The 144,179-nt window shown below is 43.9% G+C and overlaps 2 protein-coding genes across 2 annotated transcripts; one reads left to right on the top strand and one right to left on the bottom strand.

Moving 5' to 3' along the window:
* Positions 1 to 23,011: 23,011 nt before the first annotated feature.
* On the bottom strand, positions 23,012 to 135,313 carry FAM20C (FAM20C golgi associated secretory pathway kinase). The gene is made up of 10 exons (XM_075565478.1): positions 133,820 to 135,313; positions 131,837 to 132,024; positions 110,059 to 110,137; positions 55,393 to 55,485; positions 52,171 to 52,286; positions 43,668 to 43,848; positions 38,155 to 38,264; positions 29,804 to 29,885; positions 26,945 to 27,004; positions 23,012 to 25,910 (listed from the first exon to the last, which is right to left on the bottom strand). The coding sequence occupies exons 1-10, from the start codon at positions 134,380 to 134,382 to the stop codon at positions 25,658 to 25,660; spliced, it is 1,725 nt and encodes a 574-aa protein (XP_075421593.1). The 5' UTR covers positions 134,383 to 135,313; the 3' UTR covers positions 23,012 to 25,657.
* Positions 75,249 to 77,150, top strand: LOC142463137 (uncharacterized). Its single transcript, XM_075565477.1, has one exon. The coding sequence runs from the start codon at positions 75,348 to 75,350 to the stop codon at positions 77,148 to 77,150; it is 1,803 nt and encodes a 600-aa protein (XP_075421592.1). The 5' UTR covers positions 75,249 to 75,347.
* Positions 135,314 to 144,179: the final 8,866 nt, after the last annotated feature.

Genomic DNA, 144,179 nt, shown 5'->3' with positions numbered 1-144,179 from the left:
TGGGCTGGGGTGACATGAATGCAAATAGTTTTGTGAATTAACCCTTTCGTTGCCAGAGGGTCAGCTACATATTGAAAAAATAAATGGCTCTGTCCATTTTTACACCTATTATTGGGGTTTATTGAATCTGATCTTTGGGTAGACAGGTAACTTTCATTTATCAATGCATCCTTGGCTGCTGAACTGGGTGGAAACGAGTGCAAAAGCAGAACCAGGTCTATCAATAAAACAAATGATGGCTGTTTTCAATGGAATTCTTTTTTTCCTCAATGTAATCCTGTCTTTGTACCCATTTTGTAAATACAATTGGATACTTGATAAGTAGTTCTGCAAAAGGAGCGGCTCAGTGAGCATGGACCCAGTGAGTAGAGGCTCAGTGTGTAACAGCCCAGTGAGTAGAGGCTCAGTGAGTAGAGGCCCAGTGAGTTTGGGCCAAGTGAGTAGAGGCTCAGTGAGTATGGGCTCAGTGAGTAACAGCCCAGTGAGTAGAGGCTCAGTGAGTAGAGACTCAGTGAGTATGGGCCCAGTGAGTAGAGGCACTGACTCTGATAACAACAACAGTGAGTTTTAATCAGGGATACCTGGTTCATTTCTGATTTTCCTTGTGACCTTGGGTAAGTCACTTTATCTCCCTGTACCTCAAACATCAATAGAGTTGCCAGGTGGCTTCTCCAAAAATAGTGGACACAATGATGAATGGTGCGCTGTGCTCGCGACACACACTGTGACATCCCCCCTCCCTCATATGCACAAGCCTGATGGTACTACATATATTGATACATTGTTTTAGCGGCAGGCTCTGGTCGGAGGATTATGTGTTGCTCTACTTGAATTGGATTGTCCATTTAGCAATATTCGCACTGATTTAGGACTGTGTTAAATATCATTAGCTGAATCTAGCATACTCTGAGCCACTTTACTCGGGTACAGCCATCTACTGTACTGTACACCTCAAATAATCTACTGCAAATAAAGAAGGTATTGAGGGCTGCAAGCACATAGTTGGACTCTGTATCCCTATCCAATGCACAATGGTAATTTTTGTGCAAAGGAAGGATTTTAATAAAACTTCTGTTTTCTGAAACCTTCAATACTGCTATAGTTAGAGGGTTGCAAAATGGTTTAATGATAAACCGTTCAGTTCAGCCAAGCCTTTCCTTAAAAACAATCTATGTGATGATAGCACAATTATGAGCAATTAGCATAAAACGCTTTAATTACAGCTGTGCACTCGTTACTTACTGTAAATGGCTCAGATATTAACCATCCACTCAATTCTCATTTGTGAGGTAATTATAATTTATGTGCAGATGTGTAAAAATTACAGATCACATCTTTGTCCATTTGATTAAATACTGTACAGACATTTATAGACAATGCCAGGCAATTTGGAATACTGGCCTATTTTCCGCGTTGTGCATTAAAAAGAAAGATAGGAAGCAGCTATACTGTATGTGACATTTTCTGAGCCCTGACATTGCTGATCAGGTTTGGATATACAGATATACATTGTTAGTGGGATGAATGCTAAATACTGTTACACTCATCACATGACACAGCCTCACATACTCCTGGACTTTGCTCTCACTGCTCAGGGAACGAAGACTGTTTTAAAGCGGCATTTCATTAAAAATCCTGTATTTTTTTTCGTAATAAATCAGTTGTGTAGTATTAAATAATACTTACTGCATTTGTTTCACTCTTCATGCCTTTTTTAATGAGTGTTAATGTATTACGCTTCCTTGGGTTGCTATAGCAACCATTTACAAAGGCACAGCACTTCCTGTTTTGATATACTGTAGGTGGCTGTGACAGGCTAAAGTCAGGTACTGATAATTATGCCTGGGAAACATACATCTGAGTCCTTCATCCAGCACTCAGAATGTTAACCCAGTAAGAATACTTGGGCAATCAGGAAGCCTGTAGTAGGTGGCTGTCTCAGACTACAGAGCTGTCCTGTGCAAGCTGCTATCCAGATGGATCTCCTAAACTCTCTCTAGGGACATAAATTCCCAAACAAAGATATAGTAAGGACTTTAATATTGTTCCATAACTATTGTGGAAACTGTTTAGGGGTTGGGAACTGGACAAAGCCAGCCAGCCCGATAGATAGGGCCCTAAATGTTTAGCAAGATCTCCCTATGGGGAGTAGGTGTTCCTTTTATGAGTTTTGTTTTGCTTTAAAGGGACAGTGTGCCCAAATGTTTATTTGTGTTGTGGAGAAATAAAACCATTCAACATTTGGTTTTCCTTGAAAATGCACGCCTGGACTTTTGTCTGATCTCGCTTACAGACCGTTCTGCCACTGTAGCCATACTGCGTGTCCCGGGAAGTAGAATCTTCGCTGATCAATCACGGAGAACGGAGCGATCAGCTGCTTAGATCATTACATTGCTATTTATTTAAAAAAAAAATGAAAAAACAGGCAAGTGGTCAAAACTGCTGTAATAGTGTATATTTCTAATTATGGCCAGAGACGTTCTTTTTTGTACATTTGCTGAGACTATGGCAGTCATTTGTAAAATAAAGAGAATGCAGAGAATTTAATTTTTCAATAGAAAGACAATTGATCATCCCATAATGTTTATCTGAAGGATCCTTAAACACACGCATTAATAAGAGACCTTATATTGCATTAGTAGCCTGTAGGTGTACAAAATGAAGACAAATATTATCATGAAAGATAAGTATTGAATTAAAATGGCTCAGGGACTTGCTATTTATTTTTCAGAAATTGTTCTTTTTTCTTATTCTTAATATATTAAAGCAGCAGCCAAACCTGCAGGGTTTCTTTTTAAAAAAATCCCTTTAATATGTGCATCAGTAGAATTCACAGAATGATAAGTAATAAGCTAAGTTGCCAATCGATCTGTTCTCCTGTGATCGATCGGCGACAATTCGGCTTGGGGTTCACTAAATGGCTGTCAGTGCAGCAGAAGAGGACCAAAGATGCAATGTTCTGTGGGGAAGATCATGTGACAAGGCAGTCACTAGATACAATTGGTGCACTGCTAGAGAGAGGGCAGGGCTCAAAAAGGGGTGTGCCAGAGCCTGTTTCAGAAGAGCAAGGTGATGTGACTTTGTAAATGGTTGCTATAGAAACAAAAAATTCTGGTTACATAATAATACTTTAAAAATGTCATTCAAAGTTGTTTAAAAAAAATGTTACAAGTATTTTCTCATAGTACAGAACTGATTTATTTATAAAACAAAACCACAGGGTTTCTTTAAAAAAAAAAATCCCTTTAATATGTGCATCAGTAGAATTCACAGAATGATAAGTAATAAGCTAAGTTGCCAATCGATCTGTTCTCCTGTGATCGATCGGCGACAATTCGGCTTGGGGTTCACTAAATGGCTGTCAGTGCAGCAGAAGAGGACCAAAGATGCAATGTTCTGTGGGGAAGATCATGTGACCAGGCAGTCACTAGATACAATTGGTGCACTGCTAGAGAGAGGGCAGGGCTCAAAAAGGGGTGTGCCAGAGCCTGTTTCAGAAGAGCAAGGTGACGTGACTTTGTAAATGGTTGCTATAGAAACAAAAAATTCTGGTTACATAATAATACTTTAAAAATGTCATTCAAAGTTGTTTAAAAAAAATGTTACAAGTATTTTCTCATAGTACAGAACTGATTTATTTAAAAAACAAAACCACATATGTAGGATATTGCCTGGTCTGCAGCTTTAACGTTGGGTTTAGTCCTGTGTTGTAACATGATTGAACCTGATGGAGTAACTATATTTGGCCAGATGGCCATAAATGTTCTCTTTTTGTTCTTCAGTTTGGTAATATTTTGAGTACTTCTTTTCATACCCAAGCTAAAGGGGTGAAGGATTTAAATCAATAGACTTCTTGTTCCCTAAGTTAACGTCTACCATTTAAGAAATATATTGTGTGTCAATTTGCTAAATCTATTCAGCCTTTAAAACTATTGAGTGAATAATGAGGATCTGTCGCAACAACATAATGTCGATATTTACAGGCTAACGGTACATGTTACAATATACAAAGGAAGCGCTATCGATGTGGTGGTCTATAATAAACGAAATAACTAAATAAATGAGTGCTGCGTGAAAGAGGAACTGTTCCCAAGCCATATTCTGCTGCCATACACTTTGTATTTTGCTCTCACAGCCCCACACATAGCTTGTGTGAGACTGTTTATTAGTGGACAGCTATAGTACCACCTGTTTATGGGATTTAGGCTATATAACATATATATATATATATATATATATATATAGCCTATTTTCTCACCTCTGACACACAGGATTTTATTCCTTGCATTTTAGTAATGCATTTTATTGTGTTTCGTCGGGTTTTATTTTTAATTTCTATTGTTTATTAAAACTTTTTTATTTTTGAGTGTGACCTTTTGCGGCTGACACCACTGAGGGTTTGTGGCTATTTTTGGCCTCCATTGTATTAACACTACTATCCATAGCGTCATCTGTCTTGAGTGCAACTACTGGGGGCTTTATGTGGTACTGTAATCTTACTGCACATGTTGCAGCTTTATTGTACTAACACGGCTATAATTAATATATTATTGTCTAACTCAAAGAGGTTAATATTAAAGTTAAACTACACCACATACACTCCTTGGCAACCTTAGTGGCTAGTAAAGCATAGCATTGCAATAAGGCAATGTATGTACTGTATGTACAGTATGTATGTATGTACCGTATGTACCGTATATATGCATGTACAGTATGTTTGTATGTACTGTATGTATGTCTTTATTTATATAGCACTATTAATGTACATAGGGCTTCACAGTAATAATACACGTGACAATCATAAATAACAAATAATACAAATAACAGATCGTGGGAATAAGTGCTTCAGACATAAAAATGAACATTTAAGAAGAGGAGTCCCTGCTCCGGGGAGCTTACAATCTAATTGGTAGGTAGAAAGAACGTACTGTAGGAGGGCATTCTGGTAAGTGCGTCTGCAGGGGGCCAAGCTTTATGTGTGAGGTGTATAGTATTGGCAACGGAGCTACTCATGTGCTTCGTTAAGCAGGTGTGTTTTAAGGTGGGTCTTAAAGGTGGATAGAGAGGGTGCTAGTCGGGTACTGAGGGGAAGGGCATTCCAGTGGTGTGGGGTGAGAAAGGTTTAAGGCGGGAGAGGGCTTTAGATACAAAGGGGGTAGAAAGAAGACATCCTTGAGAAGAACGCAAGAGTCTGGATGGTGCATACCGAGAAATTAGGGCTGAGATGTAAGGAGGGGCAGAAGAATGTAAAGCTTTAAAAGTGAGGAGAAGAATGGAGTGTGAGATTGTAAGGAATCGGGGAACGTTCCCCCGCGGCGCGCTCCCTCCTTACCTTCCACTGCACAGCCTCCTGCTGCAGGAATTCTCAGGGCACGTCGCCCGTGGCGTGCATCCTCTTTGCCCCCAGCGGTGCAACCTCCCGTGCACCTTACAGAGCGCGCACGCCCACGGAGGGCTTTCAAGAATTCCACGGAGCTTGACTCCGCCCCTCCGCTGGTGAAGTGTGGCCGCCCCGTGCGGCGCGCACACATGATGCGCGTGCACCGCTCTCCAGCTGCGCGTCAACTCTGATCACCCTCACCTGTCTCCTGCACCGTTCACAGCCTATCCCCGCCTCCGTTGTGCACACACCTCTGCTCCTCCCCTCTGTCCCATTGGTTACCTCCTGCTATATATGCTCAGCTGGAGCATTCACACTTTGGCTGAGCATAGTCACAGGTGAACCTGTGTTCCCACTTCCCTGTGCCTGCCTTGTTCCTGTGTCCTGCTTTATCTGGTTGCTGCTTGTCTCCCTGTGTACCGACCCGGCTAGAGTTTGGACCATTCTCTGGATTACAGACCCCGGCTTGCCTCTGACCTTCCGTTACTCGCAATCCCTGACCACGGCTAACGGACACCTGACTACTGTTCTGGCTCCGACCCTAGACCACGGCACTCCTGACTTCGACTACCCAAGTACTACGGCTAACCCACTCTCTCCAATCCAGACCAGGCTATCTTAACCATACACCCTTCGCTGCTGTGGGTTTCATACTTTCCCACCAAGTACCCGCCTTGTTCGTGGTGAGCGCAAGCGTTACAGAGATGCGGGATTTGATAGGAAGCCAGGAGAGGGATTTCAGCAGGGGAGACACAGACAGATTTAGGAAAGAGTAGAGTGATTCTGGCAGCAGTGTTTAGGATAGATTGTAGGGGAAACAGGTGAGAGGCAGGAAGGCCGGACAGCAGGAGGTTACAGTAATCGAGACGGGAGAGAATAAGGGCCTGAGTCAGAGTTTTTGCAATGTCTTAGTTTTAGGGCAATTCTTACTAGCCACTTAGGTAGCCAACAGGGCTAGGTAGTGTAGTTTTAGTTATGTATTAACCTCTTTATAGCCTTTAGTGGTCAGCTAGTCATGAAACCCAAGACTAGCTTACCACTTGGATTACTATGGGGCTAACATGTAGTAAAATGTGTAATAGATGATATTTTATTACCTATTCCATCTTGATTTAGCTTATCTTGCCTTGGTATATAATGGCCATACATTGGTAAGATAGGGCTAAAGCCAGCCCTGTGTAGATGATCAACAAAAATGCGGTATTTTGGTATATCAGGACTTGATGACTCCTCCAAATTACTACATTTGCAGTATTTAGTCATTTTGGTTTCCGGTCACGATATTTTTATTGGATGCAATTAAAAATGCGTTCTTTTTTGCTGTACAACATTGATGACTTTTTGGCTATAATATCAAATTTTTTGGCCATCAGAGTTTGATACAGTAACTGTACATTGTTTCCAAAAAAAGGGGACTGAGGGAGAGCACCATAGGGAAAAGGAGACACACAGAGAACGCACATGGTGTGATATTGCAAGGTAAAAAATGGCAACGCTACTATGTAACAATGTAACCTCCAGTGGTTCTACTCACAGGTGAGCAATTGTAAATGTACATATCACAATCACTGGCAATGATGTTGTCATGTGGGTTGGTGATCTCGAAAAAGAGGAAACGGAATAATGGTGCAGTTAGTATATACAAATAATGGTCGACTTTATATCAAAAATAAAAGCCGCCCTCCAGATTGAACACGTACTAGAAGATCATTCTTTGAGGCATTTATTCAGATAAAAACAGTATTTCCGATGTTAAGGTGCGTCGCGATCTCACCACTTCCGCAATGCCAAGGTCTGCTCGAGTATAGACGTCTGCTGGTGTCACTTCTGGTTAAAGCTGCCCCGAAACACAGATCACACTTCTCTGGATCCTTTCTCGGCTCACACCATCAGGGACAACGCGTTTCGCTAAGGTTGTACTTACAATTGGAAATGGATTTAAATGTGGATGCCCGATGGTGATTCACATCAGATCGTGGTGATACCATGAGACAACAAATAAACCATTGGTGCTGGTACTGAAGTACACCCTTTGTGTATGGGATTTCAGCTGATACCTTAACACTTCTTTGTATGCAGTGCGCACTAATACACCAAATAAGGTGCTTCTATAGCAGTTTAACTCACAAAAAGGTTTTTCCTTGAGATCAAGAGACTCTGGAAGTCAGTGGGTGAAACTGCATGGAAGTTTCCTCAATAGTACATCATAGAAAAAGAAGAAAAAAAAACATAGCACAGATCCACTCACGTCATTCTTTTGCGCTTTTCAACACATTTAGACCTGGTTGTGGGTTCTTGGAATTGCCTTCTCCTCGGTTTGCTCCAGCCACCGTTCTCTCTGGTGTCCATGTGTAGCTTGAGCTGGTGCCTAGGTATCCACGACGGTATCCCTTCCTGGCTCTCCCTTTCTCCGCCTTCCGCGATGACACCACACGTTCTGTTGCATGATGACGTGCACTCCTTGTTGGCTGGCTGGCCGGGATCTCGCCTCTCCTCTTATGCTATCCCACAGTCGCACCTCAGGTCCTCCACGTAGTAGGTCTCCTCAGGGCAGTTCAACCAGGTACATCAAACAGAATGCAGTAATGTTCATCCTACGCGTTTCATGAGTCAATGGCTCATTTCTTCAGTGGTATAATCATAATAATAATAATAATAATATTCAAAGCTTTTAGAGCCAACTGTAGGTGCAAAGGTTAGACATTTAGAGATTACTTTTTCTTGGGAAGCAGTGAGAATTTTTGAACTGTGACTGAATATATTGTTAATTTGGCCGCTCTCTTTGGTAGACGTAACTTTTCTTCTCCCCCGTTTTCCACGTTTCTTCCAATATTTCCACCTAGGGGGGACATCGTCGCTATAAGAGGAAAGAACCGGTTGGTCTCCCAAAAATCGAAAGACCTTGGCTGTCCTAAAAAAGACCCTGATCTAGGACAGTTACTAGCAAACAAGTTCTTACTTCTTTCTTCCCTAGAAATAGTCCCATGTGGGTTCTCTCTCTGTTCACCTTCATAATCATGACAATTATGCCTATATTGATCTCTATTTTCTCTCCTAGAATCTCTCTCATAGTGAAATGAGATGGTTCATAGCCCTTTCTTCCCTGAGGTGATCTATTCCTTTCCGGTCTATATGGTGGTCTAAATCCCCATCTGGATTGTGCCCCAAATTTTCTGCTCCTCTCTGGAACCTGAAAATAAGGATACTATTCATTTCTGTCATGTTTACTGGTATTATTATCTCTCTTAGTAACATTATACTTCCTCTGTAACCCCCCAACATAATCTTCTTCATCTCTCTTGAATTTTTTTATTTTGATACCAATTATATCCCTTTCTAATTAATCCGATTTTTCTCTGTTGATCCCTATCTCTATGTTTAAAGACTGATGTTTGATCTAGGAGTCCCATTTTCTCTTGTATAACATTGATTCTGTTATCAAGAGCTACTAAATGTTTTTGATGTTGTTTAATACCCAAACTGATTAGATCTTTGGAGCTCTTATCTAAAATCATATACCCATCCTGTAAGAATTGCTCGTCTTCCCGATCAAACGAGGAATCCTTTGATAACTGTAGGCCAATGAGTTTAACCAAACCATTGGGAACATATCCAATCTGAAACCATGTCAGACTCATCCTGCACAGGGTCTTTGCTGGAATCACTAGTAGACCTAAGTACTGGTTATCAACCTCTCTCGACTACTTGTGCCCAGAAAGGACCCATCACTAATATAACAGTTGCCATTGGAGGGAGGTTGAGTGTTCATCATCATTTATTGTAATATCTGCTCAATGTGTTGATTCACTATATGTCACCATTATACCAAACGTCTATGTAGCCTTCTCAACCAATCCGTGTTTTAACATAGCATAGTATTTATATTGCATAGAGAGGTACATGAGAATTGTGCCAGGTAGTGTTAGGACCTGCATACTGGTCATGCTGTGAAGTGGCTGCAGGCTTATAACCTTTTGGCCAAAAGGTTTAACTAAATGATCCTTTTTCATGAGCAGATAAGCACTGAGGTATTGCACTATATGTGATAAAAGAGCTTACAGTCCTGGGCGCAGGTCCAGATAAATAATCAGTCCCAAATGAAAAACAGTCCTTTGGAGTTGATGTGAGGGGGGAGGGGATTGTGACCCCTTGGAATCACAGATGTGAGGGGGCGGTGACCCCTTGGAATCACAGATAAGGTGATATTCAATCCTCCATACCGATCCAAACTAGATTAAGAAGGGGAAAAAACACACACCATTGCGCAGCACAATAATTGTCTTGGAGCACCCTCTCCCGCTGCTGGCTACTTACAATAGAGAGGTAGTCAGCATGCGTTGAAAGGTATCTTTACACAGGATGGTCCCTCTTTATGTGGTGGCTGTCTCTCCACTTCATACACCTCTGCCGATCTCAGGAGATAAAAGGGACAAACAAGAACACACAATTGTGCAGCACTATATAGCCGAGAGAACCCTCCCCAGATGCCAACTACTTACAAAATATAAGAAGTCAGTGATCCCTGATTGGTATCTCTGCATCTGGTTGCAGGGAATCCAAGCTGGGGGGTGTCAGTAATCACTGGAATAAATCTTGCCACCACTTCCTCTGGGGGATAGTCCGCCAATGACAGCCAATGCACTATGACCACGTGGTGAACAGTAATGGGAAACCACGTGCGGTACCAACAATACAATTTATTAAAAAACACTATTAAAAACCCTAAGTGATGTACTCACATCTAAGGGTGATGACTGCGTGTGTTACTAGGTGCCGTCCGCAGCATGGATCGGAAGGTAGGAGAGACAGGAATGGGGGAAGAAACCCCCTGAAGAAGTGACATCACTGTCACGAAACGCGTAGGGTGGAGCTAAGTCAGCGTGCGACTGGTGGGCCTGCAGCTGGGAGGAGGACTAGATGACAGGAGATCGGTGCGCGAGTGACGTCATCGTGGGTGGACTCTGCATGTGGAGTCGCGACCACAGACCCGGAAGGGTTAGCAGTTCCATCCCCGCTCCTCAACACAGAGGGTTTCTACCCCCATTCCAGTCTCTCCTATCCTCCGATCCATGCTGCGGAAAAGCTGCACCTAGTAACACACGCAGTCATCACCCTTAGATGTGAGTACATCACTTAGGGTTTTTAATAGTGTTTTTTAGTAAATTGTATTGTTGGTACCGCACGTGGTTTCCCATTACTGTTCACCACGTGGTCATAGTGCATTGGCTGTCATTGGCGGACTATCCCCCAGAGGAAGGGGTGGCAAGATTTATTCCAGTGATTACTGACACCCCCCAGCTTGGATTCCCTGCAACCAGATGCAGAGATACCAATCAGGGATCACTGACTTCTTATATTTTGTAAGTAGTTGGCATCTGGGGAGGGTTCTCTCGGCTATATAGTGCTGCACAATTGTGTGTTCTTATTTGTCCCTTTTATCTCCTGAGATCGGCAGAGGTGTATGAAGTGGAGAGACAGCCACCACATAGAGAGGGACCATCCTGTGTAAAGATACCTTTCAACGCATGCTGACTACCTCTATATTGTAAGTAGCCAGCAGCGGGAGAGGGTGCTCCAAGACCATTATTGTGCTGCGCAATGGTGTGTGTTTTTTCCCCTTCTTAATCTAGTTTGGATCGGTATGGAGGATTGAACATCACCTTATCTGTGATTCCAAGGGGTCACCTCCCCCTCACATCTGTGATTCCAAGGGGTCACAATCCCCTCCCCCCTCACATCAACTCCACAGGACTGTTTTTCATTTGGGACTGATTATTTATCTGGACCTGCTCCCAGGACTGTAAGCTCTTTTATCACTATTCATTGTATAGATCCTATTGGAAGGATTTTTTCTGTCCTTAGGCTGCCATCTTTTCACCTCTGTTATTTGTATGAGGGAGAGATTCACTGTGATTATCTAGTTATCATTCTTTGGTTCTAGATGTCAATTTAGATAGGAATTGTTATTACTGGTGTCATAGCACATTTGCTTCTTAGCCTCACTATAGATATAGTTTAGTCACAATTTTGTTATAAATAGTCAAGCGCTCACCTGTGTGTATATTCCACTTAGTTCATTGCACTATATGTGGTGTCATTTTGTATGATGCTCTGTCTGGCCTTTCTGTTTTTGTTTGTATTTATATTGCATGTTCAAATAGGATACATGTACAGTGCATGCTGTATATGTAAACATTTAGGGACAAAATATTCCTGCCCCCAAATAACATTCTTAGTTCTTCCAGGCTTTAAACAGAAGTCAATGGGCTATCTTGAGACACCTACCTTTAACTGCTTGTTCATTATTTACATTTTCTGTTAATAATTGCTAATCTTATTTAAAAACTGTATTACAATATATTTGTCCACTTGCAGCATATGGCAGAAGTGTAAATACAGGCATACCCCGGTTTAAGTACACTCACTTTAAGTACACTCGCGAGTAAGTACATCTCGCTCAATAGACAAACGGCAGCTCACGCATGCGCCAGTCAGCACATCCTGAACAGCAATACCGGCTCCCTACCTGTACCGAAGCTGTGTGCAAGCGGGGAGACTATAGAGCCTGTTACACATGCGTTATTTACATCAGTTATGCACGTATATGACGATTGCAGTACAGTACATGCACCGATAAGTGGGAAAAAGGTAGTGCTTCACTTTAAGTACATTTTCGCTTTACATACATGCTACGGTCCCATTGCGTACGTTAATGTGGGGTACAGTATGCCTGTATACTGTATTCCATACAAATCCCACATTGATAAAACATGTACCATAAATACAATTTATTTAACATCTGGGTTTCTGCCAAGCTTATTCCCGATTAGTTACTGTTGCAAAATAGAATTTATGAGAATTAAGGGGAACATTTCAGCTGCAGCCGTGTTCCCTGTAACCGATGCCATATGGAATATGCAATCAAGCTGAAAAGGAAATGCAGTTTCTGCAGGAGAGCATGTAGGGTAAACATAAGCCGGAGGGGAAAGAGCATAAAAAGCTGATGCTATTAAAAAGCCAAATCATGCCAGGATTCCAATACCAGGGGAAATAAGAGAACTTTCAAAATTAAGCATTTTTTAGTATTGCTTCAAATTCACTTCTTGCTTTTCTTTAAATGAATTTAGCTGCCCATAAAGGAACATTCGTTATTGAATGCCCATGTCACCAGCAAAATCAATTGGGTTTTAAAATAGCAGCGCTATCAAAACAAAAATGCCAAATCCATCTAACTTTGCAGCTTTTAGGGCCTTATTCTATAATGTCCGAAGTGGGTGTTCGGGATGTTTTCGGCTGACCCCATTTTAAACCTAAAGGCCTCTTCTCTGGGTCGCCCTTGTTTTAAAAACGGGGTCCCCGGAGCCTAGCCGAATTCATTTCCCAAGATACATTTTGGGAAAGTTGCAGCGGTTTCTTCCTGGATTCATCACGCCATTATCCGTCACGTTTTCCTATTGGTCTGCGTGATGCAGTAGATGTAACCTTAATAATAATAATAATAATATCTTGTTCTTGTATAGCGCTGCTAGTTTTACGTAGCGTTTTACAGAGACATTTTGCAGGCACAGGTCCCTGCCCCGTGGAGCTTACAATCTATGTTTTTGGTGCCTGACGCACAGGGAGATAAAGTGACTTGCCCAAGGTCACAAGAAGCCAACACCGGGAGTTGAACCAGGCTCCCCTGCTTCAAACTCTCAGTGCCAGTCACTGTCGTTGCTCACTGAGCCGCTCCTTCTTCATAACCTTCCACTGTGTTTCTCCTGGAGGGGGCGCACCGATGCTATCTTGAGCGGTAAGTATCTCAAGGGCAGGGCTGCCCAAAGCTGAAAATACAGAGTTTTTGTTCTGCTGACCTCTCTGCCTCCTGTCCCAACCAAAAAGGGGCAAAAAAAAAAAAGTCAAGTATAGTGGGAACTGCACCTTTAAGCGAACAAATAACATAATCATAATGAGACACATTACCCTGTACTCCAACCTGTTATCCCTGGTGGCATATTTTTAATTTGGTGACATTTTCCCTGCCAGCTTTTGGCAGACAATATTTGTGAGAATAATTGACGTGGCATTTAGATTTTCTCTTACTGTTGTCTACTAAACTTGGATGTAAAACAAGCAACATTTGTGAAAAAACTGTTTCAAGGTTCAATCCCCTACGCTGTAAAAAAAAAAAAATACATGTTTTCTTTACCTATAGTAGGGTCACTGCTCCATACTTCTGTGGCCTTCATAACCATCCTTGGACAGGTCTAGATGATGTATGGGAATGACCCAAGAAAAACAGTGCTTCAGAAAAATCAAATGTGTAATGACTCAATAAGTGTTTGAATGCAGCGCATAGAATATCAATGGACAGTGAAGATCAATTCACTATTTTTCATGATTCATAAAACCTGCACAGAGAATAAGTCAAAGTAATTGCAATCTCTTGATTTGATAAGATTTGCATGTAACTGTGGAACGACTTTACATATAGGAGTCCAGTAATATTTGGATCCTGTGAACTAAATAAGTCCTTGGATTGGATACATGAAGTATAACTTAGTCCATACGGAGTATCTAAGTAGGAGGCTAGGGTATACCACTGAGGAAACCTGCTGAAAAAAACCCAGTCCTGATTACTATCTATACGAGGTCCACAATGCAATAAGCAATCCATGCAGTCCCCAATATAATAAAACCAAAACATAAACAACACACCATTCACTGCGGATGGAACTGCCGAGGAACCCATGGGGATCCCGCTGGTGATGGACTCGTGGCATGCTCCTGCTTTATCAAAAGTGTCCGTTTAGGTGCGAAACGCGTAAGAGTTCTCCATACCTCCTTACATTTTGCAAACATTGCCGGTTCCAGCCCTTGATTTTTTTCAAATTGCTCTGCACCGCTTCTCCGTTTCTTCAGCTGTTGGACAGGTCTAAAAGGAAAAAAGTGCCTCTGAAAATCCCACTGGGTGGTGGTAAAACCCCATGGACGGGATGGCACAGGTGGCAGCGTAGTTACTCCGTTTCTGACCCGTCGTTCACAAGTCCTTCTGCTGGTACTCTTGCACACTTAGAGGTAAAGCCCTGTCCAGATTTGGGAAAATAGTCCTCATGCTCCTAAGCAGGTTGTATGTTGTGTAATAATGTGCACTGCTGTTTCTTGGGCTGATAATATCTTCTTGCCTCTGCCCTCAGTACCACTACTGGGGCCATGCCCTCGTGGTGATGAAAATTAACTATATGATGGGGGATTGGCTGCTGTCGCCTAACAGGCTCTCACTTCTCATTCACTTTTCCTCACGTCTCTAGAACCTGTAGTCATACAAACCACTGTTCTCCACTTCAGGGGTGCGCAAATTGGGGATATTTTTTGGGGGGACGAGGTGGTTACAGAGGCCCTGCGCTCTCCCCCCAGGCATTTAAATTAAATGCTGGGGGACCGCACGAGGCCTCTGCAACTTCACTTACCATGACTCAGTCGGCTACGGCGACGCATCGCCATGGTAACGCGGCGTCAAGTGGTGTCACGTGACCCCGCAGTGTCACTTGACGCTTCAGACCAGGTGAGTGGGGTGCGAGCAGTGTGTGAAAGCAGGCACGGGGGCGTAAGGCAAGAAGTTTGCGCACCCCTGCTCTACATCAACAGGATGTTCCGTCTCAACACTTGTGTAATACTTTGTGCTGCTGGGGCTGGTCAGATTTGCCCATGGTGCATTGCCAGTAAAGATGCACAAACCAAAATTCGCTTACCAATTTTTGTGTTTCAATTTCTCTATTTGGCGGTTAATTGCATATTTAAGCCCACTTATTTGCCATGTATCTCAGTTGTGTGCACAGGTACCTCTGCATGTGCAGTATAAGTGACTCTATTTGGAGATACTGTATATAAGTAAATAAGAATATATTAAATAGGTCTTCTCTCACTCTCTCCAAAATGTAAGCGATATAAGGAAAATTCAATGCTTTGAATTTTAATACTTGGCAAAAAAACTCGTGTTCTTTTTCACAGAAAAAAAGGCCAATATCAGATGGTTTACAAACTTTGGCGAAACTTTGTCTCATCTCTACAGGTGATTCTATCAGATAAATGAATGGCAGTGCACGCGTATCAGGAGCAATACCGCACCTCGTAGCGTGAAGAATCCTGCAGTTAAGAGTCTACCTGACAGTGGCAATGCTATCTTGTATTGTATTGTATGTCTTTATTTATATAGCGCCATTAATGTACATAGTGCTTCACAGTAGTAATACAGGGGGGGAATCAAATAAATAACAGATAATATAAATAACAGGTCATGGGAATAAGTGCTTCAGACATAAAAGTAACATTAAGGAAGGAGTCCCTGCTCCGAGGAGCATACAATCTAATTGGTAGGTAGGGAGAACGTACAGAGACAGTAGGAGGGTGTCTGCAGGGGGCCAAGCTTTATGTATCATGTGTATAGTATTAATCACAGTGCTATTCATATGCTTCTTTAAGCAAGTGTGTCTTAAGGTGGGTCTTAAAGGTGGATAGAGTGGGTGCTAGTCGGGTATTGAGGGGAAGGGCATTCCAAATGTGTGGGGCAGTCAGTGAAAAAGGTTTAAGGCGGGAGAGGGCTTTAGATACAAAGGGGGTAGAAAGAAGACATCCTTGAGAAGAACGCAAGAGTCGGGATGGTGCATAACGAGAAATTAGGGCTGAGATGTAAGGAGGGGCAGAAGAGTGTAAAGCTTTAAAAGTGAGGAGGAGAATTGAGTGTGAGATGCGGGATTTGATTGGAAGCCAGGAGAGGGATTTCAGCAGGGGAGATGCTGAGACAGATTTAGGAAAGAGCAGAACGATTCTGGCAGCAGCGTTAAGGATAGATTTTAAGGGAGACAGGCGAGAGGCAGGAAGGCCGGCAGCAGGAGGTTACAGTAATCAAGACGGGAGAAAATGAGGGCTTGAGTCAGAGTTCTAGCAGTCGAGTAACAGAGGAACGGGCATATCTTTGTGATATTAAGGAGGAAAAAGCGATAGGTTTTAGAAAGTTTTGAATGTGAGAGGAGAATGTGAGAGAGGAGTCAAGTGTGACCCGTAAGCAGCGTTCTTGGGCTACTGGGTGAATGATCGTACTTCCAACAGTAATGTGGAAGGAGGTAGTAGGGCCAGATTTGGGAGGAAGTATAAGGAGCTCTGTTTTTGCAATGTTGAGTTTAAGGCGGCGGAAGGTCATCCAGGATGATATAGCAGAGAGACATTCAGAAACTTTGTTCTGTACAGCAGGTGTAAGGTCGGGGGTTGAAAAGTACATTTGTGTGTCGTCAGCATAGAGGTGATATTTAAACCCAAAAGATGTTATTAGGTCACCTGGAGAGAGTGTGTACAGAGAAAAGAGAAGAGGTCCCGGGACGGAGCCCTGGGGTACCCCCACAGAGAGATCAATAGAGGAGCAGGAGATGTTAGCAGAAGAGACACTGGGAGAGGTAAAGTGAATAAAACAGATAATGCTCTCATTAGTGGTAATATATATGTTAAGTGATATTGTGAACAAATTTATATACAACCTTAATAGGGAGGTTTTATGCTGCAGTTTCTGGGGGATGGCTCAGCTGTCCAACTAATACAGAAAAAAAAAAAAACAGCGCCAAAAAACCTCATGGTGTAGTATTTAAAAAATATTTATAGAATAAAAAAGGTGATTATTGCACGTACATCAGGATAAAGCATATAACAACAGGACATGTTTTGGACATGTTACCACTCTAGGAAACTGCTCCGTGTAGGCTCACTGTCTCTCTGGATGGTCCTCTTATCTTCAATAACCGTCCCAGCAAGGGGTGCGCACCTCATTAGGAATTCACCCCACAGTGTGAGTCTCTGGTCTCCAGCGGGTCACTCGGCGGGAAGTTCAAACCTCTGTGAGGGATCTCCCGTCAGCTGTGATTGCAACAAGCGCTGTGTTCACACAGGCCGTTCCGGGTTGAGCCGCAGTCGTCCTGACGTCATCAGACGGCGTCCTTGTATCGCTCCCGTCTGCTCGCGGATGGTGTAAGCGGTATAAGCGGTGAAAGTCCAAACACATGTGCAGGAAATATGCTATAAGTGTAAACCTCAGTGGGTATTGATAAGAATAAAGATGGAACGCGCCCTCTCCTACGCGTTTCGTAATCGATACTTCTTCAGGGAATAACGGAGGGGGTGTAAGGGGCGGTTCTTATACACATGAACCTAATCTGATTGGCCACAATAAATTGACAGACAATCCCCACCTGGGGAGCCAATATTGCACATCAAATCAGGGTCTATGCACAGCACAACATTAAATAAAATACACATCATTTAATTTAATATACATTTTGCAGTAAGTCAAAGCTTCTAAAAAATAAAGAGACAAAAGTTAGTAACATATTAAAAAACAATACAAATATGAATACTAACGCTATCTCAGATTTAATGTTATGTGAATGAATATAATGGTTTAAAAGACAAAAGGGACTGGTTTTTAACACACAAATATTGACTTTTGAGAGAAAGGAAAAGTCAGTAAAAATTATTTATTTAAAAATATAAAGAATATATATATATATATATGGGTTACATCAGTACTAAAAAGTAAAAAGGAGGAATTAAAAAAGAGACCAAACATCAATCTCTTCATTAAGACCTAGTGGAGATAGAGTTTGAAGTTTGTATATCCACAAGCTTTCTTGCTTGGACAATTTCTTGTCTCTATCTCCACCACGTCTCCCTGCCTGAACAATTTGGATACCTATATACGTCATATAGGAAGGGTCGGAGTTATGCTTAAGTTTAAAATGCCTGGATACGCTATGTTGCTCAAAGCCTATTTTGATGTTTCTAGCGTGTTCTAATATCCTGACTCTTAAAAATCTTTTTGTCCGCCCTACGTATTGGTATCCACAGGGACACTGTAAAAGATATACCACATGTGTTGACTTGCAGGAAATGCAGTCTTTGACAGTAAAATTTTCTTTAGTAGTTTTAGATTGAAAAGTTTTTCTATTTTTATTTAACATTTTCCAGGCTTTGCATTTACCACAGCAATAGTTACCGTTGGGTTTACAGGGCATCCATGGAATCTCCAAAGGTGTTTGTATTTGAGATCCGATGTCGCTCGGTGCCAGATAATGTTTTAAAGTTTTTGCCCGACGGTAAATAAAGCTAGGTTTCTGGTTGAGGGAAGGACCTAGAATCGGGTCATTACATAAGATGTTCCAATTTTTATTAATTATTTTCTGAATACTAGTACTAACAGAGCTAAATTCTGTAATAAAGGGTACATTTAGTTTCTCCTCATTTATTACTGTTTTTGTTTGTTTTTTCTGGACTAGTAAAGAATCCCTCTCCATTTTCTCAACTTTCTCTAGAGAACAGAGTAGCAAAGTCTTGTTATACCCACGCTCAATGAACCTTTCAAATAGAGCGGCAGATTGAGCTTCAAAGTCAGTTTGGAGACTACAATTCCGCTTTAGGCGCATGAACTGGCTTAGGGGTATATTGTCAATCCATGACCTTTTGTGGTTGCTGGATGACAATAAAAAACTGTTCGCATCCACCTTTTTGAAGAATGTTTTGGTATTAACTGTTTCACCAACTCTAGATACCAAACTGAGGTCTAGAAATTTTGTCTTTTAAACCATTATATTCATTCACATAACATTAAATCTGAGATAGCGTTAGTATTCATATTTGTATTGTTTTTTAATATGTTACTAACTTTTGTCTCTTTATTTTTTAGAAGCTTTGACTTACTGCAAAATGTATTTTAAAATTAAATGATGTGTATTTTATTTAATGTTGTGCTGTGCATAGACCCTGATTTGATGTGCAATATTGGCTCCCCAGGTGGGGATTGTCTGTCAATTTATTGTGGCCAATCAGATTAGGTTCATGTGTATAAGAACCGCCCCTTACACCCCCTCCGTTATTCCCTGAAGAAGTATCGATTACGAAACGCGTAGGAGAGGGCGCGTTCCATCTTTATTCTTATCAATACCCACTGAGGTTTACACTTATAGCATATTTCCTGCACATGTGTTTGGACTTTCACCGCTTATACCGCTTACACCATCCGCGAGCAGGCGGCAGTGATACCAGGACGCCGTCTGATGACGTCAGGACGACTGCGGCTCAACCCGGAACGGCCTGTGTAAACACAGCGCTTGTTGCAATCACAGCTGACGGGAGATCCCTCACAGAGGTTTGAACTTCCCGCCGAGTGACCCGCTGGAGACCAGAGACTCACACTGTGGGGTGAATTCCTAATGAGGTGCGCACCCCTTGCTGGGACGGTTATTGAAGATAAGAGGACCATCCAGAGAGACAGTGAGCCTACACGGAGCAGTTTCCCAGAGTGGTAACATGTCCAAAACATGTCCTGTTGTTATATGCTATATCCTGATGTACGTGCAATAATCACCTTTTTTATTCTATAAATATTTTTTAAATACTACACCATGAGGTTTTTTTGCGCTGTTTTTTTTTTGTTTTTTTTTCTGTATTACTGGGAGAGGTAGGATGAGATCCATGATAGAGCTTTGTTCCGAATACCAAGAGTATGGAGGATGTGAAGGAGAAGAGGGTGGCCCACAGTGTCAAATGCTGCAGAGAGGTCGAGCAATATGAGCAGAGTGTAATGACCTCTGTCTTTGGCAGCATGGAGGTCATCATTTATTTTAGTGAGGGCTGTTTCCGTGGAGTGAGCAGTGCGGAAGCCAGATTGTAGAGGGTCTAAGAGAGAATAGGTGTTGAGAAAATGGAGCAAGCAAAAGAAGACAAATGTTCAAGGAGTTTAGAGGCAAAAGGCAGGAGGGAGACAGATCGATAGTTAGAAAGACAGGTAGGGTCAAGCTTGCTGTTTTTGAGTAATGGTATACATGTTTGAAGGAGGAGGGAAAGGTACCAGAGTAGAGGGAGGAGTTAAAAATGTGTGTGAGCGTAGTGATTATAGTAGGACCAAGAGGTTTTAGGAGATGGGAGGGAATCGGGTCAAGAGAGCAAGTGGTAGAGGGAGAAGTGGAGATCAACAATGACACATCCTCCTCTGAGACAGTGGAAAAAGAGTCAAGGAATGCAGGAGGAGAGTTAGGAAGAGGTGTAGGATGGGAGGATGAAACAGAGCTACTTTGCTACTATAAACTAGATTTGCTTGAAATAGAATTAGGTTAGTTAGCATATGCGATTGGTGTCTCTTTCATACAGATTAATCTGACCCACTCTCCAGGGTCCACTGGCTGCCCGCGGGGGAATTTGTGCCTCCCCGCAACGCGTGTTCCACGCTACTGCTTGTAAAAAGCCGGGTGAAGTGCAAGCACGCTTTCCGTGCACGTGTGGCCCTGCGGGTTGCTGCGTGGGAGCCACGAGGAAGACAAGGTGGAACCGGAGACTTCACCTGTAATTGCGATTGGTGTCTCTTTCACATGATGCGTTTTGCGCCAAGTTGGTTTTGGATAGAATTACATGTAACTTCTATTTAGTTACAGGAGTTTCCTTTGCGGTTAACATATCATTTCTATCTCTAATACAAGAAATGATTGCATCTGTATAAATAGGTTTTTGTTTTTTTAATTACAAACTAATACAGGACTTAAAAATGTGATTGCATTTGAATGTTAATGGCATATAAGCATTGGTGAAAGCATGGAGAGATACTAATTATCAATATGTTTTAATTTCTCTGCTTATAATTTAACTTTGAAGGAAAACGGAACATTTTTCAAGCATGATCCTTTCTCTGTTTTTATAGTGCAAATATTTTAATAATTAGTTCCAGAGAGCATTGCCAGCTTTACAGGACTTTGTACTCGATCATATGAGCACAATTCCCAGCATTTTGACAAAAGCTTGTAAAACAATACTTTATTTTGTACCTAATTACACTGCCAAATAAATGTAACCACCAGTTCTCCTATTTTAATGGTGTCTTTTATTGTATTGTATTGTAGTTTCTTTAAAGGTGTGCTAGAATGATCCCAACAAAGTATTTGTGCATGATGTATTCCCATAAAAGGTTCTTTTGGGAACCAGCTTTGTACAGTACCACTTGGATACACGTATCCTTTCTCTCTTTTTTTCCGTTATTATTTTTATAGCTGACAATTTAATTTATCACACCAGCCCCAGGGATATAAAATAACTTTGGAATGGTGGCGGATACAATACAGAGAGCAGTAGCTTTAGGGAGAAATGGTAATAGTGATCAAATGGACTTGCAAAACTTATAAATGTCTCTAGATCGGCCTGTGGCATTGTTTTAGAGGACAGAAAAAATATTCCTTCAAGCCAGGCAAAAAAATATGTATTATCCACTTTGGTTTATGACTAGATGCCAGGTTTAACCCTTTCACTGTGAAGTTGCCCATTACATTTTGACATGGAATATTTAATTTTGTTAGTCCAACACGAAAGAGAAAGATGTTTTAAAAAGGAATTGAAATGGGAAACAAAGTCCAGCCCCTTGATATTGTGCCTGGTGTCCTGTTTAGTGATGCTTATTTAATGTACTGTAATTTGGTCACATCATGCGAAGCAAGTCGCTTGAGAAGGAAGTCGTGCCTGGAATGATCGGTGGCAAAAGAGGAAGAGGCCGCCCAAGAACTCGCTGGCTAGATACCATCAGGAAAGATACTGGACTGAACATAGCAGAATTGAAAGAAGCCGTGAGAGATCGGAAGACATGGAGCACACTGATCCATAGAGTGGCCGAGAGTCGTACTCGACTGAACGGATAAGGAAGGAAAAACAAAATGCTGTTGTTCTGTGTTTTTGGTTACATGCATCCAGCTTCCTGGGCCCTCACTTATCTCATAATAACGTAGTTCAGTCACGTGAATGGCTAAGCAGGAAGAGATGAGCTGATGTTCAGTGTCATGGGGTGGTGTACCTGGCTGAGGTTAAATCTAAAACCGTAACAATGAGAAGCGACACAAGCAGTGGTGGGACGGAGAACGTTCAGTAACAATGACTGAAAGTACAGCAGCTTGTGTAAAGTGGTTCCTAGCTAAAAAGTCTTGCAATCTATTAACCTACTTTAAGAAAAATGCATTACAATGATAATTTTGCTCAGTTGCTGCTTTAACACATGGAACTGCAACACTTATTTTGTTTATTTGCCATTGTTCCACTTTATTTCTTTACCCGACACAAAGAGCTACTCCATGTATCATGTCCACTAGCCACCAGATGTTTTACTTTTCAAGTCATCTCAGTTCTATTGTTTGGATCAGAAACCTTTTTCTTTCCAAAGCGAACATGGTTAAGCTCACCAGGGTTCACGCTGATGTGTGGGAAATGGTTCGTCTTCTGGGGAATGCTGATTGCTGAATTACCAGACGAATAGTCATTTTATAAAGTACAATATTAATGTTCACATGCAACAGAGTTATTGTCTTCAATGTGTTGGGAAACAGCAGAGCAGTAAATTGAGCTATGCTGCACAGAAAGGAGGTTCTTAATAATTAATAAGGGAAATACTCTCAGTACGAGCAGCATTTTTCTATGAGAAAAAAGTTAATGTTACTTTAGAGCCTCTGTGAAATCATGTAATACAAGGATGTGTGATATTAAAATATATACTTCTAAAGGCAAAAGACTGACTATTTTTTTTTTGACAGACCTGTTTCCGACAGAAATTAGGACATTCATAAAAATAAAAAATAAACCTCGTTGGCTAACACAGAGTACTGTAGCTGTTATTTATTAAGCACATCAGCTGAATGATTAAGAAGATGCTAATAGAAACACCTTGTGAACAAGACAATTTGTGTGCAAGTACATTTCATCATTAACCATGTAGTCTAATTTCTCCTTTGCAGCTGCACTGGCCCTACACACATGAAACGGACATCGTCTACGTATTGTACAGAGCATTTACAATGCCATTCCGGTATGTCTGTAGCTTTGCTGCTAAAGACATGGCACCTTCATTCTGCTCAGTATATGTACGGGTGGCTGCTGAATGAGTGCACAGACACACATTTACTGTTCTCTAAATGTGTCTTTGTTTTACGAATTAAACTTAACCAATTACAAACAATTCACTGAAAACAGATCTACTTTTCTCCTGCTGCACATCACAAGAGACGGCACCGCGAGAAGGGGAGAGAGAGAAAAACGCTGCTTTTCCTCTTTATTCGGGTGGGGTTCTTCGTGCTTTCCATGTTAATAGTACAGTAGTTGAAAATAAAAAGAACTCTTTTGGATACACATTTGCTGTATCTTTATTGCACTTTTACCACGCTGCACAAACGACTCACAAAAACGCTGCAAAATGAAGCTTCCAGCTGCAGAAAGCAGTGATTATCCATTGTACGTATATACACTATTTACACAAACCTATTAAAGGAAAAGCTGGGAAAGCACAGGTCTGTTATGAGTCCACAAAGTAAGAACCTGCTGCTGCATTTAAAGATAAATAGCACATCTCTTCATCACTACTTTAATCTGTTCAACATTCAAGTAAACCAACTTTCCATTGCACAAGTTGTTAAGGATTTAATTTGGTCGAAACACAGCAGGTTTCAGCCATGTGATGGGTAACTCTTTAAACACCAGAGTCCAGATCCACAAAGCTCCGGTAACTCAGGAGCTCAAAACACCATGTTGTCAAAATCAAAAACGGAGAGAGGGGGAGGGGGGAGAGTAAAAGGGGGTGAGAGTGAGGCGGCAGAGGGAGAGAGTGAGATGAAGAGGGAATGAGAGGAGGGAGAGAGGGAATGGGAGGGGGGAAGAGGGAATGGGAGGGGGAGAGAGAGGGAATGGGAGGAAGGGGAGAGAGGGAATGGGAGGAGGGGGAGAGAGGGAATGAGAGGGGGAGAGAGAGGGAATGGGAGGGGGGAGAGAGGAAATGGGAGGGGGGAAGAGAGAGAATGGGAGGGGGAGAGGGAATGGGAGGGGATGGGAGTAGGAGAGAGGGAATGGGAGAGGAGAGGGAATGGGAGGGGAGGAGGAGAGGGAATGGGAGGGGGGAGAGAGAGGGAATGGGAGGAGGGAGAGAGAGGGAATTGGAGGGGGAACAGAGGGGGGGCACAGCACTTAACACTATGTTAGTGAACTTTGAAAATACCGTTAGGACTTATTGATGCGTTAACATCTTGCTAACTTAATAACAGAGCTTTGTGGGTCTGGGCCAAGCTAGTTTGAATTATATTCTTTCTAAATTAAAGAAGCAATCTCGCCTAAACGCGTTTTCTAAATGTAATTTTTTTTTTTACATATTTGGAATTTCTGGGTCCCCCAGACCTGACTGTGCTATTTTAAGCGCCGGGGATCTCCCCTTTTCCTGAGATCGCTACTGGTGAAAGTTCCCTCCTGGGGAAGCAATATAGCTGCCTAATCTAGCGGGATCCGGGGCCAATAGGAAGGCTCAACGTCATTGGTTTCAGCTTCCTATTTAACTATACTGGTGGCCATATTGAATTCTCCATAAGGGAGCATCAGTAAGCATATCAGCATACTGGTAAGTATCGTGGGAACCGAGGGGCCCCCAGACCTAAGCTGCATTATTTTCAACTCCAGAGATCACCCGATGCATGAGGTACTAATCGCTGGACCTGGTTTAAATCTCCAGCGGAAACAAAATGGCTGCCAAACTTCAGCTCAATATCCAGCTGCGACATCATTGGTTGCAGCTTCCTATTGCATGGCCATTTAAATCCAGTTTAACAAAACATGAAGTCATAGCCTTAACTTCCACGGCACCATGGAGCTAAAAATAATCGCTGTTCAGCTTTGGAGCACCCCGTTTCCAACCCTGTAAATAAAATGGGTGAGGGTTAGGGTGATTGCTGCTTGAAAATAGAGCGGTCCAGCACCCCCCCTCCCTCACGCCCCCCCACCCCGTTCCAATAATGTAAAGAAAAAACATAGCAACTTTTGGCAGGATTACTCCTTTCGGTGTTCCAATGAGTTGACGTGGTAATACGAATCAGCATCATGAATAAACAAAACTATACTGTCCCATTTTTTTTAAAAAAAGTGGTAGGTAGTCATTTTTTTTCTATACATACCATATATAAATACAAAATATTTAAATAAAGGCCTCCTATCTGTACAAAAAGAACAGGATATGCTTACAACCCAAACCAGCTCTGAAGGTCCCTGACCGTGTCATTTTACACACATCCATATATAATCTACTTTTAATACAATTAGACTTCTTAATTCTAAAATCCCTCCGAGTCTATAGTTTTTACCTAAACTGGGAACAATTACATCTTAAATCTGAATTCATTGAATTCACACCAGAGCGCGTACGCCGTCCTTTTGCAAGACTGGGTCTTCTTCGTCAGAGGTAGAAACGCGTTCACGTTACTACCTCTCGGTTGTCTTGTTGCTCAGATCAGAGTCCAAGTCATTTTCAACCACGTTGTTGTAAGTGTCTTTTTCTATGCAGTCGCTGACGGCTCGTAGGACGATCCGTAACCTTCTGTCCATTGCTTCTAGATGTGGCTGATAGAGAATCGGGGTGACTTTGTCCATTAGTAACGATTCATCCATCAAGCTACTTAACTTGTACTCTTCCTTTGCTAGTAACTGCAGTCTCAGGTATGTCGATTTCTTAATTCTAGGAAAAGAACAGAATAGGCAGATGATTAAATACTGGTGAGTATGACGGTTAATGCATTATTTCCCCTGCGTGTATTTAAAGGTGACATTCAGGAGCGGTGACTAAAGATGTGCAAAAAAGACAACGCAGCTCAGTCAGAGTTTGCAAGTGATACGCCAAGCATGAAATCAATATGCTACCCCTTTAATATGCTAAATTCCCAGCCAGACCCTGAAAGAGAGCACAATGGTGCTGGTGGTTGTGGGCCCGGAGTAGAAATAGGCTTGTTGAAATTATTTGAATATACTTTGCATTTTCTCATTTGCATATTTCTCAGGTATCTCAGGTGTGTTCCTAGATATCTCTCCATATGTTGTATAGAGGAGTGTTTTGGGAGATAGATAAGTCAATGGGTCCTCTAGTCATCCTCTCACTCCCTTTTCCAGGGTCATCATGGGAGTTGGCATATCGGCGAATTGCTTACGAACTCTCACTGAGCGGCGATTTGTTGGTGGAAATGTGTGAATTCTGAGAATTTTTCAGCTCTTTAAAAGTTCTGCGTATTTTTTTTTTTTTTTTACCAGGAATCGAATTGGAAATAAAATGTAAAAATAGTTTAGTGACTGCATTTGAAATAATCCCGCGCTTGCCTTGTGGGTGTAAGGGATTTCAGTATAATCGTTAGTATTTTTCTCCATAAATACGACTTAATGATACATTTCATACACGGTAGAGAATACTGTACATATTTCTGAATTTGCATGGAAATGTTACGTCATTCTATACAATCTGTATACCTGCTTTGACATCGTATATTTCCAGCATGGCATAGAAAGCTTCCAAAATGCATCTTTCCCCATGGCCATCTATCCCATGGACATCTTTCCCCATGGCCATCTTTCCCTATGGACATCTATCCCTATGGACATCTTTCCCCATGGACATCTTTCCCTATGGACATCTATCCCTATGGACATCTTTCCCTATGGCCATCTTTCCTATATGACAGTAGAACATGTTGCTCATGTGAATAAAAGAAAAAACAATTGTACCTGCAGCATTGATTCAATGGCACCAAGATAGAGAGCTCATCGTGCGAGTACTTTCCAAACCTGTTTAATGGAAAACAGCAGTTACAAAAGGGTGTAAATATCAGGTCTCTTAAAAACTTTGGTTTATTGTTTAGACTTGTTCCAGACTAAAGTCATATGTTGTTATAGCTACACAGAATACATTTAGCAATAGCCAATTTGGCATAAAATCTTTATTGCACGAAGTGGGAGATCCCTTTCTTCAGGGGCGGGCGGTCGTAAATGTTCCGGTCGTTTTTGGTATTGGAAGGGGTGAATGGAGACGCAGCGCTATGGTTGGTCGCGCGGCTGCGAGAATGTGCTGGTCAACCGTACGCAATGTACTGTATTGACAGTCCGCGGTGCACCGCATGGCACTCGGTAATGGCCCATCGGGATTAACACAGCGGGGGTCCCTGCGTCTGAATGGGGCTGGCGCGGTGTGAATCCTACAGGGCTGCACCTGTCTGTAAGAGACGCGCAGTACGAGTGAGACTGGATCGGTCACTCTCCCTGCTTATCTCTAACATGCGATCACGCGGCTTTTATTGTAATAACACAGTATTAATGCGGGGGGTCTCCGGAGCTGAACCGCATTCATTTGTATCTGCACGCTCTGACATCGGAGGCAGAGTGGCTGCGGCAGTGTCAGATTCCAGCCATACGGGAGCACTTCTGAGGCTTGGCTGGCCTCCGTTCTCCTCTGTGCTTCAGCTCCAGGTGTGTAAGTGTTTGTTGGTCAGTATATGTGTGTAAGCACTAGTGTGTGTGTGTGGGTGTGTCATATGTATGGTGGATGTGTAGATTTGTGTGGATTTTTAATGTATATGATGTGTGTATGATGTATGTGTGTGTGCACATACTGTATCTGGTGCATGCATCTAATGTGTATGTGTGTGCATGGTGCATGTATACGTGGGTACAGCGCATATATCTGGTGTGTATGTTATCTGTTGTGCTTGTGAAGACGGGTGGGGCATGAGGTACCTGGGATGAATGACTGTGTTTTCCCCCCCAGTCAAAATGTTGCCAGCCACCGCCTTTTGTACTGATATCTTTAAAATAAAGGCCACTATTATCCCATGAGCTCTGACAGCAGGTGGGACACAGCTGTGCTCAAGCCCCATAACACTATACAGGGCTTAGTCCTGCATTCTTTATTTATAGCACTTTCTATTGCACCGTGCTCATACAGTACATAATGAGCCTTTCTAGTTACAGCTCAGGTCTCACATTAAATGTAAGAATGAACACACTACTTAGCTGTTCTACAGTATATCACACAGCATTTCCCTCTAAGGTTACAAGCAATTTATATATGACGTATCCTTTATATTAAAACGTGTAGATGATAGAAATGCCCAAAAATGTATAACCATCCACAACGGTCAATTTCCCCAGATCTGGACCAAGTGAATGTTCTGTAGCATGAGCGCGTCACAGCAGCTTCACTGGGTATAAAAGTGACTGGGCAGCATTGCCAGTGAGTAACAGACACCCAGCAAATACCTAAAGCTGAGGAAAGCGACAGACCTGGAAACAGAATCCTGCACACATCCCAACGTCCATCAGTCCAAATACACTTGAGGAATGTCCCAGACAGCTGCCTACTAGTACAGTGGTTTTTCAACCCTCTCCTCACCGTGAGCCGCGGCCACACCGGGTTTCTGAGGCCACCACCTAACTTTCTATTAATATGCAAAAACAAAAAGTGCATTCACCTGGACGCAGGTACATTGGTTATTCCCAAAACCTGGTGTGGCCGTGAGGTTTCAAAAACACTTTACTAGTAGGATTGGAGCATTCTGCTTTTGCTCTCTTGCTAGTACCAGTCTACCTACTACACCCATCTGAGTAAGAGTACCATGTCCTAATAGTCTTCTACAGTCAGATTTGTGCAGCAAACTGTTCTATGAGTGTTGCTCAATACATATTGTAAAAAACAAGAAACAAAGAAGAGCAAAACCAATGTGACAAAAATACACAGTGAAATACCTATATATCGCTTGAAAAAAGGGTCATTTAGTTAAACCTTTGGCCAAAGCGTATAAGCCTGCGAGCCACTTTCAAGGCATGACCATAATATCGCAGGTCCTAACACTCACTGGTTTTGGGGGGTTTCTGAGAGCTTGCTGGGTATCTGTGTGTTTGTCAATACATATTGGACTCATTTTTAAAAGCATGTATAGGCGAAGCCCTCCACACTGTATTATTGCTGTTTCCAGTTAGAATTAGTGATGTTACAAACAGTTTATTTTGGTTGACCCTGTTCGTAAGAAGTGTTGCATTCTAGGACATGTATTGTGTGTGGGTGTATTATTTTGTTTATGGCAATAATAACATGCATATTGTGAGAGTAATGGGTTAGATGTAGAGCTGAGAAAGTCTGTGTCACCACTAAGATTAAGGTTTGCTGGAATAACCATACAGTATGTTGCAGCCGCCTCTGTAAAAGGATGGGTTAAGTCAGGGGTCTTTGACTGAGCCACTGATTGAGCCAGCTGTGCTGAAGCAGGGACTGATTGAGCCACCTGTGATGAAGCAGGGACAGATTGAGCCACCTGTGCTGAAGCACAGATATCCTTAAAACCTGACCTGTTAGGTGGGTCTCAAGGACTGGAGTTGAGAACCTCTAAGTTAAGGGACATGCAGTCAGTAAGATTATGTTAAGAGGTATGCACTTGTAATTGAAATGCAGGTACTAATACAAACCTTAAACATGCATAGAGCGATTGTCCACTGAGTTGGGATAATGCTGTTAAAAGATTCTCTTTGCAAACCTTTAAACTGTACATCAACTCCACTAAATGTGGTTCAGTGTTAAGACTCATAAATAGTTACCCTCTTCCATTGTCCAAGTGAATAATAAATGTCTCGTTTCCAAACTTCTCAAAGGTTTCATAATGGTGTCGGTCCATATTCCCTGGGGAGCAGTAAAAAGGTCTTATTAATAAAGGTTTCTTCCAGTTAGTTCAGAAAATGATCTTTTTACATTCTTCATACGGATTTAATCAACTACTAGCAACAACATTGGTTCAAAATATTGTATTAAGAAAATAAATTTAAGTGGACATGGAATAGATAATTAGGTGAGTAAGGAAGATAAGTTATTTTATGAACGCCAATATTTAACTGCAAATGCATAGCACATTACACTTTTGGGTGCTGCTCATCTTTAGAAAACAGAGTGTTTTGACTTTTAGTAATTTAGCACATACATCTTTAACATGATTGTTGCGAGGGGCTCTGCATGCACTTTCCTCGGCAATTGCTATATGGGGTGATTGTGTTGGGTAATGGAGGAGTTAGCTGAACGTTAGATAGTCCATAAAAGGACCACCGCGTGCCAACATATCTCTTCCGTTTTTATGCATCAGTGAAAAAGCAAAGCTGGCTCTATTACCATTTCCTATCAAAAGCTTCACGTGTTTCAAGATTTATAGGGATGTTTCTTGAATTTGACCAAGGAGACAGTAAGGGCCTTATTTTATATACAAAGAGAGATAGAGAAGGATTAGCAGCAGTCACCAGGTGCTTGTTCAAAGGGGGGGTGGGGGGGTTCTGAGCCGGACCTGTTCCTTGCTGAAAACCACCTACGGCAGGGGTTCACAACGCCAGTCTTCAAGAGCCCCCAACAGGTCAGGTTGATCTTATCCCAAATTGTAGCAATAGTATTTAGCCACTAAGTCACTAGACAGAGTTTTTTCAGTGAGAGGGACTCTCAGTAACACTATCGCAGTCTATGACTGCTGTTACTGTTTCTTTTTGGGATACTAGAGAATTGCCATCTATAGATACTGTTGGAATATATGCTGAAACTGCTAATGTACTTCACTTCAGGATTTATCCTGTGAATTATTGCAAGTTGTAAATACATATATTCACTGCCATACTGCCTTATTCTGAGTATTTCCTTCCTCCATTTATTAACTATGGAGTTATCCTGTGCATCACTGCAAAATGAAAATATATTTGCTGCCATATAGCCTTAATCTGGCAGAATAGCTCCTTACTTCATTTATCAACTGTGGAGTAAACATAAGGTATACCTATGGTGGACTTCAATAGGAAATTATTTATATGCTAAACTAACTGGACTGCAGATTTAGAGGAGAGTCGATTTATGACTTTACTATAGGATAATGTATCCATACTAATTAAGTCCTCTACTACTCCTAAATGGGGAATTTTTAATTGTTTTTAAACATTGGTTTGATATATTTGACGTAAATAAAAATGTGTTATTTTGGTATCTATATTACCTATCCCTTATTGGCTATAGAATTGACTTTTAGGAGGTATTATTTGTTGGGCTATTTATGCCAGAATATTTAAGTTATCGGCATGGCGTGCATTATAGTGGGGTTCTTCTGGCCCCTTTGGGTCTAATCTGTGTGCTGTTACAATACTTACCATCTTTTTTGAAAGACATCAGTGGAACCAACGAAATGCAAGAGTTTACTAATCAACTAGTCATCATAAGCGACCCCCCACACATTAAATACTTACAACCCCCTGGTACATCTGTATAGGTAGACTGTGCTTTTGACCATCTTACACTGCACCTCAGATTTGTACGTTTCAACTCCCAAAATATGAGCTAATGATGATTATTCACTAGCTTGTCCATCATGACACATTACCAGGGTATCTATACATGAGTCAATCAGTCACCATAGCAACCACCATACATAAAATACCCCCCAGAATCCCTTGGAACTCGCCCCTGATGAAGCCATTCAGATGTATTATTTTGGTATCTATATTACCTATCCCTTATTGGCTATAGAATTGACTTTTAGGAGGTATTATTTGTTGGGCTATTTATGCCAGAATATTTAAGTTATCGGCATGGCGTGCATTCTAGTGGGGTTCTTCTGACCCCTTTGGGTCTAATCTGTGTGCTATATAGTTCACCATGCACCTGCTGCATGTTTTCCTAGGACTCGGTTTATAAAGGAGAGCGGTCTGATTCATCTGTTTCATAAGTATTGTAACACTCATCAAAGCGCTACTTGTTCGCAATTGGGGGCGTGTGGAACTGGTCCACCTATCATGTGACCACACACAGACTCTGTTCTAGGCAAGAAATATACCAACGTGGATGTTCGCCTATTAGGATCTAGTCGTGGGTATTACCCCATGACGCTGTTGATGACTGCCCCTCCATTACCATAGAGATCCTAATACACTCTGGTTCTCAATATAAACCTATCTGTTTACTATCTTCCATAACTATGGAGAACAGTTATTATTAGGTTATTACACTATAATTGGTAGTTGCTGACATTGTATTAATGTAGTACACCTTACCATAAACTCGTTGTGGCAAACATTGAGTGGTGGATGGAAATACAGTCACCTATCCTAATGTACCGTGGTTGCATAGATACCATGGTAATGTGCCATTATGGACAGTAGCATGAATACTCATCATTAGCTCATATGTTGGTAGTTTACACATTCAAACCTTAGGTGCAGGTTTAGATGGCCCAAAATACAGTTTACACACACAAAGAAAAAATCAAAGTATATAATTAATCCCTTGTTGTGTAGAACATATTAGACATAGTGTGTGGGGACTACATATCAATACTACCAAAAGTAGTGTAGCAGATACTACAGTTTGAATGACTAATATCAGGATTAAATAAATGGCATGAACAAAAAACCCTCATTAATGTGGACAAGGTGTAAATCCACCGTGATTCTTTCTGTAGTAATTTTTTCTTATCCCAGTTGCCACCTCTTTTATTAGGGGTGGATATTATCGATGCCCTGAAAATACAGCACATTAGTATTACCTTGGTGTTTTTCCCTGACGTGCCTTGACACCGGGGTATCGACACTGTTTTTAATTGATCCAATGTGTTCTAGAATACGTCTGCGAAATTCCCTGCCTGTCTCCCCGACATATTTCATGCCGCAACAGCAGGTGATCAAATAGATGATCCTTGACGTTTTACAGTTAAAAACCCCACGTGCTGTATAGTATATTGTTTGCCTTTATTGTCAAAGGTTTTGCTCGGTCTGATGTATTTGCAAGCTTTGCATGAGCCACATTTATATGTGGCTGCAGCTTTTTGTGGGAGCCATGTTGTCAGTGGTTCGCTCTTTGGTCTCTGAAAATGGCTATGTACAAGGGTATCCTTTACATTTCTTGAACGTCTACTGACCATGTCAGGTTCTTCATTGAGTTCTTCACTCAGATCATTGTCTTCCAATAAGATATGCCAATGTTTTTTGTATATTTTTCTAATATCGTGCCTCTGAGCACTGCATATGTATAAATCGTATTACATTCTTTTTGTCATCAACCTTCTTTTTGTCCTGCAGCAATGATTATTCTGGAGGCCAGGGTCACGTGTAAGATGATTAGCCCAGATAGTTTCAACTCGGCCCTCTTTTCAAAGCACAACAAGTTCTGTATCTTTTCTTCACTTTATTGAGGGAAAGCAGGGTAAAAGACAGGCACTTGTGAAGAGATGTTGGTGCTTAGATAATGTCTCTCTGTGGGTGCTTGGTAGTTAAGGGCAGGTGAAAAGGGTAATCCTGCCACTAGAGCAGTTACAGGGTACTCACTCATCCAGGTGGTGATGGTGGAAAAGGAAGTCCCAATGTATGCTGGGTAGCAAGATAGCCTAGGGACAGACCATCTCTTGGCAGAGCAGAGGGAGAGAAAGCAGACTAGCCCATTTGGGAGAAAGGCTGGGGCTGCTGTAGCAACTCACAGAAATGTCTGAGGGAGCTACAACATGTAGCAATAATGTTGCATCTCTGATACAGCAAGCTGCTGGGATAGGGGAAATAGCACTGTGTCTGTCACACGGGCACTGTGTGTGTGCACAGAGCAAAACACATGCAGCTGGAACTGAGAAACTGACAGGCAGAACTGCAAGGAAAGGGGGGGGTGAAACAGAAGTGCAGTTCTTGTTCCATGACAATGATGGTCTAGATGCTGTTAAGACATTGTGATATGCTCGTTTAATGTTGAATGAATGGAAAGTACTTCTTGTACGTAAGTAGTACTTCCTCCAATTTTAATTGATTTTATTTTTTGTTTTGCCTGTTTTGTCTGTTTTTCGTCATTATTTCCAAACATTATTTTTAAATTATTTACTATTAAAAGTTTGTTTTATTTAACTATGGGTGTTTTCTTGTGCCACACAAAGGAATCCTTTCTTTCTCAGCAAATATATGACATTTCTTTCCCAGTGAGCACCACCCACCTCTTTGTTTGGAAATCTCTTTAGCTACATTTGCCCTTCCTTATGTTGAGCAGGGTTACCGTACGCCTTCAAAAAGCGTATTTATGTTTGCCCAGTTACCCATTGGGGGCTTATAGCTCCTTTCTATTAACCCTAGCACACATACACTCTCAATAGTGTCAGGTTTCATATCACGGGAAATAAACTTCAGCTCCTGGCTAAGTGAGTCAGAAAATGCTTTTAATTTAGATTCAGAGCAACCAGATGTAGTGGAAACACCAGAGATAACGGATTATTTCCGGTTATTGGACAAAACATATAAACAACAGTCCAGACTCTGGTGGGATATGATCAGCCTGTAAAACTGTATTAAATCAAGTTTAATTCCCAGGGGACTACGCCTTAATCTGGCTCCATCATATACGTGTGTAGAGGAAGATTTCCTAAAAGACTGGGAAAAAAATCCTCCCCATGTGTTCAAAAGATCTAATGAAGCTAATTGTTAAATATGAAAAAGATAAATTAGAAACAGTTAACAATGAACTCAAGAAATTAACTGCTGATAGTGAAACTTGGAACAGAAATGAGAAACTCTTGGAGCACGAAATACAATTAAAGATTAAAACCAGAATGCACCAACGGGATACTCAAGATTACAAAGAGGGTAAAATCTATAGATTCAATATTAAAAAAAACAACAACATTAACAGACAAAACAGTAGTTCCAAGTGATAATTCTGCAGATTGGGAATCATCAGGTACTGATAGCTCAAAAACACAATAGAGAAAACCAAAACAAGCGAGCACAGACTGACAAAGCCAGATCAGTTATGAACACTCGGTCAAGGACAGCCCCTGATTCACTAGACAACCTACCTTTCTAAGGCTAAGGACCCGCTGCGGTCGGCGGCGTGCGCGGCCGCGGGCCACCAGCCCCCTTCCTCCAGTCTGGAGGTCCCCGCTGGCTCCTTCCGACGTGGCTGACTGCGCGCTGTGACGCGTCAGCCGGCCGATGCTGCAAGCTTCTGGTGATCAGAAGCGCTGGCGCGTCACGTGGTGAGGCAGTCAGTCAATGAGGAGGGGAGGGAGGCGGCTACGGGAGGGAGGCGGCTACCCTCTCCCCGTGTTTACTAAGGGGGTGACAGGGCGCAGATCCGCTCACTGTCTCTCCCCGACTATGGTTTTTGGGGAGCTGCAGAGACAGAGGGGAGGGGGGGGGGCTGTGACATCCGTGGGACCGCACAGCCTGGAGAGGGACATTGCCGCCTGTCATGTCTGCGCCCCCCCGACCCGTCTTGGCCACGCCCCCGCGCTGAAAAAAGTCAACTGCAGACCGCAGATCGTGGTGCAAGCAAGGCGGCCGTGCTGGCGCGTGCAGCGGGACCTCAGCCTTAGGGGCAGACTATGCACCAGGCCCACCAGACCTATATCCAAAAGGATCAGGAGGGGGAAGGGGCAGGAAAGGCCAGGGGGGTCGACGCCCCAGGAACAGGGGCAATTTCAATTTAGGGGGATTACTACTGACTAATAATACAGCTAATGATAATTTTATCATTAACAACTGATTTGGTATTAAAAGATATACACATTAACGTCTTAAAAAGAGGACTCTCATTTTCACCAAACTCAACAATGGACTGTTTTGAAAGTGTGAAAGATACTAATCTTTTCACAAGGAAATTACTGCTACATAAACACTATAAACGTGTACAAGAGTCCAGATTAAGAAATGTGGGTTTGAATGATGCTGGTGACACTGATGTTGAATGCTCTGAAACATTATTGAGTCTCTGGCAAGGGAATGAAAGACCACCTGGGCTAGGACCCTTTACACATGTAGCCATGCCATCTATGGCTACTAGTCTTCCCTACTCCTGGCAGAAAGCCAAGGTAAGAGCAGGCCTGCCAGTAGTCAATATGGGTTTTCCCCACTCCCCGGTGATGCTCTTGAGTGACAGGGGAGGCGGTGACATCAGGCCTGAGCATGTCCAATCATGGGACAGACCTGGTGCCCTCTTCCTGGCTGTACTTAAGGGCATCGTCGTCCCAAATTTACTAGTGCCTTCCCCCATTTGAGGGAGGCAGGTCACACATTAGAGAGGCTGAATATTGTCCTCTTCCTCTAGGGGGAGAATGAGTGTGCACCATACCTCTGCCTCTGATAGAGGGGCAGGGATGAGCTAGGACTGCTGCGGGTGCCCTTGGCCTGTAGACCAAACAATATTATGCATGTGTGTTTGTTTTAATAAATCAGTTCTGTACTATGAGAACACACGTGTAGCATTTTTTTTGTTTAAATCAACTCTAAATTACTAAATTATTTTTAATGTATTATGATGTAAGAAGTATTTTTTTGTTTCTATAGCAACCATTTACAAAGTCACATCCCCTACCTCTTCTAAAACGGGCTCTGGTACACCCCTTTTTGAGATCTGCCCTCTCTCTAGCAGTGCACCAATTGTATCTAGTGACTGCCTGGTCACATGATCTTCGCCACAGAACTTTGCATCTTTGGTCTTCTTCGTCTGCACTGCTATTTAGTGAACACCCGAGCCGAATCTTCGCCGATCAATCACAGTAGAATGGAACGATCGGCAACTTAGCTAAATACTTATCATTGTGTGGATTGCATTGACGCACATATTAAAGGAAAAAGGGGGAAAAAAACCCGCAGCTTGGACTGTTGCTTTAAACCGTGTCTAATCGGACCAGAATTTACTGCAATCTCCTTTAGAATAAACCAACCCAGGAATCAGAAGTTGAGATCTCTGCAGTGTTATAACAGCACCGCACAGTTTGTGGTTGAAACAATAGCTTCAATTCATAGTTGCAGGCTGTGATAAAGCCTAAGATACGTCCAACAACAGAAGTATTGTGTACCATGTGCCCATAAAAAATGGATATAAACTCCCATAAAAAGCTCATAAAATTGTCTGCAATGACAAATGCCGACTTGCTCTGCCTTATACATTTCTTCCAATTCCTTGCATGGCAGGAATACATGTTTTCATACTTTTGTTTATGCCAAGTATATGTAAAAGTCTCTACAACTTGTGTACATTGAAGGACACTTAATATGTTATGTGCATTTCTACGTTTGTGTGTGCAAGATGATTTTGTAGCCATATACATGTACGTGTAAGCGACAAAATATAGGGAAATATATGCACCAGTACAGTAGCTCAGGTTGTAATTCCTTTTGGACTAACAACATGACATTGACAATTTTAGGAAGCTTAACCCTCGTTCATCCTGTCCTTTAAAAAGGTATTAGAACGGTCTATTATAAAGGTATTTGTGACAGGGCCTTAACCTCTGTCTAAAAGGGTTTCTATAGAAAGCCTGTATCTAGCTGATAAGTGCAGCAGGGAGCTGGTTAATTGCAGCTACTGACAATTAACCAGTCTCCACCTGGCTCCTCAGTCAGGTAGAAAAGCCTCCTGTGTAAACTGCAGGGGATCTCTCTAGCACTAAGGAGGTGTGTGCTGCCAGAGAGAGATCCCAAGGAACCAGACCCTCTAATTCAGGACACAGCGGTCCCTGTAACCCACTAGAGCGTGCCCCCCCCCAAGGACACCATCCAGGACTGAGGGAAAGAGCCCCTGCTAACAGGATACTCTTTGGACTTTGGGTCAGAGGCTAGTAAGAGGCCTGTCCTCCCAGCCCTGCAGATAGGGACTGGGAAGTGTGAGTCAGCCTTTACAAAGGGATAGGCTGTTTGTTTATTTGTATGTTGCCTTAAAGATGTATTGTTTGAAGATACGGGCTAAATAAAAGCCAAGGTTTATTCCCCCCAATATATGTCCCCCTGGTCACACCGCTGCACTCCTATCCTACAGTATCACAAACAAGATTTGCTTTAACACATCTTTTTCACAAGAAAGAATGTGTAGAATTCCCTTATAGATACTCAGATCACCACAACCTCACAGAACCTGAAAGGAATGTCTTCTGCAATCATTGTCTTTGTTTCAGCCGACATACCCATTAAGAAGTCAAAAACGGTCATATCCATGATGTCCAGGAGCCGGCTGCCGCTGTCATAGGGAGGGGTCTGCTTCACCTCTTCACAATAATCAAACTCAACTTCCCATCTAGATAGGAGACAAGTTGTTAGATTGAGGTGGAAATCTGGTGTTGTGGTGTTCAGACATGACCAAAGTAGATGGTGTAGCTATAATATGGGAGTCATTTCCAGCTCTAATTGCCTCTGATATTTTATTTGTGTGGTGGAAAAACTCTGCTAGCATACATTGCACGATGAACCCCACGCACCCCCGGTTCATGTGAATGCAACAAGGAATCTAAATGTATTTTGCTTCACCAGCAAACCAGAGCCTGTACTATGTACCTGGGTGACGGGAAACTCTGCATATGATTTCCCAGAATCCCTGGTTGCAGTGGAAGCACTGTATGCTAGGAGATCATGGGGGAAAGCAGGGTTGCTGACCTATTTGAAATATGAATGTGCTCACAAGTGATTTTCCATTTGCTGTATACTATACGGTGAAAGGTTTTAGTAAATGTTTTATCCACCATAACTTATTTAAGGTGTGGTTGAAAGATATCAGTCAGAGAACCCTCTGTGTGAGGGCTCGGCCGCATACAGCGTTATTCAGAGCTGGGCGCTGAATGCAGAATCTGATTTGGTTATGAAACAAATACAAATTAAGATTCTTTTATCTGTAAGCATCTTCCAGATATACCCGACGAAAGTATTTAAAAAAGGTCGACTGTACAGGAGGCGTCTTTCCTCCAAATGCAATCAAATTATAGACTGTCCTTCAGACGTTGCTTCTCACCGTGTGCGCTTGTGTTGTAAGCTGCTTGTGTGTTCAGTGCTACATTTTTTTTTTTCAGGCTGAAATACTACATATAAAAAGGTTAAGAACGTTTCCTGGCTGGAGACTTTTACTATATCAACATAAACGTTCTTCAAGGATATTATTGTGCACAGGCTTTGAAGATGACAAAAGATATGCAGTGTGCCCAGTACGCTGCTTGCAGTCGCTAAGATACATGGAATGTTTTCTGTTCTGTAACGCAACTGGACAGAACCTTCAAGACATCACACCTGCAGGAATTATGCATCGCTCAATGGTGACATTAGCTGAAGAAAATGTGATTAGTAAACAGCTGCTTTGTTCGTTTAGTCTGCTACTTTTGTGCGTTTCTCAGAGCACGTACATTTCAGCTATAGCAGATATGTCCCAAAATTGCAAATCAAAACTGCTCTGAAAAACCTAGGCTTCTTTTTAGTAGAAATGTCTACCAACTATAATATTTATATGCCACAAAATACACAATACATTTAGACGTTCGGCGTTGATGTAAGGGGTGGCTGTACATCCTACATCTGCATTACCCCAAAGGCGGACATCTGAAAGGGTTCCCCAAGAGCTGCTCCCTTCTGCACAGAACCAGCATGCTAAAGGTTAACATCTGGGCATACTCCAATGTGTTTCCTCAGCCCCACCCCTGTAGTGTTTATGACTCTGGACAAAGGAATTTCAAAGCCCAGCTGAATTCATTCAGAACCCCTTCACAGTCTACATCTGTGTCGCCCCAAAGGCGGACAGCCAAAGTGTGTCAGCTGTTTGCTGCTCGGTTACTGGGTTGGGTAAAGTCTTCTAATACAGCACATTGCAGGCCTATCCTACCTCTTCTAACACAGCACATTGCAGGCCTATCCTACCTCTTTTAACACAGCACATTGCAGGCCTATCCTACCTCTCCTAACACAGCACATTGCAGGCCTATCCCATCTCTCCTAACACAGCACATTGCAGGCCTATCCTACCTCTCCTAACACAGCACATTGCAGGCCTATCCTACCTCTCCTAACACAGCACATTGCAGGCCTATCCTACCTCTTCTAACACAGCACATTGCAGGCCTATCCTACCTCTCCTAACACAGCACATTGCAGGCCTATCCTACCTCTCCTAACACAGCACATTGCAGGCCTATCCTACCTCTTCTAACACAGCACATTGCAGCCTATCGTACCACTACTAACACAGCACATTGCAGGCCTATCCTACTTCTCCTAACACAGCACATTGCAGGCTTATCCTACCTCTCCTAACACAGCACATTGCAGGCCTATCCTACCTCTTCTAACACAGCACATTGCAGGCCTATCCTACCTCTCCTAACACAGCACATTGCAGGCTTATCCTACCTCTCCTAACACAGCACATTGCAGGCCTATCCTACCTCTTCTAACACAGCACATTGCAGGCCTATCCTACCTCTCCTAACACAGCACATTGCAGGCCTATCCTACCTCTTCTAACACAGCACAGTGCAGGCCTATCCTACCTCTCCTAACACAATGTTAACCTTTTCTGTAACCTGTTACAAGCACCCATAATCATATATTATCTGTAACTGTCCACAAAATATCTGTAAATATAATGTATAACCTCTGTTCATTTAATGTAACCATGTATTGTTATCATAACTCTGTGCCTAGGACATATTTGAAAATGAGAGGTAACTCTCAATGTATTACTTCCTGGTAAAACAATATATCAAAATGACATCAGCAGAATCCAGGAATGTCTTTGTAAAATGATTATGATTAATATTACAAGCAAGTATGTTAGCCGATAAAAGGGACCCCAGTGTCCCCAAGACGTCAATATTTATCTCTTTTGCTGAGAGAGCGACTTACAATACATTGGACGTGTGTGCTTAGCCCTTATTAAACATGAATCGGGCAATTAAGTTGGGATTTATGTTCAATTTTTTTTTAAGAATGATAAGATCATTGGAAATTCTCTGCAATATTCGGTGGTTTTACAATGCATCTGCTTAATTTATCCGCGGCCGTAATGACTAACGCGTGGAAGAATTCTCTGGAGCATCACATCCCCTTCGAGTTATTTTTACTTTTTGTCTAATTAAGGCAGTGATATTTGTAAGCATCGCAGCTGGCTGTGCGTTATATTAACAGTTGCTTGAGCATTAGCAATGCATGAAGCAATGAAAGGTGCAGCACTTCTTGTGTAGGTAAAGAAAAGGCCAATTTCTGAATTGTAAATGAGATATTAATTTGTCACTTTCACAGAGACCTACATTTTACAAGATCTATGGCTGGTGAGATCTCAGACATACAAATGAACATTGCGTCGTCTTGTTGTTGGGGATGGGAGTGCACTGCTCTGAAGACGCTGGGAAACATTATTCAGTATAATGGTAATCAAGCAATAATCTGATGTCACATTGGCCCTACCGATCTATTGCACTCTCCCACCCATCCCTCTAATGAAAACTGAAAGGATAAGCCTTCTGAAACCATATCTTCACAGCTGCCAGGGATGATGAATGAAATGTAACACAAAGCCCGAGATGCACAAAGCTCCACTTACTGGTAATGTTACCCAAAACAGGACTGGACGTTACATTCCCCCGAGGTAACGTGGTATCCTAAAAAACTAATGATATGCTAAGGCAGCGTGACGTGACCACGCTCAATAGCATTAGAGTAACGTCAAGTTATTTCATTATAATGCTATGGTACCTTAAAATAACAGCATGTTACTCCTATTCCTACATGATGCATTTTAATGAGTCACTTTTACATTTTGGAATGCTTAAACCCCTTAGTATGCAAAGTCCTGATTGCCTTTTGTGTGTGGTATGTGATTATTTATACTGTATGTAGCAGTTTATGTAGTGATCAAATCTCTGTACCCGCATTGTACCGCGCTGCGGAATATGTTGACGCTTTACAAATAAACAATAATAATAATAATAATAATAAAGTGGCCAGCTAGGCTTGGGAAGTTAGTGGACAATGCCTCATTAGCCTCTTTTATAGGTACACACTTTGTAACAAGTTAGCCAGCTTACAGTAGCTCGGACTTAATTACTATAATGTTGTTCAGCTGCATTAATGGTAACTGAGTTTAGTCTACAAGGGCAGGGGTGCGCAAACTGGAGGGCGCGAGATTTTACAGGGGGTGGCGCGACAGTTCCCCCAAGGCGCGGGGCCTCTGTAACTTCTTCTACCTGGTCTTCGGCGACGCGTCGCCATGGTAACCCGGCCTCAAATGACGCCGCAGGGTCACGTTGCCATGATAATGTGATGTCACATGACCCACGACGTCATTTGACACTGTAGCCGAGCTGGTGCGAGCAGAGGGGTGCGAGGCGGGGAGGAGAGCAGGCAGGGGGGGGGGGGGGGGCGCAGGGAGAAAACTTTGTGCACCCCCGGTGTAGGGTATGCGCATGGTAATGACTAATTAGCATATCGGTTTCCCCAGCTCCTGTTCATTTGAACCCTACAGATGTAACGCAGCGTTACGCTAGGCTAACATCACAGACCTTTGTGGATCTTAACTAACGCCGTAACGGAGATCTGAGCATTTGTGCCTAAGATTTGTAATGCAATAGGCTCATGTACTGCTCAGAGTGTCTGATAAACCTTTAGATGCCGATAAACAAAACCACATTAGGTTCTACGTATCCATTCCGTGGAGAGATGGGAATGTAGCAGTACCGCCTACAAATACATAACCACTTGGGCTGCGTGTAATTAGCAGTCCAAGGCTTGTGATCCAATGCACAGCTCCTTCTTTATTCTTTTCTTAGCCTTATTTCCAGATTACCTGTGTGACCAATTTCTCAGCCTGACATAAAATACGTGGAACTAATTAAACATGAATGCCCGTCTATGAATTCTGTGAAAGCTTTTTTATACCTGTTACAATAGCTGCAGGACTACTTCTACTCTTATCTGTGCACACAGCAAACTAGTGTATGTGTATATATATGTGTGTGTGTGTGTGTGTGTGTATACAACAGCAAACTAGTGTGTGTGTGTATGCAACAGCAAACTAGTGTGTGTGTGTGTGTGTGTGCAACAGCAAACTAGTGTGTGTGTGTGTGTGTGTGTGTGCAACAGCAAACTAGTGTGTGTGTGTATGTATGTGTGTGTGTATGTATGTGTGTGTGTGTGTGTATGCAACAGCAAACTAGTGTGTGTGTGTGTGTGTGTGCAACAGCAAACTAGTGTGTGTGTATGTATGTGTGTGTGTATGCAACAGCAAACTAGTGTGTGTGTGTGTGTAAGCAACAGCAAACTAGTGTGTGTGTGTGTATGCAACAGCAAACTAGTGTGTGTGTGTGTGTGTGTGTGTGTGTGTGTGTATGCAACAGCAAACTAGTGTGTGTGTGTGTGTGTGTGTATGCAAAAGCAAACTAGTGTGTGTGTGTGTATGCAACAGCAAACTAGTGTGTGTGTGTGTGTGTGTGTGTGTGTGTGTGTGTGTGTGTGTGTGTGTGTGTATGCAACAGCACAAACTAGTGTGTGTGTGTGTGTGTGTGTGTGTGTGTGTGTGTGTGTGTGTGTGTGTGTGTATGTGTGTGTATGCAACAGCAAACTTGTGTGTGTGTGTGTGTAGTGTTAAATTCTGGTCTGTGCATAGATTAGCGGTGCCCAGCGTGCCAATGCGTTAAGACAGCACTGGCCACAATGCTTCTCTTACTCTGCTTTCTTGCGTTTATGGTACGAGCGTCTCCATGGATTTCTCCACGTCTTCCTCTTGGCCAGGGACAAGTCTGGGAGAAAAGCGGCCAATGAACCTTCCAACTGGTCCGGTTTCCCGCAGAGTGCGTGTTCCGTTGAGCAGTAGTACGAACATTCTCCATAGAAACAAATATTGTTTGCTGGAAAACAAACAAACAAACATGCTCCTATCAAAATGTGTGCCAATTAAAACAGGATATAGCACCTTACATATAGCACAGCCTCTAGAGAATGAGTATACAGGCAGTCCTCGTTTTACAACGCTTCGCTTTACAACGAATGGCTTATCCAACGCTTGCAATGCATACCTATGTTCATTTTTCCAACGCCAAAACGGCTTATCCAACGCTCTTACGACGCTTTGCAAAGTTGTTTATGTGTATATAATATATATATTATACTATATTATACTATATAATATATTATATTGTTATATTATATATTATCTTATGTTATATATATATATATATATATATATATATATAATACAGTATATACACTATATAATTTATGTGTGTGCTGCATATCTTATTGTCTGCGTAAAATATTTTGTGTATTTTAGCATTAAAAATGCCTTCAGGAACGGAACCTTTCATTTAAACAGTGTTCCTATGGGAAAACGTGTTTCGCTTTACGTTTCGCTATCCAACGCCATTTTGAGTAACGCATTGTGTCGGATAACCGAGGACTGTCTGTATTTATGTGAAGACGACTCTGGGACAAGCAAGGTCTTGCTGTCTATTACAGTGTGTTGATCCAATGTGTAACAGGAATCCTCATACTGCGCAATCACCTGCTGCAAATATAAACCCTTCGCAGAACCAGAGCTACAATTATTCTTTACCACGAAAGAATAGCAATGTTTCTCATTACCCGTAGCAGATATTTAGAGTTTGAGAACATGAATATATCCTATTACTTTAAATTACATATGTGTCTCCTTGAAGAACCTATATAATTTAATCTCAAATACCCTCTATTGTCATTGACAACTCTAATTTAATCTTAACTGTAACAAGAAACCATATATCATCTTGGAATTGTATAGTGTTGCAAAAAACAAACCCTGCGGTTCTATTATTGCGATCAGTTTCCAGGTATGGCTATGTGCTTAATTGCTTCATAATATATAGTGAGTAGTTAAGTGAGCTGTAAACAAATTATTTCCTCCTTAAGAAGGACTAAGAACGTGAGATTACAGCTATAAACTAGTTGTTTTGTGCATTATATTGTCAGTAATCCATTGCTGGGGCATAATAAAACATACTAAAGGAAACTTGGGAAAACCGCCCACCGGTAACCTAATCAAAATGCTGAAGCACTGAAATAATATAGTATTTAAGCTCCCAGAATGCAATGTCATTGAACCGCCTAACCACAGAAATACCGTACATTGCACGTCGCAAATATTGACAGCTTTAAAAAATAATAATAATAATAATAATATATATAATCCAAATATAAGTATTACAAGCAAACTGTGAATACAAATGATTTGGTTTTGGCTTCATATATGTTAGATGTGTGAATAATAATTCCACTTTTTTGGGATGGGTGAATAAAGCATCCACTTTAATAATTGTTCAACGGTTATTACGGTTTCTGCTTCTGTTATGTATTTCAGCAACGTCTCTATTAGACTAAACAACAAGCGTAAATTGGAGATAAGACTTATACAGTAGGGCAGGAATCTGACGTTTTTCTGCAACATTCAAACTTACAGTAAAGCAGATGAGAAATTAAGGGCGCGCTTACAGTGCCGGCGCCGGCGACACGACCGATGACATCACCCGTCGCCGTCGCCACCCACAAAAGTTATCATTTAACTTTCAGCGACGTCGCTAGTGACAGGGTTATTGATTGGTTCAGATACAGTCACATGTGGCGACAGTCTGTAAAAAAATCAAATTTACCCGGCTTCCAAATTTTTGGTTGCTCTGTCGCTGTCGCGCTTACTATAAGCGCTGGCGACGGAGTCGATTGTTTTGTTTTGGAGCGACGTCGCGGGCACTATAAGCGCAGCCTAACAATGGATATGAGAAGAAAAGCAGCCAATTTGGGAAATGATCTGAATATTTCCAAATTTCAGATAGGGACTGAAAATTACTGGGAGAACCCAATCATTAGAAGGTTTTGAGTTTTAATTAGTACGCACGTTTTCAACATAGACATTTACCCAGCAAATGCAATGCTGTATTTCAATCGTTACTATTATCTTCTATTTGTATGTCGCCAACGTATGACGCAGCGCAGTACATTGTGGGAGGGAGGTAACATTGTGTCACATAAGAGTACATATATGGTCAGGCAAACTCAGAAGGAGGTTCCGGCCGCACAGAGCTAACAATCTATAAGGAGGGGAGTGTGGGGTTCTTAGCGAGGGTTTGGCTCTCATCCATCAGGACGGGGAGTATGAGGTTCTAGGATGAAAGAGCTGTATGCGAGTTAAACATTTGTACAATTAGAAGCAGTTGGTATTCAGTGTAGTACAAACTTAAACATAAAGTAAAGCGTACTTAACAAACAGCAGGCGATCTGCTTTTAAAAACAGGGCACATACAGTGCAACCTCTCTGCTCGGCGAGATAACCATTTTATTTCATTTTTCCCTGCAGAGTCGCTTGTGATAAATATACATGATTTATAAGGAAATCTTCTAAAGAAAGAGAAAGCAGCTCTGGTCAGAGCCAACTGACTCAAATTCCACCTTCACATGAAAAAATATTCCATTAGTCAAGGGGGGGAAAAAAAGCCATATTGTATTTTACTTGGTTAAGTACTTCAGATCAAATCTCAATGCATTCACCTTCATATGCTTTGCCGTGTCAAGAGCAGCCCATCTGCTCTATCTTAAGAAATACTTATAGGTACAGCAAGGTGCAAACACAAAAGCAGAGAAACCCAGCAACGAGTATACAGATTATAATTAGCGGATTGCTAGATTTCTGGCGTTATGTTCTAGAATCTAGATATTTGTAAACATCTAGGAAATTGCAAATCAGAACAGTTAATAAAAGTGTCTTTAATTTAATTTACTGTAGGTGAAGCGGGTTTTGTAAACCCTTGGATGGGCATCGGTTCTTCTGGAAGCCAAAGGGTTAAATTAAAGTACTCTTTTGGGGGAGGGGGGGGGGGCTTTTGGAAATATCAGAAATCCTGCCCACAATTTGATATGGTTTCCTTTTTTTAAATGGGAATGCGAGGTACTTTCAGTTTTAGGCTTCCACGGGCAACGAGGAGGAAGCCGCAACATCATCTCTCCTATTGGCCTACAGTTTGGTGGCCATTTTGTTTTCCTGGAATGGAAGGAGAACAAGTATTTCGAGGAGCTATGGATCCCGCAGCTAAAAATAGAGCTCCGACAGACCTCATGGTTTGAAACATGTTAAACAAGGTGGTGTGTGAGAGCAAGGTGGTGTGTGAGGGGGGAGGGGGGTGAGAGCAAGGTGGTGTGTGAGGGGGGTGGTGAGAGCAAGGTGGTTTGTGAGGGGGGGTGAGAGCACGGTGGTGTGTGATGGGGGTGTATGAGGGGGTGAGAGCAAGGTGGTGTGTGAGGGGGTGAGAGCAAGGTGGTTTGTGAGGGGGGGTGAGAGCAAGGTGGTGTGTGAGGGGGGTGTATAAGGGGGTGAGAGCAAGGTGGTGTGTGAGGGGGGGTGAGAGCAAGGTGATTTGTGAGGGGGCTGAGAGCAAGGTGGTGTGTGAGGGGGGTGTATGAGGGGGTGAGAGCAAGGTGGTGTGTGAGGGGGGGTGAGAGCAAGGTGGTGTGTGAGGAGGGTGAGAGCAAGGTTGTGTGTGAGGGGGTGAGAGCAAGGTGGTGTGTGAGGGGGGGTGAGAGCAAGTTGGTGTGTGAGGGGGGGTGAGAGCAAGGTGGTGTGTGAGGAGGGTGAGAGCAAGGTTGTGTGTGAGGGGGTGAGAGCAAGGTGGTGTGTGAGGGGGGGTGAGAGCAAGGTGGTGTGTGAGGAGGGTGAGAGCAAGGTTGTGTGTGAGGGGGTGAGAGCAAGGTGGTGTGTGAGGGGGGGTATGAGGGGGTGAGAGCAAGGTGGTGTGTGAGGGGGGGTGAGAGCAAGTTGGTGTGTGAGGGGGGTGAGAGCAAGGTGGTGTGTGAGGAGGGTGAGAGCAAGGTTGTGTGTGAGGGGGTGAGAGCAAGGTGGTGTGTGAGGGGGGGTGAGAGCAAGGTGGTGTGTGAGGAGGGTGAGAGCAAGGTTGTGTGTGAGGGGTGAGAGCAAGGTGGTGTGTGAGGGGGGGTGAGAGCAAGGTTGTGTGTGAGGAGGGTGAGAGCAAGGTTGTGTGTGAGGGGGTGAGAGCAAGGTGGTGTGTGAGGGGGCTGAGAGCAAGGTGTTGTGTGAGGGGGGATGAGAGCAAGGTGGTGTGTGAGGGGGGATGAGAGCAAGGTGATGTGTGTGAGGGGGGGTGAGAGCAAGGTGGTGTGTGAGGGGGGGTGAGAGCAAGGTGGTGTGTGTGAGGGGAGGTGAGAGCAAGGTGGTGTGTGAGAAGGGGAGGGGTGCTTGCAATGCCGCTGACATGAAGATCCTGATGGAAATTTAGGGGACCTTGAAACATTTTTGGAGAGGGGCCCAAAAAATGTAGTTACGACCCTGCTGTGATAGCCGCAGTACATGCATCACAAGCCCCTTCAGTTGGAGGCGGTACTGTACATAGATACGCCGTACTGTACATCGCATTTTTATCAGCACACAGGGCAGAGAGGGGGGGGGGAATGGGCTGCAAGTCGCTGAATGAAACAAAAAAGCTGCTGCGTTGCAAATTGGGATCACAGAGAGACAGGCACGGGCTGCATGCTGCATGTGCGGAGAAGTTGGCTGGTGTTGGGAAGAACAATAGCTGGTTAGAGATCTGCTTCGTCAGACGTCTCTCACACGGGTCCGACCACCTGATCGAGCTTTCATACTACAGAAGTAGCTGCACTAACTGTCTCTAGTGCGGGGCCCACTCGCGGTCACGGCACCGGAGGAGTTGGTCCCATTCGAGCCCCCCCGGAAGCGTATAGTATATGGGATTAACTCATATAATGTTCGGACCTTGCGCCCTGAGCATGTCCAGCACTTTTAAAAACAAATTCTAGTGTTACATGGAACTCAATCTTTAGCTGCTGGTATTAGCATGGGAACCGTCACACTGGGCTCTGGGGAGAGCTTCATTTTAACCTCCTTAATATTTCAAACGCTTACATCTTGTGAACGGAGCATCAGATGAAAAAAATGTATACAGCGTTGGAAAGGGCAAAACGAGATTGTGTGTGTGTGTGTGTCAGGGAGGAAAACAACGACCAGTGTGGACTTAATACTGGATGGACTCCTGCAAGTGGTCAGTGGAAACCTTGCATCACAAAATAGGGCTGATTAATTATTTACCAACTATAGCAAAGGGTTATGGTTTCATTGGTGTTTATCCATACGGTGCTACGTATCCACACAACCCCTCACCATGAACCACAGAACACCACAGACCTAAAGCCCCTTGCCTAGTCAGCTCTTATAATTACACTTCTGTGTGCAGAAAAAGCCTCATTAAATATCTGGGAAATGACAAGGCACCCACTGGTTCGAGTGGCATGATAAAAAAAACTTGTTTAGGAAAGATGAATGATAAGTCACTGCAGAGGTAAAGGGTCCACAGCACTGCATCAGCACAGTGCATTTCTGCAAGTTCATGGTTAAAGCTGCAGACCAAGCAATATCCTACGTGTGTTTTTTTGTTAATAAATCAGTTCTGTACTATGAGAAAATTCTTGTAGCATTTTTTTTTTAAACTACTCTGGATGACATTTTTTATGTATTATAATGTAACAAGCATTTTTTGTTTCTATAGCAACCATTTACAAAGTCACATCCCCTTCCTCTTCTGAAACACCCCCTTTTGAGCCCTGCCCTCTCTCTAGCAGTGCACCAATTGTCTTTAGTGACTGCCTGGTAACATGATCTTCCCCACAGAACTTTGCCTCTTTGGTCCTCTTCTGGTGCACTGGCACCTCATTTAGTGAACCCCGAGCCGAATCTTCGCCGGCAGATCACAGGAGAACGGATTGATTGGCAATTTAGCTAATTACTTATCATTGTGTGGACTGTATTAATGCAATGTAAAGAATACAAACCCAGAATGTTTACCAAGAAGAGACAAACATCTGTAACAGTTCTGCACACTATACGAACTGATCCAGGTTTGAGGTTCTTTTGCGCAGGACACCTGCGCTCTCCTGGGATCGAGGAACGCGATTAAAGGCGAGGACATGAGAGAACGTGATTATCAGCTCGCTGGCTGATCAATTGCCTTATATAAACGGCCAGCGCGGTTAGTGCGGACACCGCTTGTGATATACAGATGCCAACGTTTTCGCACCCGCTAACATGTCGATCTGATTAGGAACCGCGTTTAAATTGCGTTAGGCAGCGTGTCATTTCGTGGGCGTCAACATTTGTTTCACTGGCACTGGGTGAAATCTCGCATTAAATGATGCGCCGGCTATGACGCAGAATATCGTGCCAACGAGGGCAATAACATTTGCTATGTGTGTATTTGCTGCGGCTTTTTCCTTTCTCCATCAAAACAGCATCTATTGTGCATGTTGTAGCTTTGAGTTTGTGCGTCTGACTTATCTTTGCTTTTAATGTTTCCCTAAATTAATTTGGCAATGCTTTTCATTAGTTCATGGACTCGGTGCATTATAATAACATCCTGTGTGCTCCTCTTAAACAATGCCACGTTAATAACCTTTAGTGCTCAAGAACAGTTAGCTGCAGCCCTAATCCACAAACAAGACACCCTAAACCAGGCGGGCTCAAATCCAGGCCTCAAGCCCAGCCAACAGGTCAAGTTTTCAGAATATCCCAGCTTCAGCACAGGCGGCTCACTTGAAGACTGAGCCTTTGATTGAGCCTCCTGTGCTGAAACAGGGACTGAATCCTGAGTCACCTGTGCTGAAGCTGGGATATCCTGAAAACTTGCCCTGTTTGGGGGGGGGGGGGGGTAGGGGGGCTTGAGGACCTGAGCTGCGCACCTCTGTCCTAAACTGACCATTGTTTTGTGCAAAGTTCTTTTTGTTTGTTGATTTTTTCTTTAACGTTATACAAGTTTAGTACTAATAAAGATCCGGGCTTCATAGCATCAATTATATCAGTGCATTCCACTAGGAAACTAAAGAGCACACGAGTCTGATCTAAGAAGTGTAGAGGTAATCAGAGCCTATGGCAGGGGTTCTTAATCTGAGGCCCAGGATCCCTTGGGGGTCCGCGGAGCAGGTAAAGGGGGTCCGTGAAAAAACAAAACCACATTACATTTTTAGAACTGCCTAAAACGGAACCGGAAAAATTAAAATAAATATTATTTAATAGTGTGGGGGTCCGTAGGTAAATACTTCAGGATCTTGGGGTCCGTAGGCTCAAAAAGGTTAAGAGCCCGTGCCCTATAGGGCTACAGTGTGAAACAGTATCTGTGCTTGAGGGGAAACACAAGTGGACGTAGTACTACTGTGGCTGTAGAAAACTAGAATGTGACAAGTACAGTAGGTGCTTTAGGTGCTATAGGTGCAGCTTGTGTTGTAAAACGTGGATTATATAGTATTGTTATTATTTTTTTAGGAAAGATGGTACACTACTCTACTGTGAATTGCAAACATTTCTAATTGTACTGTGGGTTGCTTAAAATGCCTGCACAATACAGTTAATAAATGTATGTATCTTACTTTCACCTACTTTACATAAAATGTTTATCCGATGCACCAAATCGTTTTATTTCCTATCTATTTGTATTAGATTTTTGGGATTCTACATTTCAGCCTCAGCAATAAATAAATAAATTCATGAAGCATAGTAGGGATCTGCTGCATGATAATGAGCAATGTAATTAAGGATAGCTATGCAAACACTATACGGATTAAACAACTAAATGTACATTCACGAGTTGCCCAAAGTATCAGTGTAAGTACTGTACTTAATAAATGCTGCAAGTAATGTCCTGGATCATTTCTCAAGAGCAGCCATACCATTAGCTTGCAGCATGTAAGTTCTACTTGAATAAGACAATAGTAAATGCAAGGCTATAATCTCGCTGGAGTAATTACCTCTTCCAGTTGAAACACTGTGATAATTGGTGGAACACTTCCCAATGCCCAATTATATAAGACTTGAGTATATCAAGCTCTTACACTGTAATATTTAGGACCTACCTACAATATCGTGAGTGTTATGACTGAGTAAGAAAACCTCCCGTCCCCCAAATATCTTATCGTTTTATATCCTCGCATATCGCGGTCATAGTGTCCAGGGATCACAATGACAGAATAAAGACTAGTACTAAGGCTTAAATCATAACAAAATAAAACTGATAATCATATACAAATATATTTGTCCCTATTTCCCAAAGCTCTGGGAAATATAGCTGGGTAACGGGAAGAAAGAGTGGAAAGCTTTCAAAACAAAAAACAAAAAAAAACGTTTGTTACAGTACCTGGTGAGATGAAAAAAGTCCTCCATAGCTTCTTATCACGAGTGACGTCTCGAATTTCCTTCGTCATGTTCACCAATCTGCCAGCGACAGGAGGAACGCGGCGGAAATCGAGGATTCTGGGAAGTAATGGAATCAGATCCTTTACACGCTTGCTTGGAAGTAAATGGCGTTCCTTCAGTGCTAGAGGAGCACAGAGCCTCTCCGGCTGCTTCAGCGCAGAAGGTGTCACAGTTTCAAGGACATAAAAGATGATGGGACAACTTTCATGGGACAACTAATCCCTTTAACAGCCACGTTCACCCACTGAATCACCAAAAGATGAGGGGTCAAAAAAAGCGCACTATTATAGGGCAATTCAAGGGCACTGGGAAAACATTTGGGGGGAACATTTAGCATGACCTGTGCCCTATTACTAGTATTTATTTATAAAATGTTTTAGCAGGAAGTATTACATTGAGAGTTCCTTCTCGCTTTATAGTATGTCCTGGGCACAGAGTTATGGTGACAATAAATGGTTACAGTACATTATAATGTAGTTGTTCCTATTGGATGGCCATTTAATTCCCCTTTAAAAATCAGGAAGTAATACCGGTAACTTCACCGGTAAGAAGCTACGTAACCCCGGGGTCCCCCGAGCTAAAAATAGCGCGATTTACCTCTGGGGACCCCCACTTCCAATTCTGTAAAATAAAAGGCGGATTTAGTTAGGGGAGGATTGCTGCTCTAAGAGCCAGATTTACTTAGTAGTCGTCAGTCTTAAGACACCTTCTGCTACTGGAAGACCCTTTACAGCTCATTCAAGTCAATGGGCTGTAAGGCGAGTGACATCCAGAGCCGGAAAGACGTCTTACAGAATGGCACCGTTTAGTAAACATGGCCCTAAGTGCTCATACAGCAACACTACTGCTTCAAGTTGTATGCTACGATTATACCCCCCTCCCCACCCCCCTTACTCCACAATGTGTCCTACAGAGCAGAGAAAAATCCGTTCATACAGATCAAATGTAATAGATTTATTCTGTAACACAGTGATATGCATTTAAATACCCTGATTATTATAGGTCTCACATGTCTAACTAATTACAGAATAAACAACAACAAATATTATTATTATTATTATTATTATGAATTGGAATAGTGGGAGGCAAATAGGAAAAATATATACCACTTGTATTCAATAGGTGGGATTAGCCCTATTTGCATTGATTTCCTTGGTGAACTTGCTTAAGATGCATGATGTGTGTGACCTGTGTGCTATATTTTAATGCATTCAAAAATGATGATATAAACTAAATTAATCTATGGGAGTATTCCAAATATTTCTTCACATTCACTTACCTAACAATACCCTAATTAAATACCTTGCGATGAAGGCTGTAAACACAAACACACGCCTGCACTATTAACTAACGGAAACATATTGGAGGAAGCATGTTTATCCCCATATGGTGCCCTAATTAGCACTGCACGGGTCAACTGATAAACTATTACTATTATCCCTGTATCCGCATCTCTTGACATCTGATTTCAGATTACATGGACAAGATTCCCGTCTGCCCTCATAAATGTGAAACATCTTGTGTCTTGGATGGCGGACGACTCCATCTGCTTTGGTTTGGCTCATCGAAGCTCTATTAAATATGGGCTTTTGTAATTATAAATGACTGACACGGCTAAGAGTTGCTTTCCTTTATGTCGTTCCGTGACGCTAATTATGCTTACATTCATTCTACGTAAACTTCCAAAGTCAATACAGCATCCCCTTGGGTTTCAAATGGGGGGGGGTCCTAAATTGCATCACTGACAAGATACAATGATAAATCTCTATTTTCACCTGTGATGTTCCACAATATACTGTACTGTGCTTTCAGCTATTCGCATAATACATGCACATACTGTATATAATTAGCCCGAATTGTCATTTGTTATCTTCTGTAGATGGACAGTTCCCCGTACTCTGATTTTTTCTTTCTCCGTCCCCACAACTTTGTTTTACGTGTACAGTGGGGGTCTCTGAAACTGATCCGCATACATTTCAGCTCCTGGGACCCTGTGGTTTCTGAGATACTTACCGGGGAAGGGGCCGACGCTACGGTCCCCTCCAGGGAAAACAAAATGATAGTTTCAATCTCCCGCGTCATGCCGGCCAATAGGAAACCACAAAGTCCTCCGTTGGAGCGCACGTGGCCTGGGGAATGTAAATCTCCATGAATTACCAGCGGGGTCAGTAAGTATCTCGGAGAGCAGGGGGTCCCAGGAGATGAAGTTAACGCGGTTCAGTTTCGGAGACCCCGAGTTTTGTAGACTTGTGAAAAAGGGGGTTCTTGAGGGGAAATTTCTTCACAGTGCCGGTCTCCTCTAAGTCAGAGATACAAAGCAGAGCTCTAACCACAAGTTTATAATGAGGTTCTCCATTTAATGTGTGAGCCAAGAACAGCGGGAAGACAGCGTTTCAGGTCCCACTGTCTCACTGTTCTTGGCTGTCACATTAAACGGAGAACCTCATTATGAACGTGTGAGTAGAGCTGTACATTGTACCTCTCTTAGAGGAGACCAGCACTGCGAAGGAATCGTTTGTCTGTGTTGTGTTGGCTGCACAAGCCGGAGTCTCCTCGCCTGAGGCGGTTTCCCTGCACTTTGGAATGGTTCTAGAGGGGGTCTACTGCAGGACTAAAACTTTGGAGATTGCTCCGGCACTGATGATGAAATGGGAGTCGTGGCGCCAACACCCCCCTTCCGTCCGCCATCAGTGCAGATCTCGTTCCGGGCTCCATAGGAGCGCAAGGCGCGATCTCCCCTAGCAAAACAAGCATTTGGAAGGATGGGGGTGGGGGAGAGGGGGCATAGCTACTATGTCATAAGACACTCAGGGTGCCAGCATAGTAGCGATGTGCCAGAGCACTCAAAGGGTTACGCTACAAGGACAGGTGTTCAATGCAGATTTCCCAGGTTGCTGACTGAATTCCTTTTATTGCTGCAGGCCATGAATTATTTTGAACCTTTACAAAGTATGTTAAATATTCAGCATGTACAGTATGCAAAACTGGGGCATAGTTACGGACGTCTGTCATTAATCTGTACTTGTATATCAGACATATAAGCAATACATGAGGAGCAAGTTTCTGCCAGAACTAATTTACTACAACCCTGTGCTCCCTAACCCAGGAGGCCTACCTGTGAAGCAGCAATTTTTGGAAATATAGTAAGCGCTGTGATATTTACCTGTCCAAATGAAAAGCCGCGATTTCAGCATTGTGACGCTCATAGTCGGAGAAGTAAAAAAAGTCTGGCGGTGTCTCTTGTTCCCTTGCTTGCCTAGGAAGACAGAAACAAGACCATTTATCAATAGTTAACATTGCTTTTACTGCAGTGCAGAAGGCTGAGGGCTGTGTGCATCATATCAGAGAAAAGTCTGAATCGTGTTATAAGCCTGGAAGGTTTTTTTTTTTACATCTGACCCAGACTGTTCAATCAGATTATATTATAACAGATCTGGTGGTTGTTGTGAGGCAGATAAAAATATTGCAGTACTGTAAACTGATATATCATTATAAAACAAGAAAAGATGGTCAATATCTGACTAGCACCCTCTCTATCCACCTTTAAGACCCACCTTAAAACACACCTGCTTAACGAAGTACATGAGTAGCTCCGTGGCTGATACTTTAGACCTGATTCATAAACCTTGGCCCCTTGCAGACGCACTTACCAGAACGCCCTCCTACTGTCTCTGTACGTTCTTCCTACCTACCAATTAGATTGTAAGCTCTTCAGTGCAGAGACTCCACTTCCTAAATGTTACTTTTATGTCTGAAGCGCTTTTTCCCATTATGTATTATTTGTATTATTTGTTATTTATGATTGTCATGTGTATTACTGCTGTAAAGCGCTATGTACATTAATGGCACTATATAAAGACATACATACATACATACATACATACATACATACATACATACATACATACATACAAGGTTTAAATAATAACATCTAAATAATAAGTTTTGAGTCCGCCGTTCTATAAAGAAACTCTACCTTTGTAAGATAACAGACAGGAGAGGCAGGACACCCACTGCAACACTATCAGAGCTTTGTCAAGGGTATATAGTACTCATTTAAATTAAAAGAGATTACTGTGTTGCATTTGGCCACATAGTCGCACGTAGTAGTAGAGCTCCTAGGGGAGCTCCGTTCCACTCTCCGAAAGCCTAATAAGTTCATGTACAGGTGTAGCAAAACTTCATGCTCGCGCTGCCAGGGTAACCCCCGGAATCCTGAACACGGCAGCAGAATCGCTCCGTGGCTCCTACGCAACCCCCCCCCCCCCCATGGCAGCGGAATCTCTCCGTGGCTCCCCCTCTCCCCCTAGGCAGCGGAATCTCTCCGTGGCTCCCCCTCTCCCCCTAGGCAGCGGAATCTCTCCGTGGCTCCCCCTCTCCCCCTAGGCAGCGGAATCTCTCCGTGGCTCCCCCTCTCCCCCTAGGCAGCGGAGTCTCTCCGTGGCTCCCCCTCTCCCCCTACGCAGCGGAATCTCTCCGTGGCTCCCCCTCTCCCCCTAGGCAGCGGAATCTCTCCGTGGCTCCCCCTCTCCCCCTAGGCAGCGGAATCTCTCCGTGGCTCCCCCTCCCCCCCTAGGCAGCGGAATCTCTCCCCCCTCCCTCGCAGGCAGCTGTGGCTTTGACTGTCCCTGAGACGCTGCGTTTTGCTTTTACATCTGTCCGCATGTGTATTTTGAATCATTTAGAATATCATTCTCCGCATCAATATATGTTTCCTACTTGCAGTACATGAGTGTATGACTTGGGGAGAGGTTATATAAAGCAACTCCTCCGAGTATAAATAATGACTACGTCACTAAATGCGTCAGGTAATGATGTCTGCAAAGATGTTATAGCACTCGCTGTGCCTTTACGGAATCCTTCATTTTGCTATTTATAAAGCTTGCGCCGCCTTTCTCATCCATGCGTGGGCTCGATCAGCGAGAACGCTTATTATGAGGACCCGGAAAGTTATATAGGAGGATTTGGGGGAACGAACAGAAGGATTATGGACATGCACATAATATATTATTTACCAGCTCTACCCCATTTTTTTCATGCATAGGACACACAGGATGAAATCCCACATCAGGGAATCTGTTTATGGTGTTATTTGAGTCCACTTAATACAAAGACCTTGAATAAAGTTGATACAAAGAGCCAGAATGAACTCATGACCTTTACGATTCAGGAACAGCTCTGATTTAATGATACTTGTGTTTATAAAGAGGAGGTTATTTGTTAATAACAAGATGCACTTATTTACTATCATTGGGCAATGAAAGATTTGAGCGTACCCTGATTTTAATTGTATTTAGTAGTTCAACAAGTTCTGAAATTAGCCACTTATTTTAAGTTCGCTGATATAATCTTTAGAGTGAAGGGGTCTGGCCTGGCCAGAGAGTCCCTTGACCTTCATGTGTTCACATGTCATGACCAGGCCACGGATGCAGACACGGAACGGGCATTCACTCTGTTGGAGCGATCTCCACCTAGATAACAAGTAAGGTCCCTGACATACCTGGGACATCACCAGGGCACTGAAAAAGGTGAAGTAATGAGCTTAATTGGTAATAAAATGTAAAAAAAAGCCCACCATCTTTAAAGCAAGAATCTTGAATTAAAAGCTGCTGCCTAATCCTGACAGTTTAGCCAGCTGCATAAAAGTGTAATTGTTCCTTACAGCTGCATAACTGACATATGGGACAGTCATTAAACCAGAGCCGGAAAGGCCCTTTCTCACATATGACACTTTTCTATGTGCTGCCTGCAGCTCTGGGCTCTCGCACTAGACATCATTAACTTTGGATCGTACTAACTTTCTTCCCCTGCTTCTAATCCTTCACTACTCAGCTCGTTTGTGGAAAGCAACCTGAGACGTCAAACCAAGAATGCCTCCCCATCGCGTCTCCCTAGTAGGCTTCAAATCGCCTCTGCTGCAGACACGCGCGATGCTACGCGCTCCTTCTTGCGCGCGCGTCTAGCATAACCTCGGCCTAAGAAGCATAAACGCGCAGAGAGCAAAGATTATCTCACACTAAATAATAACTGCAAAAAGTACAAACTCTGGAGTCCCCAGACTAATGTAATGACGTATTTGATCTGTTTTACTGCTAATATCGCTGCTTTAGACTATGCCTATAGTGCCCTGCGACGTCGCACCAAAACAAATACATTGAATCCGTTGCATGCGCTTATAGTAAGCGCGCCGGCGATGGAGCGACAGAGCTACAAAAAAATTGGAAGCCATTGAAATTTCATTTTGGGAGAGGCAGTCGCCACATGTGACTGTCTCTACACCAATCACAGAGCGCCTATTGCACTCTGCCCACCCCCTTCGTGACGTCACTGGCCTTGTCACCAGCGACGTCGCTCCAAACGAAAAGTGCAACTTTCGCCAGTCATCGGTCGCGTCGCCGTCACCATAAACGTGGCCTTAGACAGAAGACTATGTAAGCTTCTGTCGACCCTTTGAAAAAATCTTCCTTCTTTTGCTCTTCATGAAATTTCCTCTCTAGTTCCTGTACTGTCAGCATTTTACTGACCCTACCTAGTGGGAGCCTGGAAAGGTGTGGTCAGTCTTATTTCAAACTTATTTCTTCAAACCCCCTTCCATATTTTGTTCTATGCACACGGACAGAATTCATATTAACAAGCACAGTAGATATTGCTGCGCTTTCTGAGCTGTGCCTTTGCTGGTTATGCTGATACTTGACACATGGACACCTAATACCTGTAGCCAGGGCTTTTAGCAGTATCTGAATTTGCCTCTTCCTCTTATACATCATTTTTTGTAACTTCAGGCACATTTCATGTTTTAGAAACTGTCATTGATTATTGATTGCATGGCATTTTCTGCTGTCATCTACAGTAGATAAAATCAATTCTTTCTCTTTCTGTATTTTTCTACTTATAAAGGCCTAAAAGAGACTTCATGATAAAATGTAGCCATATTAATTTACAGTTTGCGGCATTATCATTGATCCCCTGACATCCAAAACCTATGCCAAACTAGGTGTACTTTATGGAACAAATCCTCCCTAAGCCACTGGTCAGAAAGCGTATTGCACAGCAGATACTAATGCCAATTAGTATAGACTATGGGGACATAGTATATGTTACAGCACCCCAAACTCACCTTAGCAAACTAGATACCCTCTACAACTCAATATGCCGATTTGTTCTCCAATGTAACAACAACACACATCAGTGCGAAATGCTCAAAGAATTAGATTAGTCATCACTTGAGTCTAGGCACAAAGTTAATTTTTCCTGTCTTGCCTTCAAATACTTTCTGGGCAAGCTACCCATCTATCTGAACAAGCTCCTAACCCCTACCACACACAGCACTTATCATCTGAGATCTGTCTCCAATAGACTGCTCACGGTCCCAAGGTTCAACACAGTATCCGGCCGCTCCTCCTTCTCTTACCGTGCACCTCACACCTGGGACAATCTACCTGAGACTCTCACAGCCGCCACCAGTCTAAGTTCTTTCAAAAAGATAAATACTCTTCACGCTTTGTATTTCTGCCTTTAATAAATATTAGGCAACCATGAGGTGGAAAAGTAATGTTTAGTTTGTTTCTCACATTAGGAGTATGAGCATTGTACAGAACAAAACAGGCACGCTTGGGATCATTGACATCATTAAACAATGGCCGTAGTCACAATGACTCACCCCTCTCTGATGCGGAGTATTGCAGCTGATTCAATAGATGCAATGACAGTTACCACCAGATCAGGTACATCACCCCACATCGGAGCTTGATCAATCTACCTCTTAGTGCAGATGTTCTCAACTCTAGTACTCAAGCACAGGTGGCTCAATCAGTGGCTCCCTGCGTCCGCATAGGTGGCTGAATCAGTGGCTCACCTGTGCTCAAGCTGTGATATCCTTAAAACTTGACCTGTTGGAGAGGAGGGGTGGGGGCTTGATGACTGGAGTTGAGAACATCTGCCTAAGTGTCTTAAAAAGGTACAGTACTGGTATGCTTAGCTCCGTCCCTACTGGGGATACCGAAAATATATCTGGATATGTATAGAGGGGTCACCTGCTACGACTGGGTGTAAGGTAGCCACTAAATCCTGGAACCAGATGGAAACCCTACGGGGAATGGTCCGGGAGATGGTACGTGGGATGGTACAATCTGAGGATCCCACCAAATGATACAGTATATTTTTGGGGGTGAAAAAGAATGACAGCTGTTGAGTGTAAATGTGCTGGACTTTATAGGATGCTATACCTTACAGTACAAGGAAGTCAGGCTGCTGCCGACGCATGTTTGCGATGTCATGTGTGGTATTTTTTTACAATAATATTGATCTTTATTTCTTTTAGAACAGCACAAGCCTCATCTTCTATAGAGAACAGTACATATAAATGTTGTGACAAGCTTTAGGACTTAACATTACAGAACCCGCACAAATTGGAGAACTTAGTTCATAAAGCTGTCAGTGATATTTGCTCTGTAATATTAACCCATCGTTTGCTGAAAGGGCCGTCGAACATTGTCATACCTCCAACTTTGGCTGTTTAGCAGGTACATTATATGTCGGGCGCCCTGCAAGACCAGCCGTACCTATTAAACAAAAGGGTTTTTATATGGTAATGGGGACTTCCATAGGCACTGCTTAAACGTGCCTCTTCCCAGCACAGGCAGAGGAACGACAGGGGGACCTGTATATCTGTGCAGACTGCTGGAGGGCCTGCTTTGTTTTGCAGTGACGGGGGGGGGGTGGGAATGAGCGGGCAGAAAAGTCACCTACAAAGTCTTTTGTGCAAAACTGTCGGAATCTTCTTCTCTGCAGACTTCATTTAGGAAGAAGATGCTACAGAGGAGAAAATACACTGTGAAGGACAGGAGTGAAATAAACAAAATCAAAGAAAAAAGGCGTATTGTTTTCTACAAGTTAATAGAAATAGCCAGACAGTAAACAACCAGAAACCTTGGCAGGTAACAGATGTTCTATCGAATTCTGGTTGAGAAATCCCAATGCTTATTTATAGTTGTTTGCCTAACATTAGATAAATATGATATAATCTTCTTAAACGCTGCTGGAGGTAAAACAGGCAATATTCTTTTAATTAGCGAAGAAGGTTATACAAAAGTAAAGATTTGGGGAATATCCGTCGTGCCAAATCAGCTACAGCAAAAAATGATCTCATATACAAATGAAAAGCTACATTGTGTTAACAGATCAACAGTGCTAAAGATACAGAATCTGGCACCTACTCCCAAGAACACATGGGTCTATAGCAGGTGGAAGACTTGGCTGCAATGAAATCTTCTGTTATTGGAGACGTGAGTTTCCTGTTTACACCATTCGTGTTGCCAAGCGAAAGTGACAAGCAAGAATAAAGACATCTAACAAGGAGATTTCACCAGCAACAAAGGAAAGGCTTCTTTACAGTAACGGCAGTTACAATGTGGAATTCATTACCCATGGGGACTGTGATAGCAGATACAATAGATATGTTAAAAAAAAAAAGTTGGACACAGTGGCTATACATGCGCGGGACTACGGGCAAATAAATTCAGGACCCCATTAATATTAATACTGACTGCAATTTTATTCTCCCTCCCCATCCTCTACCTGATTCTCGCTCTCATCATCCCTCCTCATCATCATCTCTCCCCCTCCCCATCACAATCATCATCTCTCCCTCTCCTCATCTCTCCTCATCATCTCTCCCTCTCATCAGCATCTCCCCATCATCACCTCTCTCCCCGCCATTATCTCTCTCTAACCCCACCACCATCATCATCACCTCTCTCTCCCCACCATCATCCTCACCATCTCTCTCTCCCCTTACCATCATCATCCTCATCATCACCTCTCTTTCACCCCACCACCATCATCAGTTCTCTCTCCCCTACCCTCATCATCACCACTCTCTCTCCCCACCACCATTATAATCACCTCTCTCTCCCCCCCTCATGCCCCATGCCTACCTATAGGTGGTCTGGTGTTAAACAGAAGCCAACAGAGTAATCAACAGCTGTTACACAGGACAGTAGAGGTGGAGCGCGCTCTAGTGGTCTGACTTGGAAGTCTTTCTTACTTCCGGTGTCTGCTGCTAGAGCGAGCTCCTCCCCTGCTGTCCTGCTCTGCTGTGTAACAGCTGCTGATTCCTCTGCCGGCTTCGGTTTAATACCGGAGGCCCACCGCATACCATCTCCCCCATCTGTCTGAAGAGAGCGATGGGCCGTCCACAGGGGAGGGGGAGAGCGGGCCTCCCAAGAGTGTGCGCTATAACTATGCCCCAGGTAGGTAAACACGGGAAGGATGTTGATCCTGTGAGTAATCTGATTGCCAGTTCTTGGAGTGAGGAAGGAATTTATTTTTCCCCTTACGAGATATCATTGGATGATATTTCACTGGGGTTTTTTGTTTGCCTTCCTCTTTATCAATATACTGTGAGTACGGATATAGGATAAAGTATCTGTCGTCTACATTTATCATAGGTTGAACTTGATGGACGCACGCCTTTTTTCAACCTCATCTACTATGTAACTATGTAACAAAAGAATATTATTGAGTAGAGAACCTCAACTTCCCACTTGATCAGAGGTTCTCCAACTTTTCCTCATCACGGATCACTTACGTGTTAACCAACAAGTTTTTGGCTCACACTACAGGTAGCATACTGTATTAGGGTTAGGCAATTACATACCATATCTGATGACGACGATATTAAAAAACTTACAGTGGTAAAGGTATGTACTGCAATAAATAACTGTGCAATAGGAAAAAAGACAAACATTTCTAAAGTTATAAAAGGTAGTCATTTGGAAGGTAATTCGTTTTAACATTTACCAGTTAAATATTTTTTGCAAATAAATGACAATTTTAGTGGCAAAACAATCATCTAAGGAAGGACGGTGCTGCTATCATTGAGAGGTGCAGAGTGAATGTTGGGTGCTGTAAACCCTTTCACATTGGCCGATCTTACTTATAGGAAACTGATACATCTTAATCCGCATGTCACAATCTGTCCCCAAAACATAAGTGACTCTCATGGCTGTCTCACAGTATCCACTTATCTGTTATGATCGCGATATTTCTATTCTATCGGGATCTCGCACTACTCTGCACTAAATTAACATATTTAGAATATATTTATTAATCCTAGATCTGAAAAAGCCTTATTAATGATAACATTTTACCCTGAGAGCAGCGTGAGGTAATCACTGCGTCACAGACTTATTTTCACGAAGAGATCGTATTGTAATTCCCTGTATTATCTCTTTTGCAAAGTACAGAGTATACTGCGGTGCTATATAAAGATATACGTACAGATTGCGTTCTGCGCTCCTGTGGGGCACTAAACGCCATCTGGCCGGAAGAGGATGACGACTCTTCCGTTCGCGTCATCGGGAGGAGCGGTCACGTGATTGCGATGTGGCGACTGTGACACTCAAAGGGGTTAATTTTATACAGCATCATCTTGTCCTAAGAGAATTGTTCTATACAGGCTTCCATTATTTGGTTAGAATGAAGAATGCACAAAATGTGTATCTCGTGTTTCTCTAGGTAAGTAGTACAGGTTTGTACCGTTCATCGCCAAGGAAAGGCTGTGATGCGTTTTATTTTATGTAATTAGTGTTTGCGAGACCTGCCGAATCTCTTCAGGTGTTCTTTCAATTTAAATAAGGTGGGGACATGCTCCCATTAAAGCACATACTGTACACACATAAATAAATATATTTTCATGCCACAAGGAAATTGCAAAGTGAATCTGAAATGCAACATTTCGGACTCCTCTCTAGATCAATTGGATGTTTTGCTCCCAGTCAGAAACCCCTCATCTAACAAGGAGAAAGCAAGCAGAAACCGGACCATAGAGATGAAGGGATTTCCCTGAAAATTACAGAAAGTGTCAGATGCAGGAATCAGACTTCTAGTATAACCCTGGGGAAGACACAATCTATGTCCTCCTCCTCCTCCTTAGCAAAGAAGCTCATATCGATGCATTTTAACAGGGCTCATCAACTGGTGCCCTACGAATGGTCTTGATGGGGCTCTTGGACTCTCTGTTTCAGCTCCGCAGGTTTAAATAACCTGGTCACATGGGTCAACAGGAAGCCGCAAGGGATGACATCACGGCTTCCTATTGGCCCACGTGACGTGGGACATTTAAACCGCCATTATGTTAGCCCCAACTAGCCCAGACGGAGCTACCACCGGCACCCCCTACGGTGGTAAGTATCTCGGGAAGCAGGGGGTCCCTGGAGCTGAAATTAACGTGGTTCCGCACCGGTGACCCCTTGTTTCAAACCTATAAAAAAAACACAACCCCCCGAAAAATGAAAAGCAGGGGTGCTGCTTTAAATAATAAATTAAAAATACTTATAGGTGTCATATTTGGGTAAACAAAAAGTATTAATTATCCAGATGAGGCCCCTTAATTATGTGGTTGGCAATAGTTTCCGTTGGTCCTGGGAGGGATTGTCCCTATAAAGAAATATAAAGGTAATGTAAAGATTAGCAAAATGTTGAAATATAATATTTGGCTTTAAATGCCATTACAATAAGATTGTCTCCCATCTACTCCCAAACGCTTGCTGATCTGTCCCCTTTGGAGAAGCAGTTGAACAGTCCGGCATGATAATGTAAGAGAGGAATTTAAAGCAGATGACTCATCCATTTGAATATTCTCAGTATGAATATCAGCTGTCACCTGGGGAAAAAAGCTGTGCTGTGAAAAAAGGCATTTAAGGAAACAAAATAAGTAAAAGCAATCCGGAAGGTGTCCCAAAGCAGCCAAACAATACAAACTATGAGCTGTAAAGGGTGAATATGAGACAGTCTGTAGCTGCAGAATATGAGAGAGTCTTTAGCTGCAGATATGAGAGAGTCTTTAGCTGCAGTATATGAGAGTTTTTAGCTGCAGAATATGAGAGAGTCTTTAGCTGCAGAATATGAGAGAGTCTTTAGCTGCAGTATATGAGAGTCTTTAGCTGCAGAATATGAGAGAGTCTTTAGCTGCAGAATATGAGAGAGTCTTTAGCTGCAGTATATGAGAGTCTTTAGCTGCAGAATATGAGAGAGTCTTTAGCTGCAGAATATGAGAGAGTCTTTAGCTGCAGAATATGAGAGAGTCTTTAGCTGCAGAATATGAGAGAGTCTTTAGCTGCAGAATATGAGAGAGTCTTTAGCTGCAGAATATGAGAGAGTCTTTAGCTGCAGTATATGAGAGTCTTTAGCTGCAAAATATGAGGGAGTCTTTAGCTGCAGAATATGAGAGAGTCTTTAGCTGCAGAATATGAGAGAGTCTTTAGCTGCAGAATATGAGAGAGTCTTTAGCTGCAGAATATGAGAGAGTCTTTAGCTGCAGTATATGAGAGTCTTTAGCTGCAGAATATGAGAGAGTCTTTAGCTGCAGAATATGAGAGAGTCTTTAGCTGCAGAATATGAGAGAGTCTTTAGCTGCAGAATATGAGAGAGTCTTTAGCTGCAGAATATGAGAGAGTCTTTTGCTGCAGAATATGAGAGAGTCTTTAGCTGCAGTATATGAGAGTCTTTAGCTGCAGAATATGAGAGTCTTTTGCTGCAAAATATGAGAGAGTCTTTATCTGCAGAATAAGAGAGTCTTTTGCTGCAGAATATGAGAGAGTCTTTAGCTGCAGAATATGAGAGAGTCTTTTGCTGCAGAATATGAGAGTCTTTAGCTGCAGAATATGAGAGTCTTTTGCTGCAGAATATGAGAGTCTTTAGCTGCAGAATATGAGAGTCTTTAGCTGCAGAATATGAGAGTCTTTTGCTGCAGAATATGAGAGTCTTTTGCTGCAGAATATGACAGTCTTTAGCTGCAGAATATGAGAGTCTTTAGCTGCAGAATATGAGAGTCTTTAGCTGCTTACAGTATGTGTTGCACATTCTGGCAATAAAATCCTAACCAATTCCTCTTTAAGATATAGTTGGCTGCAAATTCTGGCTAAAAACCATCTGTTGACATCATAATCACAGTGAGAAAGAACAGGCGTCAACAAGCTCTCTTTGTTTTGACCAAAATCTTCAAAGTATAAAACCGCTTTATACAATCCATCAAAATGTATCTACTGTACCCTCACATCTGACAGACATCCATCAAAATGTATCTATTGTACCCCCACATCTGACAGAGATCCATCAAAATGTATCTACTGTACCCCCACATCTGACAGAGATCCATCAAAATGTATCTATTGTACCCCCACATCTGACAGAGATCCATCAAAATGTATCTACTGTACCCCCACATCTGACAGAGATCCATCAAAATGTATCTACTGTACCCCCACATCTGATAGAGATCCATCAAAATGTATCTACTGTACCCCCACATCTGACCAGATCCTCTGCTACTATATACAACTTGCTGAAGCAGATATATACCCCTCCTCCCTGTTGCAGATATATACCGCTTGCCAGTGCAGATATATTCTGCTCTCGCCTTGGCTAATGTGAGTGTTCATGACTCAACTATGAGAAAAAGAGTGAACAAGAATGGTGTTAATGGAAAGATAGCGAGGAAGAAACCATTTCTCTCTAAAAAGGACATTGCTGTCTGTCTTAAGTTCGCCAAAGAGCACAGATGGTCCAAAAGATTTCTGGAACAATGTTCTCTGGACCGAGGAGTCAAAGGTAGAACTGTTGGACTCAATGAGAAACATTATGTTTAGCGAAAACCAAACACTGCGTTCAAACAGAAGAACTGCATCCCAACCGTCAAGCATGGTGATGGGAGTGTGATGGTTTGGGGCTGCTTTGCTGTCATCATTGACATAACCAGGAATTCTGCATTGTATCAGAAGATTCTAGAGGAGAAAGTCAGGTCATCCGTCCGTGAGCTGAAGCTGAACTGAAAGTTGGTCATGAGTTGAAACAGTTCTGTAAGGAGGAATGGGTCAAAATTCCTCAAAATCTATGTGAGAGACTGACCAGTCCTGTGGCCACACCTAGCGCACCCCAATTGCACTTAGGTGCGTGTGCATTTGCATATTTTTTTTCACTGACCAGCAGTTACAGGAAACGCTTAGTTTAAGTCACTGCTGCTCAAGGGGGCGCCACCCGGTACTGAATCTAAAGGTTCACATACTTTTTCACAAATGGATATTGAATAATATGTTGATAAATAAATGTTGAAAAAGTATCATGTTTTTGTGTCATTTGTTTGATCAGGTTATCTTTATCTATTATTAGGACTTAGATTAAGACCTAATAACATTTTAGGTTTGAAATATGTGAAATACGTGAAAATCCTAAGGGGTTCACAAATGTTTTCTCGCCACTGTATATCTTGGTATGATACTTACTGTCTAAATATTCTAATTGAAAGTGTGAAGTGCCAGATCAAAGGAATATACAGTATCAGGGTACCACTTTTTACTTGTATTTGTCTTTACAGAGAATTCTATGAAATAATGTTGTGATAATCACGGTCGGGCTCGGAATAATGGCACGCTTTTGGTGTGACCTATTTATCGTTACGCTGTTTCCCTGCGGTAACAGTAACGGTGTTTAGTGCATCTACGATGTTGGGTTTATCGGTCATTAGCATCTGATTTGCATATGAGTAAGCCTAACATCCGGACGAATGTATCGATACATTATTTCAGTGGTAAACTAAGTTATCATGACAATAGTCTCTTTAGTGCATATGCATTAGTACTGTATTAACGTTACGTCCAGTCGGTCTCTGTTACTCATAGAAGTAAAAGGTTGGAAGGCTGTGTGGTTATATTGTGGTTACCAAATCACCCAAAGTCATTGGTGGAGACTGAGTCTTGTTTTCTCAGAAGAAAAAAGCAGAACATCCAATTCCCATAATCCTTTGAGACAAAAGAAAGAAAACCAGACTGGCTTAAACTCTCCCACTGACCTCAAGCCATCAAGGCAATTTGGGAGTCTTAAAATGCTCCTTATGTGTTGTGGATTGTAGTTTTTGTGTTTTTCCCAGATTTCCTATGTTTTGTTTTTGGGTCTGTCCATTTGGCACTGTCTTTTGCTTAATATTGGTCAAGAGGCGGATGGTGATTTTAAAAATGAAGGCTATGGCCACAGTGAGTGCGCGCGTCTGAGCGCCTTGCGGCGCACGTGCCCTTTTCTCAAGCGACCTGTTGACTTCAGATTGCTTGCGATGCGTTAAGCGTGGCCATGACATCGCGCGGCGGGTTCGCCCTCATTGGCTGAACCGCCGCCGTGATGTGGTCATCGCTCGGCCGCCGCGACGAAAGACAAATTTCTTGTCTTCTGAAAATGTAGTCGCGCCATCGCACTTTGAGCATGCGCGCGCACACGCGGACTGTGGCCGGCCCCATAGAGTGCCGTCTCTTGTTCGAGCCGTGCATACGCGGACACGATCACTGGGGACGAGACCTAACAAAGCTTGTCATACTCACTGAAGGGTGCCCTAATCACACAATATTTTCCTAAGGAGACCAAATTGGTCTTTCTCCAAAATTAGTCTTGGCCGTGGTTTTACACCTATTCCAAATTGCTGACAACCTGGGATAGAAGAAGATGGTCGCCGGTGGCCAAACTGCTGTTGGCGGTAGTGGCCAATTAGAAAGATGTATATTTTTTGAAGCATAAAAATTACACACATTTTTCAAGAAATTAGTAAACCTGTTCCCATGCTCGTTTGTGTGGATTTTTCTTGTATTCCACCTGGCGACGTAGTATTGAAAGGTAGTTTCTGGATATTGACACATAAAGTTACACAGTACGTATGGCAGCAAAAGACAAAAAACAAGCGCAAAACGCAAATGGTGAAGTATATCAAAACCTATTTAGTGTTAAAAAAGGGTAAGTATTCTGCGTACATCAAAACAATAGGACATAAGCATTTTGTGTATCAATACACGAGTTACCACCCAGCTGACATCAGGGTAGGCTATGTCAGCTGTGTGGTAACTCGTGTATTGATACACGAAATGCTTATGTTCTATTGTTTTGATGTACGCAGAATACTTACCCTTTTTTAACACTAAATAGGTTTTGATATACTTCACCATTTGCGTTTTGCGCTTGTTTTTTTGTCTTTTGTCTCTAGTTCTTGAGAGTGCTGAGTCACTCTGTCACTATAGCAGCATACGCAACATACCAACGGTTTTGTATGGTTTTACCAATTTCTTGTCACTTCCACAGTAGGGTTGTGCCTGAAACCATTGTTTAAATATAATATAATAAGGAGGGTTTACACTAGTCAGTGGTATCACTTTTAGATATTGATCTTTTAACACAATTGGGTTGTTTTTTGGGATGCGCACTTATTTCTTTGTTCACGTATGGCAGCAGTTTGCCCATGGTTACAGTATTTATAGCAGCAAGAGGAGTATTTGCAGAGTTATACTTTCTGCGTGTGTGTTATTAGAAGGTAATTACAGGGTGGGCTTGAGGAACAGTCAGTAACTGCACGCACCTCCCCACATCTTCCTTAGAAGTAGCGCTCTAATCGCAGGCACAACAGCCCTACAGCACACAATGTTCTACAGGCAAAGGCAGGGCTACCTTCCTCTGGGGCCACCTAACCATGTTATAGTGAGTTACCCATCTCAAATAACCCCTTCATTGCCAAAAGGACCAGCGGAGCTTTGCAATACATTAAAGGAGTTAAAGGCAGCAGTGCAGTAATATGATACACAGTATCATTGTGTCTGCGCAGGTTGTAGGGAAGGTTCTAAGCGCCGAACGCAAGGGCAGCCCCCAACTGGGAGTGTTTTGCAGATTGTATGCCCCCCCATGTGTGGAGCCATCTAACTGATACTATGTTTTAATGTGATGCATTAAAGGACATTTTACTTTCAATGAAGAAGAAAGTACTGATTGCTACATGGCCTACATAAGTGATGTTCTGTAGCGGATTTCCCATTAAGCCCGGGCCTAGGGCGGCAATATTTGGGGGCGGCAAAAATGTCCGCCTCCATATACTTTTGCCGTGCCATTGGGCCTATCGGGCGTGATGGGAAGTCATTTTATCTGTTGCGGTCGCCTCCTTCTGAACTGCAGCGTCATCGTCACCAACGTGACGTCACGGCGCCTCGTTGCCATGCTGCGGCTCAGAAAGTGGATGTGGCAGCAGGTACGGAGGCGGCCGCAACAGCTACGTGTTTAGGGGCGGCGGATTCTGAAATACGCCGCTGGTGATGTTAGAAGTTGGCGACTAATGACAGCAGCTTCTGCTGCGGCCCCTGTGCACATCTCCGCTAAACGGAAAACAAATTAATTGCGAGCGCTTGTTCAAACCGCCTGTGTGCAGCTAGGTTTCCTTCATACTAGTTACACCATTCATTTCAGTAGTTTAGGCGTTATGGAGATGGACCCTACGGTGAAGAACTGGTCGCCATCGGACTTAACCCGTGTGATGCTGGAGCGTCCTGCTCTATAATGCAATGTGAAGTCAGTGTCCCCTGTATCATATTCATGTACAGTATGTATATATTTATTTGTTTAGGGCCATCCATGTTCACAGCGCTTCACAGCAGTAGTACATGTGACAATAATAGGAGACATAATGGGACTAAGCGCTACAGGCAGGAGTAACCATTAGGAAAAGGAGTTCCTGTCCCAAACAGCTTACAGTCTAAGTGCTAAGTAGGGAGAACGTACAGAGACAGCTGGAGGGTCCCTGTGCTGTTCTAATACACGCACCACAACATAAATTCAATGTACGACTAAAGAATTATAAACACAATGTTCTTTCAAAGTTTCTGCACTAAAAGCAATTAAATGTTGCTTTTATTCACAGTGATTCAGAGCTACAGTATGTGGGGAAAGAATGAAGAACTGTGCTAGCTGAAAATGACTATCCCTGCATCTAACAAGACCACACGTGCTTCTGCCTCTGAACTCTTATTATAATCATTATATGAAACCAGGCTGTAAAGTATAATTTGCAAATCTGCAGTTATATTTTGCAGTACATGAGCTTTGTAGTTGCCGTTGATCTAGTTGTATCCAATATTAAAGTGCAGTCTGTGGGGAAAAGTTACACTATTAATTGTTCAACGATGATTTCAACGTTCTCAGCTGGAACACACTTGACCTTGTTAGTATTCTCTGCAATAACTTTAAAGCAAAAATGCAACTTACACTGCAACATTTAGTTAATTGACAAAGTATGTGGGATTGGCCTAAGAAAATCTAAAATGCAGGACCCCGTAGCTGAATCCGTCTTTTTCGCATAAAAGCAGTTCCCAGAAGTAATAACTCTGGAATAAAAGTGACCCGGCTCCCAAGCATAGATCCATATAACCGCAAGAAGAAGCCGTTCTATGTCACCCACCCCTGGCAAACCGCATAGGTTCAGGGGCAAGTATTACTACAGTACGCATAATTGTACTATAAACCCTACATGATAAAAAAATATATTATTTAGAAGGGTATATTACAACGGTGCATGACGACAGAGGGGATGGAGCTTGATGCTGATATGAGATTAAAAAAATCTTAGATCAGTGGTTGAAAAATGCGCTCTTTTCTTCTGCCGAAGCATTACCTCCCAAAAGGCCTGTAAAAAGGCAGGCTTGTGGTTAAGGTAAGACATGCTTATAAGGGAATTCTCCCCTGGATGTACTCAAGTGCTGTATCAAACAATAGCTCAACAGAATATATAAATGTCAATGGCGATGCCTAAAATAAGCTGTAATCCCACAAAGCCTATCATTAAACAATGTATTCCTATGAGGTTGCTCTGAAACAAGAGATTGTTGTTATGTATTAAAGTGCTTCCTCTATCCTTGGTATTGAAATATCTCCCTATAGACGGCTGTTGCATAAGCTACTTCTTTTGTGTTTTAGACACTTTTCCTGAAACATCTTTGTGTATCATTTTTCATCTTTGAAGTTCAGGCGAAGGAAAGAGTGTATTAGTGAATCCCCGGGAGGCTGGGAGACAAGATGACAGATTTCATGGACTTGACATGGGCAAAGGCAAAAAGCTATGGGGCTATCTGTCCATTTTAAAGTGAAAATGTCTATAAAGCACACATTCTGAATTCAATTACATTGATAAAAATGAACTTATAATGGCACGTCTGCTTCTAATGAAGATAAATGTATCAAGTAAATGTCATCCGGTGCAGGGCAGCGCTGTGAGAAGCCTGTGCTGGCACAAAGTCAAAGCAATTGCAGGTTCATCTGGAAGAATCAATCTGGGAGGATATCATTATCTGTGGTACAAAATGAAGTAGTGGGGAATTTATATACATTTTATACATAAAAATAGAACAAAGCAGCAGATATTTCATGTATTAGCAAAGAAGTAGACATGTGCAGTGGGCATGTTTCTGCAAATGTAAATATATATCTATAGATCGATCGATAGATAGCAGATCCTCCCAGTACAGGTATGGACACTCAATAGTAGAGCTCAAAAGTTTACTGTGACAGTGGTGCTAGCCATTAGCTGGTTTAGCTCACACTTCTAGAGCTGGTGTCGTGAATAACAGGTTGAGTGGGTTCTGATCCTGTTGGGTCTGACACCATACCCCATTCCTCATAAGGTGCTTGCGACCAGGGGTGTGCAAACTTTCCCCGCTGTTCCCCCCCCCCCCCCCTGCCTGCTCTCCCTCTCTGCCAGCTCTCCCCCCTGCTCCTAACCCTGTATCCGGCGTCAAAATGACGCCAGGGATCACGTCACATTGCCATGACAACGTGATGTCATGGAACCCTGCAGCATAATTTCACGCCGCATTGCAATGGCGACGTGTCGCCGAAGACAAGGGAATTTGCAGAGGCCTCGCGCAATCCCCTGGATTTTATTTGAGGATATATATATATATATATATATATATATATATTGAGGCAAAAAGTGACACTGTGTGCTCATTTGCATGTCATTTCCCAGAATCCCTTGCTGCAGTGGAAGTGCTGTATGCTGGGTGATAATGGGGAAAGGCGGGGTTGCAGACCTGCCTAAGACATGCAGATGAGCATACAGCTATATTTGCATATTTGCTTTCCTGTGGAGGGTTTTTGTCACTTTTTTTACTCACCATAACTTAACTCAGTATTATGGTTTGGCCTATCCCATAAGCCTCTCTTGCATCCCAGTAAAATCAACCCCACACTGATGAGACCCATCAAGGTCGAAACAGCTGTCTGTGGGTGGTTTTCTGGGTATGCACCTTAACCCTGGCTGTGCTCAAAGCTGTGACCATGCAGCAAGCTTAAGCCTATAGGGAACCATGTTAAAAATGGTTATTGAGGCAAAAAGTGACACTGTGTGCTCATTTGCATGTCATTTCCCAGAATCCCTTGCTGCAGTGGAAGTGCTGTATGCTGGGTGATAATGGGGAAAGGCGGGGTTGCAGACCTGCCTAAGACATGCAGATGAGCATACAGCTATATTTGCATATTTGCTTTCCTGTGGAGGGTTTTTGTCACTTTTTTTACTCACCATAACTTAACTCAGTATTATGGTTTGGCCTATCCCATAAGCCTCTCTTGCATCCCAGTAAAATCAACCCCACACTGATGAGACCCATCAAGGTCGAAACAGTCTGTGGGTGGTTTTCTGGGTATGCACCTTAACCCTGGCTGTGCTCAAAGCTGTGACCATGCAGCAAGCTTAAGCCTATAGGGAACCATGTTAAAAATGGTTATTGAGGCAAAAAGTGACACTGTGTGCTCATTTGCATGTCATTTCCCAGAATCCCTTGCTGCAGTGGAAGTGCTGTATGCTGGGTGATAATGGGGAAAGGCGGGGTTGCAGACCTGCCTAAGACATGCAGATGAGCATACAGCTATATTTGCATATTTGCTTTCCTGTGGAGGGTTTTTGTCACTTTTTTTACTCACCATAACTTAACTCAGTATTATGGTTTGGCCTATCCCATAAGCCTCTCTTGCATCCCAGTAAAATCAACCCCACACTGATGAGACCCATCAAGGTCGAAACAGCTGTCTGTGGGTGGTTTTCTGGGTATGCACCTTAACCCTGGCTGTGCTCAAAGCTGTGACCATGCAGCAAGCTTAAGCCTATAGGGAACCATGTTAAAAATGGTTATTGAGGCAAAAAGTGACACTGTGTGCTCATTTGCATGTCATTTCCCAGAATCCCTTGCTGCAGTGGAAGTGCTGTATGCTGGGTGATAATGGGGAAAGGCGGGGTTGCAGACCTGCCTAAGACATGCAGATGAGCATACAGCTATATTTGCATATTTGCTTTCCTGTGGAGGGTTTTTGTCACTTTTTTTACTCACCATAACTTAACTCAGTATTATGGTTTGGCCTATCCCATAAGCCTCTCTTGCATCCCAGTAAAATCAACCCCACACTGATGAGACCCATCAAGGTCGAAACAGCTGTCTGTGGGTGGTTTTCTGGGTATGCACCTTAACCCTGGCTGTGCTCAAAGCTGTGACCATGCAGCAAGCTTAAGCCTATAGGGAACCATGTTAAAAATGGTTATTGAGGCAAAAAGTGACACTGTGTGCTCATTTGCATGTCATTTCCCAGAATCCCTTGCTGCAGTGGAAGTGCTGTATGCTGGGTGATAATGGGGAAAGGCGGGGTTGCAGACCTGCCTAAGACATGCAGATGAGCATACAGCTATATTTGCATATTTGCTTTCCTGTGGAGGGTTTTTGTCACTTTTTTTACTCACCATAACTTAACTCAGTATTATGGTTTGGCCTATCCCATAAGCCTCTCTTGCATCCCAGTAAAATCAACCCCACACTGATGAGACCCATCAAGGTCGAAACAGCTGTCTGTGGGTGGTTTTCTGGGTATGCACCTTAACCCTGGCTGTGCTCAAAGCTGTGACCATGCAGCAAGCTTAAGCCTATAGGGAACCATGTTAAAAATGGTTATTGAGGCAAAAAGTGACACTGTGTGCTCATTTGCATGTCATTTCCCAGAATCCCTTGCTGCAGTGGAAGTGCTGTATGCTGGGTGATAATGGGGAAAGGCGGGGTTGCAGACCTGCCTAAGACATGCAGATGAGCATACAGCTATATTTGCATATTTGCTTTCCTGTGGAGGGTTTTTGTCACTTTTTTTACTCACCATAACTTAACTCAGTATTATGGTTTGGCCTATCCCATAAGCCTCTCTTGCATCCCAGTAAAATCAACCCCACACTGATGAGACCCATCAAGGTCGAAACAGCTGTCTGTGGGTGGGTTTTTGGCTAAGATCAAGAGGATGGAGGTCGCCATGGAGCCCGCCGGGACCACCCTGCACAAGGAGAAGAAGAAGAAGATGACAAAGAAGGAGAAGCACACGGCACCCCCAGAGATGGTCCCCAGCAGCCAGGAGACGGACGGAGGAGGCCCAGCGGCAACCAGCTCCAGCGGCTCAGGCGACGTTGCCACCCCCAGCGGCCTCACCCCCACTGCCAGCACCAGCAGCGGCGGCCCCAGCTCCAACCCTGGAGCTGGGAGCAGCAGCAACAGGAGGATCCCCCGCCTGGAACCCTGGATGAGGCAGACAGTGGTGATGCAGCTGAGGGAGGTCGACGGACAGCGCCCTCTATTGGACGCTGAGACCTTTGCCAAGGAGCTGGTGAGCAAAGCAGGCTTTACTCCGGACGAGATCCTGAGCATCCAGGACCTCAGGGGTGGCCTGTTTTTCGTCACATTCGCCACGGCGGGAGCCTGCAGGAGGTACTGGGAGGCTTTCCAGACCCTGAAACAGGAGGTCCCCTTCTCAGAGTTCGACGTGAACTGCCCTATCCAGAGGGACGAGAAGAGGATCACTGTGACGGTGAGGAACCCCCATATCCCTGGAAAGGATATTGCTACCTTTCTGCGGCGCTCTTGCACCGTGGTGAAGGAGCCGAGCAGGATCAAGGACAAGTTGGGGTACTGGGTGGGAAAGTGGAGCATGGTAGTTCGCTTGTGGCCAAATCCAGAAGCGGCAGATCGGCTGCACCACCTCCCTCCCAGTTTTTCACTTGCGGGCAGCTCAGGGAGGATCTTTTACCCTGACCAGCCCCAGACCTGCGGTAATTGCGGGAACCTGGGGCATCAGTGGAAACAGTGCACCCTGAAAGCCTGCAGAAACTGCAAGAACACCGGACACGAAACTAAGGATTGTCCCCGCCAGAAAACCTGTGACCTGTGCGGAGAGACAACCCACATGTTCCGGGACTGCCAGCTGAGGGTCAGGAGCTACGCAGAGGCTGCGGCGAAAGGCGCAACACCGGGCGCGCCCCTGACAGCAACCCAGAAGGCAGCCAAGAAGCCCCCTGCAAACCAACCCGTAAAGGCACAAGGGGGTAAGTATCAGAAGGAGCAAAGGGAAAAGGAGGCCACCCAAGCAGCGCCCGCTGCGGCTCCTGAGCCCGCTGCCCCTTCAGTAGCAGCCCCCACCCCACCCCTTCCCACCCTCACCCCTGCAGCAACACTCCCTCCCACACCCACTGCTGCTGCAACCCCCACCCTCCCCCCTACCCCAACCCTCCCCGCCCACCCACCACCCCTTGCCCCCTCCTCCCAACCCTCCACTGCAGCCCCCCCCACGCTCCATGAGGCTGCAGCCCCTCCCTCTGTAACACCTCTCCCCAGCCCCGAGGCTGTTGCACCTCCTCCCTCTTCCTCCCTTGCTACAGATACCGCCCCCATAGCCCAGACCGGAACGGAGAAGCAGGGAATAAAGAGGAGAGCCCCTGAGACGGATAGCCCGCACCAGGGGCTGGAGCAGAAGAGAGCCCAAATGCAAATCGGCGACTCACCCACTTCCAGCGACGCTGACAGTGACCTTGAAAGCGACCTGGAGGAGGAGGAAGCAGAGATGCAGGAGGCAGCCATTGCAGAGGAGCAGGCGGCCATTTTAGAACAGCCACCTAGCGAGACACAAGTGACCGTGGAAGAGCTCATAAGAGAGGGGCGAGAGGCAGCAGAGACCCTCCTCCTCCATGACAACCTTGGGCAAACCATGGATCTGCTAGACCAGCTGTGCGAGGAGATCAACAAGACCACCCACGCCAGTGAGGATGGTAACTAGTATCACTGCAAGTCTGTCCAACCCTTTATCCCCAAACTAATGGCGTCTTTTAACATTTTCTCCATTAACGTAAGGAGCATAGGAGAGCGGATGAGACGTGCCAGAGTACTAACATTCCTTTCTTTACAGAAATGTGATGTGTATATGCTACAGGAATGTGCCTTACCTTTTTCTCGATCCTACAGGCACCTGAGCGGGCAGTGGTCTCACGGCCCCTCCTACTGGTCTGGGGGGAACGGGTGCAGGAACGCGGGTGTAGCCATTTTGATCCGGGGGGGATGTTTCACTGTTGATTCTGTCAATGAACTCGTCTGCGGCAGACTACTGGTCGTAGACGGTTCGTGGGCAGGGGAGCCGATTAGGCTCATCAATGTGTACGCCGCCCCCCGGAGAAATGAGCGCTTGGAACTTTTCCAGCACCTTCGTCCTTGGCTCGCAACCTCCAGGGCAGTGGTGATGGGTGGGGATTTCAACTGCACGATTGAGGTGGGGGGGCGCGTGCCCCCCAGCAAATCAGCAAAGATAGATGTGACGTCCAGGCTACTCATGGCGATGATTGGGGAGGCATCCCTGAAGGACGTGGTAGGATCTATGGGAGCAGGCGCCGCAAACTACTCTTGGTGCCACCCAAATGGTTCCGTGCGTTCTCGGATTGACTTCCTGTTGACCACCAAGCAGGTACAGCACAGACAGCACTCCATGGTCGCAGTACATTTCTCTGACCACAGAGCCATTCATCTCCAGGGGCGCCTGGGAGGAGGTTTCCCCAGAGGGCCAGGATCCTGGAAGCTGAACTGCGCACTGCTGGAAAGGGAGGAGATCATGGAGGAGCTGAGAACAGCATACACAGCATGGAAAGAAGAAAAGGCCTGTTTCCCCAGCACTGCAGAGTGGTGGGAATTCACGAAGATAAGGATCCGTTGCTTCCTGCAGGCAAAGGGCAGACGCCTGGCGTGTGAGAGGAAGGGGGAGTTCGAGGGCCTGCAGCGCAAGCTGCAGTCCCTGCATGACCTCAAACGCTGTGGATGGAACGTGGATGACGACCTGGAGGAAACCAAGGAGAGCCTGCAAAAGCACTTTGAGGAGGAATCCAGACGAATCATCTTCCGTTCCAAGGTGGAGAACCTTGAGAGGGGGGAGAAATGCAATGCCTTCTTCTTCAAGAAACTCCACTCTGCCCACATGCCCCTGAGGGAGCTGCGAGACAAAGATGGCAACGTGCAGCAGGGGAAGGAGGAAGTCATGGGAGTCGTGAAAGATTTCTATGAAGACCTCTACTCCCCAAAAGCATCAGACCGAGACCAGGCTGACAAATTCCTGTCAGGGATTACAAACACCATCGACCCGGCAGGAAAAGCAGCCATGAACGCCCCCCTGACGCTGGAGGAGCTCCACGCTGCAACCAAATCCTTTAAGAAGGGTAGGACGCCGGGCGGAGATGGTATCCCAGCTGAGTTATACACGAAGCTGTGGGACCTGATCGGCCCGGACCTGCTCGAGCTTTACAGGGAAATGGAAGCAGAAGGTAGGATGCCCCCAACGCTGAGGGAAGGAATGCTGACGCTCTTGTACAAACGGAAGGGGGAGAGGTGCGACCTCAAGAACTGGCGTCCCATCTCCCTCCTGAATGCGGACTACAAGATCCTAGCAAAAGTCCTAGCGAACAGACTGAAGAAGGTCATCAGCCAGATCATCCACCCAGACCAGACGTGCGGCATCCCCGGACGCAGGATCGCAGACAGCCTCGCCCTAATCAGAGACACAGTCCACTACATCAAAGACCGCCGTGTACACGCGGCCCTGGTCACCCTTGATCAGGAGAAGGCCTTTGACCGTGTCTCCCATGATTTCATGGGCAGGGTGCTGCGTGAGTATGGGATGGGGGAGATGTTCTGTTCTTATGTTAACCTGATGTACCTTGACATTTGCAGTGTGGCGATCGTGAACGGATGGAAGACTAACCCCTTCCCTGTCCTCTCAGGGGTTAGGCAGGGCTGCCCTCTTTCACCTCTCCTTTTTGTCTGTTGTATAGAGCTCTTCGCCCAGTGCATCAGACGAGACGCAGATATCAGAGGGATCATCGTGCCAGGACCCCAGAGACGCGAAGTGAAGTGCTCGCTCTACATGGATGACGTCACCATCTTCTGCGCAGATAGCCGGTCGGTGAAGACGCTGGTCCAGACGTGCGAGGATTTCGGGAAAGCTTCAGGAGCAAAAGTCAACTGCGGGAAGTCAGAGACCAAGCTATTTGGGCTTTGGAACCTGACTGCCGACCCCCTCCCCTTCCCCATCAGAGCAGGCCTCATTCAAATCCTTGGAGTCTGGTTTGGTGTGGGGAGCGAGGCCGCTGCCCTGAAGAGCTGGAACGAGAGGCTGAACAAGGTGAAGCAGAAGATCGGATTGTGGCGCCTCAGACCCCTCACCATTGAGGGGAAAAAGCTGGTACTGCTGAACGAGACCCTCCCTGTCCTGCAGTACGTGGCCCAGGCATACCCGCCTTCGACCAGAACCTGCCAGGAGATCTCCATGGCAGTGTTCCGCTTTGTCTGGGGGGCCAAGTTTGAGAGGGGAAAGCGCGAGGTGATGTACAAAGAGCCGCACAAGGGGGGTAGAGGAATCCCTGACATCCCCACTATGCTGCGCGCCTTCTTTGTAAGCAACTGCGTGCGGATCACCCTGAGAGACTGCGACAAAGACTCCTCTGGCTACTCCATGTCCCGCCTCCTACTCCTGCCGCTCTGGAGAGCACTGGGGTGGGACAAGTGGGACAGCTCCATCCCTTACAGCTGGCGCACGCCCTGGTTCTACAAGGACGTGAAGAAGTTTGTGAGGCAGAACAATCTGGAGGGAGTAAAACCAGACCTGTGGAAGCCCAAGGTCATCTACAAAATGATCAGGGCTAAAGACATCATGGAATCGGTCCCAGGTCTCCACCCCAACACCTTTGGAACGGTGTGGAGGAATGTGGCATCGAAAAGACTAATGAACAAACACAAAGACATTGCTTGGCAGGCCATACACGGGGGACTCCCTGTGAATGCGGACAAGTACCAGAGTAAACTCAGCCTCGTGAGGCACTGTCCCAGGTGCAACCCAGTGGAGGAAAGCATCATACACCTCTTCTGGAACTGCCCCTTTGCGCAGGCCTTGCTGCGCGCGCTGGACACTGACTTAAAGGATTATATACCGAGGAAGTGCGTCACGTACTACTCGGTGTTCCACGGACTTTTCACAGGAACACACACAGAGGACGCAATCGAAGCCGGTTGGCGTCTAATGTGCTGTTTCAAGGACGTTTTACTATTCGCCAGGGAACGTTTGATCAAGGGGAGGAAGAGGATGTCGGTACAGGACTGTCGCAGGCTGCTCCACAGCCTGCTCAAGGACTATTCCATCTTTGACGGCCCTGAGGAGGAGGACTAAACACCCCCCTCCCCACCCCCCCCTTACTCCCCCGCCCCAAAAGTTTTTCTGTGCAATAAAGTTAGAGATAATGTGTGTATGATATGTCATGTCTGTGGTGCGGTGCATACGTATAAATGCACTGCACCGCCGTGTTTGTCACAGTTTTTTTACTTTTGGGGAAACCATTAATAAAAATGTATGTGAGTTGTGTGGGATATGCACTGCGCCGTTGTTAACGTCGCGGTTTTTTTTTTTCGTTTGGAAAATGATTTATGTACTGTTATAATCTTGTTGTAAAGATTCGCTGCATAATAAAAGAATTTTCAAAACAAAAAAAAATATATATATATATATATATATATATATATATATATATATAAAACCCCATATATTGAGCTAAAATGTACGGGTGCTCTGGTGTTTCAATACATAGCAATGCTATGAATAGAAGGCAATCATGGAGCTTGCATAAAAAAAAAAAAAAAAAAAAAAAAAAGCTGTCTGTGGGTGGTTTTCTGGGTATGCACCTTAACCCTGGCTGTGCTCAAAGCTGTGACCATGCAGCAAGCTTAAGCCTATAGGGAACCATGTTAAAAATGGTTATTGAGGCAAAAAGTGACACTGTGTGCTCATTTGCATGTCATTTCCCAGAATCCCTTGCTGCAGTGGAAGTGCTGTATGCTGGGTGATAATGGGGAAAGGCGGGGTTGCAGACCTGCCTAAGACATGCAGATGAGCATACAGCTATATTTGCATATATATATATATATATATATATATATATATATATATACTTGAGACAAAAGGTGGCACTGTGTTCTCATTTGCATGTCATTCCCCAGAATCCCTTGCTGCAGTGGAAGTGCTGTGTGCTGGGTGATAATGGTGAAAGGCGGGGTTGCAGACCTGTCTAAGACATGCAGATGAGCATACAGTAATATTTCCATTTGCTATATATATATATATATATATATACAGGCATACCCCGCATTAACGTACGCAATGGGACCGGAGCATGTATGTAAACTGAAAATGTACTTAAAGTGAAGCATTCCCTTTTTTCCACTTATCGATGCATGTACTGTACTGCAATCATCATATACGCGCATAACTGATGTAAATAAAGCATCTGTAACAGGCTCTATAGTCTCCCCGCTTGCGCACAGCTTCGGTACAGGTAGGGAGCCGGTATTGCTGTTCAGGACGTGCTGACAGGCGCATGTGTGAGCTGCCGTTTGACTATTGGGCGATATGTACTTACTCGCGAGTGTACTTAAAGTGAGTGTCCTTAAAGCGGGGTATGCCTGTATATATATACACACACACACACCGTATAAACTCCAGGAGATACAACATTGGAAGTCTCTTTGATTTGTAATCTGTTGCTTGGATTTAATATGGAATTTGAGTTCGAATTCTTAAAAATCCTACTGTTTTATATCAAATGCTGGATTCTGGGGTGTCCACTCAGACCGCAGATGGACACAATGAAACTCTAGTTGAGATTATTCTCTTTAAAAAAATATTTCCTTGTGCATTGTTGCCATCTATTTTATTATTGTACGTATTAAAAGTGATCTTTTACTTTGAGAGGTTCACATTGGGTTCTTTTTAGTATTTTAGTGATGATGTCGCGGTACGAGAGATTGCAGATACTGTACAACGGGATTTGGAGGGTGAAGACTTCTATAGGTAAGTAAAATATTGAATGTATGTAAATGTCTTTTTTTCATTGTATTTATTTATTTTTATGTTTGTGATTGCCCATTGACTGATAATGTATTAATCTTTGCCCCTTTTACAGATAAATACAGTGACAGGCAATGCATTTTTTGGCAAATGCTTGTTTTGAATTGTCATTTTTTCTATTTGTTTTTATTGTTTGGATTCAATTGTTGTGAATTTGGATGGCTGGTTTTTAGTACATTTTAGGATTGGTTAGCGTTTTAAATTAATTATTTGTTTTGTTGGCTACTGGTTTAAATTCATTAATTGTTTTGTTGGTCAGTGCATTTATTAATTAAATTGATTGGTTGGCTAGTGCTTTTATTTATTTATTGAATTGGTTGTCTAGTACTTTTATTTCTTGAATTGGGGTGTTTAGGTGCTTGTGTATATCTTTTATTATTGTGTATTTTTGGCCTTCATGCTTTTTATTAGGGTGACCATTGACTGCAATAATGGCTTATCATGCCCATATTATATGGGTATGATGTACCACTATGCCAATCAATGGGTAGAGGGTGGGTATAGTGGGCCTGGGGTGGGTGGTTAGGCCTCCCGGGTGGGTAGCAGGGGAGGGTGTGTTAACCCCTTAATTACTATAGCAGTTATTAACCTCTAAGGTGATTAAGGGTTTAGGGGCTATTAGATTTTATTTTTTCTAGTATTCTTTCTGGCAACAGAGGACATGGACTTGGAGTATGCTGATGAGTTCGCCCTTCAAGATGGCAGGTGTAAGTAGAAAGTTTTATTTACTTTATTTATGCTGGCTGGCTAATGTTTTATTTTATAATGGGCAAATGAGCTATTATCCATATCTGGATAATAGTTATTTTGCCCATTACAGTATGTGTTGGGGGGGAGGTGTATTTATTTAAATGTATTGCAAAAAAACTTTTGGCCACAGGATTGATACCGCAGACCAGTGGGGACCTGCGGGGACCACTCAAGGGCCCGCAGACACCCACAGGGATCACCTGAGGATGCCCTGACACCCATGGGGACCGCCCGAGGGCCCCCAGACATCCGCAGGGAGCACCTGAGGGCCCACAGACACCCGCGGGGACCACCTGAGGACCCCCGCGGTCTCTGGTATCAATCATGTGGGCATAGAGGAGGTGGGTATTAGTGTTTATTGTGGGTAGCGGGGGTGGGTGAAGGGGGTATTTGGCCCTTGGTGGGTAGCGGGAGGGGTTAACCCCTTCACTGCCTTAGCGGTTAGCAGCTAAGTTAATGAAGTTGACTGTAAATGTATTTTTAGTGCATGGGGTTCATGCCGGGGGGTCTCCGGTGCTGGTATTAATGGATATCAGCTCCAGAGACCCCCCAGTATCAATCTGATGCAGAAAAAAAGCCACTCACCCGGCGATTTTTTTTATGACGGATGAAATTCTGGCGATTCTTGCCTTTATCGCCCACTTATCGAGGCTTACTGAATTGCAGTAGGCATTTTGGCCAATAAGTGCTCGATAAGTGGCTTATGAACGCTTACAGCAGGGGTGGGGAACGTCCGGCCCGGCCCGCGAAATGATTTGGTCCTTCCCCGTGAGTCAGGGGGCCCGGCCGCACGGGCCCCCTGCCATTCGATAAATCCCATCGCCCGCTTACCGCGCTCGCGATGCGCTGCAAGAAAGGAGGGAAAAAACAAAACCTCCCCCTCTCCTGATTGGTTGCCGCGTGTTGGCACGCTGCCAATATTTTTTTTTTTTGGCCCGCAGCAAGCTCTATACGAGCTCGCAAAGCGAGGCCCGCCTCTTCCTGCATGGAGCACGTGGTGTCTTCTCCATGCCTCCCTTGCTTCCCCCTTGCCCCAATTCCCCCTTGTGCCCCATCCCCAAGTCCAGAGCCGCAGCAGCCACTGGAGTAGGAGGGGAAGATGGCGGCCTTCGAGGAGGTGATGCAGGACCCGAGATTCACCAGGGCGGCGCTGGTAAGCAGCGCTCGGGGGGGGGGGGGAGGGGCTATAAGAGGAGTGGTTCTTGGGGCAGTGATTCCCAACCGGGCTCTCCCCCCATCGCTCTCCTCCTCCCTCCTAGGAGCTCACGTGCAGTCCTCACTGCTTCCTGCCTGTGAGCTGAGAGGGAGGAGGGAGGGGGGAGGAGGAGGGGGGAGGAGGGAGCGGGGAGGAGGGAGGTGGGTCATCTGTGGTGTTGGCTTGTTCTGTGAACTTTTCATGTGAACTACCGGAGGTAGAAGGGAGATGCTGCTTCTGCTCAAAGTTGCTTGTGTGTGTCAGACTGACTGAGTGTGTGTGTGTGTCAGTCTGAGTGTGTGTGTGTGTGTGTGTCAGTCTGAGTGTGTGTGTGTCAGTCTGAGTGTGTCAGTCTGAGTGTGTGTGTGTGTGTGTGTGTGTGTGTGTGTGTGTGTGTGTGTGTGTGTCAGACTGACTGACTGTGTGTGTGTGTGTGTATGTGTGTGTGTGTCAGACTGAGTGAGTGTGTGTGTGTCAGACTGAGTGTGTGTGTGTGTGTGTCAGAATGACTGTGTGTGTGTGTGTATGTGTGTCAGTCTGAGTGTGTGTGTGTCAGTCTGAGTGTGTGTGTGTGTGTGTGTGTGTGTGTCAGACTGTGTGTGTGTCAGACTGAGTGTGTGTGTCAGACTGTGTGTGTGTGTGTGTGTGTGTGTCAGACTGAGTGTGTGTGTATGTGTGTCAGAATGACTGTGTGTGTGTGTCAGTCTGAGTGTGTGTCAGTCTGAGTGTGTGTGTGTGTGTGTGTGTGTGTCAGACTGAGTGTGTGTGTCAGACTGAGTGTGTGTGTCAGACTGTGTGTGTGTCAGACTGTGTGTGTGCCAGACTGTGTGTGTGTGTCAGACTGAGTGTGTGTGTGTTAGAGAGGGGGAGAGAGGATGGGAGAGGGGGAGAGGAGAGAGAAGGAGAGGTAGAGGAGGAGGGGGAGAGGAGAGAGAATCAGGGAGAGGGAGAGAGAGGTAGAAAGGAAGAGGAGAGAGAGAAGGAGAGGAGACAGAAGGAGGGAGAGGGGGAGAAAGGTAGAGGAGAGAAGGGGGGAGAGGAGAGAGGGGGAGAGAGATCGATTGATCAGTGGGGGATGATGTGAGATGTGGGGGGGGGAGTGATGTTTAAACCAAAATCATTACAAAATATATACACATTGTTTATTCAAAAGTATGAGTTAATTATTATTTATTACCCTACTGCTGTACACGTCTATTTTGTGATTTACCCGGCAAATATGTCATCCAGATAGGGGTTCCCCGAAATGTTACAAAATACTTAAAGGGTTCCCCCAAACAAAAAAGGTTGTGAATCACTGGCTTGGGGGATGGAAGAGCGAGTCTGCGGAGGGAGAGACACCCCACTACGACTCTCCTCCTCCTCCCCACACCGTGCAGCAGCTGCGGAGGGAGAGACACCCCACTACCGACTCTCCTCCTCCCCCCCACACCGTGCAGCAGCTGCGGAGGGAGAGACACCCCACTACCGACTCTCCTCCTCCCCCCCACACCGTGCAGCAGCTGCGGAGGGAGAGACACCTCACTACCGACTCTCCTCCTCCCCCCCCCACACCGTGCAGCAGCTGCGGAGGAGGGCACCTGCTCCGCAGTGGAGAGGGAGCCACGCAGGGCCCTGACGGGGAGGGCAGGAGGGCCCTGGGACACCACCAGGCCTGTCACTCAGTCACTGAGTGACACCTAATCCCAGCATCATTGGTCTCCCTGACTTCAATACATGTTGTTGTATGATTAACTTTTGCAGACACCTCCCCCCCCCCATGATCTGTGCCCCATAAAATGACTGAGTGTGATCTAAGCTGTCAGACCGTCCCTCATGCATTTCAAGTTGTCACTTCTTGCAGCTGATTGTCATTCTTGTTTAGCATCATTGGTGATGGATTTCGGTGCAGGTAGTATTTGGAGTATTTGTATTCAATTTGCAATTTTTTACTTCAGGAAGACTAAGTCGCACTCACTCAGTGCATTGAACTTGACTGCCGTGTCTGCGGTCCTGTCAGGTGTCACTCACTTGAACTGAGTGCCACTCAAGTTTAACACTTGTCTTTGGAGCCTTCAGTAGAATTTTGCTTGAGTGTGGGTCAGGGAGAGTGTGGGTCAGGGAGAGTGTGGGTCAGGGAGAGTGTGGGTCAGGGAGAGTGTGGGTCAGGGAGAGTGTGGGTCAGGGAGAGTGTGGGTCAGGGAGAGTGTGGGTCAGGGAGAGTGTGGGTCAGGGAGAGTGTGGGTCAGGGAGAGTGTGGGTCAGGGAGAGTGTGGGTCCGGGAGAGTGTGGGTCCGGGAGTCTGGTCAGGGAGAGTCTAAGTCAGGGAGAGTGAGAGTGGGGGTCAGGGAGAGTCTGAGAGTGGGGGTCAGGGAGAGTCTGAGAGTGGGGGTCAAGGAGAGTCTGAGAGTGGGGGTCAAGGAGAGTCTGAGAGTGGGGGTCAGAGAGAGTCTGAGAGTGGGGGTCAGGGAGAGTCTGAGAGTGGGGGTCAGGGAGAGTCTGAGAGTGTGGGTCAGGGAGAGTGTGGGTCAGGGAGAGTGTGAGTCTGAGAGTGTGGGTCTGAGAGTCTGAGAGTGTGGGTCTGAGAGTCTGAGAGTGTGGGTCTGAGAGTCAGAGTGTGGGTCTGAGAGTCAGAGTGTGGGTCTGAGAGTCAGAGTGTGGGTCTGAGAGTCAGAGTGTGGGTCTGAGAGTGTGGGTCTGAGAGTGTGGGTCTGAGAGTCAGAGTGTGGGTCTGAGAGTCAGAGTGTGGGTCTGAGAGTCTGAGAGAGAGTCTGAGAGTCTGGGTCTGAGAGTCTGAGAGTCTGAGAGTCTGACAGTGTGGGTCTGAGAGCCAGAGAGTGGGTCTGAGAGTCAGAGTGTGGGTCTGAGAGTCAGAGTGTGGGTCTGAGAGTGTGGGTCTGAGAGTCAGAGTGTGGGTCTGAGAGTCTGAGAGTGAGTCTGAGAGTCTGAGAGTCTGATTTCCCCCCCCCCCCCCTGCACATTTCTTCCCGTGTGTGTGTGTGTATACAGACACCAACACACAGTCAGTCATAGTCACCCACCACCCAAGTGTTAGTCAGTCACCCAAAGAGAAGCAGTTCCAGCCATCACATTAGTGGCGAGTTAATTAAATGTTTGACCAAATAAAGCAGGCTAATTTTTAAGTTGATAATTTTGTATGGCCCTTGAATGATGTTATAAATATCCAAATGGCCCTTGGCAGAAAAAAGGTTCCCCAACCCTGGCTTACAGCATAGGCACCTATGAGTCTATGTTACAGAATAAAATGTAGGAAACCATGGAACACGTTCTTGCTACAGTTTCAGAATTCCCACCCTGAAGTTACATAGTGAAAGTGTGTCAAATTGAACCCTGACCCACAATGTCAGGAATAGCTTAGATGTAGCAGTTGAAAACAGATGCTTTACATAATTGGGATAGATGAAATGGAATAGCCCTGGCGGTGCCCTTATTACATACTAGCTGAGAGACCCGGCGTTGCCCGGGATGTAATTTTGGGGGGGCGTACGACAGGGTTGGGCTTCCCCCCCCCCCATGACAGCTAGGTGGGTGAGTGAGTTGACTGAGTGTGTGGGTGGGTGGGTGACACTTGACTGAGTGGGTGGGTGGGTTGGTGACTGAGTGGGTCGGTGACTGGGTGGGTGACTTTGGGTCGGTTTGACTTTGGGTCGGTTTGACTTTGGGTCGGTGGGTGGGTGACTGGGTGGGTGACTTTGGGTCGGTTTGACTTTGGGTCGGTGGGTGGGTGACATTGGGTTGGTTTGACTTTGGGTCGGTGGGTGTGTGACTTTGGGTCGGTGGGTGGGTGACTTTGGGTCGGTGGGTGGGTGACTTTGGGTCGGTGGGTGGGTGTATGACTTTGGGTCGGTGGGTGGGTGGGTGACTTTGGGTCAGTGGGTGGGTGACTTTGGGTCGGTGGGTGACTTTGGGTCGGTGGTTGGGTGGGTGAGTTGGGTCGGTGGGTGGGTGACTTGGGTCGGTGGGTGGATGACTTTGGGTTGGTGGGTGGGTGAGTTTGGGTCGGTGGGTGGGTGACTTTGGGTCGGTGGGTGACTTTGGGTCGGTGGGTGGGTGGGTGACTTTGGGTCGGTGGGTGGGTCGGTGACTGGGTGACTTTTTCAGGGTCGGTGAATGGGTAGGTGGGGTCAGTGACTGGGTGGGTGGTTTTGGGTGAGACTGGGTGGGTGGTTTTGGGTGAGACTGGGTGGGTGAGTGGGAGACTGAATGGGTGGGTGAGTGGGAGACTGAATGGGTGGGTGACTGGGAGACTGAATGGGTGGATGAGTGGGAAAATGAATGGGTGGGTGAGTGGGAAACTGAATGGGTGGGTGAGTGGGAAACTGAATGGGTGGGTGAGTGGGAAACTGAATGGGTGGGTGAGTGGGAAACTGAATGGGTGGGTGAGTGGGAAACTGAATGGGTGGGTGAGTGGGAAACTGAATGGGTGGGTGAGTGGGAGACTGACTGGGTGGGAGACTGACTGGGTGGGAGACTGACTGGGTGGGAGACTGACTGGGTGGGTGAGTGGGAGACTGACTGGGTGAGTGGGAGACTGACTGGGTGGGTGAGTGGGAGACTGACTGGGTGGGTGAGTGGGAGACTGACTGGGTGGGTGAGTGGGAGACTGACTGGGTGGGTGAGTGGGAGACTGACTGGGTGGGTGAGTGGGAGACTGACTGGGTGGGTGAGTGGGAGACTGACTGGGTGGGTGAGTGGGAGACTGACTGGGTGGGTGAGTGGGAGACTGACTGGGTGGGTGAGTGGGAGACTGACTGGGTGGGTGAGTGGGAGACTGACTGGGTGGGTGAGTGTGAGACTGACTGGGTGGGTGAGTGGGAGACTGACTGGGTGGGTGAGTGGGAGACTGACTGGGTGGGGGAGTGGGAGACTGACTGGGTGGGTGAGTGGGAGACTGACTGGGTGGGTGAGTGGGTGACTGACTGGGTGGGTGGGTGACTGACTGGGTGGGTGAGTGGGTGACTGACTGGGTGGGTGAGTGGGTGACTGACTGGGTGGGTGAGTGGGTGACTGACTGGGTGGGTGAGTGGGTGACTGACTGGGTGGGTGAGTGGGAGACTGACTGGGTGGGTGAGTGGGAGACTGACTGGGTGGGTGAGTGGGAGACTGACTGGGTGGGTGAGTGGGAGACTGACTGGGTGGGTGAGTGGGTGACTGACTGGGTGACTGACTGGGTGGGTGAGTGGGAGACTGACTGGGTGGGTGAGTGGGAGACTGACTGGGTGGGTGAGTGGGAGACTGACTGGGTGGGTGAGTGGGAGACTGACTGGGTGGGTGAGTGGGTGACTGACTGGGTGACTGACTGAATGGGTGGGTGAGTGGGTGACTGACTGACTGAGTGGGTGGGTGACTGAGTGGGTGGGTGACTGAGTGGGTGGGTGACTGAGTGGGTGGGTGGGTGACTGAGTTGACTGAGTGGGTGGGTGACTGAGTGGGTGGGTGGGTGACTGGGTGAAAGTGGGTGGGTGGTTGTGTGGGTGACTGGGTGGTTGTGTGGGTGACTGGGTGGTTGTGTGGGTGACTGGGTGGGTGGGTGACTAAGTGTGGGTGACTGGGTGACTGAGTGACTAAGTGAGTTTTTGGGTGACTGAGTGGGTGGGTGACTGAGTGAGTGGGTGACTGGGTGGGTGTGTGGGTGACTGGGTGGGTGTGTGGGTGGGTGACTGGGTGACAGTGCGTGGGTGGGAGACGGTGGGTGACTTACCTTGACCCCGGGGGGCAAGAGTGGCAGGAGGCCCGGGCCGCGCTTCCCCTCCGTCTGGGAGCCGGCGCACGTGAGGAGGAGAGCAGGAGGCCCGGGCCGCGCTTCCCCTCTCCGGGATCGGCGCACGTGAGGGGGAGAGCAGGAGGCCCGGGCCGCGCTTCCCCTCTCCGGGATCGGCGCACGTGAGGGGGAGAGCAGGAGGCCCGGGCCGCGCTTCCCCTCTCCGGGATCGGCGCACGTGAGGGGGAGAGCAGGAGGCCCGGGCCGCGCTTCTCCTCTCCGGGATCGGCGCACGTGAGGGGGAGAGCAGGAGGCCCGGGCCGCGCTTCCCCTCTCCGGGATCGGCGCACGTGAGGGGGGAGGAGCCTGTAGTTTGCAGCTGAGCAGGAGGGCCGCGCTTCCTCCGCGGCGCACGGTGAGGGTGATGGTGCGGCTGGGGATGTTGCGGAGCGTGGGGATTTGGGTGAGGTGGGGAGGGGGGAGAGAGTGAGGGGGAGGGGGGAGAGAGTGAGGGGGAGGGGGGAGAGAGTGAGGGGGAGGGGGGAGAGAGTGAGGGGGGAGAGAGTGAGGGGCACCGGGAGAGGAGGGGGGGGTGTGTGGAAGGTGAGCTGCGGTCCAACTGACGGGGGAGAGAGAGAGAGAGAGTGTGTGTGTGTGTGTGTGTGTGTGTGTGTGTGTGTCTGTGTCTGTCTGTGTCTGTCTGTGTGTGTGTCTGTGTGTGTGTCTGTGTGTGTGTCCCCGTCCGTCCCCTTTGGCCCGTCACTCCGCTTCAGGCCAATGAGAGGTGTGCGGGGGCGGGCGGCCCAAGGGACCAATGAGATTTCCCCTAGGGACACCGGACATCCAGGCAGGCAAACATACAGTGCTTTCAATTATATATAGTAAGATATAATAAAATCATGTTATAACCATAAGAAATTCTAAAGCATTTTCTACAGATTGTGCCCTTGTCAGTAGATCAGCTGCCCAAAAAATGCCAAGTGATATTAAAAGCTCACTTGTCTAAAACGTAAGGTTTTAAAAAGAACCACCAGCTCATAAACTTACAGTAAGTGAATATTTTGATCTACAGGAAAGTGACCACGGCCCATTCAGATTGTGATCATTCGGTTTTCATTTCCCTATTAAATTCGAACGGCAAAAAAATGTAGCGAAGATATGTACAGTATTCCAACACTGGAAAACAAAAGGAACAGATCCTGCGCTCCTAACCATTGGGCTAAAATATACTAGTGACATGTTTCCATTTAGAACCTACGTCTGTGTTACAAAGGAGTCGTGTGGTTGTGTCCTGGAACAGGATTCATATTTCTGTTTACCCCCCCCCTTTGCAGCTTCTGCCTGTCAGTTCCTTATTTCAGCTGCATGTATATTTGCTCTGAAAACACACAGTGCTTGTGTGATAGACACAATGTTGCAATCCCTGCCTCTGTACATTTAGTCAGTGGGTTGCTATAGCAACCTCTGAGATCCTTCTCAGAATGGGCTATTCTGCCCTCCCCCCTGTCTTTGCTGACAGTTAGCTTAGTTCCATCTCACTTATTGTGCGACCCTTGCTCCTCACATCCTTTTCCTTCCTGCACTGGCTGAGTGAGTAACCCCCTAATGCTACACACTCCATGGCAAGGCCATTCTGTTTTACCTGCCTCTGATTACAAAGCACCTACACAGAGAAGCACTCTCTCATCACATCATGCCATCTGCAAGCACCTGTATATATCTTATGCCTTTCCAATAAAGTTAAGAAAATATCACAGGACTTGGTGTGCTTTGAAAAGGGGGCTGAGTTAAGCTATCTGGCATATACCCTGTGGCTACAGAATAGGTTGCATCTTTGATCAAAACATGATTCAAGTCTGACAACCTTGTCCATGTAACCTCCGTTTAGCAGGCACCTACACTGAATATATGTAATTTCTTAATTCCAACACTGCTCGATACTATTCAAGTAGAATACATTTGCAATTATCATTGGTTTTAAGGTGGGCATAGGTCAAACCACTAGAAACATATTTAATGGATACCTCTAAATCTCACCCATCGTAGCCGATACGAGGAGGTTCTGTAACAGCCCTGGGTTTTTTTTATTATCTACACAAAATCAATTTAGTATAACACACAAGAGCAATTTCATTTCATCATTTCTAAGAGAGAGAATCTTGGCCCATCGTCGAGTTCTCATTGAGTGGAATATTTTTGCAAGTATAAAATGTGAGATGAGACCAAATGTGAAAGCGTACAATGGTACAAGCAAATAGATTTTTCATTGTAATTGTTGGTTGCCAGAATGTCACCTTGGTTTTGTCAGTCTGGAATTGTGTTGGGTTTTTTTTTGGCCTAAGGAAAAGTGTGGAGATTTAATTAAATGTCCCCCCTCAATGCCAGAATGCTGGTGCTACACAGAATACTGCTTTCAACATATTGCAATGATAACAAGGACCTTGCATCATATTTTAAAGTAGCGGTTTGCACTAATCGCCATTTTTTTGGCATTTTTATGTTTTACTTTTTTTAATTGATCTCTTCTCTTTCCATGCTGTTTTAATTTTTTTTAATTCAGTTGCTCCCTTCAGGTGTACAGGCAGTCCTCGGTTATCCGACACAATGCGTTACTCAAAATGGTGTTGTAAAGCGAAACGTTGTAAAGCGAAACACGTTTTCCCATAGGAACACTGTTTAAATGAAAGGTTCCGTTCCTGAAGGCATTTTTAACACTAAAATACACCAAATATTTTATGCAGGCAATAAGATATGCAGCACGCACATAAATTATATAGTGTATATACTGTATTATATATATATAATATAACATAATAAATAATATATTATATAGTATAATATAATATTATATAGTATAATATAATATTATATAGTATAATATTATATATATACGCTCTTACGACGCGTTGCAACGTTGTTTATGTGAATGTGTATATATATACACACATACACAACGTTGCAAAGCGTCGTAAGAGCGTTGGATAAGCCATTTTGGCGTTGTAAAAATGAATATAGGCAGTGGTTGACAAATCACCAAAAAATCTACTCGCCACACAAAAAAATCTACTCGCCACCTAGTACCAAACGTGTGCTGCTTGGGCCAATATTTACTCGCCCGGGGGTAAAATCCACTCGCCCGGGGCGAGCAAATGTATAGGTTTGTCGAACACTGAATATAGGTATGCATTGCATATCGTTGGATAAGTAATTCGTTGTAAAGCGAAGCATTGTAAAACGAGGACTGCCTGTACTGTAACTATGATTAAGTGTCCGGGAGGTTAAAATGGGGCTCTCCCCGGGCAAGTCTAAAGGTTACACTGGTAACCCCGGAGGCTAGAGATTAAGAAAATTATGATTTAAAAATATATATTTTTATATGCTATATGCTATACGGTGGAGGGTTTTTAGTCACCTTTTCACCCACCATAACTTAAATAATGTGTGGTGAGGAACTCATGTTTCAAGTTGCAAAGCCAGTACAACCAACCTCACACTGATGTGACCCACAAAGTTGAAACAGTCTGTCTGTGAGTGTGTTTATTGGCTTTGCATCTCATCCCAGGCTATGTTTAAAAGCTGTGTTTAAAGCAGCATGCATTGGCTTAAGGGTTTAACCATGTAATGTGGTCTTGAGACAAAAGGTGGCACTATGTGCTCATTTGCATGTCATTTCCCAAAATCCCTTGCTGCAGTGGTAGCACTGTATGGTAGGAGATAATGGTGAAAAGCAGGGTTGCTGACCTGTCTAAGACATGTGAATGTGCTCACAAGTAATATATATATATATATATATATATATATATATAAAGCAGAAAATAGCCGTGTTAGTCCAGTTGCGATAGTGCAGAATAAATGAGTTCTTCCGTATTAGGTGATACCTTTTTTATTGGACTAACAATTTATGTCATAGGACAAGCTTTCGAGAGTTCTCCTCTCTTCTTCAGGTCAAGCAATACTGATATACAAAGGATTCAATGGCTAAAACATTGGAGAGGAAAAAAAAAAAAAAACAACAGCTATGTACTGTAGATAAGGTGGGGTGTTAAAAGTGTTTGAAGCCAGGGGACAGTGACAAAGAAAGGTGGGGAGGGAGAGGGATGCTGGGGGGGGGGGGAGAGAAAGTGTGGATAAGAAGCACTTTCTCTCCCCTCACAGTAATTAGCTACGTTGCAGATCGATCTGTTCTCCTGTGATCGATCGGCAAAGATTCGCCCGGGGGTTCACTCAATGCCTGTCAGTGCAGCAGAAGAGGACCAAAGATGCAAAGTTCTGTGGGGAAGATCATGTGACCAGGCAGTCACTAGATACAATTGGTGCACTGCTAGAGAGAGGGCAGGGCTCAAAAAGGGGTGTGCCAGAGCCTGTTTCACAAGAGGATGTGACATTGTAAATGGTGGTTGCTATAGAAACAAAAAATGCTTGTTACATTTTAATACATTAAAAATGTCATAAAGAGTTGTTTAAAAAAAAAATGCTGCAAGTATTTTCTTATAGTACAGAACTGATTTATAAAAAAAAAACCATGTTGGATATTGCTTGTTCTGCAGCTTTAAAAACAGCTCCTGCAGTCTGGTACTGTTATATTGACATCTTATGCTTTTGTTGGAAGCATGAACTTCCCGACTGGTGATTGCTGAAGTTTGGAGGACAGGCGACAGCACAACCTAATGTGTATATGATGGTCAATTTATATTCTCGATAGCGCTGGAGATGTACGAAACCGTCGCATGAGATCACTAATGCTGCGGCCAGGGTGATGTTGTGCATACAAGAGACGTACATGCACTATATATTTTAAAAAGATAGTACATCTCCTTCACTCATCTGACTATGTTATTGCCGTAAACACAGAAAAACGTAATAAAAGGATAATATCGTATTTTGTTTTGAGCTTTTTGCCTCTTTGTGCTTTATGAGCTGTGGCTAAATCCTAAAATAATTTGATCTTTTTTTCCCCCAAAAAAACTGTCGTTGTCAATAAAAAGACCGTTTTGTTTCATGTGCGCCGTACAGTATATATTGCAGTGTAAGAATAAAATATATATATATATATAGGTTAATAATAATATAGCTTACTAGCAAAAGAATGGGGGCATAATTTGAGACACCGCATATGTGAAGCCGTAATTAAGGAAACTGGCCAGGTCCTACACATTTTTGTCACATGGTTCCCAGGACGGTATTGGAATAGGATGCGTCGTTCATCGTGGGAATTAGAATTTCATATCACATCCCATAAAAGCGCTTGGAAAATGTAAACTGCGCTTTCTGTTCCATAAAAGAACAGTAATATTTCTCTTTCCCTTTGGTGAAGTATTTTACTAAGTAAACCAGATGTAGATCTGTCTGCAACGGCCGAGGTTATTTTCTCTAAGCTATGAAGCCAGGAACTTGGTTTTATTATGCTGGAAAAAGCCCTGCTCTGCTCCCGACCTTTTTACCTGGCCCTGAAACCAGATCAGATCAAACAGCAAAAGGCATCATTATACCAGCTGGAAAAGGTCACTGTGGAATGTAATTGAGGTGGATGCCTTTTAGCAGCTAATATAATGAAATCTGGGCTCTTGTAACTTTCAAAAAGTAGTTTCGGGTCCAGCAATGCCAAACTTCCGGAATATTTAAGATGCTAAACTACTACTGTATATCACGGCCTATGGATACCTGCTTAAAAAATATCACGAGTCTTCACCTCCTATTTTTATTTCTAATTTAAAATCAAAATGTAAGTATAGTTCCTGTATATATTATTTTAATACATAAAGTATCAAAATCTCCTTCAGTAATATGAAAAATGTCATTTAGATTGTCAGTTCTTTGGGACAGGGTCTGCCGTTGCCTTCTGTTGTAATTGACTGGCTGCGATTATCCCCATTGCCCGTCCTTTATTTACCTTGTATTGTAATTGAGTAAGGCACTGTTGGCGCTATATAAATATAATTATACATACACACTAGGAGAGTGTGGCTTTTTGTCTGATAATTACTGAGAACCAAAATAAAGCCCCACCGATTCAGATTAGAAATACTTATCCCTCTCAAACCACAAGATCAGCTAATGAAAATCATGGGACCTTTCTGCATTATTGGGGGGGAGAGAGGGTGGGGAGGGGGAGTGGAAGAAGTTGGTGGTGAAGCATTTAATATATCATTCTAAGGAATAAGACCCCACATATTTGACTCACCTCCTAAGTAGGCCCCAGTATTACCTGCAGCACACGCGCCTACAGTTGAAAGCCACATTGTGTGGCCTGTAGTGGAGCGATGGGAGGCGCGGGGTGCGAGCCATGATGGGGGGCATGTAAGTATAGTTCCTGTATATATTATTTTACTACATAAAATATCAAAATGCGCGCCCACGCCCACGGGAGCCTGCCCCATAGAGGGCTGTGGTGTGTGGCGCGCGTGTCGCAGTGTCCACTGGGGACCTGGCCTGAGAAAGAGCTTCAACTTCACATCATATTGTGTCAACACGATAAGAAACAGACTATAGCAACAGCGCCAAAAAGTGCCGCGATCCAGCGCCTCCCTGTCTGGCTGCAGAACCACTCAGCGCTGAGCCACGTGAGCTTGCTATCTACTCTAAACCCTATGGTTGTTGTTACCCCTGTGCTGAGCACCATGGGCAGGGAAGGTGAAGTTTCATCTAGTCGCTTCCACAAATGACCCGTTCCGATCCAACGCCCCGCTGTCAAATTCCCGTTTCATATTTTGGCGACGTAATAATATATTTTATTTTTTTGCGGTGAGTCGTGATAAACACGTCATTTCCTGAAAATAGCGGCTGCTTTGTCGGAAGTTAGATTTGATCCCCTAGTGAGCCCCTATCGAGGGCAGAATACTTTATTCATTCCCTGATTAATTATTGATGCAGCGTTGCACATCACCATTTGGGCCATATTTACTAAGTGGTGATAACCCATAAAACACCTTTTATGTGTTGGTAAGCAGTGCAATGCCATGCAACTCCTTTTGGTACGGGAAATACCATATGCCCCATTCAAGTGACCATATGTCTTCTAATGGCAGAAAGTGTTCCCGAAATATTACGGGGGGCTATGCAACAAGCTTCGCAAAGCGCATTTGTGGTGTAATATGAATGCTGGGAAAACTCTCATTCATTTGCGCTTGTGTGCGCCTATGTAGCAACTGGAAATTTCTCAATCTGCGGCAAAACGTTCTCCCCCCCACCACTTATTTAGGTGAACCGTGTGTGTGCGCCAAAACACAGGAGAATGTGCGCTAAACTAGTGCGTTAAGTTGAACCTGGTGCAAACCCTAAAAAGTCTGTTTTTATCGTTAGTGCAGCTATTTAACAATTTATTTGACAGCGTGGATATTTCATTATATAGATTAATAAAATGTATTCTGTTCACAGTATGGCCATTATAAATAATATTACACAAATCATTTAGATTTACTAACACTAGAAACAAAAAAAATACACACAATTCTGATTTAATTTAAACTGTATCAATCAGGTATTCAACATCATCGCAAAGCGTCACACTTCATTTCAAACAATAACTACCAGTCACGTAGGGACCTTCATACAAACGACGCACTTTGTATATAGGGTTGTACTACTTCTTAGCATTAAAATTCTGATGCGCGACAAAAATCCAAATCTGAGGCCACAAAGTCAGCATTATTTACAGTATGTAGGTCACGGAAGGGAAAAAGAAACACAACAAATAGTATTTCAATATTTCATCTACATAGTTACTATACATTTATGTGATAGAAATTATTATAAATACATTTCATTGATTGTATTTAACAGCAATCTTTGTCTGCAGAAGAAAATAGCAATTCCATTATGAATCATTAATACTGGTAGTCTTGTCATTTCAGTAGATCTATTCAATAGCACATTAAGTCCATGATTAAGATAGATGAGTGGTAGGTGCTTCTTGTTCAAGGTAGGTACCCAATACTGTGTGTATACTCCTCCTTATGTGCTTGTGTGGAAGGCACACGGAAATGTGAGTGCATCTGTTTTTGATGTATATTGTGCTAATAAAGTGTACAGTGCTATACTGTAAAGGTGTTTTGTGTGCTCCACTGTTTTCCTTTAAGTGTCTGAACAAAATCATTATGAAATTACCCCTGACAGGTTAAACAAGATATAGGCACAAAGGATTCTGGGAATCAATTTACAAATGAGTGCAGGAAATTAGAATGTTAATGATGGCAAAACCACACCAAACAACCCCCTATGGATCCCTAGGCTAATAACACTGCTTGTTAAGGTTCAAGCAACATTTCAAAATGGAAATTTGCCCGAACGGACATGTTGAAATATTAAGCAATACTATGTTTAACTCCACACTTCCACCGACCATCTCAGGCTTATTTTACCTGGAGAGATCACAGCCCCAAAAAGGTAATTGGAGACTTACACTAAAGTGTAACACACTTTGGGTAGGATTCACCACGCCGCGGTGAAGGTCATGCCCCCCCTCTCCCCCCTCTCCAATCCGGCGTTACCTAAGAAACCAATAGTGCATTGTAGTGAAATCACGTGGCTGCATGGCAGACTGGCAAAGAGAAGGAGCTTGTAAAGGGTTAACATTGAATTTTGAGGAGCTGGAAAAATGTCATGAAATATGGATTGAAAGCGGCAATTGGCGCTCTGACATGATTGTTATACAGTAATTGTTGTAATTTGCCTATAAGGTGTACAGCAAATATAAATCCCACTTGTGAGCATATTCGCACGTCTCACACAGGTCTGCGTCCTGCCTTTCCCCATTATCTCTTAGCACAGTGGAGCGCAAACTTTTGAAGCTGCGCCCCCCTGGCTCCCAGGCTCCCGTGCCCCCCCCCATCCTTGGATCCGCGTCAAATGACGCTGCGGTCATGTGACGTCACATTGCCCCGTGGTGTCATTTGACGCCGCGTTGCCATGGCAGCGCGCCATACAGCCAGCTGAATCCCGGTAAGTGGAGTGTTGCAGGGGCCTCACGCGATCCCCCGGCATGTAGACATCTGCAACCGCCCGCGCCGCCCAAACAAATCTACCACCCCCCCTGGGGGGCGCGCCCCCCAGTTTGCGCACCCCTGTCTTCGCATACAGTGCTTCCACTGCAGCCAGGGATTCTGGGTAATGACATGCAAATCAGCACAGTGTGTCACCCTTTCCTTCATGTCCATTTTAACATGGGCCCCTATAAGCTTATGCCTGCCGTATCACACAGCTTTTCCGCACAACCTGGGTTAAAGAAGTGCAGAGCCAGTAACCTCCTCACAGACGGGTGTTTGGCCCCGGTGGTAACTACAACAATGCAGGGCAACAGGCTGTATCATAAACCATTTTCCAGGATTATTCACTAAAAGCTGCGATAAAGAGTGTCACTTTGTGTCAGTTTAACAATGGATCTCGGCGCAATAACATAGGATGGGCAGTTTCGCGGGTACGGAATCCAAACCTTTGGAAACTTTCAACTTTGTTTCGGACGTTTGGGTGGAACTTGGGAACAAACATTCGTATCAGAGCGAAATTCCAACCAAAACCCGCGAAAGGCTCATCTTTTCCTTTTTCATGTAACTAGGCAACTTAGCGATCAAAGCATAGTGCACCTGCCATTATAATGAAGGGTTCTATGTATCCTGAGGAGCGTGTGTGCTGACGCACGGAAAAAAATAAGCATTGTTTTCTATCTGAAACGTGACCTATTTCTGAAAAGTATTTGTAGTGTTGTAGAATTTGTTGCACGCTGCACTAGTATTATGCATTTAATAAGCCATGCGCCTCCTTTAAGGTAACAAAGAAAACCGACGCAGAATATCATCAAGAAAAGTAACGCAAGCTTCAAATTCCTTACTGCGCAGACCTGCGCCAATATGCAAATGTACCTCCGCCCTAACTCCTCCCACTCGTTCCATAAATCCCTCGTCTCGTCGCAGACAGACAGAGACGTACCCTAAAATGGCGCAACTAAGATTAATACATAGACGTGGCCTGGTACAGGTATATTTCAGCGTGAGTTGCGCCTTTGATACAAGGACTTTTTTTGGCTGTGGGTTTTAAACCATCCTAAATGCATTTAACTCGATAATTTATTCCTATGGCAGCAACAGATCCCTCAGTACAATGGGCATGAAGATACATCAAGAGAAATATTGCATTCCAGCAGCAATACTACGTTCCCCCTTTTTTTCTTTTTCTTATTTGTATATGTAAAGCATGTGACAATGTATCATTCTACATTCTTACCCAAGCTGCCAATCGTTTGGTGCTCCTGTTATACATCTGTAAAAATCCTGATTGTGTGACTAATAAAATGGCCGCCTTCTAACTCTGTGCTGCAGTCTGTGAAACACTGCAGCTGAAATGTAACATTATATTACAAAGTGTAACAAATTATTATTTACAGATTTCAGAGTAATAGACAGTCTGCTGTTTGGAACACATCAACATATCTTTTTGTGATACTTTGTTGCAAAAGGGCAGAGCTCAAAAAGTTGTGTGTCAGAGCCTGATTCAAAAGAGGAAGTGGATGTGACTTTATAAATGGTTGCTGTGGCAACTAAAGCATGATCAGTACATTAAAAGAATAATTAAAAATGGCATTAGGAGTTTAAAAAAAATGCAGATACAGCTCAACCCCGTTATAACGCGATGCAATCATGGCTCCCAATTTTCGTATTTGTGAATACTTTACAACACGATTATTGGCGTCTTAAATACTTTATTGTACAATGCATACAATTGTACATTATTTCTAACGCGATCCGCTTATAATGCGATGTGATTCTTTGGACTCCAAGCACAGTGTTATAAGGGGGTTGAGATGTAGTATTATCTAGTACAACAGAACTGATTTAAATAAAAAAAACATATAGGATTTTTCACGTTTTGCTGCTTTAACACATGCTGATGTAAAAGTTAAAGACATTCATGTGCCTTTGAGCTTATATCTAATTATACCACAAAGGCAGGTAATTTAAATCCAATTTTCTCCATTCAAGTAACACTTGTTTACTGACATTTGTTGCTAGAATTTTCACGGGCTTTACGTTTGGATAGAAATTGTCATTTCAAGATGTAGAATTAAACGTGGCAACCTGAATAACAGCACGTGCTGACACACAGAGCAGACTACGGTGTACTTAATAGTCAGCATTATTAATCACTTGTTTGCCTACTGTCTGATCTTGTTATCACAACGGCTGTGTTTGTGCAGCACTTCTGAAAGGACAAATCTAGGAAAGAATGCTACTACAGCAAAATCTCTACAAAGTATGCACATCACAAGCCAATAATATCACAGGTTAAACGAGATGCCTTTGATCAAGAGTGCTGGGCATTTCAGTCGTCTTTCACCCCAAGAAAAACAAAATAAAACAGTAAAGCAGGTGACGCTGCATAGCTTACTACTGTATAATATGTAAGGTCCAGAATTGTGCAGAATAGGAGCAGATGTTTAAACGTTCTGCATGGTGTATAACACATAGAAACTTCCTGGAAATTCCAGCAGCGAAGGAGTTGCAACATGAAATTCCTATCGTTCTTACCAACCAGACACAGCAAGGTCAGGATGACCGAAGACTGTGCGAAACGCCCAAAGTCCCCCAAACCTATTTTACGTCATGGTCCCATCATTCGGCCATTAAATTGCAGACAAGGATTCTGGGAAATGATGCGCAAAGAAGCACATTATTGTAGTAAGTGTTCCAATGCGTCGCTAGACTTGTACGGCTAAATCTCAAGGTCGCGCTTTTTAAAAAAATCATCTCTGTTAAATGTAGGACACGTCTTTCTTAGGCCTCGTTCAGGGTGCTGGCTTCGGAGGGAGGGCGTGCTGACGTGCTTGCTGCAGTGAGAAACAAAGTATTCAATTTGAATACTTGTTGTCAGGGTAGCAACTGCCCTGCCTCCGAAGCCAGGAGTTGACGCTGACGACAGTTTCAGTAAACAAAAATTTCGTTTTTTGGAACTGCAGCAGCGTCACAGGGACCCAAGCAGCCAATGAAATCATTCTTCAGAATGATTTCAAGACTGCAACACGGATCCATGCTCTCTGTCTGTGACCGGGAGGATTAGCATGTGACGTCAAAGACACGCCCACTGAACGACAGAACGCTGGGGCTGTCGGCAGGGGATGATCGGACGTCTCCTACAAAAGTAACGCGCGCTCTCGCGCCCTCCATATCCCAAAGCAGGCACCCTGAACGAGCCCTTAACCCTTTCAGCGCCGGGGCACCTCCGGCACCTCGTGATCCCGGGTTTCCGGCGATGACGGGACAGGAGGGGTGGAGTCCTCCTTCGGTTCCTCTTCCTGTTGCATCGCGGTCAGAACACGATCTCCGCAACAAAAACGAGCGATTCGATTATGACGGAGCTAAGAGGTCACGGGGCCCCTAGAGTGCCCGACCCCATGACCTATTAGCTGCGTCCGTGGGCACCCAAAGGGTTAATATTTATACAGCCGACTCGCATCTGACCTAAAGAAGACCGCCAAGGATTCAGAAATGGATACATCCAATGTGTGCACCAAAAACTGCTCCCACACTTCTCATACCAGTACTCCCCGCACCGCACACTCATGTTTCTTGATACATTGACTTAATTTTAATGCCAACACTGTCATGTTTTAACTTGGCTTGTGTAATTCCTTCTATTCTATGCATTTAGTGCACAGACAGGAGTAAATTGTTAAACTATAAGAAATAATGTATGAGAAACCATGTAAAATACACCTGGCTTTTTATTCACCGTCCCCCACACGGCGCCTCAGGCTGCCTTTGCATTTCACAAGAGAAAAGTCTTCTATGTCTTTACTGTTAATTTTTACACCAGGCTAGCTGGTTCTACCTTATCTTATTTCCCACTTTCTCTTACCATCCATTGCAACCAGATATCCCTCTTACGTACACTATGTAGAATATTGTGTTTCTGTATTTCTGCCATCAGGTTGGATAGCTTGTAACATTTCAACTGCTTACAGGTTGGATAGCTTGTAACATTTCAACTGCTTGTTGGTTCAGTAAAAAAATATATCATACCCCTTCCTCCTTCTCCCTCCTCTGTTATTACATGAGAGAAAGGACCAATCCAGCTCCCTTCTTTGCTTGCTTTATAATAAAGGTTTGAGGTATCCATGTGTCTCCACAGTGAAATTCTAAATCAGCAATCCGCCATCTCTTTATTTTTTACACAACCTCCATTTTTTTGTTTCAGGTTAGAAACCGGGGCTACCGGATATAAATCTCCCTCCAGGGCAAAAAATATATAGCTGCCACATCTCGGATTCAACAGAAAGCCTCAAAATCCTCAGTTGTGGTTTCCAACTTCACGGCCATTTAAATTCCCTTTACAAACCAGGAAGTCAGACGTGTAACACGAGATGGGTAAATTATTCACCGCCAATATCACAAGTGAGAATATTCGAAAATGTATTAAAAGTGTAAAAAAAAAAACCAGAATCGTCGATATGGTGGGAGAAAAACACCTGGACAAAAAGAGGGATACGTCTGAGATACCTGGGAGATATGCTCATTTGGATATGCAAAGTATATTCAAATGAGTAAGATTAGCCAACTCCTAGGGGTGCTCCTTTTTGTCCACAGGGGTCTCTCCCTGTGTTGTATAAAGGTGTGTTTGAATGGAAATACTGTATATTGTAATTGGGATGTCCTGCAAAATGTCCAAGACATCTACAACTTATTGGAGTGATGTTGTGAGTGTGTATTGAGGCGCTAAAAGTTTATAAAAGTTACTTAGTATCCATGTACAATGGGCAATAGATTATTTCTGGTTGAGAGGGGGTGCCTGTATTACAATAAACATGCGATGCAGAACACATACGCTTGAGTACACTACAGTTCTGCCAAGGCTGGAGAAATGTAGTTACTTATTTTTTAACAGGTATGAAGCCGGCGTTCTGCAGGGCTGAACCCCTGCTCCCCGAGATACATACATCTGCAGGTCATGCTGGTAGCAGACCCGGCTGGGTGAAGAATATGAAGGTTTAAACGCCCCGTTGGAGCCAATAAGAAGCCGCAACGGATTCATATTGGCCAATGTCATGTGGGAACGTTAAACCTCCATGGGATACCGACAGCACCTGCGGCAGTATCTCGGGAAGCAGGGGGCCCCCAGAGCTGAAATCAACGTGCTTCAGCTCCGGAGACACCCGGCTTGATACCTATTTTAAAATAAATTGTTGCAATGCTGCTTTCATTGACCTGTTTGGGATTTTTATCCCAACAGTTTCCTAAACAAGCAGGTTTAGAATTCTCTGCAGAGGAAATATAATACCAGAGAACAATTATACATGAAACTGTGCTCCAAAGCCGGCAGGAACACATACTGCGCATTGTTCAGAATTCCAAAAATGCGAAATAAACACTTGCCTTTGCTTTTCTTGTCAGGCTTGATCGTTAATAATTTCGTTAATAATCATTTTAGAAAGTCATTTGGCAGACTTCGCACACGTCATTAATACATTATTCGTTTTGCCGTATGCTATAATAATTCCACTATACAATACACCGACCATAAAAGAAATGAAGCAGACTCAGTTTCCCGGCTGTACTATTGGAAGCTCTAATGGAAATTGCATTTGGCAGGGGAATTTATAAGCAAAACTGGCTTTCCATGTAATTCTTTCTGAGCAGCCACAGCAATAGAGGAAGATGTCGCGGTTTCAGTATGAAATAAATAGGATCAAATGACTGAAAATGACTTTATGTACCACAATAGCACTCTATTGGTTATTAGCTCTCTCCATATTACCTTTGCTTCAATGGGTTGTTTATGTGACAATCGGGGCAGCAATATGCCATGTAATGTCAGGCTCTTTGTAATGAAGATAATAAGGAAAGATTTGCTCTTTTACATAACGGAGCTATTATTTTATTCTGTGGTTGAAAAACCTAAGCAAAATAAATTGAAGAAAATATTGTATCTTCAATTCAGGGAAGGCCCCTATTAGTATATATATACTATAGTGGCACGTTTGGGTCCTGAGCTTGCAGGCATGGTGCATGGAAGGCCCCTATTACTGCATACTTAACCCTTAGAGCAGGGGTGCGCAAACTGGGGGCGCGAGATTATCTGCGGGGGGCGCGGGGGTTACAGAGGCCCCAAGCGCATCCCAAGGACACTTAAATTAAATGCCGGGGAAGCGGTGAAGGCATCTGTAAACCTCACTTACCTTGGTTCAGGCGGCTTCTGGATCATGGCAACGCGGCATTGAATGATGCCGCGGGGTCATGTGACGTCATGACACCCAGACGGCGGGAACCAAGATGGGGGAGGGGGGGGGGAACGGAGAAAAGGACAGCCGGCAGGGGGGCGTAGGGGAAATGATTGCGCTCCCCTGCTACAGTGACGTCACGGAAGACCGTTGATTGCTTCCAGATCTCAACAATGTGGTCGCTTGGTGTAGTGACCACGTGTGGCTTGGTGTAGTGACCACACGTGGCTTTATCTAGTGGCCACGCGTGGCTTGGTTTAGTGACCACAGGGTCAATTGCTGTAGTGACCATGTGGTCTCAGGCAGGACCCCCCAGGATATGAGTATCCTCCACTTCTATTCCGATGGATCGGTGCATGCGATTTCCCCTAGAAAACAAGCATTTATAGCATGACGTACTCTGTACGTCACACGGCCCGTGGCGTGTCAGCTCCTATGGCGTTCAGAGTATGTTGTGGGGCTCTCAAAGGGTTAAAGTCTGAGTACAATAAGGGGATAATGTATCAATGTGAAGCTCGTGCAAAAGATTGAAGGATTGCTGCATTTTCTGCTCCGTTTGCGTTTATCATGTAACTCCTCATAGGGACAGCCCCTAAATGGCAATCTGCCACGCATGGGGCAAGAAGCCAACAAAGGACCTCGATACATTGCCGCCAAGGGGCACACGATGAAAAGGACGGGTCTCTGCTCCAATATCACACACTGAGCCTAGGACTCCAGTCTGCTGTGAAGCCACTTCCCTGTGCTGGAGAAGATGTCAGTCCCATTCCTCTGAATGGAGCTGATCTCTTCTCCAGCACTGGGAAGCAGCTTCACAGCGTACTACACGAGAGCCTCTGTTGGAGGTTACATTGTTAATACAGGGTTTGGGGTCTAAATACCATAGTAACTTACACTATACACAAGTGATATTACCCGGAAATGATTTCCTTTCAGACATGGAATTGTTCTTTTATGTAACCAGCTCAACCACTTAACCTCTTTCTTGCCAGGGCTGCCGGCAACACATTGAATGAATGGTACAGTAATTAACAATAGCTACAATAATGTCTGTTTAATCTGTATCTCACCTCTGGGGCCTTGATAAATGATTTTAGTTGGTAAACTGAAAGATGACATTTTACACCAAATATTATATATGTGTTCCCAGTGAGCGCAGCTGTTTTGTCTGTTGAAGAAGTAGCTAGAGACCTCGGAATGATCCGCCGAAGAACACCAGGTTTATAAATTATGCACCAGCATTCCAGCTAGGTTTCGCAGAATGCTGATTTACATACAGCGGCAACCAGAGATTCACCTCAAATAGCTTCTAACAGGACCCGGCCTCACGGCAAGACACGACTAGTTCTCTATTTAAACAATCTCTATAAACTAAACAGTCACTTTTAGGTGTTGTGAAATGCACATCTTCCTTAACTCTTTGGCCTGGAATACTAAAGTGATGGTGTGGAGGTGGGAGTTTGGGGGGGAGGGGGCACTGCAACAGAAGTGCATATAACTCAGCCCATATTACTACTTGAGACTGCTACAATGTTATCTCCTCAGTGAGGAATGAACACACAACTAGACTGTAGGTAGAAGTGTTTATTCCACAACGTGTGTTGTTAATAAGGTCGCCCATGTCTGAAAGCTTTTATTATATTGCCAGTTACATATGAGAAAACATAAGAATGGCATCCTGGAAACCTGACCTGTTGGGAACCGCTGCTCTAAGTCAAAGCTGACCTGGCTGAGACATAAGATGCAGAAATAAGGGATAAAATGGTAGCTTTAAGTGCAGAACTTGATACATCTCGTGTGTGTGTGTGTGTGTGTGTGTGTGTGTGTGTGTGTGTGTGTGTGTGTGTGTGTGTGTGTGTGTGTGTGTGTGTGTGTGTGTGTGTGTGTGTGTGTGTGTGTGTGTGTGTGTGTGTGTGTGTGTGTGTGTGTGTGTGTTTTCCTCCCTAATTGTATACCCACTTTTGGAATCATTCACTGACACAAGCAGACAATGTAGCTTAGTCCTCATTTCTAAAATGTACTTTCGATATGCTGTTTTTACCTTGTTCCTACAGCACTCTGAATAGTGCTAATGTGCACTTATGTTATTTAAAAAAAGTGCATTATTATTATTATTAATAATGTGTTTGTTCTGGAGTCCCCTGATTTGTACGCTTATTGATGAAGGAGTTAACTGGGAGGTGTGTCTCACGGAAAGATTGATGAATGATGACAGCGCAAAACAGCCATGAGCTAAAAAGGAACTCAACTGTCTCTTCCATTCTCCAGCCTGGCTCTGCTTCACACTGGGACTTGCACAGGAATCTTTACATGAGTCTCTCATAGGAACCAAACAATGTCCTATGTCCCTTGGTACAGTAAAGTAGCATTACACGTGTCTAAGTCGTGTCATTTGGCCACGACCGTGACACACTCAATGTGATTTTAAAAAAGCAGCTGGGGCAAAGAGAATGGATGATTGGTAACACTGCGTTAACAGTTTATCACCATCGTGAATAGGGCGGTAAGGGGGGAACAAAAGAATAACGTTTTTATGTCTGCATAATAAAAAATACTAAGTAAGCGGCAATACACATCAAAATCTCTGATTTGTTTACAGGAACATTTTCAGGACAATAATAAAAATATATATTTGGAACACCTCTTCTTACGTTAGTGTATACTCATGGACACAGCACCAGCTTTTCATTGCTTTCCAATCTGCTCTGGGATTCATTGGTAGCACCGAGGAATGTACTAATAGACTATTGTGCATTGCTGCATAGACAAACTATTTAAATCAGCCATGCAGAATGCCGCTCAAAACCAGATAATAGGATGCGATTTTCAGATAGGAAAAAAAAAAAGAAAAGGACAGAGCTAACATTTGGAATTAGGCCCAGGACAGGAATAAATCTCTTCTGGATTGGTTGGCTGTGTGGCTCTTCCTTTAAATAATGTGCTACTGTATGTATGTAACATTAATGCATATGAAAGAATGCATACATGATCGAACAATTATTATCCCTGCTTTATTGACGATGTAAGGTGAAACTGTTGAGATTATGGGGCTAGGTATGTAAGACAAAATCTTCCCAGAATCCCACACTGATGCAGGAGTTGGAGGAGGTTATCTATCAAAGTTTCCAAAACTAGGTACAAAAAAACAGCACCAAATGTATAAAACTCCACTACTGTCAGTTGTATTTTTTGCTCTAATAAATCGAGTTCTATTTGTATTGTAGATTTGCAGCCGGAAGACTCCGACACATAACCCGCTACAGGCGAGAGTTCATAAGATTTCCCTGTCCTTCCTAATGGATGCTGTGGCTGTGCAGTGTGAATAGAGGTGGATGAGCCTCCAACATTTTGTACATAGAAATAGGTCCCGTTATAGTTCCTGTACTCGTGCTGGATGGAGGCACATCCAAGCAATTCCTGTGCAAGTTCCCTAACCTGCACTGGGCAAGTCCCTCTGCACTGGGGTGCCAGTGGTTGGGGGGCTGCTAATGGGGTGCAAGTGGTTGGGGGGCTGCAGGTGAAGCCCTCGAGGGGTCCATGCGGCCCTCGGGCTGCCTGTCTCCCACCAAGGGACCATATAAACTTTATCAGCTGCTTTTTCTGTAAAATGGAGAATTTGTAATAGAACAAAAGTGGTATTTTGCAAACAAACCGAACCCCAACACACCATAGTGAACATACAAACTGAGTGAAGCAATGCGTTGCAGGACCACCTCGTAGCGAAAGGGATTACAGTTATATTTATATATTATAGATATATATAATAAAAGCAAACACATAGCGCACCAAAAGTGAATGGAAATGTGTATTAGTAAACACACACACACACATATACAGAAACTTACATTTAAAAAGGTAAAAAGGAGTTCCAATGGTCTGGATGAGAACTGACAGTCAAAACTATGTTATGCTGTGAGAGCTCGGTGCACCAAGCCCAGGACTGTCTGCTCGCAGCACCCGCAGAGCTTAGGGAACCCCCAAAGGCACAGCTGATGCAGCTTCTCCTCTAACTCCGCCTTACAAGCACGACGAGCTGGCTGCCGGCGTGCAGCGATACAAAGTAACTGCCTCGCTGTCTCACTTCCTGCTACCGCCTGTGGATGGAAACACTCGTAGCTGAGCATGCGCTCTGCTACTCGGGAGCAGGAAAAGGAACAGCTGACCGGCACTGCAGTTGAGGGGACCTTGCGTGATGACGTGTTAGGTGATAGTGACGACCTCCACGCGTTTCGCACTCACGTGCTTCATCGCCCCTGAGGCAAACGACGCTGCGGGTCGTGACATCACGTTGCCATGGCAAAGAAATGTCACGTGACACAGTGGGGTCATTTGATGCCGGGTTACCATGACGACGTGTCGCTGGAAGCCAAGGTAAGTGAGTTATAGAGGCCTCGTGAGTCCCCCGGCATTTAATTTAAATGCCTTGTGGGAGAGCGCGGGTACTCTGTAACTGCCGCCCCCCCCCCCAGAAAATCTCGTCCCCCCCAGTTTGCGGACAGGGGCTTTAAGGTACCTTTTGACAAACACAGTGAAGATGAGATTGAGAATATTATGAAAAAACAGCTTGTTACACAAGCTATGAATGTTGTTTGAGAATGTATGATTTCACAGCAATTACTGGCAATATTTGGATTATATGCAGAATGAGAGGATGAGTTCAAGTGAGGGGGTGAGGAGGGGAGGATTTTCCATATTCTAAATGGTTGGCAATATGAATCAGGCAGGGAGCCCAACATGGGAATTTATTAAATCTGTCAGGATGGTCATCACCCGGAGATTACAGAAGTATGCTCCCCAGGGCCTGCTTGGAAACACTGGAATAAAAATCATGAAACTCTTGCATTTCAAAAAGCCAAATACCACCATATTAAAATCAACTAAAAAAACGTTAGAACGTTTGACTTACTTCATAGGTTTAAACAAAGCTTGTCCATAATTTTGGAATGTCATGATGAGTTTCAGCTGAGTACCTCCAGACTTCATTGCTATTGAATAGAAAAACAAAAGCGATCATTATAATGGTTCTTCCTTCTGCCAACCATAATGTTTCTTTTTTCTTGTTGAATTACAGTGTTTCATTTTGAGACACTAATCTTCCAACGAAGCATTGCAGATACACGTATTGGAACAGTGTTCCTTCACTATTCAGTGACTTGCTAAAGAGCTCATTACACACCTCCTGCAACGCCGTGTTTTTAGAAACATCCAGTACAGTATTAAACAACCCATATTAAACATGAAAACCACACTGTGATTTCTAGCTAAAACATGCCTTCCCTGACACTAACCTGCTGACACCCCCAGCTGATTGCGATTTACTTTAAAAGTAGTGTGTATTCTCAGAAAACTATCATTATAGATGATTGGGAAGTTTAAAACATACTTATTTGTTTTCATATGCAGAACACATGGTTTAAACAAGCATTCCAGCAGAAAATAGTTATAACAGTTACAGTATAGTAGGTCAAACAATGCACTGAAGAACAAGATAACATGGAACAACATATATGGAACGCTGTGTCCTGCAGATCAGGTCTTCATGACAGGCTCGTGTTCCTGTCCGCACGTACGTTTCAGTTGTACTCCTCCAACTCTTATCCAGTGCTGCCATATACTGTAATATTGCAACGCATGCCCGGTGACTTACTGTATATACATGTTCTGACAAACCACTAATATCAGTATTGTCATTTTGTTTAAAGTCTTGACACTTGAGTGTCTCATTCCATTCTTATTTTACATGGACATGCCAAGCTCCTCCAATGTACAGTGCTGTTGATTCAAAATAACCCAATAGAAAAAGAAAACCCAATGAAACAATTGGTAGGTAGATGAAAGACGAAAGAATAAGGTATTTCCCACGTGCCTTATTGCGTTGTTGTCCCACAAAACAACTCAACTCTACTCTATTGAGTAGTTGTCTAACAAAAAAATTCACTCTTGAAGATAACCCCAAAACATCACACTAAATAGCACCCTCTTGTTTCATGACCATCTACTGTACACAGTATATATATTAATACCTATTGAATGGATTGACACAGACTCACATAACAAAAGCATCACAAAGACTGTAATATATAAGAAGAAGGACTATCAGAAACCTAGTTTATTTTAATGAACCCACCATTCAAAATTGCATTTGGAGCGAGGCTCCCCTTCAACCAAAACAAGCAACATGAGTTAATTTGATGGGAAAGTCTACATTTTTGTCATTATGGATTTTGGTGATTATTCTTTTGTAAAATCCATTGTCTCCCCCGCCCCCTCTCCACTCTCCCCCGTGTTTTTATTTTATGCACCATTTTTTCGTGTCCACATTCTGCTTTTGCTACATTTGTCACCAACCTGCGACTGAGGTTTTGCAGGAGCACGAGCACGAGCACATGCTTCATTCGGTTTTATCGGCTTCAACCGGAAGCGCGAGATGATCAGTCGGTGTGTTTCTGGCTACATTCTAAATGCGGAATCCCTATTTATAACTTATTATTTAGTATTGTATTCATTTGGGCAGCCCCTACCTAGCCCACTGTGAAGACTACATAGAAAAAACGTGTGGGACGATACACTACTTTATTTCAGGACGGATTTGATGCAGATTTTTTACAAGGAAAGGTTATATCCCTTTAGACCTGTATATATTTTTTTAACTAGGAGGAAGAAACTTTTGTTAAATACCATTATGACTTACTGTACGTGTTGAATAAATCTTCCACCCAAGAGACTTATGTGTAAGAAGTTATCCCTCTTAGATGTTATTTAAAAGCAACCATAATCAGCCATAACCATGGGCTATATTGGGTTCTTAATTTGTTTTCTTGTACAAATTGTAAGCGGTATAAATTATTGCTAACATAGTCATTTTGCTAAAGTGCAGACTTAATGACTCTATTTGACTTTGAAAATCATCTATTCAATAAACTACATTTTTAACTGGCTAGTACGCTCACCTTGATGGTTCTTCCATAATTGCTGCGTTCGGGCTTCTGCATTAATACAAAACTGGGCTCTTTTGTAACCCTTGTCTTTATTTTTATAACTAAATGTTATGTAGGTCTGGCCACTTTAATGACTGATTCATTACAGCTCAATCTCAAGCAGATTGCTGCTTTATTGACCAACGTTTTCTATTACATGGCCAGATTTTTCCCCAAGGAACGGGGAAATAATTAGAAAACGAGGGCCATTTAAGATATCACATTGAAAAAGGTAAACCACAAATGTTAGTTCTGCATGCAGTGAGGTGGTTGTACTTCAGCGATTCAGCCTGGTTTGAAATGTCCCAGTCGACTGATTTCGATAATGACTGACCCTTAGGGTCCTCAGCACAACACTGGAGACCATGCGACCTACATTACTTTACTGATGGGGGGCACGTGTAGGGTGCATGCGTAATTAAACCATAGATGCTGCAAATGCAAAGACACCTTTATACTGAGTACCAAAAATGAAACATGATGGGTGTCTTTAGTAAGATCCCCAGTTCTTTTTTCAGCAAATAAAAACTACAATTGAGAAGTTTGAAGGAGAACATATCTGTTGTATGGCTTTTTACTAGTATTTCTTTTTTACTTCCAAGACAATGCAATATATTTTTTATAAGGTTATTGAATGATATGCTGTGAAAAGGCAGCAAAAGCTTTTTTGACTATCATGGAAATAAAGGGGCCTATGCACTAAGCTCCGATGAGCCACTTGACGAGGCCTTATCGCCAAAAAAACCTACTGCTATACAGTAAGCTGTTATAAGTCGCTGATAAAAGGCCTTTTCGGCAATTTTTTTTCCAAGAAAACAAAATATCCAAGTGAGCGGCGGTTAGCCACTTATCGGCAGGTTTTCAAACTAATGCAATTCTAGTAGCCCCGATTAGCTTATCGAGGTAGATCGCGGCTCGAGAATAGAGATTTCCTCTCAAAATTGTCCCACCAGGAAATATAGGCAGGATGGTGGTGAGAAGCTGCCGATAAGCGGCGAGAGGGGACTTAGAAAATATTGAATTTTTCCTGTATCGGGTTGATGCCGGGAGCTTCCGGAGCTGATACCCATTAATATCAGCACCGGGGACCCGCGGCATGAATCCCATGCAATAAAAATGCATTTACAGTCAACTTCATTACCTTAGTGGCTAACCGCTAAGGCAACGAAGGGGTTAACCCCCTTCCCTATCCACAAAGGGCCAAATACCCCCTTCACCCACCCCCGCTACCCACAATAAACACTAATACCCACCTCCTCTACCCCCACATGATTGATACCAGAGGCTGCGGGGGTCCGGGGTTTCTAAGGCGGTCCCCGCGGGTGTCTGTGGGCCCTTGGGTGATCTCCGCGGTTCCCCGCTGATTGTGGTACAAATCGTGAGGCAAATATTTTTTTTGCTAACATTTAAATAAATACAACCCCCTCCCCCCCCCCAACACATACAGTACAGTAATGGTCTAGTAGGGCCGGGGTGGGTGGTTAGGCCACCCCGGTGGGTAGCAGGGGAGGTTGGTTTAATCCCTTAATTGCTATAGCGGTTATTAACCACTAAGGTGTTTAAGGGGGTAGGGGCTATTAGATTGTATTTTTTCTTGTATTTTTTCTGGCAACGGAGGACATGGCCCTGCAGTATGCTGATGATGATGCCCTTCATGATGCAGGGGTAAGTAGAAAGGTTTATTTACTTTATTGATGCTGGTTGGCTAATGTTTGATTTTATAATGGGCAAATTAGCTATTATTCATACATGGATAATAGGTATTTTTACCATTACTGTACCGTATGTGTTGGGGGTAGAGGGGTGTATTTATTTAAATGTTAGCACAAAATAATTTTGCCACTGGATTGGTACAGCAGGCCAGCGGGGACTCGTGGGGAGCACCTGAGGGCCCCCAGACACCCGCAGCGTTTGGTGTCAATCATGTGGGGGTAGAGGAGGTGGGTATTAGTGTTGTTGTGTTTTGAATGTTTATTTTGGGTAGCAGCTGTTTTAATATAAATGTTATTACTAGTGTAGATGAGCAGGGGGTCTCCGGAGCAGAACCGTGTTTATTTCAGGTCCGGGGACCCCCTGCTTCCTGAGATACAGACCCCGTTATGGGGTGTCGGTATCTCCTATGCATTTAAATGTCCCGCGTCACGTGACCGTGGGAATAAAATGCATAGGAGATACCGGCACCCCATAACGGGGCCTGTATCTCGGGAAGCAGGGGATCCCCGGACCTCAAATGAATGCTGATCTGCTCCGGAGACCCCCTGCTACAATACACTAGTGTTACATTTTATATTAAAAATGTTTGATCTCTGACGAGATCAGCGCAGGGACTCACCCTGCAGCAGAAATAAATCGCAGGGCGTGCCCTTATCAGAGAGCCGATCATCACGTCGCCGGCTACTCGCCAGTTTAGCAAATGTTGCTATCACAGGTATCACCGGGCTTTCTGCACCGCGATAGCAACGCTGTCAAAACTGGCAAATTAAACAGAACAGCGATTTTTTTTTTATCGGCGCTCAGTGCATAGGCCCCAAAGTATTACAGAGAGCTGAAGCTTCCCCTTTTTCTCTTCTTGGTATAGATAGACAGTATAAGTCATGGTTTTATCATGCCATGGAGGCTGGACATTAAAAAAGTCGACTTGATAAAAAATACATGTACTTATATGAGACAGTTTCACATGCTCCACACATCCTTCCCTAAAAGTATTTCTAGCTCCAATAATAAACAGTCTCTGCATTCTTTAACCTTAAGAGTACCACCGGACCTCCAGCACATCATGTGACCTGTGACACGTGTCCCAACACCCCCTGGAAAACAAGTACTTGTCTATGATGTACATGGTACATTATAAGGGTATTTGGCTGGCCAGACAGGGTCCCGTGCCCTAACAGACACCACCATCGACTTATGTGCATAAGGTGATCGAGTGTCTGCACCTACTCTAGCGCCCTTGAAAGTAATATCTTTCAGCCGACGCAGCAACGTGGGCACAAAAACAGTGAGATAGATGGTGATTACATCTCCATTGTATAATTATAATTACTACAGAATCCCTGGCTGTAGTAGAAGCACTATATGCTCGGAGATAATGGGAAAAAGCCATGTTACAGACCTGCCTGAGATGTGAATGCGCTCACAAGTGATATTTTCATTTCCTTAATTTTCTATGAAATGTCTTTTAACACAGTTAAATCGCAAACATTTATAATCACTACATATAGTAGTTCTTAATGAGGTATGTTGCTATATTTAGGTTCCTAATGAAAGTATGGTATACACACACACACAAACACACACACAAACACATACATATACACACACACAGTATATGTCATTTCCCAGAATCCCTTGCTGCAGTGGAAGCACCGTATGCTGGGCGATAATGGTGAAAGACATGTGCATGTGCTCACAGGTGATATTTTAATTTGAGAGAGAGATATATATATATATATATATTGTGACAAACGGCTTACTCCGGGGCTCCGCCGTCTGTCCGGGACTGTTAGAACACGGTCTTTTAGGGTAGGTTAAATGATGAGACGTCACGTACTGTTCCTTTAAACAGGCTATGCCTGGTTTATTCAGTCCCAGGCACTGAGACTGCCACAGTTTAAACAGAAAACAAAGCCAAACAAAAAGCTGCTCGTCTGAGCGATAACTTAAACTTAGATGTCCCTGACTCAGAGTTGGAAGTGGCTTGTCCACTTCCACCAACAAAATAAGTACCTTTGCTGTCTTTAGACAAACTAACAGAATGAATGAAGCGATTTGGGAAAGAGGCTTTCTCACCCCTCTGCAGTTCAGCAGCCTTCCAGGCTCTTGGGCGGGGCCCAGAGGAAACAGGAAACAGGTCTTATATACCTGAACTCTAATCAGCATGACAGGTGACAGAAAACAGGCAGCAGACAAACTGTGGAATGGAGTGCCTGTACCACGAGGCTGCCCTGTTCAGCTTAGACAGGACAGAAACTGTTCAGTATCCTGGGAGCCCTGTATATGGAGTTTATTACCAACCCCTGGTTTCTGTCACATATCCTCCCCCCCAGCTCAGACCTCGAGGGGTGAGCGACCATGGATATTAGGGAGTGCATCCTTGACAACCCGTCGGCATTGCCATGTTTGTGCCCCGACCTGTGTTCCACAGAAAATTTAAAGGGCTGTAGGCTTAGGAACCACCTGGTCACCCTAGCGTTCTTCTCCCTATTTTGACACATCCAGGTAAGGGGTGCATGATCTGTGACCAATCGGAACTTTCTCCCCAACAGATAATACTTGAGTGTCTCTACAGCCCACTTTATTGCGAGACACTCTTTCTCGACTATGGAGTAATTTTTCTCCTGGGGATTTAGTTTCCTACTTAAATAAAGGATGGGGTGCTCCTCCCCTTGAGACTCCTGGGAGAGTACCGCCCCCAGCCCTACCTCAGATGCGTCGGTTTGGACTACGAACTCTTTGGAGAAGTCAGGTGTGACCAACACTGGTTGGGCACAGAGAGCTTCTTTCAGGCTTCTAAAGGCCTGTTCGGCTTCGGGGGACCACTTTACCATTAGCGGTCCTCTTGCTTTTGTGAGGTCGGTTAGTGGGGTTGCCTTAGTTGCAAAATTGGGAATAAACCTCCTATAGTAGCCAATTAACCCCAAAAAGGTCCTTACTTGTTTTTTTGTGACTGGCCTTGGCCAATTTTGTATCGCCTCTACTTTGAGTGTTTGTGGTTTGAGTAACCCTCTACCAATAGAATACCCCAGATACTTGGCCTCCTCCAGACCAATAGTGCATTTAGCGGGGTTAGCAGTTAGTCCAGCAGACCGAACTGCGTCGAGCACAGCTTGGACCTTTGGAAGGTGGGACTGCCAATCTTCACTATGGATTACCACATCATCCAGGTAGGCGGCAGCGTACCGAACATGTGGTTTTAAAATTTTATCCATCATTCTTTGGAATGTGGCGGGAGCTCCATGTAAGCCAAAAGGCAGCACCTTATATTGAAAGAGGCCGTCTGGGGTTGAGAAGGCTGTTTTTTCTTTTGCCCTTTCTGTGAGGGGAACCTGCCAGTACCCTTTTGTTAGGTCTAGGGTTGTGAGATATCGGGCTTTGCCCAGTCTCTCTACAAGTTCATCCACCCTGGGCATAGGATAAGTATCAAATTTTGACACCGCGTTTAGTTTCCGGTAGTCATTACAAAACCTTGTTGTACCGTCTGGCTTTGGGACTAAAACTATAGGGCTGTTCCACCCACTTTGGGATTCCTCAATTACGCCTAGTTTTAGCATTTTTTTAACCTCTAAACTTATAGCCTCTCTCTTGGCCTCTGGGATTCGGTACGGTTTAAGGTTAACTCGGACCCCCGGTTCAGAGACTATGTCATGTTTAATTACGTTAGTTTTACCTGGCTGTGTAGAGAAGATTTCTTTGTTCCTTCTCACTAAACTCTGGACCTCTCGTTTCTGATGCACGGACAGTGTTTCAGCTATGCTAACCTCTGGGTCAGTTTCTTGATTCTCTGACGGACCTGGGGGTACTAGGGTTAACAAGACCTCTCTATCTTTCCAGGGCTTGAGTAGGTTTATATGGTAAATTTGCTCAGGTTTCCTCCTACCTGGCTGACTTACCCTATAATTTACTTCTCCCACTCTTTCCAAGACCTCATATGGCCCATGCCATTTAGCAAGGAATTTACTCTCCACGGTGGGAACCAGAATTAGTACCCTATCACCTGGAAAAAAAATTCTGACCCTAGCACCCTTATTATACGTATTCCTTTGTGCTTCTTGAGCTTTCTCCATGTGTTCCCTCACTATGGGTAGGACTGCAGCAATGCGGTCCTGCATTTGGGCAACATGCTCTATTACACTTCTGTAAGGGGTAACCTCGTGTTCCCAAGTTTCTTTGGCTATATCCAGTAAGCCCCTTGGATGTCGGCCATACAATAGTTCAAACGGGGAGAAGCCTGTGGATGACTGGGGAACTTCCCTAATGGCAAATAACAGGTATGGTAACAAACAGTCCCAGTTTTTCCCATCCTTATCGACCGCCCGGCGTAACATGCTCTTTAAGGTTTTATTGAACCTTTCCACTAAACCATCTGTTTGTGGATGATAGACTGAGGTTCTGAGATGCTTGATTTTTAGGAGTTTACATAGCTCTTTTGTTACTTGGGACATAAATGGTGTTCCCTGGTCAGATAAGATCTCTTTAGGAATTCCGACCCGGGAAAACAGAAGTACTAACTCTTTTGCTATGTTTTTAGCAGAGGTGCTACGTAGGGGAACTGCCTCCGGATATCGGGTAGCATAATCTAATATTACCAATATATGCTGATGTCCCCTAGCAGACTTTATTAGGGGTCCTACTAGATCCATAGCAATCCGGTCAAATGGTACCTCTATTATGGGAAGGGGTACCAATGGGCTGCGGTATGCTTTGAACGGGGCGGTGATCTGACATTCTGGGCATGAGGAACAATAGTTTGTAATTTCTGCCAGAACCCCAGGCCAATAAAAGCTTCGGAGAACCTTTTCTTTTGTCTTTTCCACCCCTAGGTGTCCCCCCAATGGATGACTATGTGCGAGGTGTAATACTACGTTACGGAATGTCCGTGGTACCAACAATTGTTTAGTTGTAACTGATTTTCTTTTATCAACCCGATATACTAGGTCGTTCTCTACCTCGAAGTAGGGGTAAGCAAGTGACCTATCTGGTTGGCCATGAGTACTATTCTGGTCCCGTATATTTCCCCTTGCTACCGCTAATGTGGGGTCCTCCCACTGGGCCTTCTTAAAACTCCCAGGACTGACCTCTAGGTCAGCGAGGGTCTTATCCTGTACTGGGGTGGTAAGTGCCTGATCAACATCTTGATTTGGGGTATTCCCTACCAAAGTAGTGATGGGGAAGGGAATTTCACAGCACTCCTCCTTTTCCCCCTTCTTATTTGGGCCCTCGTCAACCTCCATTTCTGAAAAAGGGAAAGGATTTGTTTCTTCTAACACTTCGTTATGGTCTGCTATTGAACTCTGGGCGCTATTCTGAGCTGGGGACCACATTTTTAGAAAATGGGGAAAGTCGGTCCCTATTAACACATCATGTGCCAGTTTGGGTACAACACCCACCTTGAAATCTAAAGAACCAAATTCTGTTTCAAAAAAAACATCAACAGTGGAATATTCATGATTATCCCCATGTATACAACAAATTGCCACTCTTTGTGAACTGTTTACCTGTTTCTTCTTAATGGGCAATAGGTATTCGGACACTAGTGTGACCATACTCCCAGAGTCAAGAAGTGCCCGAACCCTCTTACCATTAACCTTTACAAATGCCCACAGATGGTTATTCAAGGGGTCCTCTGGGCTAGGGCCCATACATTGGGACAACAGCGAATAAGGTTCCACGCTGTTGCATTGCATGGGCTCATCATTTAGTGGGCAGATTTTTGCTGTGTGGCCCCTCTCATGACAATTTACACATTTAGGTACATAGTCTGTGTCCCACTTAGAGCCTTTTCCCGGCTCCCCATGTTGGCTATTGCCCTTAGTGTGCGAACCACTGTTGCTGGAGCGGCGTGAAGGTGGTCGCCGCTCTTCAGCGCCCCTTAACCCCGGTACCCTTTTACCGTCTCTGGAAGAGTCCTGGAACCTCGGATAGTGGGGTTGCTCCACGACTGTGGGTTGCGGGTGCTCTTCTGCTGCACTGTACCTTTCTACAAGGGCCACAAGCTCATCCGCATTGTGGGGGTCACTCCGACTGACCCAACGGCGTAAGGCAGAGGGAAGTTTCCTCAAGAACTGGTCCATGACCAACCGTTCCACGATGTGGCTTGCTGAGTTGATCTCGGGTTGTAGCCACTTCCGGGCGAGGTGGATGAGGTCATACATCTGGCTTCGGGTGGCTTTATCCATCGTGAAGGACCATGCGTGAAACCTTTGGGCACGAACAGCCGTGGTTACGCCGAGGCGGGCGAGGATCTCGAACTTCAATTTTGCATAGACGTTAGCTTCGGCTGGCTCTAGATCAAAGTAAGCCTTCTGGGGTTCGCCGCTTAGGAAGGGTGCGATTAGACCAGCCCACTCAGCTTCTGGCCATCCCTCTCTCTGTGCCGTGCGTTCAAACGTGAGAAGATAGGCTTCCACATCATCCGAGGGTCCCATCTTCTGAAGGTAGTGGCTTGCCCTGGTCATTTTCGGAACTGGGGCTGCCTCTGCCAGTGGAAGGTTACTGATAGTCCCCCTCAGGATCTCGAGTTCCTGCTGTAAGCCCTGAGCGAACCGCTTTTGCTCCTCTCTCAGCAGGCGGTTTGTCTCTTGCTGGTTTGCATTAGTCTCTTGCTGGGCTATTAACAGCTGTCGCTGGGTTTCACTCGCCTGTTGCTGGGCTTCATTCGCGTCTTTCTGGACAGCGACATTGCGTACCAGCGCACTCACCACGTCTTCCATCTTGTTTGGAGAGAGAGGAAAAAAACCTTCTTTTTTTTTTTTTTTTTTTTTTTTAAAGTTCTTTAACCCCCAGACCTTTCAGTGTTCTGCCCGCATTCTCCACCATATGTGACAAACGGCTTACTCCGGGGCTCCGCCGTCTGTCCGGGACTGTTAGAACACGGTCTTTTAGGGTAGGTTAAATGATGAGACGTCACGTACTGTTCCTTTAAACAGGCTATGCCTGGTTTATTCAGTCCCAGGCACTGAGACTGCCACAGTTTAAACAGAAAACAAAGCCAAACAAAAAGCTGCTCGTCTGAGCGATAACTTAAACTTAGATGTCCCTGACTCAGAGTTGGAAGTGGCTTGTCCACTTCCACCAACAAAATAAGTACCTTTGCTGTCTTTAGACAAACTAACAGAATGAATGAAGCGATTTGGGAAAGAGGCTTTCTCACCCCTCTGCAGTTCAGCAGCCTTCCAGGCTCTTGGGCGGGGCCCAGAGGAAACAGGAAACAGGTCTTATATACCTGAACTCTAATCAGCATGACAGGTGACAGAAAACAGGCAGCAGACAAACTGTGGAATGGAGTGCCTGTACCACGAGGCTGCCCTGTTCAGCTTAGACAGGACAGAAACTGTTCAGTATCCTGGGAGCCCTGTATATGGAGTTTATTACCAACCCCTGGTTTCTGTCACAATATATATATATATATATATATATATATACTGTATATATATACAGTGCCTGTGACTTACTGAATAACTTCTACTCAGAGACAAAACCATTTTATATTTAGTTTTAGCGGAAAAGCAAATCTTGTCACCCACGCCTAAAATCCCCATTCTAGATATTGGTGTGTGAGCCTTCTCTACACATGATATATGCACGGGAATAGTATATAATCCACGGGCACAAGAGTGCTCTCCTTCGTCAGGCTCATTCTGCGCTTCTGTGAGCCAAGACAGTATAACTTCTTTTCTAACCACATGAAACATTACAGCATTCAAACCGCTTTGTTGTCCTGTTTAGAAAGGCCTCTCTCATTCATTCATCACTGCAATGTTAATCAATCTGCTAGTTCTGGGCAGGTTTATTGCCTTCCTTTTCCATAAATTAATCAATGATACCATATTTCACCAAGTTTTACAACACATTTTGCAACCACGTTTCCACGCTTTTCAACACCATAACAATGATCTTTACTAAACAGAAGAAGCTGTTGGTAGAGAACCCCAGCATATCCGCTGAACTCCCAAGTCCCTATTATTACAGCTGCTGTGTCCCAACAAACTAATAGTGTTATTTACAGCTTCAGTTCTACTCACTTAAAGCAGCAGTCCCAGATGCCTTTTTTGTTATTTTATTTTTTTAATTTTTTCCCCTTTAATTTGTTCATCAATACATTGATAAGTTATTGGCTAAGTTACTGATCGATCCGTTCTCCTGTGATCGACTGGCAAAGATTCGGCTCGGGGGTTCACTAAATGGCTTGTCAGTGCAGCAGAAGAAGACTAAAGATGCAAAGTTCTCTGGCGAAGATCATGTGACCAGGCAGTCACTAGATACAATTGGTGCACTGCTAGAGAGGGGGCAGGGCTCAAAAATGGGTGTGCCAGAGCCTGTTTCAGAAGAGGAAGGGGATGTGACTTTGTAAATGGTTGCTATAGAAACAAAAAATGCATGTTACATTATAATACATAAAAAATGTCATTCGCAGTGGTTTAAAAAAAATAATGCTACAAGTATTTTCTCATAGTGCAGAACTGATTTTTTTTTTTTAAACCACACATGTAGGATATTGTTTGATCTGCAGCTTTAATACTCAAATAATTACTTTTACATTCCCCTTTTGATCCAAATACTCTGATAGGTTTCTACTTTGCACAAATAGTGATGTAACAAGTTTTATTTATCATTACCCTTAAAATGGTCCATGGTATTTAAACATTTCAGCCCTGTGCACTGCATCATTGAAACCCCTCATTACCCTGTAATACAAACAGTTGGTGTTACAGTATTTAGTTCCCTCTATTTGGTATACAGCCAGTCCTCGGTTATCCGACACAATGCGTTACTCAAAATGGCGTTGGATAGTGAAACGTTGTAAAGCGAAACACGTTTTCCCATAGGAACACTGTTTAAATGAAAGGTTCCGTTCCTGAAGGCATTTTTAGCACTAAAATACACCAAATATTTTACGCAGGCAATAAGATACCCAGCACACACATAAATTATATAGTGTATATACTGTATTATACATATAATATAACATAAATAATATATTATATAGTATAATATAATATTATATAGTATATTATATATATATATATATATATATATACACGCTCTTACAACGCTTTGCAACGTTGTTTATAGACATATATATACATAAACAACGTTGTAAAGCATCGTAAGAGCGTTGGATAAGCCGTTTTGGCGTTGTAAAAATGAACATAGCGTTGCATAGCGTTGGATAAGCCATTCGTTGTTAAACGAAGCGTTGTTAAACGAGGACTGCCGGTACTGTAGTATTTTCTGCAGTTGGACTTGGACTTGGTTTACATTTAAGTGAGAATTAGGCATATCATAAATGACAAAATACCTGAATGGCGGAGAAGTTTATTCAAGCTGAACGTTTACAGCTTAAACACAATCTATAGGTAGCAGACATTACTGAACCCGCTGACGTGCACTGTGTGCGTCCCACTGAAAGACGCCTGTAGGTTACTAACTTTAACTCCACCTGTGCTGGTGTGAACTACAATGCGTCTCAAAATGCAATATAAATCACACACGTACAAAGAAAATTATGCTACAGTAACATTACAGCTAACAATCACAGGTTTAGACAGAATCAAATTACCAATTGTGGCTCAGTCACTCACTGTGATTAATCTGCCCACTTATGTTTCATTATTTGAGAGGACAAAAGTATAATATGGTTTCTGATGGAATTAAAGCTGCAGACCGAGCAATATCCTACATGTGTGTTTTTTTAAAATAAATTAGTTCTGTACTATTTGAAAATACTTGTAGCAATATTATTTTTTAAAACAACTCCAAATTACATTTTTAATGTATTATAATGTAACAAGCATTTTTTGTTTCTGTAGTAACCATTTACAAATTGACATCCCCTTCCTCTCTGGCACACCTCTTTTTGAGCCCTGCCCTCTCTCTAGCAGTGCACCAATTGTATCTAGTGACTGCCTGGTCACATGATCTTCCCCACAGAACGTTGTATCTTTGGTCCTCTTCTGCTGCTCTGACAGCCATTTAGTGAACCCCCGAGCCAAATCTTCGCCAATTGATCACAAGAGACCGGATCGATCGGCAACTTAGCTAATTACTTATCAGTGTGTGGACTGTATTAATGCATATATTAATGAGACATTTTTTATTTATTTACTTTTTTTAAACGGCAGCTTGGACTGCTGCTTTAAAAGGTTAAAAAAATGTAACATTTTAGTAAAAAAGGAACATGGAACTGGGACTATCATTAACTGCTCCTAAGAACTACAATTTCGTTGCAGTTTGCTTTCGAGTGAAAGCATGGATAGACCGTGCACAGGGGAAATGTGCATTAAAATGGGTGGTGTAGTAAAAAAAGAAAAGAGTGAAATTAAATGGTAATTTCCACATTTCTAATCCTGCAGTTGAGAGAATAATGTCACCGAGTTGCAATGGATTGAGATACTGTGCTATTTAAAAGTGGTTATATAACACCCCAGCCAATACTATTGACACACTAAGGCAGTGGTTTTCAGCCAGGGTTCCTAGGAACACTTGGGTTCCCCAGGCATCCCTAAAAGGATCCCGGCAATTTTCTGGTCATTTGAACATTTTATAAAATACAGAAGAAGTTACAATGCATCTGATCTCAGACTCGCTGTTAGAGAGGGTTGCGGTTCCTTACAATGCATCTGATCTCAGACACGTTATTAGAGAGGGTTGGGGATCCTTACAATGCATCTGATCTCAGACGCGCTATTAGAGAGGGTTGGGGTTCCTTACAATGCATCTGATCTCAGACACGCTATTAGAGAGGGTTGGGGTTCCTTACAATGCATCTGATCTCAGACACGGTATTAGAGAGGGTTGGGGTTCCATACAATGCATCTGATCTCAGACACGCTATTAGAGAGGGTTGGGGTTCCTTACAATGCATCTGATCTCAGAAGTACCATTAGAGAGGGTTGGGGTTCCTTACAATGCATCTGATCTCAGACACACTGTAAGAGAGGGTTGGGGTTCCTTACAATGCATCTGATCTTAGACACATTATTAGAGAGGGTTGGGGTTCCTTACAACGCATCTAATCTCAAACACACTATTAGAGAGGGTTGGGGTTCCTTACAATGCATCTGATCTCAGAAGTACCATTAGAGAGGGTTGGGGTTCCTTACAATGCATCTGATCTCAGACACGGTATTAGAGAGGGTTGGGGTTCCTTACAATGTATCTGATCTCAGACGCGCTATTAGAGAGGGTTGGGGTTCCTTACAATGCATCTGATCTCAGACACACTATAAGAGAGGGTTGGGGTTCCTTACAATGCATCTGATCTCAGACACACTATAAGAGAGGGTTGGGGTTCCTTACAACGCATCTGATCTCAGACACGGTATTAGAGAGGGTTGGGGTTCCTTACACTGTATCTGATCTCAGACACGTTATTAGAGAGGGTTGGGGCTCCTTACAATGCATCTAATCTCAGACGCGCTGTCACGGGAGACCAGGCCATAAACACCTTTTCAAAAGGATCATGCATTGAGCAAAACAAGTTAATGAAATAAATTGTAAATGTATTCACAGGAATAGGCAAACACACAATATTACACAAACTACAGCAAAAAGACACACTTACTTTGGGAATTGGGGTAACAACCTAGACTCTCCTAGATGCAGGGAATTCTATCCCTGATAACAGTTGCAAAAACAGGACAGAAAATATTCCAGGCAGCTTTCGCTGAAGCAGCCCTTTTCACACTGTTCCGTACAATATACACTTCGTCTTCATGGGGAGATATTATCGAGACAATGTGTCTACATGCATCCAGGCATCTGACCTGATTCCTGGGTTCATTTTTAGGGGAACCAGCAACTCTGGGCCCTGACTAGATAGACACAATCTAACAGTTTGGTCCAAGAGCTGACACTCCTGAACCCCAAAACATAGATTGCTCTGACACAGTGGCCAAAACGGAAGTATCTAAACAGAAGTGGAGTCATCTTCACTTCTGCTTCCTGTATCCGGAGTGTGCTCGTGTCACATGATCGCTCGGGGCGTGCCTGGGGTCCAATGACACTGTAAATGAGGCTATGCTAGTCATGCGAGCCGCAGAGGTGATTTGTGCTCTAGGGGGAAACGCGACGGGGAGGTGTGGCCGTGACGTCACAGAGCTGGTTCGCCCTCATTGGCTGAACCGCTCACGTGATCCGGCCGGCGCGACAAAATCAAATGATTTTGTCTGCTGGGCAATCGCGCGCACGTTCACGCTTCATCGCGCGCTCTATGGCCTGCCTCACAGAGGCACGGCCTTTTGTTCGCGCTGCTCTAAGTATGGACGCGGCCTTAGTCTAATTTGAGAAATTCTCTAAACTCGCTAGATTCGCCTGCTCTGAGACATTAAATAGGGTCGTACACCAGGCTCGCCTCCCTGTCCGACGGTATTTCGCTGAAAGTTTGCGACATTGCAAAATGTAAGACTCATTCCGTTGCGTTTTCTCGTTTCTTTCTGTGTCTGTGTGTAAATACTCTCCAGGTACTCCGCTGGTAAACTCTGGCACCTATTTAAATGCTCCTTAATAAGGATTTCCGTACATTTTCTGTATGGGGAAAAAAAAAACCTTTTAAAACCATATAGAACAAACCATTTGCTAACACAGTGGAAATAGGATTAAGAGCCTTTACCCAATGTGGCCATTGAATAAAAAAATCCCCATTAAAGGTAACTGGGATTTTCATCCCCAAACAGCCACTTCAGACAACATAGAATGACCCCCTTATCCTTGTTCTACACACAGTATGTTATCTTAACTAATTGGGCTATGTTCTTAGCTCTTAGAAAGAATGGGCGTGAATAGGGAGGGAGTTTATTCCTACAAGACCGTGCAAACTGACACCTTGGATTACTTTTGTGGGCGACGGACCCTCGATAAGCAGATGTTTGGTACGAAAAGTTTATTGAACAAGATGTTCATCTTGATATTGCAGAAACAGCCACAGCACGAGTTAAAAGAAACAGCGCCGTGAAAAGATAAGGCCGTCATTGTTATACAATTCACATGACCTTTTTATTTCATTCACGTGGCTGTTAGAAAAAACTTGACATTCGCTTGAGTACAACAGCAAAACCTAAATAGTTTAAGTAAGAATTTAATCTATGCTGTTCTCCAGAAGTAATAATTTGTTCATAAACTCAGTTAGGATATTCATCTTGCACTGTCTGAGAAACATTTCATCATTTGCAAATGTCAAAAAGAAAAATGTAAGTGCCAGTTCCTTTAATTCAGAACTTCAAACACAATATTCTTGAACAGAGAAATGGTGCATTGTTTACTCATGTAGTACGTTATGTACGATGTTCTCTTTAGGCTAAGGCCCCGGTCACGCCGCTGTAACGCGCGCCCGCGATATTGGTGGCGCGTTCAGCCGATTCCCCGGTCTGCAGCTCACTGCAAGAGGAGAGACCGGGGGGGGGGGGGGGGGTGGCGTGGCGGGGAAGTGATGGGGGCGCGGCCATGACGTCACCCGGCAGGTTCGTCCTCATTGGCTGAACCGCCGGGGAGCGTGCCTAATCGCTCGACGCGAGTCCTGCTCTCAATTCTATTGAGAGCAGGAGCAGCTCTCGCCCGAGCGCTGCGGCCCCCCCTCGCAGCGGGCCCGGTGCCATTGAGGGGAGGGCTCTCGTGCGCGCAGCGTCCGCCACAGCGGACGCTGTAGTAGGCAGCAGGGGCAAGGCCTAAGGCAGAAGAGTTGAACCACCGTAATCCCAGGTGAGCAGATTCCACAGCTGCAGAGAAGTCCTCCAAGGACCAAAGTGAACTCATTCTAGTGACATGTTTATTGATACCTTTTTTACATAAATTTTACCCAAATAAGTCTTTTGAATTTATATTTTGACGTTAGACTTGGGAGGGGTTTGATTTCCTCTGGCTGTCCTTTTGTGTGAGGTCTCTGTGTGTGAGGTCTCTGTGTGAGCAGCGAGTGCTTGTAGAGCCAGAGTCCCACCTCCTCTTATCTTTATTGGCTCTCTGATAAGAAGGGGGGGGGGGCGGATAAGGGGAAATAAAACACTTGATTGATGAACACTTCCCCATTCAGAGGCCCCTAAGAAATTCAACTTCTTACTGTGTGGGATTACACCTTTAAGTGAGAGAGTGCAACCACTACAAGCCTGGTATATATTGGGGGCCTAAGCTTGGATTTGGTCAGTAATAGTCCGTCATGTTTTTTTCTGCACAAATACTAAAGAGACTTAGGACAGTTGTGCAATAGTGTGCACCTGATTTGAATCGAAAACCAATGAAAAAACAAGCAGTCCTATCACATACAGGGGTGAGCAAACTTTTTATGCAGAGCCCCCCTTTTCATCCATGACAATTTCTCGGCCCTCCCCCTGCCTGATGTAATAAAAATCACATGAAAAAAAACAAACCTTTATTAAACGGTATACGATGTAAATACTAATATGTCTAAATACTTATTTCAACAGCTCTCGCTTGCAAAATTAGGCTGCGTCCAGGCTGCTGCTGAGAGCGGTAACATCACCAACTCTCCAAGCATGAGCACAGGGTGTCCTGCATAATTCTGCAAGCACGAGCGGGGGGGCATGGATCGGGGCTATTTATTTGTGTGGCTGTGTGTGCGCGTGTGTGCGCATTGACTGCTGCTGAGAGTGCTTCAAAGTCACTTTTGTTTGTCTCCCCAAGCTCAAAGCTTGGGAAAGCGTACGCCCCCAGTTTGTGCACCGCTGCATTCAATCACAACACCCATGCACACACAATCACGACACAGCACGCACACTCAATCACAACTAACACAGACACACCACATAGACACAATCACACACTCAATCACAACCACAACACCCACACCACACACTCATATCACAACACACACCACACACACTCAATCACAACCAACACAGGCACAACAGACACACACAACACACAATCACAACCAACACACACTCAATCACAACACACACACAAACACACACAAACACAATCACAACCAATACAGACAACACACACTCAATCACACCACACACTCAATCACAACACACACATCACAACACACCACACACTCAATTACAACCAACACAGACAACACACTCAATCACACCACACACTCAATCACAACACACACATCACAACACACCACACACTCAATTACAACCAACACAGAAAACACACACACTCATATCACAACACACTCCTTCCCCCAGGTGAAAGTACTACTACTGTACTGCATGCTCCGGTCCCCCATGCTGCTGAACACTGGAGCAGGTAAACAGACAGGAAGAGAAGGAGGGCTTGTGTCTGTGTGCAGAGAAGCCCCGCCCCCCGCGGCAAGCACAGGGAGCAGCAGCACGGAGCTTGTCAGCTGCTTGGCCGCCCGTGCACAGCTCTGCCCGCCCCCAGGTTTCGACGCACAGCCTGCTCGCCCCCCCTAAATAATTTGGCGCCCCCCAAGGGGATGTGCCCCCCAGTTTGCACACCGCTGACATACATTCATCTTAAACAGCAATTTATCTTCAAAGTGCCAAATTTAAAAAAATGCTCTGAAAGCGAGATCTGGGATGTACAAAGACGGCCAGTTATGGTGAAATCCAGCGTCACCATTTCATCTTCTGGTACGGAAACATATGTTTGCAGCATTCTATGTAAACTCCTCTTCCTGTGACCTCACATGTAGCTGACACTGGAAATGTTGCAATACAGGGAAGGTGAATTTGTACACATGGGGATTTTAGCCTGCTGGGTAACACCACAGCTAAAAGCACGGTTTATTCAATCAGCATCATTAACAGTCAGCGCCTCATATAAAAATAGAATAGGTGGCTTCAGAGATTGCTATTTTCTCTTGACACCACACATTTGTCAATAAATGATGAATGCGCCGGCGAGGATACGAACGCTGCCAGGTCTCAGCAGTGGAAGGTACAAAGGGTAATTTTAACTTGAAAATTGCGGAAGGCTCTATAAAAAGAATGAAGCACATTCCTTCCAGAGAGGTGAGCACGGCAATGGCTCATCACATCAGCTCTGCAGGTGAGGGGAGACATTTATATCACCTAGAAAATGAGCATAGTGTATTGTATAGTAATGATAGTTACCTCTATGCCCTACCAACCTCCTTTAGAGCTTTCTCCTGAAAATCTAACATCAGCAGTGTGTATCCATGCCTGACATGTTAATCGTATGCGTTTCCCGACCCCCTGGCCTAACCTACAATAATAACTACGGGTGGACACCATTCACTGGTGCTTTGCTGTTGGATCTAAAAATGATTCGTGTTTCGGTTTTTGTTTGGCCGGAATTTAATTGGTTTTGGATTTGTAAAAGATTAAGGGGGGGAAAAAAAAGTCAAAATAAGCAGGAAACATTTTGAAATATTGTTGGGGAAATGCAAGCTTTTGTGCATAAGTTTACAGGTTTTCCGTTTACGAACCCAAACGATCACCCAGTTTCTAAAAACAAAACCCACACACAATAACAATACAATGCTGAGTCTTTCTCAGCTTTTGTCTTTGGTCAGATCTGAAAATTAGTTCTGGAGTTCAACTCAAACATCCAAACAAAGACTGAAATTCGCATATCTCGGCTTACGATCTCATGAAGCTGCCCGTCCTTAAGGCTAAGTCCCCACTAGCACTGAGCGGGCGGCGCTTGCGGTGGGGACTTACATATATATATATATATATATATATCAGTCCCCGTTCACGCGGTGCGCGCAGCAGTCGTGCGCGGGCACACACGCTCACCCGCGATCGGAGCTTAGGTAAACAAAAAACTATACTTACCCGCGCGCTCAACTACCCGCAATGCTCCCCCCCCCTCCCCGCGCGCGCGTATAAGCAGGACACCCGTCGCTCATGCTTGGAGCGCTTTCCAAGCATGAGCGTGCTCAGCGCCAGCGGGGACTCAGCCTCTGAATAGGAATAACTTCATTAGTTGGTTGGCGGGGTTTGAGTATTTGAGTATAAGCAAAGGGTCATCAGCGGCAAACTATCGAAGTCCCAATAATGTTTTTAGGGGAACGGTGCTACTGTACACATAAAATAAATACTTATACTTTGTTCAGGTTCTTTACTATAGCCTGTTCATAAAGAGAACTGTCCTAAATATAGACCTCTTTGAATGATGCTATATTTAAAGCAGCATTTCATTCAAAATACTATATGTGTTTTTTTGTTTTTAAAATAAATCAGTTGTGTAATATTAGACAATACATAGTGTATTGTTTCTTTCTTTTTTCACTCTTTATGCATACCCTCCAACTGTCCCTAAGTAGCAGGAACATTACATGTTTTTGGCTCCTGTAAGACCAGCTGTGACTATTACACAGAAAGTGTGTGTGTGTCTCACTTCCATAGGGATTTCTACCTATCTTATACCCACAAAATGTTTGGGGGTCTTGTTATGCCCTTTTCCAAGATTTTTTAATGTATTAAGCTTCCTTGGGTCACTATAGCAACCATTTAGGTCGCTACGCCGCTTCCTCTTTTGAAATAGGCGGCCATATTGGGAAGCAGGATCTTCAGCGATTGATCACAGGGGAGAATGGAACGAGCAGCAGCTTGGATAATTGCACTGCCGTAAGGAAAATGGGCCTTTAATAAGTCAAAAATAACTGTAAGCAAAAAGCTGCATATATTTGAATCTAACATTAGTTAGTGGGATTTTATTGCAGGCTCTGTATTAATAAAAAAATAACTTTATTCGTCAGGACAACCAAACAGATCTGAGCAAGCACAATGTACCTACTGGCACAATCCACAAGCCTATACGAAGCATTGACTAATTATCACATGGCTATTATTGCTCCTTTTAAATATAAAACGAATGACAATATTTAAATATATAGACAGGTGGTCTTCTATGAACTAGGATTCTTTACAGGTTATCAAACTTGACTCTCTCCCTGCCCAAGTGCCTGCAACTCATTGCTGAGCGTTGCGGGCTCTTCTGGGGTTTAACCGAATGTATCAACCAACAATACAGATATTCTTGCATGCAAACAGATGGAGAGTCAATATATCGGCACAAATGCAATGGACTTACCCACACTGGTGATTTTCTGTCCACTGAGGTCTTGCAGCAAAGCTCCTATTGCAGGATTTTTCCTGGAATATAACTCGTACCGATTAATACCAATATGGAACTTTAACCAGTTTGGATAGGAGTCTACATGAGCTTCTCCCGTAGGCAGGAATTCTTCGTCTTCATTGCCTTCATTAGCTGCGTTTTGCCTAGAGAAAGAGGCAACGATATTGTATGTGCGGTGTGATCAGGAAGTAGCATGAAATCTGTGAACTTAACATTTATCTGTGAGGAAGACATGAATAAGACTAACTACACACAATTAATTATATTAGAAATAGACAACTCGTAATAGTGGCACTCAATACCATTATACGTGTATTTATTATTTAGCCCTCGTGTTCCAGAGAGATCATTGGCAGAACTTTATATATATTTACAAGTTCAGTCAAAATCAAAGCTGGTGTTGGGGATATGATTTTTATAAGCCCATGTTTGCTAAAATGGGGGTACAGGACAATAAAGACAAAAGGAAGCTTAAAAGACACAATAGCCATTAAACTATTGGGTGGTATTTTCATGTATTTCACAGTCACCCCCAAACCTGTTAAACCCTATGTCACATGTTGTATAGTGATTTCACGGATTATGCTTCACAGAAGGATTCTGGGTAATAATATGCAAATGAACACCCAACGTGTGTAATTTTTAACTACCTATTCATTCTAGACATGCATATTTCCGCAGAGTTTTTTCTTGGCTGCATTACACAGCCTTTGCAGCAAATCCTGGACTAGGAAAGTTGAGAATCAGAAAACCTACTTAAAAAAAAAAAGGTTTTGCAAACGTGAGATTTTACTTTTAACCCTACTTTTGCCAAAGAGGCCTCCAGCACGTCACTGCATATTAGTTGCGACGTTGAATATTCATCCTTTAATATTATAATTCTAAAGCCACTGCAGAAAGTAAATATTAATGGTTATTCTAGAGAACTGTTACATTTTCATTGGATTAGCCTCGAGGGCAAAACTGGTCAAAACAATCACAGGGAACAGCTCAAATGTTGTTTTCCAATCGCCAGACATCCATAATGTAATAGGAACTCCAATCCAGCAATTATCCAGTTCTGCTAAAGACAAGCACAATGCAGCTGTTTTAGACAATACAATGTCACTTAGCTTGAGAGAGGGTGCTGTTGTATTAGATAAAGCTCTGTTGTTTTCTTTCTAACTGCTCACCTTTTTGACAGCTATATAAAGAGTAATTTACGGATTAAAAGTACTTACACTGAACGTAAACACTGCTATTTCGTAGAAATACAATTTTTTTGGCATTACACTAACTACCACCCTGACCCCGCTTCAGGTATACATGTGTGTTTGCCTGTGTTTTATCGAGGTGAAACTTTACATAATAGTATATCTTCTTTTTGTGCTTACTTTACAATAATAAGGCCAGTGCAAACATTGTGGTATCAAAGTCCAGTTTGAACACTGTGCCTTCCACGGCCCACATTCTGACCTATTTACCCTTTCTGGAAGAGAAAAATCGAAACAATCCTGTAATAACAATTATATGCGTTTAATTAACACATGCACACATGCACAGTACCATACAATGTGCAAATCTGCTTGCTGATTTGCATAGACCAGAGTCCCAGACATTTAACGAATACGTCGGATTACAAAAACAAAATATTTTCTTTTTTAATAAACTCGTTACAACGATAATTCAGTGATAATGCATTTTCTAGTGCCAATAAAATCATGCTACACGTTTTACCTACATTATAATATGCACATTACAGTTTATACACAATGAAGAATATCCTTTATTAGCAGGGTTTATAATGACAAACAAATTAATTATTTGTAGGGCGCCGCAAAGAAACTAAATAGTATGCAGTGAATATCCGATTATGTGGCCCTTGGTGTATTCTGAACACATGTAAAGGTTTCTCTTGCTTGAATAAAGACAGGTGTTATAAATGTGTTACACACTTACCAGTCCAGGTTTTCTGCAGCTTTCGGGTTAAATCTGATATCACTGTTAACATTAAACAAGACATCATCCTCTGTCAGCTCAGGCATAGCACTTTTATACAGTGGATGCTCAAATAGAGCAGCCAGCCTGGAGTATACCAACCCAAGCCTGGCATTCTTTATATTCCCATCTTGAATGAGCTGCTTATTATTATCGAGGTCTTTCTCAATTGTACCCTGTTCCTGTTTTTTAAAAGCCTCGTTTTTGTCCATGATCCCTGTGATTTTCTCTAGGGAATGGGAAGTGAGATTAGAGCTTGGATCACTGCTGAAATCTTGCAGTATCCTCAGTGTGTGTTTATTAGGCCAGCCTGATGCAGCTGCATTCTTGGGCTTCTGCTTCGCCCAACCTTGGGTATCTTCATTTATGTTGTGAGCACAGGCGCATCCTATCTCCCCATCACTAGTCCTGGTAGCTCTTTTTTCCAGCTTTGGCAGTAGGTCTATCATGATATGCATTGTACACGCGATCAGGAACACCATCAGGATCAGAACCCTGAATTTACGTACTAAAATCATCTTCATCTTTCCAGATTTCTATTTAAAAAAAAAAACTCAGACTTTCCTGATATACCTAACAAAAAAAGGGCTCTTTCACAGAAAAAGCTTGGCTGGGGTTTGACAACAGACACAGAAAACATTCAAGTCAACAAAGTTATCTTTCCTATGCTGCTGAGCATCAATGCTCTGAAATAAAAGTCCACATCTGTTTAGATCCTTTTGCAACACTCAGGAAAAGTCTGAAAAATCAATAGAGAGAAAAAAAAAAGTCTACACACCCATCTCAGTGCTGGAGAAAAAAATAATAATTTAAATTGACAAAGATCAAATGTGTATCTGAATAGCAGCAGTCACTGGAGAAGATATTAGCAGAAGAAGAGAAGTAGGAATGCATGAGATGAAAATAAAAACCCAATCCAATAATATGTGGCTCTGTTACAGAGCGAGCTGTTTCCCATCCTCAGCAAGCTGGCCCCTTCATACAGCTGCACAACTAGTCTCTTCTGCACAATACTTTCAAACCACTGGCATGGAATACTGTAGTTCTCTTTCAGTGTGTCCAGAAACCTTCATCCAGCAAGTCCTGCTTAGGATCAGTGTGGGATCAGCTCTGTGTCATGCAGCATCCAAGCAGCTTTGGCTGCCTGGGTACACTACTGCAACACACGCTGAAATATTGCACAAAGAACAGAGATGAAATAGAAAGTAAGGGAGATCTGTGGGTGATCTGTCTTCTTGGCAATCAGATCCATTCTATCTTGAATCATGTCAGCTGTATTGCTTGTATTTCAAGACACAGGTGTGAGGGGAGACAGAAGAGAATGGAGGTGAAAGGGAGAAGAGAGAGAGAGAGAGAAAGAGAGAGAGAGAGAGATCTTTGGCAGGTGCAGAGAGAAATCCCTTTCAGCTCCACTGAATGCAGAAGACTGGTTGATCCAGCAATGCTGCAAGCTCCAGCCTTCAGTGGGTGTGTTAAATATGATGAGCAAGCCATGGAACCAGCCTTTCCACACGTCACAGTTAAGAGATTGGCTAAATAAACGCTACACTGATAGTAACAGGACAAACCTCAACCAAAAGTCAATCTTCCTTTTCTGTTTTCCTTCTGTATATTCCTGCAGCTCCAACTAGGGCAAGGAGAGGGCGTCATTTTCTCAAAGGTTTGCAAACAGATCTTTGCTAATCATTGCTACAACAATGGTAATACAGTATTTCCATGCACGGTGCTGTCATTCTATGCAAAGCTACATTTTGTTGGGCAATTATTCTTTTACTCTTCATAGGGCAAACTTAAAGGAGATCAACATGTGGATTCAGTTTCTTTAGAGAAATATGTGTTAGTTTCATTGTTGGTAAGAAGGAGTATTATATCATATTACAGACATCATTTTTTTTAAAATTAGAAATCAGTTCTGTAGTATCATAATGCTGCATTAAAAAAAAGAATTCAACTATTACTGTAGTCTGGTAATCTTTCTTTACATATTGTTGGCTGTGGTTTATCCTTTAATTACTGCTTGCAAAATCAGATTTGATTGCAAAATTTTACTTTATTACATGTTTATTGCGGAAATGGGGAGCTTTTAATTATACACAGTGGACCGCAGGCAATACTTTATCCTTTAAACATAAATATACTGTTAGTCACTGGGTTATTGCGAAATTCAGTTTGTGATTTTGTAATAGTAGAAATATCTTTATTTCAGGAATATATTTATGTACAGTATGTGGAAATATATATATAGAAACTCAAGGAAACAGGCACACCAAAAATAGCAACAAATGTGTCTTTAATTCCTTGCCGTTTTGGCTACCCATGGGAGCCCTTATCAAGAACCGAAACGTTGCAGTATTAAAGATACGTTTTTGCTAGTTTTGGGGTCCTGCGTCCCTGAGTTTCTACATTGTACCTAACTGTACTTTCTGCCGTAGCACCCTCTCATTTTATTGTGTGGCTTTACGAGAGAGAGAGAGAGAGAGAGAGAGAGAGAGAGAGAGAGAGAGAGAGAGGGAGAGGGAGAGGGAGAGGGAGAGGGAGAGGGAGAGGGAGAGAGGGAGAGAGGGAGAGAGGGAGAGAGGTAGGTAGTGGGAGAGAGGTAGAGAGAGGTAGGTAGAGGGTGAGAGGTAGAGATACGTAGAGGGAGAGAGGGAGAGGGAGGAGAGAAAGGTAGGGGAGGAGAGAGAGAGAGATGTAGAGGGAGATGTAAAGGGAGGAGAGAGAGAGAGAGAGAGAATGGCAACACACACTGGAAAAAAAGGCCTCAGCAGAGGCAGGTGTGGTGCACAGGAATGGGTAAATAGTTAGTCTCTAAGAATCCCTAGAGATCCAATATACTGGCACAGCACAAGAGATAATCCCAAAAAGTGGTTTATTGGGTCAAAAAAACATATGCCATTGGGAATTGGATTTGGAACATGGGCAGAGAGGCAGGGAGGACATTACAAAAAACTATGATAGTGTGTGAGAGACCCCATATCTGCATTAAAGCCTCTTGTTTTGGTGTCAAAGAGTCTTATCATTCTGAGTTCAAATGTTTTCCGTGCATCGGTATGTTTACACATTCCATTGAGGATTTTGTTTTTTAAATAATTTATGGAATGATCTGGTTGTGAGAATGTGTGTGTGTATATATACACTAGGAGTGCGCCTGTTTTTCTTTTGTTTTTTTGCAGATATCTTTGGGATTTGGTGATCCTTACATTCGGGCTGCAAGCCTCCAGTGGATTAAGTACATTTGTGCACTTTAAGTTGTTATCTGGTTTTTATACACACTATTTTATTATTTTTCATATGTATTATTTTCTTTACTAATAGTTTTTGATGTGATTTATTATAATTTTATTATGTCATATATTCCAGTTCACAATTTATTGTAGGTCAGTTGCTTTATTTATAATTCGCCCTTTGGGGATTCATTGGTCAGGTAGCCTTGATATCCAAATCTGTCGGTCACAGCTAATCATTATCCAAATCAGGTATACTAAGGCGCTACTCCAATTTGTTTTTGTCTTTATATATATATATATATATATATATATACTGTACTTGCTCTATAACAGTATTATCATATTGGTAATGTGAGGTGCTATCTACGAGAGTCAATAGTCAATATGGCATATTTAAAATGAAAAACGCCCTCCAACATTGGGCCCATGGAAGTAGGTACTGTACATTAGTTCCTCTTGCAATGTGAGACACATGAGCTTACCAGCAGGTGTGCCCCGTGTATGAAGTGACTATATAACACATGCAATTGTTTACACGCACAGGATATTTTACCAATTACAAATATTTATTTGTATGTAGTATTACATACATAAAACAGAAATGGTGATAAATTCCATGTAACCTGCTAGTCAGTTATCAAATCAGCCATCGATCTTCAAGCTGCTATCAATAGCTGAAGGTTTCAAGCTTCAACCAATGGGAGACAGGCAGTGGAGTTACCCTCAGCTCTCAGGCGCTGGCAGAGATAGGTACACGGCTGGTTTTAATAGGTACAGAACATACAAAATAGGTGCAGTACCTTCTAAATAGCTACTGTTAGAGGGTGGGAAAAATGAGCATGGAGAAAAAAATCAAATGAACGGACCAAATGCTGTCCCTGCTAAGAGAATGGGCTTAAGGGCACAGTATATTAGCCTTGAGGTTTCAAAAGAAACATTCATAAAAAAGATGACACACAACTTTAAACCGGCCACAGGCTGAATACCCCTAGGTGAAAGCATGCCCTGTTCAGCACCTTGATATTGTAAAATGTATATTATATTTCTCACATTAAAAAAAGATCGAGAAATATGTAGCGCGAAACAATGGGAGTTATGCAAAAAGCAGTGATAAGTGGTTTTTAAGTGAGATAAGTTCTTTTTGGCGCAATTTATGGCGCAATTTTTTTAGCAATGACTGTGTTTTGATGATGAAAAGCCTTTTAAGCTATACTGCAGTGTTATCACTGCTTTGTGAATCGTGCTGCACGCAATATTGAGAAATAAAGGCATTTGTCTCACTTAAAAACACTTATCACTGCTTTGTGCACAACCCCCAATGTATTTAATAATAGCCGCTGAAAGCTGCGGAAGCATTTCACATGTATTGTATAGAACCTCGGTGCAAACCTAATTTTGGAGCTGAACTGGCTGTTCCTCCCATCCTTGAGCACTCATATAACCTGCTGGCTAAGGTGCTCACATAGCACAAGGTTTAAGGACAAGCATAATTCCTTGTGCTTTGGTTATGTGGTAGAATCATTTAACTATTAAATATTTTGAGGTTATGGGAGAATGTTGTCACTTGTTCAAGCAGCGTTTTTCAATGACAGTTTAATGATGAGTCATGCTTTTAAGGACTTATCCATCACTAAAGGGGTTATATAAACATCCTTTCCCCCCCCCCTTCCATAATGTATATTGAGGTTTTAAATGGGTGTATTAAAAGGAGTAGCTCCTAATTCTTCCTATAACGTCATTTTACTCATTGGATTATTCATTTTGACACTATGCGGAAATTAGGAAGGAAAGATTTGTTTATTGAAGTCGGTACAAATACCGGTATGAAAGAGTGTGGCAACCCTCAAAGTAAACTGCATAAAAATGCCACTTCCCTCAAGTTTCCTATAAACAGCACCCACCAGAAACCCTGCAGTTCCTTTTCCAGGCCCACATCCTCTGAAATGAGCCATCTGTCTAAAATATGTAAATCTCCTCTTTTCTTAGATTTCTGCTCTGACATTCTAGTTTTTTTCTATTGTGTAAAGAAAAACTAAGGCAACGTGCAAAACTCCTAAAAATCAATGCTGACGCTTTCTAATAATTTCCTGGACAGCCCTAGTATCCTGCTCGTGCGTATTTACAGTACATGCTATTGCGCTGTTATTTTTATTTATATGAAAGAACTCAAATCTTTTGTGCTGAAGAGCTTACAATCTTTTTGATACTAGAAACGCAGAATGAATTGTGCAAGGTGACCCGTTACAAAGTGGGGGATCTAAGAGACAAAAAGCCACGGTTCTGTGGCTTCATCATCAGACCACCATCATCCTCATGAGACTTTTCTGTGTGACACAATGTGACCCCTTTCAAGCAGGTATGAATACATGTAAGGCCTCGTTCAGAGTGCCAGAGGCAGGAGTTGGAGGGCGGGCGTTCCCAAGGGCGGGCGGCAGTCTGCTGGGCGATGTGTCTTCACCCCCAGCAGACTTTTTCAGGAGTTGGGGAGGCGGGGAGGGGGCGGGGCTACAGACCTGAGGTTAGGGATCCAAGTTGCAGTCTTGAAATCATTCTCAAGAATGATTTCATTGGCTGCCGAGGTCCCAGTGACGCTGCTGCAGCTTCAAAAAACGACTTGGGTTTATTGAAACTGTAGCCAGCGTCAACTCCGTATTTCGGAGACAGGGCAGCTGCTACCCTGACAACCACAATTAACTTTAAATACATTGTGTCCCACGGCAGCTCGCACGTAAGCACGCCCTCCCTCCGAAGCCAGCACCCTGAACAAGGCCTAAGGCTGCAAACCCGCTGCGGCCGGCGGGGCGCGCGGCCGCGGACCACCAGACCCATGCCCGAATGGTCCCTGCCCCCGCTGCCTCCTTCCGGCAGGGCTGACTAGATACTGTGATGCGTCAGCCGGCCGATGCTGCACGATCCTAGTGATTTTCGGCGCTGACGCGTCATGTGTTACGCGAGTCAGCCAATGGGGAGGAGGGGAGGAGCTAGATGGGAGGCGCCTTGGGCGGGGAGCAGGGAAGGAGCTGCGGGTTAAAGTGTGTGTGTGTGTATGTATGTATGTATGTGTGTATGTATGTGTGTGTGTATGTGTATATGTATATGTGTGTGTATGTGTGTGTATGTGTGTGGGGGGGTGGATGGCACCACGATCAAATCCCGCCCCCCTCCCTCCCACTCCCGCCCCCCTCCCTCCCTCCCACTCCCGCCCTGGCTCCCGGCTCCCTACAGACTGCATATCGCGGTCTGTGTCTGTCAGCGCCCCGCCTGTCTGCCGTGCGGGCGCGCTGACTGAGGGAGCGGGGCCTTAGCCTAAGTGGATCAATAGAAGAGGTTGTATATCCGATTTATTTCAGCTTACCATTTTTTTTTAATGACTTTGCCCCCCCCCTACCCCCCATCTCTCTTTATATCCCACTAAACTTTCATCTTTACACCACTGCTTGCTCAAGTTCATATCAATTCTGATTACAATAGATAAGATTCAAAAGGCTATTTTTAGTAAAGGGTGATAATATTGATTAACAGTCATTCAAATGTATTATGCTAACTATGCCCGGTCACTAAATATACCCCTATATTTATGGACGCGTTGATAATGAGAATGAATGAGACTAACTCAATAGGAATTGGAATTGACTAAAATGTATATAATGATAGTAAATTCATTACAGCCTGCTTCTGTCTTTTAACCATATCAGTGGCTGGATGTGTGCAATGCCTCGAAAGCCTTTATGGCAGAACATACTGCTTCGCAATGCTGGGCATACTTTTGTACCAACAAAGGCAGAAACAGAAGGTTGCCCACTGCTTTCACAGAGTTATCCTCTCCTCAAATGAGACGCAGACAGTACAGCTACTTTATTTTACGACACTCCATCTACTACTGATGTAATATGGCAGTGAGTGAAATAATAGCCTGACACCAGCTAATCACCTGCAGGCTAAATTACTTCCCACTAATGGCCAGCCGCAGTGCTTTATTACATTAACTGCCAGAAAGCAACAAAATAAGCGAAATACTGTACATTTTCATTTTGGAAAGGGTGCAAAAAAAAAAAGCCAGTGGCAGCTGAACCTGGAACCTGACCTCAAATCATAACAATAACAATAATAATAATAATAATAATAATAATAATAATAATAATAATAACCCTGGTGTACACATTGGAAATTAATACTGCAAGCCCTGACATTGGTTTGGAACTAACAAACTATGTGAAAATAGACTTTGCAACCCTGGAGATTATTTTTATCTCATTATTGCTCTTGTGGGAATGTGATCTATTAACACCTTCAGCTCCTGCATTAACCCTTTCAGTACTACAGGGAGACCCCGCACATAGCCTTGCAAAGCAATGGGTTAGTTGCACAAGTAACATTGTAACCTCCACGTGTCAATCACACCTGCTAACCACGCCCACCTCGGCTTCCCTACGGACTCCTGCAACCCTCAATTCCCTTGTTGGCGACGCTTAAGCAGACTTGTAGCCCCGCCCTCTTTGGCCAGACCCGCGCATGCTATTGGCTGCTGCCTTGCAGCCAATGATTAAGCCGACGGTCGCCTAGCAACAGATTAAAATAAGAGCCTCCTGGGTGTAAATTTGCCAGTTGTGCTGGGAGGGTTGTGCTGGTAACTTCAGCTCCCTAAGTCAAAGCATGAAGCCTGGCCTCCCCCTCCACTGCCTCCTGCATCCCTGTGACCTAATCACACTGCCGTCATTGCTAAACTTGCAATGTCCTTCCCTGTCAGCTAATGTGTGGCTATGAACATGAAACGCCCTTTTCTCACCTGCTATGTTTAAACATTACACATATAATATGTGCAAGCTACACTTTCCTTCAGATATGTTAATTTAGGGTTATTGTTTCTATTTACAATAGGTTACATTGCAGGGCTCTCATTACCTTGTTTAGGATTATTTGTCCATATTGGGTATATCATTCTGTTCATGTAATTACATCATGCAGTGCCCTCATTGTACTGCGCTCTGCTCTTACAAATAAACAATAATAATACCATGATAGGTGCATTGCATTTGTGGAGCTATAGTTATATTATCTGTTGCAAGAAACACATTTCCTCAGCTTTTTCTTTCTTTTGTAATGTTCGGAAGTGTTAGACTGCGCTTATAGTGCTGGCGACGGTGACGTCAGGCTACGGTCGCTGGAAAAATCAAATTGAGATGACTTCCGGTGATCGCGTCCAAGCTGTCGCTCCATCTCGCCATCGCGTCGTGCTTACTATAAGTACACGCGACGGCGGCAATGCATTTGTTTTGGCGCAATGTCGCTGTTGCTGTCGCCGGCACTGTAAGCGCAGCCTTAGTGTGGCAGTGAGGTGGCTGTTTGGTTATCATTAATATGCTTTTCAGGGATCTTCCTGAAGGATGGATGTTGCAAGGAATCCAGTATTGCAGCGATAAAGGGTGGCTGGGATCATTTACAATTGTCTGAATAAATACGGAGCATTTTAAAGCTTGCAAAACAGCAAAGTTAAATGAGTCTGAGAAACTGAAACGCACAAGTCCTAAAACATTGGAGACGGATTTTTTTTTTACTTCAAATCTGCATGGTTTATTTTTTATTTTAGCACTTAATGCTTCCGGAAAATAAATTGATTTAGCTCCTTGTAACTTAATCTCATAATGCTAATGGAAAAAAGAGTTTTAAATGTTGTAACCTGCTTTGATTTGTTTGCTGGATGTGTGGATGACATATCTAAAAAGACATGTAAAGGTCTGTAATTATGGAGCATAAGTGAGTTCTAATTACAATTATCCTGTAATAATTATGCGTCTCGTAAATGCTCTTATAACATGGAGATTGTGACAGTAGGACCAGCTCAGAGACCAGCATATTAAAGGTTAATGTGACATTAAGAGAAGCCAATCTCCAATGTGGTGCTCCAAAAATCTAGGTGTAGATAATGTCTAAGGCCGTGATTATACTAAAAAACGCCGTCGCATGGCGCAAAAACAAATTGCTGCACTCCAATTGAGGTATACTGTACATACCTCGAGCGACGTACGCGCCGCCTGGATCTGCAGGGCGGCAGACTGGGGAGGAGGCAGAGGAATTTGTTTTGGGCAGGTGACGGCCGCGTCATGTGAGCGGTTCAGCCAATGAGGGCGAACCATTCGCGGCCACGCCTCCCTGTCTCCTCTGCATCTTTTCTCTCCTGTCTCCCCTGAATGTTCGAGATGACGCTCGGCGGCAGCGCAGGGTGACGTCACTGCATCGCGCTGCCGCCCGCCGGCATCTGGTATAATCAAGACCTAAAGCGGGAGAGAGACAAATAAGCTATTGAAACAAACGGACAGGTCAGACTGTGGGAGCAGACTCCTGTGCCGCCATAACCGCAGAGCCCGAACCAGAAATGTGAGCCTGCAAGGGAGAGACCAATAACTGAAGCCCCGCAATCAAGCAGCATGCGGCCAGTCTGGGAGAGCGCTTGCTGCCGCTCGAGGTGTTTTATCACGGCCAGCGTGAGTGTATGCGAACGCTCAGCATCACCCTGGCCGCAGCCTGAAGTCAAACACTGATTAACAGCTCTAGGTTCAGGCAACAAAATATAGCATATATAATATTCATTCCAACTTTTATAGGTAATGATGGTTTTCTACGCGATCGGCAACAGACTTGGCCTATTTTTGTCTTCGGTTGGCGCTATGCTACATTAAAGTTTGATTTTTCAGTTCTTTATCCTGCCTCCAGTTCTCGTCCCTTTTGCGGTGCTCCTTTGCTTTGCTTTTTTGACGTGAAACTTCTTTGCTGGATTTTCCTACAGGATTTTGATGGGGAAAATCTCTTGTGTTGTAACGAAAAAAACGTGACAGAAGTGACATCACGCTACTGATGGTCGCATGCACGCACATACGCATATCTCAACCTTCTAGGCCACACGGAAGTTGTAGGCAGCGTATGCGCAGAAGAGGAGGTAGTAAACTGCGCATGCGAAGCCCATATTCATCTTCCCGTCTGCATGCGCAGTAACGGTGCGGATGGCGCCGTTAGCAGGACTGCCCAGACCCACATTCGTGCGACCGCATGCACAGGACCGCATGCGCAGGACTCCAGACGTCGGGCACATCTTCCAT

Source organism: Ascaphus truei, chromosome 11 (assembly GCF_040206685.1).
Source record: "Ascaphus truei isolate aAscTru1 chromosome 11, aAscTru1.hap1, whole genome shotgun sequence".
Classification (NCBI taxonomy): domain Eukaryota; kingdom Metazoa; phylum Chordata; class Amphibia; order Anura; family Ascaphidae; genus Ascaphus; species Ascaphus truei.
This window is presented reverse-complemented; position numbering and strand designations above follow the sequence as displayed.

Bases quoted from the DNA above. Each gene is read 5' to 3' on its own strand.
- LOC142463137 (XM_075565477.1), top strand. From the start codon at position 75,348: ATGGAGGTCGCCATGGAGCCCGCCGGGACCACCCTGCACAAGGAGAAG.
- FAM20C (XM_075565478.1), bottom strand. From the start codon at position 134,382: ATGAAGATGATTTTAGTACGTAAATTCAGGGTTCTGATCCTGATGGTG. The intron at 52,287-55,392 runs GTAAATATCACA...ATTACTTCCCAG, and splicing joins GCGGCTTTTCATTTGGACAG to AATCCTCGATTTCCGCCGCG. The intron at 38,265-43,667 runs GTAAGAGAAGCA...TCTCCTATCTAG, and splicing joins CATAAACGCAAGAAAGCAGA to ATGGGAAGTTGAGTTTGATT.